General features: G+C 43.0%; 8 protein-coding genes and 1 long non-coding RNA gene across 15 annotated transcripts in view; 7 read left to right on the plus strand and 2 right to left on the minus strand.

Moving 5' to 3' along the window:
• Positions 1-8,358, plus strand: part of LOC311137624 (guanine nucleotide-binding protein G(i) subunit alpha-1-like) — a 24,125-nt gene extending 15,767 nt beyond the window's left edge. For all 3 annotated transcript variants that reach the window (XM_084172128.1, XM_084172129.1, XM_084172130.1), the window contains exons 8-9: positions 6,872-7,063; positions 7,317-8,358. In XM_084172128.1, coding sequence (XP_084028254.1) covers positions 6,872-7,062 — 191 coding nt within the window. In that variant the 3' untranslated portion in view covers position 7,063; positions 7,317-8,358. The remainder of the gene's footprint in view (positions 1-6,871; positions 7,064-7,316) is intronic.
• A 7,517-nt stretch (positions 8,359-15,875) lies between these two features.
• On the plus strand, positions 15,876-18,821 carry LOC311137188 (uncharacterized protein). Its single transcript, XM_084171547.1, has 4 exons — positions 15,876-16,227; positions 16,386-16,479; positions 16,796-16,883; positions 17,120-18,821. The coding sequence occupies exons 1-4, from the start codon at positions 16,176-16,178 to the stop codon at positions 18,050-18,052; spliced, it is 1,167 nt and encodes a 388-aa protein (XP_084027673.1). The 5' UTR covers positions 15,876-16,175; the 3' UTR covers positions 18,053-18,821.
• Positions 18,822-34,628: 15,807 nt separating this feature from the next.
• Positions 34,629-44,013, minus strand: LOC311136903. Its single transcript, XR_014613899.1, has 3 exons — positions 43,984-44,013; positions 38,188-38,422; positions 34,629-37,512 (listed from the first exon to the last, which is right to left on the minus strand). It is a non-coding gene; the product is annotated as an uncharacterized lncRNA (long non-coding RNA).
• A 157-nt stretch (positions 44,014-44,170) lies between these two features.
• On the plus strand, positions 44,171-52,017 carry LOC311137189 (uncharacterized protein). The gene is made up of 14 exons (XM_084171548.1): positions 44,171-44,212; positions 44,618-44,678; positions 46,113-46,206; positions 46,297-46,384; positions 46,702-47,053; positions 47,254-47,347; positions 47,651-47,738; positions 47,940-48,246; positions 49,585-49,678; positions 49,781-49,868; positions 50,029-50,353; positions 50,485-50,578; positions 50,673-50,760; positions 50,954-52,017. The coding sequence occupies exons 2-14, from the start codon at positions 44,627-44,629 to the stop codon at positions 51,560-51,562; spliced, it is 2,373 nt and encodes a 790-aa protein (XP_084027674.1). The 5' UTR covers positions 44,171-44,212; positions 44,618-44,626; the 3' UTR covers positions 51,563-52,017.
• A 10,712-nt stretch (positions 52,018-62,729) lies between these two features.
• On the plus strand, positions 62,730-67,196 carry LOC311137106 (ADP-ribosylation factor-like protein 1). The gene is made up of 6 exons (XM_084171445.1): positions 62,730-62,807; positions 64,393-64,530; positions 64,725-64,806; positions 64,958-65,069; positions 65,262-65,440; positions 65,656-67,196. The coding sequence occupies exons 1-6, from the start codon at positions 62,804-62,806 to the stop codon at positions 65,684-65,686; spliced, it is 546 nt and encodes a 181-aa protein (XP_084027571.1). The 5' UTR covers positions 62,730-62,803; the 3' UTR covers positions 65,687-67,196.
• Positions 67,197-67,392: 196 nt separating this feature from the next.
• LOC311136843 (uncharacterized protein) lies at positions 67,393-80,992 on the plus strand. Of its 4 annotated transcripts, none has more exons than XM_084171132.1 (11): positions 67,393-67,541; positions 70,452-70,681; positions 70,853-70,907; positions 71,033-71,582; positions 71,838-71,962; positions 72,177-72,272; positions 72,422-72,515; positions 72,645-72,754; positions 73,006-73,127; positions 80,387-80,486; positions 80,715-80,992. In XM_084171132.1, exons 2-11 carry the CDS (start codon positions 70,503-70,505, stop codon positions 80,769-80,771), a joined length of 1,488 nt encoding a protein of 495 aa, XP_084027258.1. In that variant the 5' UTR covers positions 67,393-67,541; positions 70,452-70,502; the 3' UTR covers positions 80,772-80,992. The 4 variants fall into 4 exon arrangements, with proteins under 4 accessions (XP_084027258.1, XP_084027261.1, XP_084027260.1 ...); XM_084171135.1 differs by having other exon boundaries at positions 70,501-70,681; XM_084171134.1 differs by having other exon boundaries at positions 67,393-67,439.
• Positions 80,993-87,094: 6,102 nt separating this feature from the next.
• Positions 87,095-88,846, minus strand: LOC311136735 (LYR motif-containing protein 5A-like). Of its 2 annotated transcripts, none has more exons than XM_084171003.1 (3): positions 88,795-88,846; positions 88,373-88,466; positions 87,095-87,873 (listed from the first exon to the last, which is right to left on the minus strand). In XM_084171003.1, exons 2-3 carry the CDS (start codon positions 88,415-88,417, stop codon positions 87,661-87,663), a joined length of 258 nt encoding a protein of 85 aa, XP_084027129.1. In that variant the 5' UTR covers positions 88,418-88,466; positions 88,795-88,846; the 3' UTR covers positions 87,095-87,660. The 2 variants fall into 2 exon arrangements, with proteins under 2 accessions (XP_084027129.1, XP_084027130.1); XM_084171004.1 differs by having other exon boundaries at positions 88,373-88,428; positions 88,795-88,821.
• A 24,713-nt stretch (positions 88,847-113,559) lies between these two features.
• LOC311136958 (UPF0235 protein C15orf40 homolog) lies at positions 113,560-120,583 on the plus strand. Its single transcript, XM_084171292.1, has 4 exons — positions 113,560-113,865; positions 119,791-119,920; positions 120,092-120,219; positions 120,313-120,583. The coding sequence occupies exons 1-4, from the start codon at positions 113,668-113,670 to the stop codon at positions 120,403-120,405; spliced, it is 549 nt and encodes a 182-aa protein (XP_084027418.1). The 5' UTR covers positions 113,560-113,667; the 3' UTR covers positions 120,406-120,583.
• A 22,970-nt stretch (positions 120,584-143,553) lies between these two features.
• LOC311137751 (cocaine- and amphetamine-regulated transcript protein-like) overlaps positions 143,554-143,865 on the plus strand; it is a 1,086-nt gene continuing 774 nt past the window's right edge. Inside the window, exon 1 of the mRNA XM_084172328.1 lies at positions 143,554-143,817. Within this exon, the coding sequence (XP_084028454.1) occupies positions 143,653-143,817 (165 nt within the window). The 5' untranslated portion in view covers positions 143,554-143,652. The remainder of the gene's footprint in view (positions 143,818-143,865) is intronic.

Here is a 143,865-nt window from a genome sequence, read left to right on the forward strand (position 1 = left end):
GTGAAGATTATCAGATCTCTCAACACCTGCAGTCAATTCTGTTTTTCCTGTGTTTTATATCATATTGTACAACAGCTGATGAAACTATCACTTTAAGTGTAAAAACATTTGTTCAGTGTTATTTCCTGATTTGAATTTTCAACCAGCAACTATCTACACAGGACCTTCTAATCAGCAGGTTTGCATGGGCGGAAGTTTCGGCTTTCCATGGTGACATCACCATGTGCTAAATTGTTTTAATAGACCAATAAGAGTTCCAAACCTCTGCCAATAACCGCTAGTTCTATATCGTGGAGCTCCGCCCCATAGGGGAGCTGTGCTCCTATTGGTTTACCCACTGCCCTAAGGCAGCATCAGCCTGAGACAAAATTATGCACACACCTGCAGCCAATAGGAGTACAGGTGTCCCTATAAGAGGGGATGCCTCCCCTCAATCAGCCTCCCTTTATCTTCAGCGACTGGACTAGACTGGAGAAGCCAAGAAGACACAAAGAAAGACTCAGGACGAGATACGCCGTCAATTTCCAGTTCATCGACGTCGTCCATAGAAATGAGCACACCAGGAGATTTTCCACCCTCAAAAGCTCTTTTCAGAGCTCAATGCAGATGCTCCTCCAAGGCGGCTGGTGACTCCCAGGACTTATGTTTCGTGTGTTTGGGGTCTCAGCATGCCAGAGAGGGCGTCATCAGTCCCTCTAACTGCGCCTCCTGCGCCCTCCTTTCTATAAGGGAGAGGAAGCAGCGCTGGGCGTTTTTTTAGGGAGGATATCCCTCTAGAAGATGTGTTGTCAATTTTAGCCTCTGCTTCAGAGGCGTCATCTGACGGCGCAGATTCTGGAGATGATGGGGACTATGAGGAGGAGGCAGGCATTCCAATGGAACAGTCTGACCCCGTCCCTCATACGTTCAAGCCCCCCTTTCCTTTGGTTAGTGAGAGGGCTTGCAGTTCCTATGGTGATGACGACACGGGTTCTGAGAAATCAGAAGCCCTGTCCTTCGCCGCAGCTTCTCTGAGGTCGGATTTTCCCGGTCTCATTGAGAGAGCTGCCAGACGGCTGGATATAGCGCTGCCCCCTATTCCCTCCGCACCGGAGGTTGATTTAATGGAGGGCGGCCCTTATTCCAGGCCAAGGAGAGCGGCAGAGCCACTGGCTCCAGCCATGCCTTCGTTGGCCAAGTACGTCGAGGGCTCATGGGAGGCACCCTTAGCGGCGCGTTCGCCGGCTAAATCGTACCTCCCATTCACTAGAGTGGAGGGAAGGTTCCAGGGCCCAGCGAGAGGAATCCCCAGGTTAGAGAGCGCCATGGCGGCGTATCTCGTACCGGGTTCGAGTCCCTGGCCCTCTTCCAAGAAGGCCACTCTGCCATCTCAGAAGGACCGTCTCACAGCACAGCTGTTAGAGAAGTCCTTCAATTTGGGAGCCCAGGCTGTAGCAGCAGCCAATAACATTGCCCTCTTGGCAGCCGCTCTGTCCCGTTTAACCACGGGTAAGACTGAGCTGGCACCAGAGGAGGTGGAGGAAGCGTCCAGAATCTCTGGCGCCATCCTGCACCTAACACCGGCATCGGCCGTCTGCTCGGGGAGGTCCATGGCCACTTCGGTGGTCGCGGAGCGACACCTCTGGTTGTCTCTGACGACCATGAAAGAGGCAGACAGGACGTCCCTCTTTAACGCCCCCCTCTCTGACGACTGGCTCTTCGGAGTTGCCGTCAAAGAGGCGACAGAGGTTTTTGAGATTGGACGAGGAGAACAAGCAGCTGGCCAGACACCTGCCACTGGCAGGGAGGTTAGGCCCTGCACCTCAACAAAGACCGTCCACTTCCGCCGCCCAGGGTAGACAGGGATCTGCGGCGCATCCGGCGGCCACAGGAGGCAGGAGAGCGGGCCCAGCCCCCCAGCAGCCACGGTGGCCCCATTGCAGCCGGCGAGAGAAGTGGTGAGAGCGCCGACCTGGCCCCCAAAGGGAGGCCACAAGAGGAGGCGCACATGACGGGACGCGGGGGAGCGGATGGAGGACACGTCGGATTCGAACGTGGCCACTGTTCCCCCCCACCCTTCGGTTGAAGGGATGGGTGATGATGATAATGCTTTTTGTGATGTGTACAATAAAGAGTTGGCTCCACCTGACTTTGTCAAAAAAGAGCCCCTTTTCCATAATACGTCCGAGAGCGTTCATATCTCACCCTCTCTTTCCTACCACTCTAAGCGCCGTTCAGCCCACCAAGGGTGCGTTGCTGAACAGGCACTCAGAGTAGGTACAAATAACACTTCAAGTATAAGAAGTGCTTCACATAGCAGGCAGCAGTCTCGGTCAGACTCTGACATGATGACGCAGCCGCTATTTGGGGATGGCGCACTATCGCAGACTAAGGTCTCTGTTAGTGCGATTCAGACCCATGCTGCGTTCACGGAGGGCCTGATTACTACGGTTACGGGAATAACCAACGTATCGGCGCCCCCGTTTCTCACAGAACGCACTAATGCTCACCACGCTGAGTGTAGCTCAACCCACCAGAGGTGCAGAGTTGAACACACACAGAAGGTGAAGGTTAAGAAGGTATCAAGGCGCCGCCTTGTGTTACCTCAGAGACCTCACATTACAGACTCCTAGGAGTATTGTAGTGAGGGGCTCTAATAGCGAATTGCAGTCACAGCCAGAGTCTGGGATGATGACGCAATCGCTCGCTGGGGATGGTGCCCTGTCGCAGGCTGTGGCCTCGGTCAGTGCAGTTCAGACCCGCGCTGCGTTCACGGAGGGCAGGAATACGACGGTTACGGGTTTAACCGATGTCTCTGCCCCTCCTCTCTCAGAGCGCACTGATGTTTCCTCTCCCTTTCAGGGGAGGCCCACCTTGGACTGTTCCACCACCTCAGTGTTGGAGAACAGCGGCGGCAAGGGCCATAGAGGAATACAGGTCCTTCCTACTGAATGTACCACAGCTTCGCGCTCGCCCGCTTTCTCTGCATTGCTGGCAGTGGCAGCGAAGCTGTACCCTCTCACGCTGGCTAGACCAGACGTTGCAGAAGGGTTATGCCCTCCAATTCCATCGGACCCCACCCCCATTCAGGGGAGTGGTGGAGACGGTGATGAAAACGCCCGAAAAATTGGCCGCTCTGGTTTCAGAGATTACGGAACTTTTGGCGAAGGAGGCGGTCACAGTAGTTCCCCAGGAGCAAAGGAACAAAGGGCTATATTCGCCCTACTTCCTGGTGCCCAAAAAGACGGGGGGAACGAGGCCGATATTGGATTTACGCATTCTCAACGAGAGCGTAACCAAACGGCCCTTTCGAATGCTAACGACAAAACGTCTGCTGGAATGTGTCCAGAAGGGAGACTTTTGTACAAGCATAGACCTAAAGGACGCGTACTTTCATGTGCCGGTACAGCCGCGTCACAGGAAGTTTCCTACCTAGACGACCTACTGGTTCTCGCCCCGTCAGCAGAGCTGGCGATCACTCACGCAACACAGACAGTGATTCATCTCACACGTCTGGGGTTCGCTGTGAATTGGAAAAAGAGCGCGCCCTGGCCCAGTCATCAGATTGTCTACCTGGGGATACAGCTAGACACTGTAATGATGAGGGCTCGAATTTCGGACCCTCGAAGGGTAGCCTTGTTGCTAGCCCTGAGGAAGTGTCGTCCGAATCACACGGTGACGGCGCTGTCGATCATGTCACTCTTGGGTCTCATGTCGTCAGCCCACTCTGTGGTTCCGCAGATCTGAACTATTGGAGAAACCCGCGCGTTCTCACGCACGGAGTCCCGATAGGCAAAGTGTCCTCTTACATTCCAGTGTTCACAGATGCCTCTCTGACTGGATGGGGAGGGACATGTCAGACCCAAGCGATAGGAGGTGTGTGGCCTCTTTCGAGTCGCCACATCAACCTCTTAGAGTTGGAAACGGTTCGACTGGTTCTGACCCACTTCGCGTCTACCCTTCGGGGTCGCGATGTGCTGGTCTGGTCAGACAACCGGACCACAGTAGCCCACATAAATCGCCAGGGAGGAGTCGGGTCTCCTGCTCTCCATCGGGCGGCAGAGGAATTGTGGCTGTGGGCTCACGAGCACCTTCGCTCATTGAGAGCAGCACACATTCCGGGCTACTTGAACGCAGGGGCAGACCTCGTGTCGCGAGGGGGTCCTCGAGACGACGAGTGGTGTCTGCACCCGGACATTGTTCAAAAATTTGGGAACAATTCGGAAGAGCCGAGGTGGAACGCGCAATGTCCCCTATGGTTCTCTCTGAGGGAACAGGACGAACCGCCACTGGGAAGAGACGCCATTGCGCACCACCCGTGGCCGAGAGTTCTTCTGTATGCATTCCCTCCGCTGTCCTGCATTCTCCCACTGTTAGCCAGGGTGAGGTCAGGAGGGCTGTCAGTGATATTGATAGCCCCCGATCGCCCAGGGGCTCCTTGGTTTGCGGAGATGAGTCAGATGTTGATTGCGCCACCTTGGCCAATTCCACATCGACGGGACGCATTGTCTCAGGCGGGGGGCTCGATAGGGCAGTTGCCCATAATTTGCCAACCACTGAAGGCTTTGCTGCTGAGAGGGACAGGCTAGAGCGCCGTGGGTTATCTGATGCAGTGATCAGAACCATACAGGGTGCACGTGCCAGTTCCACTTCTAGGATGTATGCCAGGAGATGGAATGTGTTTTCACGATGGTGTGTCACACAAGGTGTAGACCCCATGAGCTGTCAGGTTGAGAGTGTTCTCTCTTTCCTACAGCTTATGTTTGATAAGCAGCGATCGCCCGCCACCATTAAGGTGTTTGCAGCGGCGATTTCAGCTTGTGGCGAGGGGTATGGCAGAGACAATGTCTTCAGCCACCCTCTAGTGAAACGTTTCTTATTGGGAACGCGGCGGCTTAGGCCAACGCCTAGAGCCACGCTTCCTCAGTGGGATTTGGCTTTGGTACTCGAAGCGCTATGTAAGTCGCCGTTCGAGCCATTGAATCAAATACCCCTCAAGATGCTGTCTATGAAGACGGCACTGTTGCTCGCTTTGACTACTGCTAAGCGTGTCAGTGATTTGTGTGCTCTTTTGACGAGACCCGACTGCCTGGCCATTAATGGTGATCTGAGCAGAGCGGTGTTACGTCCTAACCCGGCATTTGTGCCGAAGGTTATTAAGAGCTCATATAGATCACAGACCGTGGAGCTGTGGGCTTTCTCTCCCCCTCCTCAGAGGGAGAGGAGTGAGGAAAGGCTCCATCGCCTGTGCCCAGTGCACGCTTTGGCGTGTTACGTTGAGCGCACAGCAGCGATTAGGTCATCGCCTCAGCTGTTTGTGTGTCACGGTGCGGCTGCACTAGGTAGACCACTTTCGAAACAGCGTCTGTCTCATTGGCTTTGTGAGGGCATTGAGACAGCTTATGAGGCAGCGGGGCGACAATTGCCTCAGGGTATCAGAGCTCACTCCACTCGTGGAGTAGCAGCTTCTACTGCCCTTCTCAGAGGAACAGGGGTAGAGGATATATGTAGAGCGGCGTCATGGTCAACACAGTCTCCATTTATCCGTTTCTATCTCTTGGATATGTCTTCTAACTCTTTGGCTCAGTCTGTACTCAGCGTAGCTGAAGGGAGAACTTGAGCTAGGAGGGAGGAATGCAGGACTGTGGAGACAGGTCTCCTTCAGGTCCGCTTCTGATAGAAGGACATCATGTTTGACATGACTCCTGACTGACAGGTTCAGTACAGTAGAGGGCATGTATTGATCTGCCCACCAGTGATTCACTGGGTTGAGGCGGAATGATGAGGGATAATAGTAGTAACCTGGGTTACGATACTATTAGACCGGTCATGACAATTTGACGGAATGTGACGTCATCTATCTGCTTGTTCAGATTAGTATAAATCATGTTCTGGGATCTGCCCACTAATCTCTGGGATTCCATTGATTGAGTAAGGCGGCCTACCGTATACACAATGTAGAGTGACACTTTGTGTCATTCCATTAGTGGTCGGTATGATTGTGACAGGATATTAGGGTACCATCTATCTGCTAGTACAGATTAGTATGGCCTGTATTCTGGTGATCTGCCCACTAGTCATTGGTGTTGCCATTGGACTAGGTGGGGCGGGTTTTTAACCGATGACGCAGTATATTGTGACACTTGTATGGTTGCAGTACTGCGGGAATTGGTTGCAGCCATTGCTAGGCCTGACCTTTTCATTTGGATGGGAAGTGTTGGGCTCTACGCTCCGCCTTAAACCAATAGGAGCAGAGCTCCCCTATGGGGCGGAGCTCCACAATATAGAACGATTAGTTACCGGAGTGTAACTCCAGTTCTATGAGTGGAGCGGAGCCCCATAGGACTTAAGGCCCTGCCGACCCCCTCTAGTCTCGCTGAAGATAAATATCTCGGGAGGCTGATTGAGGGGAGGCATCCCCTCTTATAGGGACACCTGTACTCCTATTGGCTGCAGGTGTGTGCATAATTTTGTCTCAGGCTGATGCTGCCTTAGGGCAGTGGGTAAACCAATAGGAGCAGAGCTCCCCTATGGGGCTCCGCTCCACTCATAGAACTGGAGTTACACTCCGGTAACTAATCGTTTTCAGTTTTCCACTCAGACCACTTCCAGACAGTCCTACAAAATTGAGAAATATTTTGCTAACAAGCTATTTTGCCCTTTTTTTTAAAAATGGAAATCTATTACAGTAAGGTACTTCATTGTTACCCAGAAATGATTTGAAATGGATATAATGGCTGCATAGGGCCTTTAACATCTCAGGAACTCACAATGGTGAAGGTAAAACAGACACCGTCATCCCTAAAATACCTAAACTAACTTATGGGAATGTCTCTTTCTCCCTCTCTCTCTCGGTCTCTGTCTCACTTCCTCCTTGCCCCAACTTTCCAAGGCTCCAACACGTACGAGGAGGCTGCAGCCTACATCCAGTGTCAGTTTGAGGACCTGAACAAGAGGAAGGACACCAAGGAGATCTACACCCACTTCACCTGCGCCACCGACACCAAGAACGTGCAGTTTGTCTTTGACGCAGTCACCGACGTCATCATCAAGAACAACCTGAAGGACTGTGGCCTCTTCTAGGGTAGGCTGAACATGGATATATCTTATAACGTGTTGTTAGACACTCAATGTTCTTGAAAGGCAATTACATACAGTAATAAAGTTTGTAATAAGACTTTCTAGAGTCAGGCCTGGACAGATGCTCAATTCCAAATCAGCCCCCCTAGCCCGACGCAGTTGTGTAGGTCTGAAACGATTGCTTAGGCAGTATGGCATGGCACCTAGTATATCAGAGGTGTTCTCTTAACATTGTGTTTTACCCTCTTTCTGTACAGGCAATGTGGTGGCCAGCGTGTGCTCAGTGACTTTTCTTGGGGACGTCTGTGGCTGGAGGGGGTCGGATGATGGGCACTTTGTAGAGAACATCAATTTTAACCTCTTAACTTATGTTCATCTCAAAAAGTTTTTAAAATGCCATGTAGAAAAACGTTTGTGTAAAATATTTGTACAACTGTCACTATGGCTGGAGTTTTTCACTGTTTTTGTTTTAACCAGTCAAGTTATAAAAAATTAAAAGGGGGGGGGCCTTTGCATTCCTTTCTTGGAATGGACACTAATTTCTTCTGTTTGTAGGTACTTGTGAATTAGTTGCAGTTTTTGGGGCTAAATGGTAGATGTTATAATTGAATACACCCCCCCCCCCCCCCCCCCCAAAAAAACAACAACATTATATCAATATTTGGTTTCCGTGACTATGATGGCATTAGAGAATTAGTGTCCATGGAAATAATGGAATAGGCCAATTTAAGAACAACTTGCTCTCGACTGTGAGAGCTGTGTGCATGATTGTGTGTGAGTGCCTTTGCTGCATCACTGTTTGCTTGTGTGAGTGAGTGCATGTGTGCAGCTGTGTGTTTGGCTGTGTGACTTTGCATGCATGAATGTGTTTGAATGTGTGTGGATATAAATACAAAGGGACTTTCTTATTTTTACTTGTCATCCTTCTCTATCTGGTTTCTGGAAAAGTGACCAAAAACACAACTTCAAATGTAACGCGACGTCAGGTCGTTGGTGATGTTTCGGGCTGTAACATTCCTACACCAAATCATTTTAAAGAAACTTTGAAAAGAGGATGACAACTACAGCCTTGTAGCAGACCGGATCATAGATATGAAGTGCATAGATAGACAACGGGAGGTGGATGGGTGGAAGTGCACTGTTATGATGATGACGATATGATTTGTAATGGTTTCAGGTTACATATCCCCCTAACCTCACCCCTCTGTTTCCATTGGATGGGGACGTTAGTGGATTCATTTCCATTCTTTTGCTAATAAAAGAGTTGCTGTGGTGAAACCACGGCATCCTTCACAATGATGACCTGTGTTTCGTGTCAATTTTGGGTGAATGACATTTTTTTGACACCTTTTGGCTTGCAATCAGCGCGCCTGGCACCTACCACCATACCCCGTTCAAAGGAACCCAAATCTTTTGTCTTGCCCATTCACCCTCAATGGCACACATACACAATCCATTTCTCAATTGTCTCAACTTAAAAGTCCTTATTTAACTTGTCTCCTCCCTTTCATCTACATTGATTTAAAGTGGATTTAACAAGTGGCATCAATAAATGCACCTATTTGTAAGTCGCTCTGGATAAGAGCGTCTGCTAAATGACGTAAATGTAATAAGGGATCATAGCTTTCACCTGATCAGTGGGAAGAGCAGGTGTTCTTAATGCTTTAAGCATGGGAAATGCGCTCTACAAAATTGCAATGAACAATACATGTGATAACTTAGAACATTCTACCAATAAGACATCATTTTTAAGGGTTTGTAAGTAGTAACAGTCATGAAGTGTATTCACAACTCATTCTTGGTCATGAGTTGCTCGGAGCCTGCAAATCTGTCAGTGTAGCTGTAGTTGAATAGTTGGCTCACAGCACCCTCTATAGGTGATCAATGCATACTGCATACTATACTGCTGGTCTGATACCAAACATTTCAGTTTAAGTAGTCAGACCTCAATACCAGGCAGTGTCAGAGGAAGGCCCAAAACATGCATACTGAAGCCACACACACTGCTGCTACTGTCTTATCTATCCTGTTGCCTAGTCACTTTACCCCTACCTACAAAAAAAAAAAAAAAGTTGAAGTCGGAAGTTTACATACACTTAGGTTGGAGTCATTAAAACTTGTTTTTCAACCACTCCACAAATTTCTTGTTAACAAACTATCGTTTTGGCATGTCGGTTAGGACATCTACTTTGTGCATGACACAAGTAGTTTTTCCAACAATTGTTGACAGACAGATTATTTCACTTACAATTCACTGTATCACAATTCCAGTGGGTCAGAAGTTTACATACACTAAGTTGACTGTGCCTTTAAACAGCTTGGAAAATTCCAGAAAATTATGTCATGGCTTTAGAAGCTTCTGATAGGCTAATTGACATCATTTGAGTCAATTGGAGGTGTACCTGTGGATGTAGTTCAAGGCCTACCTTCAAACTCAGTGCCTCTTTGCTTGACATCATGGGAAAATCAAAAGAAATCAGCCAAGACCTCAGGAAATAAAATGATAGACCTCCACAAGTCTGGTTCATCCTTGGGAGCAATTTGCAAACGCCTGAAGGTACAATGTTCATCTGTACAAACAATAGTACGCAAGTATAAACATCATGGGACCACGCAGCCGTCATACCACTCAGGAAGGAGACGCGTTCTGTCTCCTAGAGATGAACGTACTTTGGTGCAAAAAGTGCAAATCAATCCCAGAACAACAGCAAAGGACCTTGTGAAGATGCTTGGGGCAAGAGGTACAAAAGTATCTATATCCACAGTAAAACGACAACTATATCGACATAACCTGAAAGGCCGCTCAGCAAGGAAGAAGCCACTGCTCCAAAACCGCCATAAAAAAGCCAGACTACAGTTTGCAACTTCACATGGGGACAAAGATCGTACTTTTTGGAGAAATGTCCTCTGGTCTGATGAAACAAAAATAGAACTGTTTGGCCATGATGACCATTGTTATGTTTGGAGGAAAAAGGGGGATGCTTGCAAGCCGAAGAACACCATCCCAACCGTGAAGCACGGGGGTGGCAGCATCATGCTGTGGGGGTGCTTTGCTGCATGAGGGACTGGTGCACTTCACAAAATAGATGGTATCATCAGAAGGAAAATTATGTGGATATATTGAAGCAACATCTCAAGACATCAGTCAGGAAGTTAAAGCTTGGTTGCAAATGGGTCTTCCAAATGGACAATGACCCCAAGCATACTTCCAAAGTTGTGGCAAAATGGCTTAAGGACAACAAAGTCAAGGTATTGGAGTGGCCATCACAAAGCCCTGACCTCAATCCTATAGAAGTCCATATTATGCAAGAACAGCTCAAATAATCAAAGAGAAACGACAGTTCATCATTACTTTAAGACATGAAGGTCAGTCAATACGGAACATTTCAAGAACACTGAAAGTTTCTTAAAGTGCAGTTGCAAAAACCATCAAGCGCTATGATGAAACTGGCTCTCATGAGGACCGCCACAGGAATGGAAGACCCAGAGTTACCTCTGCTGCAGAGGATAAGTTCATTAGAGTTACCAGCCTCAGAAATTGCAGCCCAAATAAATGCTTTGCAGAGTTCAAGTAACAGCCACATCTCAAAATCAACTGTTCAGAGGAGACTGCGTGAATCAGGCCTTCATGGTCGAATTGCTGCAAAGAAACCACTACTAAAGGACACTAATAAGAAGAAGAGACTTGCTTGGGCCAAGAAACACAGCAATGGACATTAGACCGGTGGAAATCTGTCCTTTGGTCCGATGAGTCCAAATTTGAGATTTTTTGTTGCAACCTCTGTGTCTTTGTGAGACGCAGAGTAGGTGATCGGATGATCTCCGCATTTGTGGTTCCCACCGTGTGATTGTGTGGGGGTGCTTTGCTGGTGACACTGTCTGATTTATTTAGAATTCAAGGCACACTTAAACAGCATGGCTACCAAAGCATTCTGCAGCGATACGCCATCCCATCTGGTTTGCGCTTAGTGGGACAATCATTTGTTTTTCAACAGGGCAATGACCCAACACACCTCCAGGCTGTGTAAGGAGCTATTTGACCAAGAAGGAGAGTGATGGAGTGCTGCATCAGATGACCTGACCTCCACAATCACCTGACTTCAACCTAATTGAGATGGTTTGGGATGAGTTGGACCGCACAGTGAAGGAAAAGCAGCCAACAAGTGCTCAGCATGTGTGGGAACTCCTTCTTCAAGACTGTTGGAAAATCATTCCAGATGAAGATGGTTGAGAGAATGTCAAAAGTGTGCAAAGCTGTCATCAAGGCAAAGGGTGGCTACTTTGAAGAATCTAAAATCTAAAATATACTTTTTTGGTTATTACATGATTCCATATGTGTTATTTCATCGTTTTGATGTCTTCAGTATTATTCTACAATGTAGAAAATAGTAAAAAGAAAGAAAAACCCTTGAATGAGGTGTGTCCAAAGTTTTGACTGGTACTGTGTATATAAATATTTGTTTATCTTTAACTCTGCATTGTTGGAAAAGGACCTGTAAGTAAGCATTTCACTGTTAATCTACACCTGTTATTTATGAAGCAAGTGACAAAATGTGATTTGATTTGACGTGTAGTGGTGATAGTGTGAGAGAGAGTTGGGGCAATTATGCCATTTGGCCCCAGGTGACAAAGAACACATAGGTGGGGGCAGGGCCTACAACAGCTCATCTCTGGGAAAGTGTCCCCTAAAGTTTGTCTGTCCGCACACCTGATGCGCTAATGTGGGGATTCGATTAATTCACTGGGCCTTCCCCAGGTGAACCGGGTTAGCGCTAATTGCATTATTTTTGGAACCGGACTGCCTCCCAGGCGTGAGCCGACGGCGAAGTCGTCTCAAAACAAAAGTGACGTAGGTTAAGCACGTGGAGTAATGAGTAGGATTCAATGTTTTCACATGCAAAAATGATTGCTTCTGATAAAAACACTTTATCTGCTTTCTCAATGAAAACTAGTTTGAAACTTCGAACATACACTGAGTGTAAAAATTTTTAGGAACACCTGCTCTTTTCATCACATAGACTGACCAGGTGAATGCAGGTGAAAGCTATGATCCTTTATTGATGTCACTTGTTAAATCCACTTCAATCAGTGTAGATGAAGGGTAGGAGACGGGTTAAAGAAGGATTTTTAAGCCTTGAGACATGGATTGTATATGTGTGCCATTCAGAGGGTGAATGGGCAAGACAAAAAAATGTAAGTGCCTTTGAACGAGGTATGGTAGTAGGTGCCAGGCGCACCAGTTTGTGTCAAGAACTGCAACGCTGCTGGGTTTTTCACGCTCAACAGTTTCCCTTGTGTATCAAGAATGGTCCACCACCGAAAGGGCATCCAGCCAACTTGAGACAACTGTGGGAAGCATTGGAGTCAACATGGGCCAGCATCCCTGTGGAACGCTTTCGACACCTTGTAGAGTCCATGCCCCGACGAATTGAGGCTTTTCTGAGGGCAAAAGGGGGTGAAACTCAATATTAGAAAGGTGTTCCTAATGTTTTGTACAATTTAGTGTATATTTTATTGAAAAGAGATATGTTTCTGAACGATGTATCATGCTGCCTTGTTGACAACATGACCGAACGGTGCATATTACGTTCGATTTGAGAAGTGTGCTTCTCCCTCACCGCTTTTGCCCGTTCACGTCACGGGCCATAACCCAATGCACCGCGGTTCAGCTTAATCGAACTCCCTCATCTACGTTTATTGCTTCTGCTCACTTCCTTTTGATGATCCTGTCTAACCTTTGATTGTGTGTGTCTTTTTGCGTACAACAGCTTGTCTTGCAACAAGATGTGGTGAGGATAATGTGGGGAGAAAATATCACCGGGTTCTACAGGATGCTGCAAGTACAACACAATGAGACCTGGATGACTCGTGTCATGGAGTACCTCTGTATGTGAGACATTTCTGCCACCTGATGCCACGCCACCATCAGCGATGGCTCCGTCGGAGATGGTACCGGTGCCCAAACCCCATATGCTGCGTCGGGTGGTGCAGGATTCCTGGGACTCTGACAATACTGATGATGGGGTTGAGTCGGGTGACTCCCACCCGGATGAAGAGGATCAGGAGGAGTTTCACTCTTTCTATGACCCCACCATTTTTCACGTCGATACTGATGTCCCAGAATGGCTAAGGCATGAACTGCTCAGAATAACTATTCTACAAATCACTTTGCATTCCAAATAACTCCTCATTATGTGATCAGGACTAGTGATTCTGTGCCTTGCCTTGCTCAAAATGTTCCCTTCAAACATGCTGGTTATCTCCAGCTTAGTCCTGCTCCCAATCTTGACCTTTCTTTGGAACATTGGGACCCCGCTCCCTTGGGAAAGTGGCATCCCTTCAATACCGTTGCTCTCAAGAACCAGAAGTGTCATACATTGTGTACCGGTATGTGTAAATAGTTAGTTTTACTCTGTTCACTCTTTGTTACATGACCTTTGTTTAGTTCAGTATCTGCATTTGACCTGTATATTTACAATATTTTCAATGCATTGGCATGAAGACAGAGAACCCTGACCCATAATCAGGCTCAATATTGTATATAGTGTCATCAAAAAGAAAGGAGGACCAAGGCACTCTTCATATAATTAATTAAAATTGCTTTATTTGTATGGCATGTTCAATAGAAACAAGTTTTTTTTTAAAAATCTGACGCGTTTCGGCTGCATGGCCTTCGTCAGGGAGTACAAAGAAATAATACAATGTCCTCTTTTGAACAGCTTTTCCATTTTGGTCATTTAGGAGACACTCTTATCCAGAATGACTTAGTCAGTGAATTAAGGTAGATAAACAACAACATCACAGTCCTAGCAAGTAAAACTTTTCTGTAACCGTTACTGAGAATATTGTTGCTGTTCAGGCCGGCTAGTTACAAATGTATTTGTATTTAAAATACAAAATATATGTATTTTAATTAAATACATTAAAAAATACAAGTATTATTTTTGATACTTTGATCTGTATTTTGTCGTTTTGCCGATACCTGTGCAGTGGTAGGCATCCCTAGTCCTGGAGTGCCGCAGACACTTCATGTTTTTGATTTAACCGACCTGGAAGACCAGGTGTGTTGAATTTAGGAAATCACTAAACTGATACATTTGCTCAGTTGCTCACGTGTGATGCCTAGTTGGAACAAAATCCTGCAGTACTTACAGCACAGGGTTACCTACCCCTGCCTGAGCTGAAATAAAATATCTCCGAAATGTTCCATACGCACAAAAAGCTTATTTCTATTAAATGTTGTGCACAAATTTGTTTACATCCATGTTAGTGAACATTTCTCCTTTGCCAAGATAATTCATCCACCTGACAGGTGTGGCATATCAAGAATCTGATTAAACAGCATGATCATTACAAAGGCGCACCTTGTGCTGGGGACAATAAAAGGCCACTCTAAAATGTGGAGTTTGTCACACAACACAATGCCACAGATGTCTCAAGTTTTGAGGGAGTGTGCAATTGGCATGCTGACTGCAGGAATGTCCACCAGAGCTGTTGCCAAATAATGTAATGTTAATTTCTCTACCATAAGCCGCCTCCAACGTCGTTTTAGAGAATTTGGCAGTATGTCCAACCGGCCTCACAACCGCAGACCACGTGTATGCGTCGTGTGGGCGAGCGGTTTGCTGATGTCAATGTTGTGAACAGAGTGCCCCATGGTGGCGGTGGGGTTATGGTATGGGCAGGCATAAGCTACGGACAAATACATTTTATCGATGGCAATTTGAATGCACAAAAATAACGTGACGAGATCCTGAGGCCCATTTTTTTAAAGGTGTCTTTGACCAACAGATGCATATCTGTATTCCCACTTGTGAAATCCATAGATTAGGGCCTAATGAATTCATTTCAATTGACTGTTTTCCTCATATGTACTGTAACTCAGTAAAATCAATGAAATTGTTGCATGTTGCGTTTATATTTTTGTTCAGTATAGTATTCTACTATACTACAACATTCTAAAGTAAGTACTACACAAGGGATACTTCAGTGCGTAGTCTGCTAAATGATTAAGGGAATAGTAAACTGAGTATTTTTGTAGTTTAATGGGGTTCTTTTTTTATTTATTAGGATCCCCTGGCAGCGGCTACTCTTCCTGGGGTCCAAACAGGAAACAAAACAACAAATAAAATACACAATATACATAATATAATATAATATACATAACATACATAATATACATAACACTACAACATTTCCTGTTTCTGGTACATGCTTCAAAAACAGGAGATTGTCCTGCCCTGTGAGCCGTTCAGTTCGCACAACCCAAGGCTTGTGCAAGGCCACTTACAGTTTTACTGTCTTTGATGAAGATCATAAAGTCAACTTCTCCTATAAATGAGAATGAGAGATGACCTTTGGAATCTAATGCAGTAAGCAAGCAGTTTACTGACTTAATAAATTCACACATTTATCTCCAAAGCGTTCAGCCAGCGTATCCTCAATCAACCCTGGAACGCTCTGTTTGATATAGTATAAATCTAAATTAAACTCGGAATTTTGTATTTTTATTGCACATTGCTTACTTTATAATGTGCATTATATGATGTAAAATATATAAATGTTATTACGGGGTTGTTCATAGGCCACAATTGGGGGATTGAACTGTATTCTGTGGGGTTTCACACTTTAATCGTAAAATGACAGTTCTGCCTAGTTGGAAATAGAATATGTTGAATGGCATTACCAAAGATTGTGGTACTGTAGGTTTAATAGTTTTGTGGCCTACCCTTTGGGACGTAAGCTACTGAGCAAGCTAAAAGGAAGTATCGCGCACAACCAATTGAATTTGTCTATTTCTCGACGCAGCCTTCTTCTCTACCGCCCTTGTGAAAAACCCTCCTCCACACTTATCAAATAGGTTAGTTTCTGAGTCGAATTTATCCAGACTTTTTATTTGATTACACATCAGTCTGTAATCACATACCAGTAAATCATTCATAGTAAGAAATCCCGTATATTGTTTCATTTAAATGTGGATTATATAAATAGGGCTCTTCACGAAGGAGGACGAGGGGATCGAGGGACGCCGCCATATTTGCTCTTGCTAGCTAGTGCACTACAAGATACGGGCTTTGTTTCGAGTACCCTTCAATTTAGTACACTTGTATTTGATCATGATGGAAGCAATGGATAAAAGACCTTTTGGTGCAGAATATAACTATAAAAGTAAGTGTTATGGTATTGCTAACAATGAATGTCGTTCTCAAATATAATGTTAATATTGTTAATGTTAACCATATTCGTTTGCGACGTCGCTGAGTTGGGGTCTGTCAAAGTTATGCGTGTGCTGATGGATTAACATTGTTTTATTTTTCCCCAATAAGTGTCGGAAAATGACATATCCAGATTGATCAAATTGCGTGCAACGAATGACGCCATCTTCACTGGGAAGAGAAACTCTGCCATGCCTGCCTGGAGGTGAGTGATATAATGATGCTCAAGTGAATGTTCTGTTTGTTGGCATGATAATCCCAACACAATTTGTTTTGGCTTTTGTTTGTACCTCAAAATGAACTGTCACATGCCATTTTGTTGACTGTAATGGATGTTTGAGGACAAAATATGTATCCATTTAATTCATGAATCAATGTTGATTCACTGATTCACTGATGTGCTTTTACTTACAATGTTATTTGAAAAAGGACTATGCGAAAGTCATTGTGTTAAGTAGGAGCTGGTTATGAAGATCAAACCCTATCTGTAGTATCTGACTTGTCTCACTTTGATTCTGCAGAGCAATGTTAGTGGAGTTGGGTCTCGAAGGAAAGCTTACAACCGGGCAGTTGAAAAAGAAGTGGGAAAACCTTAAAAAGAAATATAAGGTAATGATTATGAATGCATGTGAGAGCAGGCAACAGCCTTCTGTTTGAATTCACTATTTTAAACACCGATTCCAGGCTTTTGTTCCAGCTCAGTACTAACCCAGTTCAACTAATCAACGGCTCAATGATGTGTTGAATCAAGTGTGTCATAAGGCCTGCCTGGTACAAACTCCTGCAGACCCAAGACCAATATAGAGCATTAACCTGATTGTACCCATTGTCCCTTTTCTGTGTAGGATTTTAAGTACCCTCCTCTTGGCATGGAGAAAGTCAATCCAATGTCCTGGCGTTGGTTCCACCTCATGGACGATGCCATTGAGGGCCGCCTAGCTGGGTCTGCCCGTATCTTAAACCCTTCACTGTTTGATTTTGGGGAAGTTGGGGACGTTTCATTTGCGTCCTCTCCCACTACCTCTCCCATAGCCAACAAGAGACTATGTATGAGGCCGGAGGGGGGTGAGGGGACAAACATTTTTGAGTTCTGGGCCAAGGCACAGCTGGGGGAGAGTGTTGGTGCTGCGAACACGGTAACAGATGGACAGGTGGCATACACAGACGCAGCTACAGAGGAGATCCGGAGGGCAGCGGTGGAGTGCGAGAGGGCCCTGCGAGAGGAGGGCAGGGGTGCAGCTCAGAATGAGAGGGCCGCGCCTGACAAGATGCCAGTGGGTGGGTATGGGAGGACCATGGCTGAGGACGTAGAGACCATAGCTGAAGACGGAAGAGCCATGTTGGTGAGAAACCCTGGCAGGAACATTGAGAGGGAGACTGCTGAACTAGAGAGGCAGATAGCAGATTTGGAGAAGGAGCGAGAAGTGTTAGAGAGGGAGCAGGCAGACTTTGACAGGGAGAGGTTGATACTGGACAGAGAGAGGGATGTAGTGAACAGAGAGAGGGTGGCTGTTGAGCGAGGCAGAGCGTCACTAGACAAGGACAGGGCAGCGATGGACAGGGAGCGAGCAGCGATGGAACGGGAGCGAGCCATACTGGACAGGGATAGGGCGTCAATCGAGAGAGAGAGGGCAGAGCTGCAGAAAGAAAAGGAAGCCCTAATGAAAAACAAGATTTCCAGGAACAACGGCTCTGCTGATGTGGAACTGGACTCAACCACTATAGAAAAGAGAGAGAAACTGCTTTCCATATTTGAGAGACTTGTTGATAAGCTGTGAAAAATGAACCATAACTAAAAGGTGAAGGGGTGTACTGTAGGTGATTCAGTGCGCACAAGACATACAAACAGGTTTCTATGTCACCAGGCCCCAGCATTTTGTGATCATTTTCATAAGGTTAACCTGCACACACAGGGAGTGCAAAGTCATTCAATTGGTGCTAGCTGTAATGAGCACAGAGTGCTTCTGTGCGAGGTTGCACCCTGAAAGAGAAGCCGCTACAATGTTTATGTTGCGCCAGGTTGCGCTCATTTTTTTATTTTTTATTGCAGTGTGTCTGTGTGTGGACGTGTTTAGCTATTCTTGTGGGGACCAGAAGTCCCCACAAGAATAGTAAAGAAACAAAAAATGTACGAACTGGGGACATTTTGTTAGTCCCCACAAGGTCAAATGCAATTTCTAGGGGATTTAGGGTTAAAGTTAGAATTAGTGTTAGGGTTAGAATTACGTTAAGGGTTAGGAGCTAGGGTTAGGTTTATGGTTAAGGTTAGGTTTTTGGGTTAAGGTAAGAATACGGGTTAGCGGTTAGGGAAAATAGGATTTTGAATGGGACTGAATTGTGTGTCCCCACAAGGTTAGCCGTACAAGACTGTATGTGTGTGTATATAAATATATATATACTGAACAAAAATATAAACGCAACAATTTCAAAGATTTTACTGAGTTACAGTTCATATAAGGAAATCAGTCAATTGAAATAAATTCATTAGGCCCTAATCTATGGCTTTCACATGACTGGGAATACAGATATACATGTGTTGGTCACAGATACCTTAAAAAAAAAAAAGTTGGGGTGTGGATCAGAAAACCAGTCAGTGGTGACATCTCCATGCAGCGCGACACATCTCATTTACATTTACATTTTAGTCATTTAGCAGACGCTCTTATCCAGAGCGACTTACAGTTAGTGAATACATATATTATAATTTTTTATACTGGCCCCCCGTGGGAATCAAACCCACAACCCTGGCATTGCAAACGCCATGCTCTATCAACTGAGCTACATCCCTGCCGGCCATTCCCTCCCCTACCCTGGACGACGCTGGGCCAATTGTGCGCCGTCCATGAGTCTCCCAGTCGCGGCCGGCTGCGACAGAGCCTGGATTCGAACCAGGATCTCTAGTGGCACAGTTAGCACAGCAATGCAGTGCCTTAGACCACTGCGCCACTCAGGAGTACGCATGTTGATTGTGTCCTGTGGAATGATGTTCCAATCCTCTTCAATGGCTGTGCGAAGTTCTTGGATATTGGTGGGAACTGGAACACGCTGTTGAACCAGAGCATCCCAAACATGCTCAATGGGTGACATGTCTGGTGAGTATGCAGGCCATGGAAGAACTGGGACATTTTCAGCTTCCATGAATTGTGTACAGATCCTCGCAACATGGGGCTGTGCGGATCTCGTCACGGTATCTCTGTGCATTCAAATTGCCATTGATAAATGAAATTGTGTTTGTTGTCCGTAGCATAAACCTGCCCATACCATAACCATGGAACACACTGTGCACAACGTTGACATCAGCAAACCGCTCGTCCACACGACGCCATACACGTGGTCTGCGGTTGTGAGGCCGGTTTGACTGCCACATTCTCTAAAACGACATTGGAGGCAGCTTATGGTAGATAAATTAACATTCAATTCTCTGGCCCTCAACTTGAGACATCTGTGGCATTGTGTTGTGTGACAACTGCACATTTTTGTGGCCTTTTATTGTCTCCAGCACAAGGTGCACCTGTGTAATGATCATGCTGCTTAATCAACTTCTTGATATGCCACACCTGTCAGGTGGATGGATTATTGTCAAAGGAGAAATGCTCACTAACAGGGAAGTAAACAAAAATTGTGCACAACATTTAAGAGAAATAAGCTTTTTTGTCTTTTATTTCAGCTCATGACACATGGGACCAACACTTTACATGTTGTGTTTATATTTTTGTTTTATCTATATATACACATACAGTGCGTTCGGAAAGTATTCAGACCCCTTCACCTTTTCCATATTTTGTTACGTTACAGCCTTATTCTAAAATAAATAAAATAAACATCCTCATCAATCTACACACAATACCCCATAATGACAAAGCAAAAACAGGTTTAAAGATTTATTAAACATAAAAAACATACCTTACTTACATAAGCATTCAGACCCTTTGCTATGAGACTTGAAATTGAGCTCAGGTGCATCCTGTTTCCATTGATCATCGTTGAGATGTTTCTCCAACTTGATTGCAGTCCACCTCTGGTAAATTCAATTGATTGGACATGATTTGGAAAGGCACACACCTGTCTATATAAGGTCCCACAGTTGACAGTGCATGTCGGCGCAAATACCAAGCCATGAGGTCAAAATAATTGTCCGTAGAGCGAGACAGGATTGTGTCGAGGCACAGATCTGGGGAAGGGTACCAAAACATGTCTGCAGCATTGAAGATCCCCAAGAACACAGTGGCCTCCATCATTCTTAAATGGAAGAAGTTTGGAACCACTGAGACTCTTCCTAGAGCTGGCCACCTGGCCAAACTGAGCAATCGGGGGAGAAGGGCCTTGGTCAGGGAGGTGCCCAAGAACCCGATTGTCACTGACAGAGCTACAGAGTTCCTCTGTGGAGATGGGAGAAACTTCCAGAAGGACAGCCATCTCTGCAGCACTCCACCAATCAGGCCTTTTATGGTAGAGTGGCCAGACGGAAGCCACTCCTCAGTAAAAGGCACATGACAGCCCGCTTGGAGTTTGCCAAAAGCCACCTAAAGGACTCTCAGACCATGAGAAACAAGATTATCTGGTCTGATGAAACCAATAAGCCTGAATGCCAAGCGTCACGTCTGAAGGAAACCTGGCACCGTCCCAACGGTGAAGCATGGTGGCAGCATCATGCTGTGGGGATGTTTTTCAGCGGCAGGGACTGGGAGACTAGTCAGAATCGAGGGAAAGATGAACGGAGCAAAGTACAGAGAGATCCTTGATGAAAACCTGCTCCAGAGCGCTCAGCACCTCAGACTGGGGCGAAGATTCACCTTCCAACAGGACAACGACCCTAAGCACACAGCCAAGACAACGCAGGAATGGCTTCGGGACAAGTCTCTGAATGTCTTTGAGTGGCCCAGCCAGAGCCCGGACTTGAACCTGATCGAACATCTCTGGAGAGCTTGAGGGGATCTGCAGAGAAGAATGGGAGAAACTCCCCAAATACAGGTGTACCAATCTTGTAGCGTCATACCCAAGTGCTTCAACAAACTACTGAGTAAAGGGTCTGAATACTCATGTAAATGTAATATTTCCAGGTTAAAAAAATTAAATAAAGTTGCAAACATTTTTTTGTCGTGATGGGGTATTGTGTGTAGATTGATGAGGGGGAAAAAACAATTTAATCAATTTTAGAATAAGGCAACAAAATGTGGAAAAAGTAAAGGGGTCTGAATACTTTCCGAATGCACTGTGTGTATACTGTACCAGTCAAAAGTTTGGGGACACCCTACTCATTCAAAGGTTTTTCTTAATTTTTACTATTTTCTACATTGTAGAATAATAGTGAAGACATCAAAACTATGAAATAACACATATGGAATCATGTAGTAATCAAAGTAGCCACCCTTTGCCTGATGACAGCTTTGCACACTCTTGGCATTCTCTCAACCAGCTTCACCTGGAATGCTTTTCCAACAGTCTTGAAGGAGTTCCCACATATGCTGAGCACTTGTTGGAGCTTTTCCTTCACTCTGCGGTCCAACTCATCCCAAACCATCTCAATTGGTTTCTTTGCAGCAATTCGACCATGAAGGCCTGATTCACGCAGTCTTCTCTGAACAGTTGATGTTGAGATGTGTCTGTTACTTGAACTCTGCGAAGCATTTATTTGGGCTGCAATTTCTGAGGCTGGTAACTCTAATGAACTTATCCTCTGCAGCAGAGGTAACTCTGGGTCTTCCTTTCGTGTGGCGGTCCTCATGAGAGCCAGTTTCATCATAGCGCTTGATGGTTTTTGCGACCGCACTTGAAGAAACTTTCAAAGTTCTTGACATTTTCCATATTGACTGACCTTCATGTCTTAAAGACTGTCGTTTCTCTTTGCTTATTTGAGCTGTTCTTGCCATAATATGGACTTGGTGTTTTACCAAATAAGGCTATCTTCTGTATACCACCCCTACCTTGTCACAACACAACTGATTGGCTCAAACGCATTAAGGAAAGAAATTCCACAAATTAACTTTTAAGAAGACACACCTGTTAATTGAAATGCATTCCAGGTGACTACCTCATGAAGCTGGTTGAGAGAATGCCAAGCGTGTGCAAAGCTGTCATCAAGGCAAAGGGTGGCTATTTGAAGAATCTCAAATATAAAACAATTTTTGATTTGTTTAACACTTTTTTGGTTACTTCATGATTCCATATGTGTTATGTATATGTGTGTATATATATATATATATATATATATATATATATATATGTATGTATGTATGTGTATATATATATATATATATGTATATGTATATGTATATATATGTGTGTGTGTATATATATGTGTATATATATATATGTGTGTGTGTGTGTGTGTGTGTATATCATTAAATGTCATCCACACCACTTGATAGGCAACTCTATACAATACTATTTAAATATATGTTTACACTAGCAGAAATGACAGTCTCTGATCCCTAGGTGCATTTGTTAAAGTGCATTTGGCAATTATTTGTATGTTCTGTTCGACCTGCCAGAGTGCCCGTGTAATGCTATACTGATAATAAAGCCTACACTTTTTTAGATGTTTCTCTAGTTGTCATATACTGTTATTACTTCCCATGCAATTACCCTGTACCAAGCTAGTAAATATAGTCCTTTATGGTAAGCACTAGGTAACTGCCTATATTTACATACCTGGTACAATGTAATGTTCCTCTATGACCTTGGAATAAAACATATAATGTAGGTAGGGCATACCCCACCCACTGACACCATGTTATGGTAATTTCATTATTTACTTTTAAAGGGTGTGCTTGAATCTTGCAACAGGAAGGGATCACTGCCGCTACTTCACTTTTCCAATTGGGGAGCAAACGGGGAGAGAGGATATTCAGCAACACTTGGAGGACAAATGGCATTACATCTTTATTACAAAAAGTAGAACCAATGCATTTTCAGCTTTTGGCCTTGAGGATTTTTATAGAAATAAGTGGAGGCTTTTAAAATGGCCTCAAGGACCAATAAAGAATATGCTAATAAAAACATTGTGATTGGTTAAAACAGTTGTAGCAAGATCAACCAATCGATTGTTATTAGCATAGACTGACCAATATATTGTGATAACATGTTCTACTGACCAATAGAACAGGTACAGTGGGGAAAAAAAGTATTTAGTCAGCCACCAATTGTGCAAGTTCTCCCACTTAAAAAGATGAGAGAGGCCTGTAATTTTCATCATAGCTACACGTCAACTATGACAGAGAAATTGAGAAAAGAAAATCCAGAAAATCACATTGTAGGATTTTTTATGAATTTATTTGCAAATTATGGTGGAAAATAAGTATTTGGTCACCTACAAACAAGCAAGATTTCTGGCTCTCAAAGACCTGTAACTTCTTCTTTAAGAGGCTCCTCTGTCCTCCACTCGTTACCTGTATTAATGGCACCTGTTTGAACTTGTTATCAGTATAAAAGACACCTGTCCACAACCTCAAACAGTCACACTCCAAACTCCACTATGGCCAAGACCAAAGAGCTGTCAAAGGACACCAGAAACAAAATTGTAGACCTGCACCAGGCTGGGAAGACTGAATCTGCAATAGGTAAGCAGCTTGGTTTGAATAAATCAACTGTGGGAGCAATTATTAGGAAATGGAAGACATACAAGACCACTGATAATCTCCCTCGATCTGGGGCTCCACGCAAGATCTCACCCCGTGGGGTCAAAATGATCACAAGAACAGTGAGCAAATATCCCAGAACCACACGGGGGGACTTAGTGAATGACCTGCAGAGAGCTGGTACCAAAGTAATAAAGCCTACCATCAGTAACACACTACGCCGCCAGGGACTCAAATCCTGCAGTGCAGACGTGTCCCCCTGCTTAAGCCAGTACATGTCCAGGCCCGTCTGAAGTTTGCTAGAGTGCATTTGGATGATCCAGAAGAGGATTGGGAGAATGTCATATGGTCAGATGAAACCAAAATATAACTTTTTGATAAAAACTCAACTCGTCGTGTTTGGAGGACAAAGAATGCTGAGTTGCATCCAAAGAACACCATACCTACTGTGAAGCATGGGGGTGGAAACATCATGCTTTGGGGCTGTTTTTCTGCAAAGGGACCAGGACGACTGATCCGTGTAAAGGAAAGAATGAATGGGGCCATGTATCGTGAGATTTTGAGTGAAAACCTCCTTCCATCAGCAAGGGCATTGAAGATGAAACGTGGCTGGGTCTTTCAGCATGACAATGATCCCAAACACACCGCCCGGGCAACGAAGGAGTGGCTTCGTAAGAAGCATTTCAAGGTCCTGGAGTGGCCTAGCCAGTCTCCAGATCTCAACCCCATAGAAAATCTTTGGAGGGAGTTGAAAGTCCGTGTTGCTCAGCGACAGCCCCAAAACATCACTGCTCTAGAGGAGATCTGCATGGAGGAATGGGCCAAAATACCATTAACAGTGTGTGAAAACCTTGTGAAGACTTACAGAAAACGTTTGACCTGTGTCATTGCCAACAAAGGGGATATAACAAAGTATTAAGAAACTTTTGTTATTGACCAAATACTTATTTTCCACCATAATTTGCAAATAAATTCATTAATAATCCTACAATGGGATTTTCTGGAATTTTTTTTCTCATTTTGTCTGTCATAGTTGACGTGTACCTATGATGAAAATTACAGGCCTCTCTCATCTTTTTAAGTGGGAGAACTTGCACAATTGGTGGCTGACTAAATACTTTTTTTCCCCACTGTATATATGCTTTCAACATGTTCTATTGGTCAGTACAACGGTCTATGCTAATAACAATTGGTCAGCTTCACATAACATGAAATGATAGGTTGGATGAGTTATGTGTTTTCCTATTCAATTGGTCAGTGCAACATGCACTCACAATCGATCAGTCTTTCTATAACTGTTTTAACCTCATGTTAACATAATATTTATTTGCATAAATATTATCCAAAAGCCATAACATGTTGGTTCTACTTTTTGCAATAAATTAGCTTTATTTAATTCGATTTGTCCTCCAAGTGTTGCTGAATCTCCAGAATTTTCAAAGGCTCACATTAGCTCCTGCCATTCAATCTGTACCGTGCCACCAGCCAACTCAACATTCATAACCTTTCCCAGATGCCTGTTTTATAAGAAGTGACATGAGACAAAAGCTGGTTGCCAGGCCAGGGAGTGTCCATTGGTTGATGGTGGTCAGCAGGGCCTGAGATAGCTACAGATTGTACGCCAGATAATGTGATATAACCAAAGCAGTGGCGGCCGCTGATTGGTTGAATATCCAGGGCGTGAGGTGGTTGGAGTTGTCAACAAAGCAGCATGACAAAAATATAATGCCAAGTTTTTGAACTATCGGTAGATTCTTTGAGAAAATAGACACCTGCTCATCTCATTCCAAAATCATGGACATTAATATGGAGTTGGTCCCCCCTTTGCTGCTATACACAAGTTTTTGAGCCGTTTCCGCTCTACTTCCTGAACTCCTCCCGTCGATGCAATCCACTTCCGTTCTGCCGGGCTGGGTTTGTTTTGCTAGCTAGCTCCGTTGTGCCGACAAAGCACTGATATCGCAGTGACAAAGAGGATATAAAAATTACAATTACAACATGAAGAAAAGTGGTTCGGGAACGACGTGTGCGGTAGTTGGTTGCAAAAACTCGAGAAAGCACCTGAACGAGTGGTTAGATAGAGAGTGCTACGACCACAAACCAGCTACGAAGAGGCAATGTCCATGCGCTCCATTGTTTACATTTTTTCGCAAGCCTGATACCGACTCGGAATCAAGGACCTGGCTGAAGGCATAGAATCTAAAGAAACCACCCCTCAACGTTTTTGTTTGTTCCTATCACTTTGTTGACCAAAAACCTACCAAGGATAATCCTTTCCCAGAGTTGTGGTTGGGCTACAATCGCCCTCCCCAGCCAAAGAGGCGTCAACTCACCCAGCGGACCACTGCCTCCCCCCAGATAAAGAAACGCAGACTTGAATCTGAGGGTAAGTTCAGCAACTTTAGCTATGAAGCTGACAATACTGTTAATTATGAAGAAGTTGTCATACATTAACATTGCTACCGGTATTTTGCTAAGGCAGTTGATTGTTTTGGAGATGGGACAAACAATGCCCACGATAGCTACATCATTAATTGTGTGTGTGTGTGTGTGTGTGTGCCTGCCTGCGTGTGCCTTAGTCTACATCATAAATACAATGCAAGGTGGCAGGCTGTTGTGATGATGATTGTGTGTGTGCGTGTGAGTGCAATGTTGTAGTACACATTTTTCCATTGTGATGTTTGTAGTGAGAGGACTCTATGCCTGCATAAATTTTGCTCCATCCATGTTTTCTCTTCCCCTTTTTTAGATGCTCCAGAAACCTGTCAGCCTGTCTGTGAGGCCGAGCCTGCTACACCAAAATTTCGAGATGCCCAGACCCAATGGGAGGATCCGTCACATATTGATCACATTTACTGTTCAACAACACAGTCTGTTAAAGTAGACAAGGCCACACAGTGCGAGGCAGAAATGGGTCCTACTGTGACCAGCACCACGGTCATTGATGATGCTAGGTCCCGGCTGTATACAGGAGTGCTTATGGTTCAATTCTTCACCCTGGTGACGGTGTTGTTGCCTTTCAGTAAGCCATCAATTACCCTTCCTGTTGTTGACCAAATACTTATGACGTTGATGAAACTAAAACTAAACCTAATATTAGGAGATATTGCTCACCGCTTCAATGTGTCTACATCCATGGCAAGCATTGTGATTAGTCACTGGATTGACGTGATGGGTGAACAGTTCAAAGTCCTGATCCCCTGGCTTCCAAGAGAGACCATTCGTGCCACCATGCCCTTGTCGTTTCAGAGGAACTACCCTCGAACCACCTGCATCATTGACTGTGCCGAAAGTGCCATGCAGAGAGCCACAAACCACGACTCAAGGAGTGACACTTTCAGCCAGTATAAATCACGCAACACTGTGAAATATCTCGTCGCTGTGGCCCCTAATGGGCTATTCATGTTTATATCTGATGCCTATGCTGGCAGAAGCAGCGATACGTTTATCACCATGGACAGTGGGTTCCTAGACTATCTGAGGGCTGGTGATGAGGTCATGGCGGACCGTGGGTTCACCATTCGAGACTTGCTTGATGAGAGAAGGGTCAGTTTGAACATCCCTGCTTTCACCTACAGGCGCAATCAGTTGACCAATGAGGAGACGACACGCACCAGGCGAGTAGCCAATGTCCGCATACATGTGGAAAGAGCAATCCAGAGACTGAAGGTGTTTAAGATTTTATCCCAGAATGTTCCCATCAGCATGGCACCGAAACTCGACAACATCTTAACCATCTGTGCTGGCCTAGTTAACCTGAAGAGTCCACTGATCAGTGAGGTTTAGAATCTTGCCCTGTGTCCCTGTCTACCAACACCCAGCCATGTTGTTCATTAAATACAGATAAACACAACAAATACTGCGTGCATTGTATTTTTTAATATTATATATGAATATTTTCATAGTGATGTAATTGTGTGGGCTGCTTTTGTATTTTACTTTTTAATACCTGTTAAGATTAAACACGCAATCTTTCTTGTTGAAGCCATTTGTTTAGTTTCCTCAAAACAATTAATTAATCCAGTGTTATTTATGTACAGTATGAGCTTACTATGAATTATGAACTGTGTTAAAATAAATTGTAGCACTCCAAGGATTGAAATTACATCAAACTTTATTTTCACTCAAACAGTAGGCACACTGATATATTGCACAGCATAAAGAGATCATGTAAACAATGGACATCTGTTGGCTCCTGTGGGCATGACCTAAATAAGGCAGTTTATTTTGGTTTTAAAATGCTGAGATATTTACTGCAGAACTGTAACCTTCCCTCAACAAAATCATCAACAATTTTCGGGAGCATGTGGGCAAAGTAGAATGTGCGCAGCCTTATGATATGCCCCTGGACAAAGCCTTGGTCGAAGGGTACTTCGATTTCTAGGTGCTCAGTTTTGTTCCAGATCACCAACTTGGAGTGCTGAAGCCCTGTGCAGTGCATCCCAATTTGTACCTGCATGTAGTAGCCTTTTGGACCATTGCAGGCAAGCTTGTTCCCAAGCTAGCGTCGACATCGCTGTGTTTACACCGGCAGACGTTGTGCAAACAACTTCCGGCGGAAATGAAATGCATTTGTGTAGAGTTATGGCGCCACCCGGGATACAGCGCGTAAACTTGTCTATAACAGCCTCCACTCTTCTGGGAAGGCTTTCCACTAGATGTTGGAACATTGCTGCGTGGACTTGCTTCCATTCAGCCACAAGAGCATTAGTGAAGTTGGGCACTGATGTTGGGCGATTAGACCTGGCTCGCAGTAGGCATTCCAATTCATCCCAAAGGTGTTAGATGGGGTTGAGGTCAGGGCTCTGTGCAGGCCAGTCAAGTTCTTCCACACCGATCTCGACAAACCATTTCTGTATGGACCTTGCTTTGTGCACGGGGGCATTGTCATGCTGAAACAGGAAAGGGCCTTCCACAAACTGTTGCCACAAAGTTGGAAGCACAGAATTGTCTAGAATGTCATTGTATGCTGTAGCGTTAAGATTTCCCTTCACTGGAACTAAGGGGCCTAGCCCGAACCATGAAAAACAGCCCCAGACCATTATTCCTCCTCCACCAAACTTTACAGTTTGGTGGAGGAGGAAACTTTACAGTACAACAACATGTTGCAAAATGTATCTGATCAATTATGTATGTATCTAATAATATTTCTCGCTCTGAAATAGTTCAGGAGCCAAGTAGAGAGGATGCGCATGGAGAGGAGGGCCGTGGAGAGAAAGATGTATGTTAAGTACAATTTCACCAATCTGAAATGGTGGCAGCATCTCACACTATGCAATTAGATCTCCACTTCAAATTCAAAGCACACTGCACAACATGGCCTGATGGTAGCCTTCACACTGGGCGATTTCACAAGCCGATTGTTTACACTCGAACCCCTTCCTTCTATCCCTTCCTTCTGTGTGTACGATAGCTGTAAATACATTGGGAGAAGATAAAGGCCATTCTCCTAACGTTGTTGACCCTGTCATACTGTGATAGCAATGGAGCCTTGTCCGGCGTGTGGATGACAAGCAATCTAGAACATTTATCGGGATGCTATGGCTCATGGCAAATTCATGGCAAAAATTACACAGTGACATATCTATTAGACATGACTAGGGCTTTGTCCTTATTTTTTCATTAGATATTACAAGTTCAAATTCATTCACATGGCAGAATTCTGAATTGCATGATTTAAAAAAAAAATTACATGCATGCAACATACGTTTAGGGAACTATTGTTGTGGATGTTGCTATGAGTTGCCGTTCAATAATTGAGTCATGTAGGGGATGGATGATCTTTTAGATCGTTCAGTTCTTGCTCTGACAGGCCTGATGTTTGTGTGAGTGGTGTGTTTTTCTTCTAGAGGTTGTGATGATTGGTTGTGGTAGGAGGTTCCTGTTAGACTGGAGGAGATGATGGGCAAACTGGAGGAGGAGTTGGGTTCTTCTCTCAATAAGTGGGCAGAGGTTGAGGGTTGAGTGTGCTGATATGTAGCTGCTGTATCATGGCTTCTTTATTCACTCCAATTGTCCAGTCATGGTTGAGGTGAGATAGTAGTGCCATGCAGGGGCACTGTATTCTAGTACAGGCCCAAAGTTGGTGGTGTAGATGGTGACTAGGCCGGGTTTGGGAATGGAACCCACGATCCTGGCGTTGCATGCCCCATGGGCATGTTCTACCAACTGAGCCACAGAGAACCACAAAGAGTTTCTGGTTACCCTTTTCCACACGTTGGTCCAGCTCCGGTCATCCTGGATCCCAGCAGATTAATATCAGATGTTGTTTGCAGAGTGTTCCCATTTAGTTACAAGGGTTCCAAAGGGGGTGGGTTGTTTGTAAAGCAAACATGCAGGACTTTGCAGTTGTTTGGGTTGAGCTGCATGGAGTGCTCATCTACCTAGGAGCACAACTTTTCTAGACCATGTTGAAGGCTGGAGAGCTGCCCCACCCGAATGCACTCTGCAATGTTCAGTTCATCAATGTATTTCCACCTGTGAGCGAACTTCTGAAGTGCGCTGTCGATGAGGGCCAGGAAGATAAGGGGTCCAAGAAGTGGACCTTGAGTCACTCCACAGGTCAGATGTTGCCATGGTGAAAGGGTGCCTTAGTACCTCACCCTCTGCTTCCTTTTGGAGATGAAGCTACAGCTCAGGGGATAAGGGACTGAATCAGGCACTTTGTTACCACTGTTGAGTCAATTTTGTTGAAGCCTTTGTCAAACTCTACTGTTATTGTAGTGCATATATAAGGGTCTTACTTGCATCAGTGGATTTTACATAATGTATAGGAGGCTGATCAAGACATCTGTCGTCGACCTTCCCTTTTTGCATCCAAGCTGTCTTGGGTCAAGCTTGTGGCCAATGTCTTCCAGCATCCAATCGATGGCAAAACTGTCAGCCACCTTAGCTCCAGTATTTGAGAATTGTTCCAGTGTTCCACAACTGTAATGCCTGTAGAATCATTCCGACTGTGTTCATTATGTTTCTTAATTATATTTACTTCTGTCTCCAAGACACCCAATTTCCGGCCGAGAAATGAGAGCTGTAAACAGTGGAGGTAAATGTCATTATTACCATTACAATACCACAGTAGCCTGTCAAGTACAATATTATTTTGTTATTTGACAGATATAGTGACAATATAGGTCTGTAAAGAAGAATTATAAATTAAGGATAACAGATCATTTTACCTTATCTAACGAAGAGTATGTTTAAATAGAATATAGCCTATATTTGTGACTTTATAAGTGTATTTAGATCGCATCAATAAAAAGACAGCATATCTTGTGGTTCAATGAGTGATCATTTATGTTACCTCGTTAACTGCATGGTGGTGTAGGGAGAGTGAGGAGAGGTATGGCCATTCACCTCTTGTGAATGCCACTTGGGTTCACTTCCCTACAAAAGGGATTGAACCCACATGGAGACTTGCAGGTATGTTAATAACAATCATTAGATACACATTTCACATGGAAAGTGAAGTCAACATAACATAGTAATATTTTGCCCAAATAGTATACTTTTTACCCAAATAAATGCTACAATAAGTTGTATATTCTTTCCACGTGAAATGACTTTCTTTTGCAGTTGTTCATACTGCAATGTTCGATCTGTTCATGTTATTTTGTTCATTCAGGCATTGTTCATGATAAAACAGTGTCTTTGAAGTAACATTTTTACAGTTTTTGGTAATGTAGAAAGGAATAGCATTTCTACAAATTCTCCAAATGAAGGCATGATCATTGTTGGGGTGAGGGTTTAGGGTGTATGCTGCAGAGTACGGAGACATGTGCCAATAGTTTTGGACCTGACTGTATGCTGTCGTAGTGGGGCAGCATGCATCACGTGTCTCCATGACCCTGTGGGCTTAACCCTCAATGCTGTTGAGGCCCTATGCTAAAAGAAAAGTAAGTAATATGTCACCACCAACCAATACACTGTGTACAAAACATTAAGAACACCTTTCTAATATTGAGTTACTACCATACCCCATTCAAAGGCACTTCAATATTTTGTCTTGCCCATTCACCCTCTGAATGCCACACATACACAATCCATGTCTCAATTATCTCAAGGCTTATAAATCCTTCTTTAACCTGTCTTCTCCCCTTCATCTACACTGATTGAAGTGGATTTAACCAGTGACCTCAATAAGGGATCATAGCTGTCACCTGGATTCACCTGGTCAGTCTATGTCATGGAAAGAGCAGTTCATAATGTTTTGTGCACTCAGTGTATATGACTTTACAAATGTCAAGTTTATTGAAATTACAGCTTAAATACTCTGTCTTTTTTCAGGTTGTACAACTGATATACAAAGCATTTGACACAACGGTTGTGTAAATATTTTGTGCCAACCAACTTTAAAATGTGTTGTACAACCTGAGCGTGTATGTGGACAATATGTGTTTGTTTTTCAGGTTGAAGTTGCCCTCCATCCAGCCCTCCTCAAGAGTAGGAGTGAGGAGAAGGATATCACGTGTGTGTGTGTATTTACAGGTATGTTATTTCAATATGAACAAATCTAAGGTCAGATGTGTCTTCTACATAAAAAAAATTAATTTCATTGATAGGACCATGGGAAAGGTAGGTCTCCATAAACCATGTTATAAACTGATTGACCTCATAAACCATATAAACAAGTATGTGGGTGTGTGTGTGTGAAAACAGTTAACATACTGTATGAAAAAGTACCTGATTAAATAAAAGCAATTTTATGAAACCCTTGACTAAGACTGTTGAATCCCTGATTGTCAAAATAGCATGAGAAAAACATCTTGTTCCTTTATAGACTGATTGCTTTGTGAGGTTGACCCAACTTTTTGTTGGTGTCTCCATATTCTCAGATAGAGGGACTGGCAAATCTGAATAGATAAGGCCTGACAAAATACTTACTCTATAGCCTGTGGTCTACAACCTGGGGTTTACCAAGGACCTCCAGTATTACTGCCATCACCACAGCAGCCAGATAACTGCCGATGCAAGACTCCAAGCCAAACATACTGCAAGCCAAACATGTTGAATAGCAGGTTTACTCATAGGGTAACAGGCATCACGACTTCCTAATGGATTACAGTGAAAACCTTGTAGACTGACATATGACACTTTTATCCAAAGGTGAATGGCTTTAAACTGCATTTTTCTCATGATGTATAGCAAGTTGTGAACCACTATGTCATATTTCCGAACATGTTTAACCATCATGTGACACCTGTCCTTATTCTCATTACATAAAGGGCTGTGAAAACAATGAACACAATATATTTTGGGATGTAAACCAGAGATATTAATCACTGTTGGTCCATCCTGTTCTGATCTAATGAGATGGATGTCATGGAGGACAGAAACATGTAGCTGTACACCTCACTGAAGAACACTACTGAATTGGGGGTAGGTTGGATATTGTGGTAGTACATTAATTGTTCACAGATTAGGGTTGGCAGGATATTCATAATAATAATAATATGCCATTTAGCAGACGCTTTTATCCAAAGCGACTTACAGTCATGCGTGCATACATTTTTGTGTATGGGTGGTCCTGGGGATCGAACCCACTACCTTGGCGTTACAAGCGCCGTGCTCTACCAGCTGAGCTACAGAGGACCATATTCCATGTCAGACTCATCAATGCCACTTTTCTCAACATCTTAGACCCCAAAGGTTGCCAGGACAAGCTGTTTCTCGTACATACATTAAAATGATGGACAATTAAACAGAGTATTGGGAAAAATAAAGGTGGTGCACAGTTTTTTTTTAATGAGTAGTCTTGAGTGAATAACATAAAATCCCACTTTTGTATGTGAAATAGGTTATGAAAAGTATCAATTTAACGTGACCTTATGGTGAGAGCGAGAGTGACAGATGTAATGATGACGTGAGACGAGACGATTGGATTATTATTTACATCATTCAATTCAAGTGCTTGAAAAAACAACCTCAATATGAATGAAGAAACGATCCATGGAAGGGTGATCCAAAATGGAATGTTAGTTGGTTGTATCTAAATGGTGAAAAACATATGCACATTTGGCTTTGTATTCAGACACCTCTATTTCCTGCTCTTAAGCAAGAGGGCTGAGCTTACATGGTCTTAATAACTTAAATGGATTAAGTTTTGACCAGTTCAAAGCCAGGCTGAAACTCTCCCCCAAAGGAGTCTATCAACAGGATCATATTGCCCTTTCAGGTTAGAATGTGGTTTAAAAACCAAATCAAACTTTATTTGTCACATGCACTGAATACAACAGGTGTAGACCTTACTGTGAAATGCTTACTTACAAGCCCTTAACCAACAATGCAGTCCTCTGTACCTCAATTGGTAGAGCATGGCGCTTGTAACGCCAGGGTAGTGGGTTCGATGCCCGGGACCACCCATACGTAAAAATGTATGCACACATGACTGTAAGTTGCTTTGGATAAAAGCGTCTGCTAAATGGCATATTATATTATTATAAATATTATAAGAAAGAGTTAAGAAAATATTTAACAAATAAACTAAAGTAAAAAATTATTAAAAGTAACACAATAAAATAACAATAATGAGGCTACAGTTGAAGTCGGAAGTTTACATACACTTAGGTTGGAGTCATTAACTCGTTTTTCAACCACTCCACAATTTTCTTGTTAACAAACTATAGTCGGTTAAGACATCTACTTTGTGCATGACACAAGTAATTTTTCCAACAATTGTTTACAGACAGACTATTTCACTTATAATTCACTGTATCACAATTCCAGTGGGTCAGAAGTTTACATACACTAAGTTGACTGTGCCTTTAAACAGCTTGGAAAATTCCAGAAAATGATGTCATGGCTTTAGAAGCTTCTGATAGGCTAATTGACATCATTTGAGTCAATTGGAGGTGTACCTGTGGATTTAGTTCAAGGCCTACCTTCAAACTCAGTGCCTCTTTGCTTGACATCATGGGAAAATCTAAAGAAATCAGCCAAGAAGAATTGTAGACCTCCACAAGTCTGGTTCATCCTTGGGAGCAATTTCCAAATGCCTGAAGGTACCACGTTCATCTGTACAAACAATATACGCAAGTATAAACACCATGGGACCATGCAGCCGTCATACCGCTCAGGAAGGAGACGCGTTCTGTCTCCTAGAGATGAACGAACTTTGGTGCGAAAAGTGCAAATCAATCCCAGAACAACAGCAAAGGACCTTGTGAAGATGCTTGGGGAAACAGGTACAAAAGTATCTATATCCACAGTAAAACGACAACTATATCGACATAACCTGAAAGGCCGCTCAGCAAGGAAGAAGCCACTGCTCCAAAACCGCCATAAAAAAGCCAGACTACAGTTTGCAACTGCACATGGGGACAAAGATCGTTCTTTTTGGAGAAATGTCCTCTGGTCTGATGAAACAAAAATAGAACTGTTTGGCCATAATGACCATCGTTATGTTTGGAGGAAAAAGGGGAGCCTTGCAAGCCGAAGAACACCATCCCAACCGTGAAGCACGGGGTGGCAGCATCATGCTGTGGGGGTGCTTTGCTGCAGGAGGGACTGGTGCACTTCACAAAATAGATGGCACCATGAGGAAGGAAAATTATGTGGATATATTGAAGCAACATCTCAAGATATCAGTCAGGAAGTAAAAGCTTGGTCGCAAATGGGTCTTCCAAATGGACAATGACCCAAAGCATACTTCCAAAGTTGTGGCAAAATGGCTTAAGGACAACAAAGTCAAGGTATTGGAGTGGCCATCACAAAGCCCTGACCTCAATCCTATAGAACATGTGTGGGCAGAACTGAAAAAGCGTGCGCGAGCAAGGAGGCCTACAAACCTGACTCAGTTACACCAGCTCTGTCAGGAGGAATGGGCCAAAATTCACCCAACTTATTGTGGGCGCTTGTGAAAGGCTACCCGAAACATTTGACCAAAGTTAAACAATTTAAAGGCAATGCTACCAAATACTAATTGAGTGTATTCTGACCCACTAGGAATGTGGTGAAAGCTGAAATAAATCATTCTATCTACTATTATTCAGACATTTCACATTCTTAAAATAAAGTGGTGATCCTAACTGACCTAAGACAGGGAATTTTTACTAGAATTAAATGTCAGGAATTGTGAAAAACTGAGTTTAAATGTATTTGGCTAAGGCGTATGTAAACATCCGACTTCAACTGTATATACAGGGGGTACCAGTACCGAGTCAATGTGCGTGGGTACAGGTTAGTCGAGGTAATTTGTACATGTAGGTAGGGGTAAAGTGACTATGCATAGATAATAAACAGTGAGTAGCAGCAGTGTAAAAACAAATGGGGGTGGGGGGGTGTCAATGTAAATAGTCCTGGTGGCCATTTGATGAATTGTTCAGCAGTCTTATGGCTTGGGGGTAGAAGCTGTTAAGGAGCCTTTTGGTCCTAGACTTGGTGCTCCGGTACCGCTTGCCATGCGGTAACAGTCTATTGACTTGGGTGACTGGAGTCTTTGACAATTTTTTGGGCTTTCATCTGACACCGCCTTGTATATAGGTCCTGGATGGCAGGAAGCTTGGCCCCAGTGATGTACTGGGCCGTACGCATTACCCTCTGTAGCGCCTTACTGTCAGATGCCGAGCAGTTGCCATACCAGGCGGTGATGCAACCGGTCAGGATGCTCTCGATGGTGCAGCTGTAGAACTTTTTGAGGATCTGGGGACCCATGCCAAATCTTTTCAGTCTCCTGAGGGGGAAAGGTGTTGTCGTGCCCTCTTCACGACTGTGATGTGTTTGGACCATGATAGTTTGTTGGTGATGTGGACACCAAGGAACTTGAAACTCTCGACCCGCTCCACTACAGCCCCGTCGATGTTAATGGGGGCCTGTTCGGTCCACCTTTTCCTGTAGTCCACGATCAGCTCCTTTGTCTTGCTTACATTGAGGGAGAGGTTGTTGTCCTGGCACCAAACTGCCAGGTCTCTGACCTCCTCCCTATAGGCTGTCTCATCGTTGTCAGTGATCAGGCCTACCACTGTTGTGTCGTCAGCAAACTTAATGATGGTGTTGGAGTCGTGTTTGGCCACACAGTCGTGGGTGAACAGGGAGGACAGGAGTAAATATCAAGGAGTAAAACTGTGCGTTAAATGAGACCTCTGTGGGTTAACTGAGACCTGCCTTGCATGTAAGTCTATCTCTCGTGAGGTGTTAGCTACAATATCTGCTGTACAGAAACTATTCCACAATGGGTGGTACCATATACATATAGTTCTGCAGTAGACTCCTTATGCTATAAAAACACTGGCTGCCAGGCAACATGCATGAGGACCTGTCTGCCTGTCCTCTGATCATGCAGGTAACATCAGTGGATCAATCCTCTATATGTTGTCAAGGGGGAAGGACAATAACAACGGAAAAAAACAGCATGTACTGAAATACAGAGATGAAAAAAATCAGACATTCATTTTTTAAACGCATGAGTAAAAACACTGTCCAAGCTCTGTCCCACTCCCAAACTAATATCACCCAGGAATACACTGGGTACGACACCTCTCCTAATAACTGCCAATAATGTAACAGCCTTTTCATTTCTAACATAATAACCAGTCTCCTGGACCCTAGCGATAGATAGAGAGAAAGAGAGATATAGAGATAGATAGGTGTAGTACCCCTGACACTATAGTCCACACCAGTCTCCTGGCCAACATCACAGTGAGGTGGTAGTCCATCAGATGGAAGTTCTGCAGAGAGATGAGACAACATAAACAGACTGAAGGAATGAGTGTGTGTGTTTGTGTGTATGTGAATTTGCTCACCAGAGAGGTAGAGGGCAGCAGGTGTGTGTGTGTGTGACTACGTGTGTGAGTGTTTGTCTATATTACTAATAACCAGATTTTTCTGACTAACCTAACCTATACTATGTTAGAGAAGATGAGAGAGAATATTCAAAGGCAGGTATCTTACATCACCGGTTCGAACATTGGGCCAGTAACCGAAAGGTCGCCGGTTCTAATCCCCGAGCCGACAAGGTGAAAAATCTGTCTGTGCCCTTGAGCAAGGCACTTTAAAACCCTAATTGCTCATGTAAGTTGCTCTGGATAAGAGTGTCTGCTAAATGACTAAAAATGTCAATGTAAATCACAGTCAGGATGGGAAGGAAGAAGATATGACCGTCTTGTGGTAGTTGCAGACTGATAGTCAACTTCAAAAATGTTCGCTAAAGGGGGTCGGATCAAATAGGCCTACACATTTAATTTCCCATGGAATGAGCCTTGCGTAAATAAGTATGTGTGTATTTGGGGAGGGGAGGGGATGTTAAGCCTGCTTGTTGTAGTACAGTACTGTACCACATCTGTGTGTGTGTGTATGTGTATGTGTCTCTCTCTGTATGTCATCCCCCTTCATCCATTCCTCACCTGTTCCTAGGTCCGTTGCTGAGGCTACCTCCTACCAGTGTCTGTTGGGAGGGCAGAGCAAAGCGGCTCAGCTGCTATCTACTCGGCCATCTCCGGCCCCCGGGCATGGACTGGCACGGGCACCACCTCAACACCCACAATCACTCCTCCACTGCAGGCTCCTCCTGCCTCTGCGCCTAGACCAGCACCCAGAGACCACCACTACCTCACAGCCCGTCCCAACGCAGCCAGGCCTCTGGGGAAATAAGAACAGAAGACAAAATCGTCAATACAACAACAGGCCACTACAGAGAAAGACAGAGAATAAGTCAATAAAGGACAGGGTAATGTTTAGAAGGCACAACACGTAAGAAAACACAGTGAAACAGGAGGTAGAATACTATCTGAACTATCAAATGCATCTTTTTTTTGCAACACATTTTGTTATGGTGTATGCTCTAATGAACACAACCCAGCTTCAATAAAGACGGCATCAACAGGGTTGAGTTCAGATGGATGGCAATGCACACATTGAAGATAGTAGTAGTCTCCCGAGTGGCGCAGTGGTCTAAGGCACTGCATCGCAGTGTTAACTGTGCCACCAGAGATCCTGGTTCGAATCCAGGCTCTGTCGCAGCCGGCCGCGACCGGGAGACCCATGGGGCGGCGCACAATTGGCCCAGCGTCGTCCAGGGTAGGGGAGGGAATGGCCGGCAGGGATGTAGCTCAGTTGATAGAGCATGGCGTTTGCAACGCCAGGGTTGTGGGTTTGATTCCCACGGGGGGCCAGTATAAAAAAATAAAAAAAATAAAAATAAAAAAAATAAAGATCTATTCGCTAACTGTAAGTCGCTCTGGATAAGAGCGTCTGCTAAATGACTAAAATGTAAATGTAAAATGTAGTAGGCCTAATGTAATGAATAGAGATGATATGATTAATTGCTAAACCTACCTGGCAGAGAGAAACATAAGATAATATCTAGACAATTAATTTATATCTGAACTTTAGACAATGTTGTTCTCTACTGAACACAGCCCGGGCACCGAAACACACTTGACAATGACAGAGAGAAAGGTGAGCGGCTACACCCAGATAGAACAAGATAACCAAACCAGGTTATCCCAATCCGTTGGTGTGTTTGTGTGAATGTATTGACAATGGAGGAAGTATATATATATATATACAGTGAGCTCCATAATTCATTGGACAGTGACCATTGTTTTGTTATTTTGGTTCTGTACTCTAGCACTTTGAGTTTGAAAGGATACAATGACAATGAGGGTGAAGTGCAGACTGTCAGCTTTAATTTGAGGGTATTTTCATTCATATCGGATGAACCGTTTACGAATTATAGAAGCTTTTGTACATGGTCCCCCCCATTTTCGGGCATCAAAAATCATTGGACAGTTTAACATAATGTAGAATAAAGTAATCATTGTTAATATTTGGTCGCATATCCTTTGCATGCAATGACTGCTTGAAGTCTGCGATGCATTGACATCACCAGACGCTGGGTATCTTCCCTGGTGATGCTCTGCCAGGCCTGTACTGCAGCCATCTTCAGTTCCTGCTTATTTTGGGGACTTATTGCCTTCAGTTTCCTCTTCAGCATGTAAAATGCATGTTCAATTGGATTCAGATCCGGTGATTGACTCGGCCAGTCAAGGATTTTCCACTTTTTGGCCATCAAAAACCCCTTTGTTGCTCTAGCAGTATGTTTAGGGTCATTGTCTTGTTGCATGATGAAGTGCCGTCCAATGAGTTTGGAGGCATTTGGTTTTATCTGAGCAGATAAAATATTTCTATAGACTTCAGAATTCATTGTTCTACTTCTGTCTGCAGTCACATCATCGATGAAGACAAGTGAGCCTGTTCCACTGGCAGCCATACAGGCCCAAGCCATAACACCCCCTCCACCATGTTTCACGGATGAGGTGGTATGCTTTGGATCATGGGCATTTCTTTTTTTTCTCCACACTTTCCTCTTTCCATCACTCTGGTACATGTTAATCTTTGTCTCATCTGTCCACAATACTTTTTTCCAGAACTCTTGGGGCTCTTTTAGGTGCTTTTTAGCAAACTGTAATCTCGCCTTTCTGTTCTTCAGGCTTATCAGTGGTTTGCATCTTGTAGTGTACCCTCTGTAGTCCTGCTGGTGTAGTCTTCTACGTATGGTAGACTTTGACACATCTACACCTGCATCCAGGAGAGTGTTTTTGATCTGTTGGGCTGTTGTCAGGGGGGTTTTCTTCACCATAGAGAGTATTCTCCGGTCATCCACTACAGTGGTCTTCCTCGGTCTACCGGGTCTTTTGACATAATTGAGTTCACCGGTTGTTTTTTTCTTGTTAATGATGAACCAAACTGTTGACTTGGGCATGGCCAGGGTTTTTGCAATGTTCCTGATTGATTGATTTTCATTTCTGAGCCTTATGACGGCCAGCTTCATTTGCATCGACACTGCTGTCTTCCTCATGTTGTCACACCACAACAACAACCTCCAAAGGCAATAGCAAAGTCTAGAATCAATGCTATTCATCAACAGCTCTCCTGCATTCACTAATGACACAAATGAATACACCTGCCTAACAACACACATCTGTGAAGCCAATTTAACAAATACTTGTAGTACCTTAAAATGGGGGGACCATGTATAAAAGGTGCTATCATTTCTAAACAGTTCATCCGATATATATGAAAATACCCTCAAATTAAAGCTGACAGTCTGCACTTCAGCCTCATTGTCATTGTATCCTTTCAAACTCAAAGTGCTAGAGTACAGAACCAAAATAACAAAAAAAATGTCACTGTCCAATGAATTATGGAGCTCACTGTATATATATAATATAAAACCACTTTTAACACTATTTTCCCTGTTTAACAGCTTAAATATGCGCCATTATTACCCATCTAACTATTTGTAGCTAGCTTAACTTAGGAGAGGGATGACTGACTGACAAGTAATATATATATATATAACGTTATATTTTTAAATAAAAAAGCAAAATCTGAATGCGATGCTCACGAGTTCTGTTCACAAAACGATCAGCTAAACTTAGCTAGCTAGCTGATCGTTTTGTGAACAGAACTCGTGAGCATCGCATTCAGATTTGCTTTTTTTATTTAAAAATGTTGCAATCTAGCTAAGTAGCTATATATCTACCTATACCTATTTCTGATTATCCATTGATCTAATCCATGATGTCTTGACGGCTGTGTCGCAAGCTAAATGCAAAAAACATAAACAAAGGGTTAGGACCAATGAGAGTAGAGCTACCAATATGGCTGCAATGCGTTGGCAGCCATATTAGATTTTCTATCCGGTGATGTCCCTGGAACCACGTTATACCTTTTATGTTGGCTAGCTAAAACGCTAGCTAACATTTTATTTTAGTAAAACGTTGGTAGGTTAGCTTAGCTACATGCTAGCTAGCCTGCTAGTGCTGGCTTGCAAAAGAGTCAAGTTCACCCTAAAAAGTGTAAAAGCATCCACCCTTTGTTTACTTTGGATATTGGGGAAGTCAGTCAGTCATTTCTCTTTCCTTTGAGAAATGATGGTGGTGATGAATTGCATCAGCTAGCTAGCTATAGCATTTTTGAGATTGATTCAATCTCAAAGTTACATTGAACAATCAAAACAGATTGGAGTTTAGCTAATGCAATCAATCTCTGTTTTAAGGATGTTTTCTAAAGTGGCAGGGAAGATAACATACATTTTAATGTGGGCAGCAAAATATCAGGCCCCAACAAAAAAGGCACCAGCAATCATTCAGAGAAGCCAGAGAGAGAGGCTGGGCCCATCCTTCTGAACAGCTGGATCAAGAGGCTGGGCCCCATCCTTCAGAGCAGCTAGAGAGAGAGGATGACAAAGAGACAGTACAGCAGACCCAGCCAGAGACGGTAGCAAGAAAAGAAGCGGTGAAAATGCAAAGTGCCCTGAGTGGAGCTGCTAAATCCATGTTTAAAAATGAGTGGACAGCCAAATGGCCATTTATAAATTAAGGAACCACGAGCATGCATTATTGGTGTTCAATATGTCGGCAGGAGAACACATGTTCTCACCAAGGCATTACAGATGTCATCAGACATTAAGAGCCAGGGCCACCAGGAGAAACAAAAGGTGCTGCAGTCTGCAAGTGACATTGCCTGGTTTTCTGTCCCAGTAGCCGCTTCTGTTGGTGGGTTTTCTACACAAGAAGCCAAAGGTATACATACTATCAGTATAAATCAGGGGGAAAAGTATAGGGCTTAAGACTGTACTGGATAGGCAACACAACAACAAAAAAATACTGAATGTAACATGAACACTTGTAACACTTAAATCTACTACAAATAACCATTTTCTGTTGCAGACAAGGTGGGCAGAGGTTAAGGTGGCCATGTCATTGGTTAAGCACAATGTGCAGCTGGCGGTGGCGGATCACATTTTACATTTCATTTTACATTTTAGTCATTTAGCAGACGCTCTTATCCAGAACGACTTACAGTTAGTGAATACATATTTTTTTATACTGGCCCCCCGTGGGAATCGAACCCACAACCCTGGCATTGCAAACGCCATGCTCTATCAACTGAGCTACATCCCTGCCGGCCATTCCCTCCCCTACACTGGACGACGCTGGGCCAATTGTGCGCCGCCCATGAGTCTCCCGGTCACGGCCGGCTGCGACAGAGCCTGGATTCGAACCAGGGCCTCTGTTCAAGGATTGTTTCACTGATTCCCAGATTGTGCCCGCACAAAGACCACCTGTATAATCAACGAATCTGTCGCACCACACTTTTAAAAAAGAACTGGTGATGAAGATGAAAGACAATCCTTACACGATCATCACGGATGGTCCAACGATTCAGGTAGGCCTATTAAAGCATATGGATATAGTTTCCAAAGTTTGACATCTTGGCCTTTTGTTTATTTTCCCCTCTTGTTTTATATAGTAGGCCATGCACTCAAAAGGAGTGAGTCTTTAAACTGATAAGCCTATATGTTGTCATTGCAGGAAGAGAAAAGATGAACCCACTCACAGTGCATTTATATGACACTAACAGAGGGTGCACAGGTTCCTTGATATGTGCACTACCACTGGGCCGAAGTGCAGCACAGGTGAAGTTATCTACCAGAAGATAGATAGGGCTTGCAGGAGAACAACATACCATGGGACCTGTTAAAAGGTGCTATGAATTCCATCGCGTCCAGAATGTTAAAGGAAAATCCAAACATCTATGTCCTTGCATGGCGCTGTCACATCATCCACAACACTGCCAAAAAGGCTGGACAGGGTTTTTTGGAGGTGTGTAGTGCATTTAGTAGATTTATGTATGCTTTGAATTACTTAAATGTAGTCTAATTCCAAGCAAGAAAATGTATCATGGAATGATTTAATGAAAATGTTTGATTACAAGTTATATATTTTGCAGGTGTCTGGAGTTGATGTTGAGGACCTAGTCGTGAATGTTGGATATTGGTTTAAAGGAAGCACCAACAGGAATGGTTACCGGACATGTAAACATTTTAACCACGTCTATTTTCGTAGTTGTTGAAATACCCAACAGAATACATTTAAAAACAAAAAAATCCGAAAATGGTGGTGGAAATGTGTTTATTAAGACCGTAAAGATTTGAAAAAAGTTAGCTAGGCGTAGGACGGTCCTTACTGTCTTTCAGATGGCTGGCTACTGTTAGCTAGATTTTAAGATTTAGTTGAAAGAAGTCTTGTAAATCGAATTGACAACTAGTACAGAACACGTTTTCGTACTTAGCTTATCCTCGGAATATGCTAGAAATGTATTTTTTTTCGAAAAAGCTAGCTTATACTCACACAACGATGAGGCGAAATTTCGAATCTCACGGTTGTGAAAGTGGGAACAAATATTTGGTTCCTGATGCCGTAGTTCTTGTACCCCATGCTACAGTTACGCCACAGTAAACAACCAATCATATTCGTTGAAATACATGCAATAGGGTGCACCCTTCTCGGATCGTGCACAACACTGACTAGCTAGCTAGGAATACAGAAGAAAAACTGCAAAACAACTTTTGTTAAAAATGTGAGTGTTTTTTGTGTCATCGTGTAACCGGTTCACGTTGGTACCAACTCGAAATATTTATAACAGACGAATTTACTGGGAGATGAAAATAGGAAATTGTTTTCACTGTTATCCTGCCAAGGGGTTGGGTTATCGGAGTTAGCTACTTGCTACCAAACGTTAGCTGCTAGCTAGCTAAACAACTAATCAAGGGCTGGCAAATCCTACATTATTTGTTGACAAACTGCCCCTTGCATTTGAGAAATAAACATTTCCCGAAGAGAAAAATACAAACGATCAAACTTAAGGAGCTGGTGGATGCTGGATAGCTAGCTACCACTGCCTAATAAGCTATTCTTATCCGGATGGGAAGCTTGTGTGCATGAGCACGCTTCCTTCCTGTAAGTTCTATTCTCCATTCTCTAGCTGGTGCAAATGGAGTCAACAATGGACCCAACGCCTAATGTCACAGATAACTTGTATAAAAGTGAGTAGCAAATGTTAATTAGCTATTTTCCTTCGTTTCATTTAGTTACTTACCATAAGGTAAATTGTCACATGCATGGAACTGCAGGCTGTTGTGCTAGTGAAGTCATTAATTGAATGGGTTGTTTTTATGCCCTGTGCTTCCGTTGTAGATATACACTACATGGCCAAAAGTACGTGGACACCCCTTCAAATTAGTGGATTTGGCTATTTCAGCCACAACCGTTGCTGACAGATGTATAAAATCGAGCACACCGCCATGCAATCTCCATAGACAAACATTGGCAGTAGAATGGCCTTACTGAAGAGCTCAGTGACTTTCAACGTGTCACCATCATAGGATGCCACCTTTCCAACAAGTCAGTTAGTCAAATTTCTGCCCTGCTAGAGCTGCCCCGGTCAACGGTAAGTGCTGTTATTGTGAAGTGGAAACAACTAGGAGCAACAATGGCTCAGCCGCGAAGTGGTAGGCCACACAAGCACACACAACGGGACTGCCGAGTGCTGAAGCGCATAAAAATCTGTCCTCTGTTGCAACACTCACTACAGAGTTCCAAATTGCCTCTGGAAGCAACGGCCGAACAAGAACTAGAACTGTTCATCGGGAGCTTCATGAAATGGGTTTCCATAGCCAAGCAGCCGCACACAAGCCTAAGATCACCATGCGCAATGCCAAGCGTCGGCTGGAGTGATGTTAAGCTTGCCGCCATTAGACTGGAGCAGTGGAAATGCGTTCTCTGGAGTGATGAATCACGATTCACCATCTGGCAGTCCAATGGACGAATCTGAGTTTGGCGGATGCCAGTAGAACCTACCTGCCCGAATGCATAGTGCCAACTGTAAAGTTTGGTGGAGGAGGAATAATGGTCTGGGACTGTTTTCCATGGTTCGGGCTAGGCCCCTTAGTTCCAGTGAAGGGAAATCTTAACGCTACAGCATACAATGACATTCTAGACAATTCTGTGCTTCCAACTTTGTGGCAACAGTTTGGGGAAGGCCCTTTCCTGTTTCAGCATGACCATGCCCCCGTGCACAAAGCAAGGTCCATACAGAAATGGTTTGTCGATATCGGTGTGGAAGAACTTGACTGGCCTGCACAGAGCCCTGACCTCAACCCCATCGAACACCTTTGGGATGAATTGGAACGCCTACTGCGAGCCAGGCCTAATCGCCCAACATCAGTGATCGACTTCACTAATGCTCTTGTGGCTGAATGGAAGTAAGTCCCCGCAGCAATGTTCCAACATCTAGTGGAAAGCCTTCCCAGAAGAGTGGAGGCTGTTGTAGCAGCAAAGGGGGGGACCAACTCCATATTAATGCCCATGATTTTGGAATGAGATGTTCGACGACCAGGTGTCCACATACTTTTGTAGTGTGTAGTTGCACCAAGCTTTGAACTACTAGGTGATTACAATCAAATGCGTTTTGTTTACAGTGACTGAAGAGGACGTCAAGAGGTTAATAGAACTGCGTTCCTCCAATGAGGCTCTTTTCACAGGAAAAAGAAATGCTGCCAAGGTTGCCTGGAAGTATGTGAGGGTTGTCATATGTATGAAATTGTATACACCAAGTATACCAAAACCAGTTTATCTAACGATTTTCTATCTTTAACTGTGCAGTGCAATTCTAAAGGGATTAGGTCTTGAGGGAAAGCTGACAGCTGACCAGATTGCCAAAAAGTGGGAAAATCTGAAGACTAGATACAAGGTAAAGTGTGTGTGTGTGCGCACTTGGAAGACTGAAGTTGGGTGTTTACTGATATTGTCAATATTTACTGACCATGTCTTCAAAACAAAAAAGCCTCATCCCAGCAGTGGAGGCTGGTGGGAGGAGCTATAGGAGGACATGCTGATTGTAATGGCTGGAATGGAACAGAGTCAAACGTGTGGTTTCCATATGTTTGATATCGTTCCATGAATTCCATTCCAGCCATTACAATGAGCCTGTCCTCCTATAGCTCCTCATACCAGCCTCCTCTGCATCCCAGCCATTGTCCTACTTCTGTATTTGTCTTTTTCCTTAAGGATTTAAAATACCCTTTTCTTGGCAAGGACACTGTTGCTACCAGCATAGCCTCCTGGCCTTGGTTCCAACTTATGGATGAGGCCATGGATGGACGCCTCTTCAACAGCGCCCACGTTTTGGCGGTGGAATCTTTGGGTGGTGAGGATCCAGGTGCTCCATCGCCATTAACCAACGAGAGAGAACAGGGGACCGAGGGTGCTGACATTTTGGAGTTCTTGATCAAAACGGAAATGGAGGACAGTGCAGGGGCAGGGAACTTGGAGAACAATGCAACAGTTAACACTGATGCAACTCAGACCGGGGCCCCTACTACTATGGGCTGGCGAAGAATGTCAGAATGCTCATATAAAAGTAAGTGAGCTGAGCATACTCTGTGATTCTGTTGACAGTTAAAATTATTTATTAAACCTTAATATTTGTCCAGGAGGTCTGTCTAGATTCTTGGTCTTTAGTAATTGTAGTTATTGATTGTTAGCAAGCTTGCTGCAAAAAGTGTGTTACTTGATACAAGGTAATCATTCATATTACTGACATTGTTTCTTGCTCAACAGTGACAGAGCAGGAGACAGAGAGAATGATAAAGCTGCGTGCCGTGAATGAGGCTCTCTTCACAGGCAGAAAACATACTGCTAAGCCAGCCTGGAGGTGTGTATGTCTGGGAAGGACAGATACAGACCATATTTTTGCCCAGCACATTCTGTGATTGTCTGTCCCTAATCCACCCCTAGCTCTTTCGCACTTATGTATGTCTAAAAGGACTGGATAGGTGTAAACAATATGGTGAAAATGTCTGCCTAGCTAGCCTATCAGAAGTCAAAATTGAGCTATTACCATATTGCTTATACCTATTTGATCATTTCAGATTTTGTTTAGTGTCCTAACTGAGAATTTGTTTGAAAATTGTGTTTTAAGTTAACCATTGTTTTTTATCTCCATGTTTTCCTGCAGAGCTATTTTGAATGAGTTGGGTCTTCAGGGAAAGGTGACTACTGACCAGCTAGCCAAAAAGTGGGATAACCTCAAGAGGCGATATAAGGTAGTGTGAGAGTGATGGCAGTAGTCAACTAGTGTATTTGTGTATGTAACATGTATTAGTGAACTTTTAGTGTAGTGTATAAGAAACATTCTCCTAGTCTCTAAATAATTCTTGATCCACAATGTGTCTCGCATCACCTCCTGCACAAATCTCCTCTCAATTCCACACTGCTCTGTCCACTGTGTTCCTCTTTTGGTGCAGGAGTTGAAATGTCCAGCCCGCGGCATGGAGAGCAACCCAAATTCCTGGCCCTGGTTCTACCGCATGAATGATGCCGTCGAGGGGCGATTCGCCGGCTGCGCCCCCATCCTGACGCCAGTAGTAGAGGAAGGTGATGAGGAGTTTGAGCCCTCTCCACCACCAAGGAAGAGGGCTCGTCGGACACCAGGGAGGGGGGGAATGTCGGAGTTCTTGACAGAGTCAGAAATGGATGAGCTGGTAGAAACAGAGGATAGGAACGGTGCAGCCATAGGGGAGTATCACAGGACCACGGAATTCTCATATAAGCGTAAGTGATTATGTTTTTCCTTTTTTAAAGGGATGATTTGCTCAAAATACAACATGACTGTACAAAATCAATATGATTTTCCACTTACTTAGGCTGGTATTGGTTGACCCAGACAGTTTTTAAAGTGCATGTTTGAGTTATTTAGTTAGGTTCGCCATCTTGTGACCCTAAGTCTTGTGAGTTATTGGTAATATGCTAACTAGTAGCAACAATAACTGATAAACAGCTTCTATCGCCAGGCCATCACTGTTAAACAGTTACCACTAGCCGACCTCCGCCCAGTACCCTGCCCTGAACCTTGGACACTGTCACTACCTGGCTACCACCCAGTACTCTACCCTGCACTTTAGAGACTGCTGCCCTATGTACATAGTCATTGAACACTGGTCACTTTAATCATGTCTACATACTGTTTTCTAGTCATGGCTCATCCTATAGAACTACTGCTATACACACACCTTTTCTATTTACATACTGTCCATACACGCCATTCACATACAGGCCTCCTGTAGCTCAGTTGGTAGTGCATGGCGCTTGCAACGCCAGGATTGTGGGTTCGATTCCCACGGGGGGCCAGAATGAAAAATGTATGCACTCACTAACTGTAAGTCGCTCTGGATAAGAGCATCTGCTAAATGACTAAAATGTAAATGTAAATATATATTTACACTGAGTATACAAAACATTAAGAACACCTGCTCTTTCCATGACAGACTGACCAGGTGAATCCAGTTGAAAGCTATGATCCCTTATTGATTTCACTTGTTAAATCCACTTCAATCAGTGTAGATGAAGGGGAGGAGACAGGGTAATGAAGAATTTTTATGCCTTGAGACAATTGAGACATGGATTGTGTATGTGTGCCATTGAGGGTGAATGGGCAAGACAAAAGATTGAAGTGCCTTTGAATGGGATATAGTAGTAGGTACCAGGCGCACCGGTTTTTGTGAAGAAATGCAACGCTGCTGGGTTTTCACGTTCAACAGTTTCCTATGTGTATCAAGAATGGTTCACCACCCAAAGGACATCCAGCCGACTTGACACAACTGTGGGAAGCATTGGAGTCAACATGGGCCAGCATCCCTGTGGAACGCTTGACACCTTGTTGAGTCCGTGCCCTGACGAATTGAGGCTGTTCTGAGGGGGGAGGGGGGGGGGTGTAAAATGTTTGACATTTTACTGCATTGTTAGGAGCTAGTATCATAAGCATTTCGCGGCACCCACTATAACATCTGCTGAGCTGTGTACGCAACCAATAAACTTTGATTTGAACAAGGTACTTCGATAACACTTCTTTGTGAAGAATAACGCTGGTTGTTATATTTGCTTGCATTACAGTGACTGAAGAGGACACCAAGAGATTGATAGAGCTGCGTGCTTCCAATGAGGCTCTTTTCACAGGGAAGAGAAATACTGCCAAGCCTGCCTGGAGGTGAGTTGGCTTGTGTTGTAAGAAAATATTTGGCCAAATAAAAATCTGCTATTTCCAGTCAATGTACTTAGTTTATTTTGTACATCCCTTATTTCTCTGCAGGGCAATAGTAAAAGAGATGGGCCTCGCAGGCAAGTTGTCTGCTGACCAGGTCTCCAAAAAGTGGGACAACCTGAAGACAAAATTCAAGGTACTGTAACTAGTGTGTGTCTATGTACAATCTCACCCTATTTGTCAGTGTGTGTACTTGCACATGTATGTGTACATCCATGCTTATTTGTGGGACCGGAGGATGGGTAAGTCACTAAGTTTTATCTCTCAATAAATGTAGATCTTCTTTTCTCCTTTAGGACTTGAAGTACCCGCCACGTGGCATGGAGAACCAGAGCAGCCCTGCCTCCTGGCCTTGGTTCCAACTTATGAACGATGCTTTCGAGGGCCTACTGGCCGGGAGAGCCCCCAAAATAACGCCTGTATGGATGAGCGAGGAAGACTACTTGTTTGTATCCTCACCGATGCCTACAGAGAGAGACCCGTGTCCCATGCCAGAGAGGAGTGGGATTTCGGAGCTGGAAGAGGGAATGGGACCAGGGGACACAGATGTGGATGGAACGGTTACGTTCATCGATGCCAGTGGAGAGGAGTGCCCCACACCTTTGGAATTCTCCTATAAAAGTCAGTGCAATTCCTTCATTCTTCATGTCTCAGAATGTACTTTTCAAAGTAAAACCTCAGGAGATAAAAATGGATGAATGTTGACAAAATGTGAGGTAAACAAATCAACTTTATTTTTGTTTTGATGACAGTGACAGAGCAGGATACGAGGAGGCTGATCAAGTTGCGTGCTGCCAATGAGGTTCTCTTCACTGGAAGGCGAAATGCTGCCAAGACTGCATGGAAGTGAGTAGGATTTAGGGATGAAAAGAAATGTCAACGACAAAGCACTGATGTCAAATATGCATTATCAAAACTCATTGATCATGTTTGTGTGCAGGGCCATTTTAAAAGAGTTGGGTCTCATGGGAAAGGTGTCAACTTACCAGGTGGCCAAGAAGTGGGACAACTTAAAGAGGAGATATAAGGTAAACGAAATGTTTGTTTGCTGCAAATTTGTGCAACATGAAATAAACCGAACTGTAAATGGATCAAAATCAGAATGTTTTTAATGAAGGACCAATCCTTCCTAATGACCATGCATTGCTCAAACACTGTAGTCTGCTCTGTGTTTGTATTCTATCCTGTGTTCACACTTGTCCCCTGTTGTTCCCTGAACAGGACCTGAAGTACCCTCCTGTGGGCATGGAGAGCATGGCAGACAATGCTGCTTCCTGGCCATGGTTCTACCTCATGAACGAGGCCATGGAGGGCCGCCTTGCTGCCAGCGGACCCGTCCTGACCCCTATAACGGAGGGCGACGACCCCGAGCCTTCCCCTTCGCAGCCCACTCGAAATAGAGGACGCCAGTTGCTGGACAGGGGCGACACCACACTGGAGTACGACCAAGAGATGTATGCGGACCCCGCCACAGAGGAGTGCGACCGGGCCACAGCAGAGTGTGAGAGGGCCCTGAGAGAGGAGAGGTTGGGTAGGGGGCCAGCTGGGGGCAATGCTGCTCACAAGGGAGTAACACTGGAGAGAGAGTGGGAGATGGTGGAGAGGGAGAGGGCAGCAATAGAGGGGGATAGAGCGGCGGTGGACAGAGAGCGGCAGTGGCTGGACAGCGAGAGAGCCAACTTGGCAAGAGAGAGGATGCTGTTGGAACAGGATCGGGTGGCACTGGGGAGAGAGAGAGAGGCCTTTGAGAGCCAGAGGGCAGCAGTGGTGATGAACAGCGCTACAGTGGTGCACACTGGACACATTAACCACTGTGGGATGGGGATGTAGACTGATGGTATAGACAGCCTTGGAAGCCAAGGACTAATCAAGAACCTTCAAGTTACTTGGAGAACAGACTTTTCAGCATGTTTTCACCTTATTGGCTTGAGATTAATCTATTTTTACACTCTCTAAACTTAATGGTTTGTTCAACTGAACCAGTGAGAGATTTCAATCTGTGACATTGTGCACTTGTTTTGAATGACATTTGGGAATTTCTCTCTGTTGTATTTCTTTTGACAGAGTAGGCTAATGATATAAGCCGTAACGTTTTTATGATTTGACTCATCTCAATGACCTCATACCGTCTTTTCAGTCTTGGTAGCAATTACAATATATTGTAATAAAATACAAATAAGCACCATAAGTGAGAGAACTGAACGCTTCTAAAAGTACTAACTTTTAAAATGTGTCTGTGAAAGCTGTTTTCAATTTCAAACAATTAAAATGCTGTAACGTACTGCAAAAAAAGTATGGAAGTGAATTATTGTTTGGAAAATCTAATCACAGTAGGAGAGAGGGTTAAGTCGAGCCATTTTTTACATTCAGCATCACTCAGTCAAGGGAAATATATACAGTGCATTCGGAAAGTATTCAGACCCCTTGACTTATACGTTACAGCGTTATTCTAAAATCGATTAAATAGTTTTTCCCCCAATCTACATACAATACCCCATAATGGCAAAGCAAAAACAGGTTTGTTGAAATTTTTTGATTTTTTACTATCACATTCACGTAAGTATTCAGACCCTTTTGCTCAGTACTTTGTTGAAGCACCTTTGGCAGCGATTACAGCCTCGAGTCTTCTTGGGTATGACGTTACAAGCTTGGCACACCTGTATTTGGGAAGTTTCTCCCATACCTCTCAAGCTCTGTCAGGTTGGATGGGGAGCGTCGCTGCACAGCTATTTTCAGGTCTCTCCAGAGATGTTCGATCAGGTTCAAGTCCGGCCTCTGGCTGTGTCACTCAAGGACATTCAGAGACATGTGTGCTTAGGTTTGTTGTCCTGTTGAACCTTCGCCCCAGTCTGAGGTCCTGAGCGGTCTGGAGCAGGTTGTCATCAAGGATCTCTCTATACTTTGCTCTGTTCATCTTTCCCTCGATCCTGACTAGTCTCCCAGTCCCTGCCGCTGAAATACTTCCCCACAGCATGATGCTGCCACCACCATGCTTCACAGTATGGATAGTACCAGGTTTCCTCCAGACGTGACGCTTGGCATTCAGGCCAAAGAGTTCAATCTTGGTTTCATCAGACCAGAGAATCTTGTTTCTCATGGTCTGAAAGTGGTCTTTAGGTGCCTTTTGGCAAACTCCAAACCGACTTTTATCCTGTGCCTTTTACTGAGGAGTAGCTTCTGTCTGGCCACTCTAGCATAAAGGCCTGATTTGGTGGAGTGCTGCAGAGATGATTGTCCTACTGGAAGGTTCACCCATCTCCACAGAGGAACTCTGGAGCTCTGTTAAAGTGACCATTGGGTTCTTGGTCACCTCCCTGACCAATACCCTTCTCCCCAGATTTCTCAGTTTGGCCAGTTCTAGGAAGAGTCTTGGTGGTTCCAAACTTCTTCCATTTAAGTGTAACCCTCTCACCAGGCTCGAGTTTTGACTCACGATATTACCTTACTTAGAATATCTGAACAGCATGGGATATGAGGTGAGAAGGACATCTCCAATAAGAATCCCTATTGTAAACTCGCTAGGGTGAATGACAAATAGGGTATTAACTTAAAATACAATTATTATAGACTTGGTTATTATTATAAGGATATGCTTTCCCATGCATTAAATGAAACAAACAGCTTGCTTAAACCCTGGGCGCGCGTTGGAGCTAAAAAAAAAAAAGACATACATAAAGTCCCGAAGTCCAGCCCACATTTGTAGTTACTCACTACTCGTAGATAATGCCTCAGCAAAGTATAGCAGTTCCGTGCAGGTGTCCTCACAAAATCCACAGCTATCAATGCAGCCAGTACTCCATAGCAGCAACAGACATCCCGTGGAAACCCGAACTCGTTGATCGTCACAAGCAATTCTCACCAAGTCTCAAAAGATGCTAAGATAATCTCTAGGTTTTAGCAAGGGTATTACATAAGAATGATCAATGCCACTGTGTTCTTGGGGACCTTCAATGCTGCAGAAATGTTTTGGTACCCTTCCCCAGATCTGTGCCTCAACACAATCCTATCTCGGATCTCTACGGACAGTTCCTTCAACCTCATGGCTTGGTTTTGCCTCTGACATGCAGTGTCAACTGTGGGACCTTATATAGACAGGTGTCTGCCTTTCCTAATCATGTCCAATCAATTGAATTTACCACAGGTGGACTCCAATCAAGTTGTAGAAACATCTCAAGGATGATCAATGGAAACAGGATGCACCTGAGCTCAATTTCGAGTCTCATAGCAAAGGGTCTGAATACTTATGTAAATAAGGTATTTATGTTACTTTTTTTGTATACCTTTGCAAAACATTCTAAAAACCTGTTTTTGCTTTGTCATTGTGGGGTATTATTGTGTGTAGATTGAGGAAAACATTTTATTTAATCCATTTTAGAATAAGGCTGTAACGTAACAAAATGTGGAAAAGGGAAGGGGTCTGAATACTTTCCAAAGGCACTGTAGTATTATTTCTAACAGATATCTACATATATTCCAGGATGTTACGTATCCCTGGAAATAATCAGAATTCATGTAAACATTACCGTTTTGAAAACATAGCTTGTCCAAAAAAAGTGGTATTGAAGTGATCTCCAGCCTTGTCCTCGTCAACACTCTCACCTGTGTTAACAAGAGAATCACTGACATGATGGCAGCTGGTCCTTTTGTGGCAGGGCTGAAATGCAGTGGAAATGTTTTTTGGGATTAAGTTCATTTTCATGGCAAAGAGGGACTTTGCAATTAATTGCAATTCATCTGATCACTCATCATGACATTCTGGAGTATATGCAAATTGCCATCATCAAAACTGAGGCAGCAGACTGTGAACATTTTTATTTGTGTCATTCTCAAAACTTTTGACCACGACTGTAGAGCAATCAGTGGTGTAAAGTACTTAAGTAAAAATACTTTAAAGTACTAATTAAGTAGTTTTGGGGGGTATCTGTACTTTACTATTTTTTTACTTTTACTTTTACTCCACTACATTCCTAAGGAACATAATGCACTTTTTACTCCATATATTTTCCCTGACACCCAAAAGTACTAGTTACATTTCGAATGCTTAGCAGGACAAAAAAAAATTCAAATTCACGCACTTATCAAGAGAACATCCCTGGTCATCCCTACTGCCTCTAATCTGCCGGATTTACTTAACACAAATGCTTCATTTGTAAATGATGTCTGAGTGTTGGAGTGTTCCTGGCTATCTGTAAATTAAAAAAACAAGAAAATCATGCCGTCTGGTTTTCTTTATATAAAGTATGTGAAATGATTTATACTTTTGATACTTAAGTATATTTTAACAAGTACATTTACTTTTGATACTTAAGTATATTTCAAACCAAATACTTTTAGACTTTTACACAAGTAGTATTTGGCTGGGTGACTTTCACTTTCATTTGAGTAATTTTCTATTAACGTCTACGGGATCGGTGTCCCGTATACGGGACTGTTGAGCTAACATGTGCTAATGTGATTAGCATGACTGTTGTAAGTAACGGCAAACTTTCCAGGACATAGACATGTCTTATATGGGCAGAAAGCTTAAATTCTTGTTTATCTAACTGCACTGTCCAATTTACAGTAGCTATTACAGTGAAAAAACACCATGCTATTGTTTGAGGAGAGTGCACAACAACAAAAAACGTATCACGGCAACTGTTTTGATACATTCACCTCTGAAGGTAAATAATGTACTTACATTCAGTAATCTTGCTCTGATTTGTCATCCTAAGGGTCCTTGAGATAAAATGTAGCATAGTTTTGTTTGATAAAATCCATTTTTTTATTCAAATGTAGGAACTGGGTTCTACAGTTTGAACCCATGCTGTCTCTAGGCTCCACACCCACCCCACCCGGCCATCTAGATGTGTGAAAGTTAGTGTATAAACTAATGATCCATCATGTATGACATTCCTGGGAGTGTGTAAACTTACATTTTGTATTACCATATCATTTTTGTATGTTCTCTATAGTTATGTACTTGAAAATGTATCAATTGACCAATTCGTCACATTTGGGCAGACTTGATACAAAATAGTCCAGTATTGCAATGCTTCACTGGATCAATCTGAAACTTTGCACACACACTTCTGTCATCTAGTGGTCAAAATCTAAATTGCGCCTGAACTGCAATATTATATTGTGGCCTTTCGCTTGCATTACAAATATGATGGAACAAAATAAATGCATGTTTTTTTTGTTTGTATTATCTTTTACCAGATCTAATGTGTTATATTCTCCTACATTCATTTCACATTTTCACAAACTTCAAAGTGTTTCCTATCAAATGGTATCAAGAATATGCATATCCTTGCTTCAGGTCCTGAGCTACAGGCAGTTAGATTTGAGTATGTCATTTTATGCGAAAATTGAAAAAATGGTTAAGTATGACAATTGGGTACTTTTTCCACCACAGAATAATCTTAAAATGATCTACTTTGGTTTAGATACAAGCATCATGAAACCTCTAACATTAATTTGACTTGGTGAAAATCCGTTTTTTTTAGACCTAACGTGTTTACCACTTTTTCCATGTACAGTGCCTTCAGAAAGTATTCATACCCCTTGACTTATTCCACATTTTGTGTTACAGCCTAAATTCAAAATGGATTATATTTATTTCTCACCCATCTACACACAATACCCAATAATGACAAAGTGAAAACATGCTTTTAGAAATGTTTGCAAATTTATAGGACATTTAATACAGAAATATTTCATTTACATAAGTATTCAAACCCCTGTTAGAATCACCTTTGGCAGCAATTACAGCTGTGAGTGTTTCTGAGTAAGTCTCTAAGAGCTTATATGCACATATATGGATGGTACAATATTTGCACATTCTCTTTAAATTCTTCAAGCTCTGTCAAGTTGGTTGTTCATGATTGGTAGACAGCCATTTTCAAGTCTTGCCATAGATTTTCCAGCCGATTTGAGTCAAAACTGTAACTATGCCACTCAGGTACATTCAATGTCGTCTTGGAAAGGAACTCCAGTGTATATTTGATCTTGTGTTTTAGGTTATTGTCCTACTGAAAGGTGAATATTTCTCCCAGTGTCAGGTTTTCCTCTAGGATTTTGCTTAGCTCTATTCCATTTATTTTTATCCCCAAAAAAAACTCCCTACTCCTTGCCGATGACAAGCATACATATACAGTGAGGGAAAAAAGTATTTGATCCCCTGCTGATTTTGTATGTTTTCCCACTGACAAAGAAATGATCAGTCTATAATTTTAATGGTAGGTTTATATGAATAGTGAGAAAAAAATCCAGAAAAACTCATGTCAAAAATGTTATAAATTGATTTGCATTTTAATGAGGGAAATAAGTATTTGACCCCTCTGCAAAACATTACTTAGTACTTGGTGGCAAAACCCTTGTTGGCAATCACAGAGGTCAGCTGTTTCTTGTAGTTGGCCACCAGGTTTACACACATCTCAGGAAGGATTTTGTCCCACTCCTCTTTGCAGATCTTCTCCAAGTCATTAAGGTTTCGAGGCTGACATTTGGCAATTCAAACCTTCAGCTCCCTCCACAGATTTTCTATGGGATTAAGGTCTGGAGACTGGCTAGGCCACTCCAGGACCTTAATGTGCTCCTTCTTGAGCCACTCCTTTGTTGCCTTGGCCATGTGTTTTGGGTCATCGTCATGCTGGAATACCCATCCACGACCCATTTTCAATGCCCTGGCTGAGGGAAGGAGGTTCTCACCCAAAATTTGACGGTACATGGCCCCGTCCATCGTCCCTTTGATGCGTGAAGTTGTCCTGTCCCCTTAGCAGAAAAACACCCCCAAAGCATAATGTTTCCACCTCCATGTTTGATGGTGTTCTTGGGGTCATAGGCAGCATTCCTCCTCCTCCAAACACGGCGAGTTGAGTTGATGCCAAAGAGCTCCATTTTGGTCTCATCTGACAACAACACTTTCACCCAGTTCTCCTCTGAATCATTCAGATGTTCATTGGCAAACTTCAGACGGGCATGTACAGTGGGGAGAACAAGTATTTGATACACTGCCGATTTTGCAGGTTTTCCTACTTACAAAGCATGTAGAGGTCTGTAATTTTTATCATAGGTACACTTCAACTGTGAGAGACGGAATCTAAAACAAAAATCCAGAAAATCACATTGTATGATTTTTAAGTAATTAATTTGCATTTTATTGCATGACATAAGCATTTGATACATCAGAAAAGCAGAACTTAATATTTGGTACAGAAACCTTTGTTTGCAATTACAGAGATCATACGTTTCCTGTAGGTCTTGACCAGGTTTGCACACACTGCAGCAGGGATTTTGGCCCACTCCTCCATACAGACCTTCTCCAGATCCTTCAGGTTTCGGGGCTGTCGCTGGACAATACAGACTTTCAGCTCCCTCCAAAGATTTTCTATTGGGTTCAGGTCTGGAGACTGGCTAGGCCACTCCAGGACCTTGAGATGCTTCTTACGGAGCCACTCCTTAGTTGCCCTGGCTTCGGGTCGTTGTCATGCTGGAAGACCCAGCCATGACCCATCTTCAATGCTCTTACTGAGGGAAGGAGGTTGTTGGCCAAGATCTCGCGATACATGGCCCCATCCATCCTCCCCTCAATACGGTGCAGTCGTCCTGTCCCCTTTGCAGAAAAGCATCCCCAAAGAATGATGTTTCCACCTCCATGCTTCACGGTTGGGATGGTGTTCTTGGGTTTGTCCTCATCTTTCTTCTTCCTCCAAACACGGCGAGTGGAGTTTAGACCAAAAAGCTCTATTTTTGTCTCATCAGACCACATGACCTTCTCCCATTCCTCCTCTGGATCATCCAGATGGTCATTGGCAAACTTCAGACGGGCCTGGACATGCGCTGGCTTGAGCAGGGGGACCTTGCCTGCGCTGCAGGATTTTAATCCATGACGGCGTAGTGTGTTACTAATGGTTTTCTTTGATACTGTGGTCCCAGCTCTCTTCAGGTCATTGACCAGGTCCTGCCGTGTAGTTCTGGGCTGATCCCTCACCTTCCTCATGATCATTGATGCCCCACGAGGCGAGATCTTGCATGGAGCCCCAGACCGAGGGTAATTGACCGTCATCTTGAACTTCTTCCATTTTCTAATAATTGCGCTAAGAGTTGTTGCCTTCTCACCAAGCTGCTTGCCTATTGTCCTGTAGCCCATCCCAGCCTTGTGCAGGTCTACAATTTTATCCCTGATGTCCTTACACAGCTCTCTGGTCTTGGCCATTGTGGAGAGGTAGGAGTCTGTTTGATTGAGTGTGTGGACAGGTGTCTTTTATACAGGTAACGAGTTCAAACAGGTGCAGTTAATACAGGTAATGAGTGGAGAACAGGAGGGCTTCTTAAAGAAAAACTAACAGGTCTGTGAGAGCCGGAATTCTTACTGGTTGGTAGGTGATCAAATACTTATGTCATGCAATAAAATGCAAATTAATTACTTATAAATCATACAATGTGATTTTCTGGATTTTTGTTTTAGATTCCGTCTCTCACAGTTAAAGTGTACCTATGATAAAATTACAGACCTCTACATGCTTTGTAAGTAGGAAAACCTGCAAAATCGGCAGTGTATCAAATACTTGTTCTCCCCACTGTATCTCCTAGTTCTAATGTATCCATGACATTCACGATTTCCTTAAGAGCATGAGGGTGATAGTTTGTAGTGTGATTTCCTTTACGGTCCATTGAGCTATTTAAAACAGCATTATAATCCCCCACCATAATAATAGTATTGTATTGCTTGCAGGGTTGATCATTTATTATATATATTGTCAAAGAAGTGTGGATCATCATTATTTGGTCCGTAAAGTTTAATGAGCCATATCTGTTTATGGTCCAATAACATATTTCTCCCCACTGTATATGTGCTTTCTTGAGCAGGGGGACCTTGCGGGCGCTGCAGGATTTCAGTCATTCACGGCGTAGTGTGTTACCAATTGTTTTCTTGGTGACTATGGTCCCAGCTGCCTTGAGATCATTGACAAGATCCTCCTGTGTAGTTCTGGGCTGATTCCTCACCGTTCTCATGATCATTGCAACTCCATGGAGCCCCAGGCCAACGGAGATTGACAGTTCTTTTGTGTTTCTTCCATTTGCGAATAATCGCACCAGCTGTTGTCACCTTCTCACCAAGCTGCTTGGCGATGGTCTTGTAGCCCATTCCAGCCTTGTGTAGGTCTACAATCTTGTCCCTGACATCCTTGGAGAGCTCTTTGGTCTTGGCCATGGTGGAGAGTTTGAAATCTGATTGATTGATTGCTTCTGTGGACAGGTGTCTTTTATACAGGTAACAAGCTGAGATTAGGAGCACTCCCTTTAAGACACCTGGGAGCCAGAAATCTTTCTGATTGAGGGGGGGTCAAAAACGTATTTCCCTCATTAAAATGCAAATCAATTTATAACATTTTTGACATGCGTTCTTCTGGATTTTTTTGTTATTATTCTGTCTCTTACTGTTCAAATAAACCTACCATTAAATTTATAGACTGATAATTTCTTTGTCAGTGGGCAAACGTACAAAATCAGCAGGGGATCAAATACTTTTTTCCCTCACTGTAACATGATGCAGCCACCACCATGCTTGAAAATCTGAAGAGTGGTACTCAGTGATATGTTGTTGGATTTGCCCTAAACATAACGCTTTGTATTCAGGGTATTTAATTTCTTTGCCACATTTTTTGAAGTTTTTCTTTAGTGCCTTATTGCAAGCATGTCACGATCGTTCATGAACGAGAAGGACCAAGGCGCAGCGTGATAAGCGTACATGTTTATTACAACTGTGCAAACACGACAAAACAACAAACAAACGATACATGAAGTCTTAAGGTACACACAACAAACCTATACGGAACAAGATCCCACAACTAACTCGTGCCAAAAGGCTGCCTAAGTATGGTCCCCAATCAGAGACAACGAGCGACAGCTGCCTCTGATTAGGAACCACACAGGCCAACATAGATCTAGACATACTAGAATCTAACATAGACAAACCCAACACAGAAAATACACACCCTGACTCAACAAATACAAGTCCCTTGAGTCAGGGCGTGACAGTACCCCCCCCCCCCCCCCCCCAAAGGTGCGGACTCCGACCGCGCCACATAAACCTAACAGGGTAGGGGCCGGGTGGGCATTCTGCCTCGGAGGCGGATCCGGCTCCGGGTGTGACCACCACTTACTCTCCACCTCCCCGTTGCGCCCCTGGTCTGGTCTGGACCTTGGCGCGCTGCTTCCTCTCTCCTTCCTCCCACGAAGTACCACGCCCTGTCTGGACCCTGGTGTGGGAGACCCCGAACCTGGAGAGGGGCTGACGTCTGGGTCTGGACTGGAACCGCTGACTGGAGCTGGACCCGACGACGGTGGATCGAACTGCTCTGGCTCCGGGGTGGAGCCGCTGACCGGAACTGGATCAGGCACCGGTGGAGCGGACTGCTCTGGCTCCGGAGTGGAGCCGCTGACCGGAGCTGGACTGGACCCCGGTGGAGCGGATTGCTCTGGCTCCGGAGTGGAGCAGCTGACCGGTGCCGGACCAGGCACCGGTGGAACAGGCACGGGCCGTGCCGGACTGGACACACGCACCACTGGCTTGGTGCGGGGAGCAGGAACGGGCCGGACTGGGCTGACGACGCGCACCCCTGGCTTGGTGCGGGGAGCAGGAATGGGCCGGACTGGGCTGACGACGCGCACCACTGGCTTGGTGCGGGGAGCAGGAACGGGCCGTACCGGACTGGCGACGCGCACCACTGGCCTGGTGCGGGGAGCAGGAACGGGCCGTACCGGACTGGCGACGAGCACCACTGGCCTAGTGCGGGGAGCAGGAACAGGCCGGGCTGGGCTGGCGACGCGCACCACTGACTTGGTGCGAGGGACAGGAACAGGCCGGACCGGGCTGGCGATGCGCACCACTGGCTTGATGCGAGGAGCAGGAACGGGCCGAACCATACTGGGAACACCCACCACTGGCTTAGTGCGGGAATCAGGAACGGGCCGGACCGGACTGGTGACACGCACCACTCGATTGGTGCGAGGAGCGGGACTGGGTTCCTTCATTAATCCCCGCTCCTTCTGCTGCCTAACCAGCTCCTCACGCCGTGCCTCTACACTTTCCTTCTGCTCCCTCTGAACCAATGACCCCCTTAATCTGGCGGCCTCCTCTGCTAAACGGCTGAACCGCTCTATCGCGGCCTCCTGCTGCCTGGTCGTCCACGGTGTGAGCCCCCCCCTAAAAAACGTTTGGGCTTGTCTCTCCCCCGTGATCATGGCCTCCATCCCTCTTGCCAGACTCTCGCTCATCTCCTCCCAAGTCCATCCTCTCTCCTCGTCACGCTGCTTGATCCAGGATTGGTGGGATCTTCTGTCACGATCGTTCATGAACGAGAAGGACCAAGGCGCAGCGTGATAAGCGTACATGTTTATTACAACTGTGCAAACACGACAAAACAACAAACAAACGATACGTGAAGTCTTAAGGTACACACAACAAACCTATACGGAACAAGATCCCACAACTAACTCGTGCCAAAAGGCTGCCTAAGTATGGTCCCCAATCAGAGACAACGAGCGACAGCTGCCTCTGATTGGGAACCACACAGGCCAACATAGATCTAGACATACTAGAATCTAACATAGACAAACCTGTATATTTATCTGCTGTTTGAAGTGTGATTGTACTCAATATTCTATGTGATTATAAAACAATTTGCACTAAATAATCAAATGTTATGTTTTTTACTTAAACTATTCCGAGTAGCATTTATTTTTAATACAGACTGTGGAGTATTTCCTGATTTGTCAATGCAGGCAACAACACCAAATCTTTGATCCACTCTGCCTGTGTGCTCTTCAACATTGATGTGTACTGTTTTTATATTTACAATGTTGGGACTGTCCAGTATAGTGTATGATTGTCATGTAAAAGAGTAGACCATCAAATCACCAGTACATCCCTGCAAATAGGGGGCAATAATGTCATAATAACTGAGCTGTCAATGTAAACAAACCCAAAAGAAAGAAGAAGAGATGCCACTCACAGTACAGGAAATATTTTCCTACAAAAAGCCTTGCATTCTGATTGATAGCAGGGATTGTTATTATTCAAAAATGGGTAAGATTCGTTGCTACCTTACAGTTTGCTTTTAGCGTTATCGACTTCATTTCACATGAAATCAATGTTTAGCCACTGATTAATGTCTGACCATCATCAGCCAACGTTTTATCTTAATATTTGGTTGTATGCCTTAGTGTTAGCATTTAGTTAGCTAGGTAGGCTGTTATGGTAAATGTACGATTTCCTATGAATAAATTAGGATTATTTGGTTATTCTTTGAGGTAAGCCAGACGAACGTTTGCTATCCAGTCAATTTCTAAAAGACAGATGTCGATATGTTGCTCTACTCGCTGGGTCGTTCCACTAATAGAGTACATTTTGAGTAGTGTAACTTTGTCCAACAAAACTATTAATTTCACCTAACATTCTGTCATAAAGAGTGTTGTTCAACTTCATAAAAAACATGTTTTCCCATCTCAAGGGGTTAAGATGGGAAAGCATGTTTTCATGTTTTTCAGACTTATAGGAATATTTGAACACACTTAACCCCAGCATTTCCTCAAATGTTCACCATCATTGCAAAGCCCTAGTTATGTTGTTGCCATTTTCAGTATTATTTTGTGGTGGAAAACTGAACCCGTCAAGCAACACGTTAACCCTGTTGCCCATAGATAGAATGGCTAGAAATGTTTTAACAATTTCAATCTGTGTGAAGCTTGCATTCAATTGCCCCTACCTGTTGCACACAACACGTTTACATTCCCCCTGTCACAAGGGATTTATGCGTGATTTAAGATTAAAATCTCAACCCTGTTACTTTAAAGCCACTTTATTGGCACTTACTAGTCTTTTTTTGTTTTACTTACTAGTCTTTTTATTTAATGTAAAAAAATAAATAATCAAGACTATAAAGTGCTGTTAAAGTAACAGGGTTGACCATAACAGGGTTGAGGTTTATCTTAAATCACACAAATCCCCTTGTGACAGGGGGAATGTAAGCTTGTTGTGTGCAACAGGGAGGGGCAATTGAATGCAAGCTTCACACAAATTGAAAATGTTAAAACATTTCTAGCCTATCTATCAGGGTTAACGTGTTGCTCGACAGACTCAGTTTTCCACCACAAAAAAAACAAACAGAAAATGGCAAGAACATAATTAGGGCTTTGCAATGATGGTGAAAGTGATCTTCCTAGAAGTCTGAAAAACATGACGAGGGACATGTCAAAATGCAGATTTGCCACTTTAGTTAGTATTTATTCATATAAAAATCTGATTTATAGAATTTTCCATGTGGTCTATATTAAATGGCACGCCAATAATGGTGAACAATTTCTACTTAAAATATCAAAGGGAAACACCCATCTATCTACCTGAATTACTGGTTTGACCCTCCCTCTGCAGGCATCTCGTATTTCATATTGAAGAAAATAATAAGTTGCTGACACGTGAAAGTGAATGCATACCAGACAGTGCTATTATATGCCTTTAGCAGAATTCATTTCACAATGTGATGCATTTAGCAGACCTGACAGTTGACATTAGTGTTTGTCCTTTTTGAAGTTATCTATATAGTTTGACCAATGTTATGAGTAAAGTATGACCACTTTAATCTTCTTTATCCCTCCTGCCTTGTTAAATCTAGGTGGGTTCTTCTCCAGTCTTTTTTCTGGCCTGTTTGGCACCAGGGAAATGAGAATACTGATCCTGGGGTTGGATGGAGCTGGGAAAACCACAATCCTTTACAGACTTCAAGTTGGGGAGGTCGTCACCACAATTCCCAGTGAGTGAAAATCCTAACTTCTTCTCAGTGCTGAGGAACACTCACACGCCTAACTCCTGCATGCCAATACAATGGTATGTCTTGCAACAGATATATTGGTCACTGAAATGGCTTATGCAGTGAATAACATGTAAACAGTTACGATTAACCTACAGTACTAGAAATATGTTGACTCGCCATTCTCTTTTTTTCAGCCATTGGTTTCAACGTGGAAACGGTGACATACAAGAATCTGAAGTTCCAGGTGTGGGATCTTGGGGGGCAGACCAGTATTAGGTATTGAGACATTCCTGACTTCTACTTATTTATTGTAGCATATGTCTCACACATCTGAATATTGCAACCATCAGCAGTCAGTTTGTCAAGAGTCAACCAACAAATGTATTGGTTACCCTAATGTTTCTTCTTGCATCTCTCTCTGTTTCAGGCCTTACTGGCGCTGCTACTACTCCAACACCGATGCTGTTATCTATGTAGTGGACAGCAGTGACAGGGACAGGATGGGAATCTCCAAGTCTGAACTGGTGGCTATGCTTGAGGTATGAGAAATGTGGCTTTAATAGCTTGTATAAAAGCCTTTCATACGTGAAAATGTTTATTGGTGCCATGGCTTACACCAGCTCTTTTTATCCATACTTGCTATATTTTGATGGCATTGTGAGCTAAACAGCCTGTGCAGTCACATACTAGATTTCCAGATATAGTGGCCTCTGTCTGTATTCTCTCTGCAGGAGGAGGAGCTGAAGAAGGCTATACTGGTGGTGTTTGCCAACAAGCAAGACATGGAGCAGGCCATGACTCCCACTGAGGTGGCCAACTCCCTGGGCCTGCCAGCACTCAAAGACAGAAAGTGGCAGATCTTCAAGACCTCCGCCACCAAGGGAACAGGGTTGGACGAGGCCATGGAATGGTAATAGAATAGGAGCCAAATTAATGAGGCAGTTTAGTTAGTAATAAGGCAATATTAGTGTGTGTGTGTCTTTCAGCTGTTAAGATGATGACAGTTTTCATTAAATTAATAACATGGTTTGCATTAGGAACAAAGGGTATGAATGACAAGCTGAGGAGTCATTCAATATACAACAACAAAACTGAATCATTTTTCTGTTTCTGTTTACTCCTTAGGCTGGTGGAGTCTCTCAAGAGCGGACAGTAACCTCAGCCTAACACCATGCAAATAAATGTGACTTCCCATCGTATCTTTATGCTCCTGGGCCCGGTTTCCCAAAAGCATCTTAATGCTAAATTCATCGTTAGAATCTTAGTAGGAGCATCTTTAAATCTCTGAGCTGTTTCCCAAAACCATCGTTACTAAAGTTGCACTTGAAAACGCTAATTATTTACCGACTGCTTCACCACTCGTAGAACAGCTAAGTGCGTCGTTTTTGCCCTTTGCGTCACTTTATTTACAGAAGATCTCTGCTAAACATAGAATCAAGATGTTTATCTGTCTGATTGTGACTGCCGATAACTTCAGAACGAAGTTGACTACAAATACGAAGTTGCCAAAATCTTTGCAATTGTTACAAACAAGTGAAGGATAACAAGATGCATCAAATTAAAACCGAGACGACTGCATTAAAAGATAAACGGGGCCCCGTGTAGCTCAGTTAGTAGAGCATGGTGCTTGCAACGGCAGGGTTGTGGGTTCGTTTCCCACGGGGGGCCAGTATGAAAATGTATGCACTCACTAACTGTAAGTCGCTCTGGATAAGAGCGTCTGCTAAATGACTAAAAATGTAAAAAATGTAAAATAAATAGGCTACATGGGCCTATATATTTCAACCATATTCAAATCAATGTCATGTTCAATCAATTGAATAATATTTTGCCAATTATTGTCTGTATCTGTAATTTTTGCCTCAATATATTTCATGATGTGTAACAACATGTGTGCAATGATGTGCCCAATATGTGATTTAGTGCATTATTGGGTAAACATAATAAGTTGCCTCAATATTTGCAGCCAGCCATAGGTGGTAATATCTCTCTAGGAGCTGATCCCTCATCAGTATTGTGGAGTAAGATTTGAGTGGAGAAAGCTGATTTGAGAGCAGCGCTGCTTTTGTTTCTATCCTATCAGTATCAACACATGGTCTAACGACGCTTTTATCGAAAGTTCATTCTGTATGTTGTTTTGGGAAACAAACGTTACATCTTCGACCGTTGTAGGAACGATGCATCGTTAAAACACTCCTAAGCCAAGTTCCATGGGCCCTGGACTGAGTGGTTTGCCTTGTTGCAGGGGACATGCTAAAGATTGACTTTTTTTTTTTACTGTTGTCCCCAAGTCTGTTTTACATTAGCTTCCATTTAGTTCCTATCAATTTCCCTTTTCTATTCCTAGTATAGCTATCTAGGTGGACTAGTTTTTGAGTGTATAGTGTGTATATATATTAAGTTATGGATATCAAAACAAATGTGAATTTGTCACATGCGCCGAATACAACAGGTGTGGACCTTACCGTGAAATGCTTACTTGTGGATATGTGGTTGTCTCTGTGTTTGTTTTGAGTCTGAAGTGGCGCTCGCTATTTGTCCTGATAAGTTGGGTTAATTGATTTTAATATTTATTTATGTACCTTGATAATGGCGTTAATGATAATGTAAATAAAAAATAATTCAATAAATCACCATCCGTGTTTGCAAGTGATGGCGGTTACTGGTTATGTGAATTTACATATTGAGTACAAGGGAGAATATAACCACAGTTTTCAAACATGTATACTCTATTTGATATTATCACAGAGTTGTCAGTATCTTTAATATTATGGTCTCTTCAAAAACACTTCTGATTTTTAAAAAACGAAGCGATGTCGGAAGTGACCACAGAACATTACACGTCACAAACGGAAGTAAATCAGAATGTTGTGGTTTTGCCGCTGGAAGAGAAAGGAAACTAGCAGCTGGTTAGTTAGCTAACTAGTTAGAATGTTTAGTCGTTGGATTTTGTGAGATTGATTAACAAGAGGTTTCTCGAGAACAAGGACCAATTGAATCGTAATCACGAAGTAAGGTGTGATCTATGTGAAAGTATTAGTTTAGCTGTATTTATATTAGATCAGTCAACAGTCGTTAGCTAGCATACCGCCTGGTAGCCACAGTTAGCTAGTTAGCTAAATCATGCCAACCGAGTGCAGCTTTGGTGCAGTACATACTAGCCAGTAAATTAGCTAACGTTCACAGCTTCACACCTCAAATTTGCTATGTCATAGTGAATAGCTAGCTAGGTACACTCATTGATATGTTAATGTCACGTTAAGACGTTACGTTCCAACAATATTTAAGGATCCGACTCATTCATTTTAAGCTTTTTGCGGTCAAAATAGTGTCATTTCAGAGTCAAATAGATAGGGATCCTATAGAATTATTATAATTCCTAATTCCTTGGTCAAATACAGGTAGTTAACTAGCTAACCTAGGTATCTTTTTAAGATAGCTGCCTAACTAGTAGTCTGATTTAATCAGGCTGTAATACACAATTAATTGGTATATAGAGTACAGTGCCTTTAAAGTATTCACACCCCTTTTCCACATTTTGTTGTGTTACAAGGTGGGATAAAATTGACTTAATTGTCGTTTTTTTGTCAATGATCTACACAAAATAGTCTGCGATGTCAAAGTGGAAGAAAAATTCTAAACTTTGTAAAAAATGTATGAAACATTAAACACTAATATAGCTTGTTTAGATACATATTCAACCCCCTGAGTCAATACATGTTAGAATAACCTTTTGGCAGCGTTTACAGATGTTTTTCTGGTTTAAAGCTGTGAGTTTTTCTTAGGTTATTGTCCTGCTTAAAGGTGAATTTGTCTCCCAGTGTTTGTTGGAAAGCTAAAAAACTTAAACTCCCTAGTCCTTGCTGATGACAAGCATACCCATAACATGATGCAGCCACCACCATGCTTGAAAATATGAAGAGTGGTACTCAGTGATGTGTTGTGTTGGATTTACCCCAAACATAATGCTTTGTATTCAGGACATAAAGTTAATTTCTTTGCCACATTTTTTGCAGTTTTACTTTAGTGCCTTATTGCGAACAGGATGCATTTTTTTGAATATATTTTTTTCTGAACAGGCTTCCTTTTCACTTTGTCATTTAGGTTAGTATTGTGGAGTAACTACAATGTTGTTGATCCATCTTATTTTTTATCCTATCACAACCAGTAAACTCTGCAACTGTTTTAAAGCCACCATTGGTCTCATGGTGAAATCCCTGAGAGGTTTCCTTCTGCTCCGGTAACTGAGTTAGGAGAGACACCAGTATCTTTGTTGTGACTGGGTGTATTGATACACCAGCCAAAGTGCAATTAATAACTTAACCATGCTCAAATGGATATTCAATGTCAGTTTCTTTTTTTTTAACCCATCTACCAATAGGTGCCCTTCTTTGCGAGGCATTGGAAAACCTCCCTGGTCTTTGTGGTTGAATCTGTTTGAAATTCACTGCTCGACTGAGGGACCTTACAGATAATTGTATGTGTGGGGTGCAGAGATGAGGTAGTCATTCAAAAATATAACATTATTTTTGAATGACTACCTCATCTCTGTAACCCACACATACAATGACCTGTAAACAGAGTGAGTCCATGCAACTTATGTGACTTGTTAAGCACATTTTTACTCCTGAACTTATTTAGGATTGCCATAACAAAGCCGTTGAATTCTTATTGACTGAAGACATTTCAGCTTTTTATTTTTTAAATAATTTGTAAAAATGAAGAAAAAAACTAAGGCCTAATTCCACTTTCACATTCTGGGTAATTGTGTGTCAAGGGGTGTGAATACTTTCTGAAGGAAAAGCATTACCAACAGAGTGAATGTGAAAATGGATTCAAAATGGTCACCCATTTGCAGGATGATTTGACATTTTTATCTAAAAGCATAATTGATCAAAGTTGGCATATTTATTACATTTTGGCCTTACCTAGGCCTCTAATACTCCATAGTGTTTCATCTGTAGGTGCTACAAATCAAACATTGGTGTCATATGAAGCTTTACCGCTTGCTCTGTAATATGTAGTATTTAGGTTTCAGTAACTTTTTTACATTAATTTATGAATATTGACAACATACAATTTGATTTGGCAAATGTTTCACTATATTGTTGAACATAATATATTCTATGGCCATATCAAAGTTACAGAGTGGACTCTCTGCGACTTTGATAGTGATGATCCAATTTGTAAGCATTACCAACAGAGTGAATGTGAAAATGGATTCAAAATGGTCACCCATTTGCAGGATGATTTGCAAGATGTGCAATGATACAAGTAAAAGGAGGGCTGTGATTGGTAACATTGCCTAGTATTCAATTTTCTCTCTATAAAATGGGCCATAACTTGAAATCTAGCAGAGATCCCACTCTGGAACTTGAATAAAGGTGTGGGTTGTTCTCAATCCTCCCCTGATTCAGAATATTCATTCATTGTCATGGCATGCTTGGTTCAATAGCTATTGACGAGGGAACCAAATATCCAATATAAAACACATTTTACGTCGGTGCAGTACCAAACCAAATACCTAACCCATATACCTACCTGCACTCTAAAAAGTGGGCAAAAAAATACTTTCCTGTGGATATTTTGTCTCAAGTCTGAGCAGCTGAAGTACAAACTGCACAGACAACCAGTAGAGTAAATTTAAATGTCATTTTATTAAACATTCTGGCTTGTAAGGAACATTTACACGATTTTGCAGGTATTAGTTTCAGGCTGTATATACCAATTAAGTGATTAATCAGACTACCCAGCTAGTAACCTCTCCAGAGGCACCTTCTTATGTCACTTACGATTAATGATATACAGTAGCTAACCTCGTTAAGATTGCTTGACTATGAAAAAGTAGACTGCTCTAACTTTGCCATTTACAACATAAAATGGTGTGCTTGTGTGAATGTGTGTTGGTTTGCACATTGCAGCTTTGACAATGTGTGGACCATACACAAGATAGTAGCTCCATCTTCATAGACATGGACAGTACACTGGAGAACTTGGAGCCCAGCAGCCCACTTCAGGACTTGGAGGAACTAGACACCATGGGACCCCTGAATCATGCATGCCTACTGGATGAGAGTGACCTGCTCTTTGGTGATCTCACCGATGGTGGCACCCTCAACGAGCTCCCTGTCGTCATCCTTGAGACGCCCAGGTACACTGCTGCTGACTGATATAGAGCATATTATGGTTCTGTATTTACTAGGAACGCTTACTACCATCGGTGCAATAAAGATCCAGCTCCCGTTTCTGTCTGTGTAGTCTTGCTTCGTAAGGTAATGTCAATAGCTATATTCCTCAAAATGTTCTCATTTTGCTTGTGCAGCCCTCAGTGCCTCAGAAGGAGACGGCGGTACAATGGGTTTGAAAACTTTGGATCGGTAAGTAGAATACAGTCTGAAGGCAACACTTTACTATAAAATCCAAGTGTGACATCTCTTGCAACAGAAATGCAAAGTTGACTCACTGAATGTAGCCACAGCCTGACCTTGCCCTTTTTTTGCAGGCTGCTATCCTCAGCCCACCTCACAGTCGAGAGGACAAATCTCTCATCATGACCCCCACTTCTCATCAGATGTCAAAACGCAAAAAGCTGTCTGTGCCAGCCACCAGCATGAGAGGTGAAGCCAAACCGGGCACCTCGTGGGCAACCAGTGGTTTTGTCGCTGCTTCGTCTCTCATGACAACAGACTCATCTCTGGCTACCTGGCTGGAACCTCCTCTCCCCCCCTCTATGCCTTGTTCTTATTCATCATCACCACCCTCATCCTCCCTTGGTGCGCCCCCTGCCTCACAGGAAGTGACAGCCGGGGAAGGGTTTTGCAGAAACACATCGTCTCAGGCCCCTGTGGCAGAATCCACAGTGGAACCTGGGCTCCCTAGTTACAACAGAGGCAGGAAGAGGACCTGTAAAAGAGCAGCCTCTACCAAGTCCAGCTCCAAGGCCTCTACATTTGTCCAAGCCCCAACAAACCTCACCACAGACTCGGTGTCATTCCTGCCAGGCACAGAGAAAGAGAGTAATGTAGCTGGCTGGGAGGTACCTCTCTCTACGGGTAAGAAGATGACACACATACTAAGGTGAAAATAAGTTTAGCTCCTTGATAGCATGCTACTTCGAAATGTTGCGGACCCCTGATATAGACTATGTAGACCTAAAGACTAACTGCAGAGTAGATTCTAGATACTTTTTAAGTGACTCTCACTACACATTGACCAACCTGACTCAAACAGAATGCACAGACAACAGTAGAACCATAAGCTTATCCTTGGTGTGTCTCTGGACCCTCTGACTACTCTTCTCTCAACAGCTGATGCAATGCCGCACAAATATGACGAGATGGTCATCAGTGACAACGATGATGATGTCGTTGTAGAGGCCATGGTTCGCTCAGTGCAGTTGGAGGAAGATGAGGCGTTTGCGCGCAGTCTTCAGGTAGGGAAAACTCGAAGGGTACCACTTATCTCTTTAAAACAAGCTTGCTTTAAGTCAACACTGGTCTACAACACACTGTTGGGTTCTCTACTTAAGGCTAATTCAATCTTAATCAGTACATTCAGGATTGGAACTGAATGATTTCACATAAAACCATAAAAGCTTCAGTCTCTTGATTGGTCTGTGTGATGATGGATTTGTGTTCTCTCTGTAGGAACAGTTTGACAGAGAGGAGCAACTGCAGCAGGAACAAAGGAGACAGCAGGAAGCCATGCCCCCCAACAGACCCCACCACCACCACAACTACCCAGTGAGTATTATGTCCAAAAGCAAGTACACACTCAATGTGACACTGAACAGGGAATCCGCTGTAAACATGTTTTATTAGAGTTTTCTGATTTGTATTTTGAATTGCACTGCTGTGTGACCTGGTCTGATTGCTGTGTTGTCCCCATCCAGTATGATCCTCATTTAGGGATGAACTGGATGTCGCCCTGGCCCTCAGCAGTGAACTACGCAGCGTTTTCCCCTCTCGTTGCGGGATTAGAGGAAGGTATGTTACTTGAACAACAACCACAATATTGTGACATTTACTGGTAAGCTTGATTGACTATTTAGTTCGAAAACAGTTTTGTTGCTGTGGTGTGTATGTGTGTTGATAACTGTGTGTTGAATCATTCAGAGTTGATGGGAAGGCGCAGAGGAAGAGGCCGATCTCGTGCTCCTCGTCGCAGAAACCCCCGTCATGCGGTCCCTTCCCTCTTTGATGACAGTCAAGGAGACAACTATGAGGTACAACCTGCCTGGGTCCATTAGGGAAACAAACTAAACGTTAGTCCTCCCCATGTAGGCATCACACTTTATGTTTTGCAGTCAAACTCTTACATAGATTATCCTTCAAGCCTTCACATGTAGGATGATAATGTTCAATTTAGCATTGAAGTTCTTGCATTGATTTCTGTCTTGCATCCCTAGTAACCCTATTATTGTCTTAATAATGTGGGTTTTGGTTAATGTGTGTATGCTCTGTTTTGATCTCTCAGGCTCTACTGGCCTTTGAAGAGGGCCAGGGTGCTGTTGTGGCTAAGAAAACCCTGAGTGAGAGAGAGATCGAGAGGCTGCCTACGAAAATCTACGACCTAGCACATAGTGCAGGAAAGACACAGTAAGTCACAAACGAGTACGTTCTCCATAATGTAAGAAGGGTCTGAGCACAGGATTTTGCTCCAGCCAAAGCAGTGTCACATCTGATTTAAACTTTTAGTACTTCTGACAAATGTGTCTGAAGTCGTATACTGATTAAGAGGATCAAATCTGTATCAGCATAGCCGATGTCCCCTTATAGCGCGAGCGCACAGTACATGCCTCTTGCCTGCTCCACTTACTTATTGCTAGAGCACTGGGACTCTGGGCTGCAACATGTTAGCTCCCCAATCATGCTGCACAGAAGTTAAAGGAAAGATTCACCCATTTTGAATGTTATATTGCTTTTGTGCATCTCTGAGCTCTGTTCTATCGATTCCCGGGTCATTTCATGTTTTCATGTGTATCTGAGCTATTACCGTTCAAGCAGGCAGAAAGTTGGCCGGTTTGACGTAGCATTGCAATAAAGCCGCTCTGACTAAACAGGAAGTTAATAGGAATACAAATCAAATTTGATTGGTCGCGTACACGTATTTTGCAAGTGTTATTGCAGGTGCAGAGAAATGCTTGTTTCTAGCTCTAGCTCCAACAAGTGCAGTAATACCTAACAATACACACAAATCCAAAAAATAAAAAGAAAGAAATTGTTGAAGTCGGAAGTTTACATACACCTTAGCCAAATACATTTAAACTCAGTTTTTCACAATTCCTGACATTTAATCCTAGTAAAAATTCCCTGTCTTAGGTCAGTTAGGATCACTACTTTATTTTAAGATTGTGAAATAATAGAATAATAGTAGAGAGAATGATTTATTTCAGCTTTTATTTCTTTCATCACATTCCCAGTGGGTCAGAAGTTCAGACACTCAATTAGTATTAGGTAGCATTGCCTTTAAATTGTTTAACTTGGGTCAAACGTTTCGGGTAGCCTTCCACAAGCTTCCCACAATAAGTTGGGTGAATTTTGGCCCATTCCTCCTGACAGAGCTGGTGTAACTGAGTCAGGTTTGTAGGCCTCCTTGCGCGCACACGCTTTTTCAGTTCTGCCCACACATTTTCTATATGTTTGAGGTCAGGGCTCTGTTTCCTCCAGCATCTTCACAAGGTCCTTTGCTGTTGTTCTGGGATTGATTTGCACTTTTCGCACCTAAGTACATTAATCTCTAGGAGACAGAAAGCGTCTCCTTCCTGAGCGGTATGACGGCTGCGTGGTCCCATGGTGTATATACTTGCGTACTATTGTTTGTACAGGTTAATGTGGTACCTTCAGGCGTTTGGAAATTGCTCCCATGGATGAACCAATTTTCTTTCTGAGGTCTTGGCTGATTTCTTTTGGTTTTCCCATGATGTCAAGCAAAGAGGCACTGAGTTTGAAGGTAGGCCTTGAAATACATCCACAGGTACACCTCCAATTGACTCAAATGATGTCAATTAGCCTATCAGAAGCTTCTAAAGCCATGACATCATTTTCTGGAATTTTCCAAGCTGTTTAAAGGCACAGTCAACTTAATGTATGTACACTTCTGACCCATTGGAATTGTGATACAGTCAATTATAAGTGAAATAATCTGTCTGTAAACAATTGTTGGAAAGATTACTTGTGTCATGCACAAAGTAGATGTCCTAACCGACTTGCCAGAACTATAGTTTGTTAACAAGAAATGTATGGAGGGGTTGAAAAATGAGTTTTAATGACTCCAACCTAAGTGTATGTAAACTTCCGACTTCAACTGTATATACAGTGGGGAGAACAAGTATTTGATACACTGCCGATTTTGCAGGTTTTCCTACTTACAAAGCATGTAGAGGTCTGTAATTTTTTATCATAGGTACACTTCAACTGTGAGAGACGGAATCTAAAACAAAAATCCAGAAAATCACATTGTATGATTTTTAAGTAATTAATTTGCATTTTATTGCATGACATAAGTATTTGATCACCTACCAACCAGTAAGAATTCCGGCTCTCACAGACCTGTTAGTTTTTCTTTAAGAAGCCCTCCTGTTCTCCACTCATTACCTGTATTAACTGCACCTGTTTGAACTTGTTACCTGTATAAAAGACACCTGTCCACACACTCAATCAAACAGACTCCAACCTCTCCACAATGGCCAAGACCAGAGAGCTGTGTAAAGACATCAGGGATAAAATTGTAGACCTGCACAAGGCTGGGATGGGCTACAAGACAATAGGCAAGCAGCTTGGTGAGAAGGCAACAACTGTTGGCGCAATTATTAGAAAATGGAAGAAGTTCAAGATGACGGTCAATCATCCTCCGTCTGGGGCTCCATGCAAGATCTCACCTCGTGGGGCATCAATGATCATGAGGAAGGTGAGGGATCAGCCCAGAACTACACGGCAGGACCTGGTCAATGACCTGAAGAGAACTGGGACCACAGTCTCAAAGAAAACCATTAGTAACACACTACGCCGTCATGGATTAAAATCCTGCAGCGCACGCAAGGTCCCCCTGCTCAAGCCAGCGCATGTCCAGGCCCGTCTGAAGTTTGCCAATGACCATCTGGATGATCCAGAGGAGGAATGGGAGAAGGTCATGTGGTCTGATGAGACAAAAATAGAGCTTTTTGGTCTAAACTCCACTCGCCGTGTTTGGAGGAAGAAGAAGGATGAGTACAACCCCAAGAACACCATCCCAACCGTGAAGCATGGAGGTGGAAACATCATTCTTTAGGGATGCTTTTCTGCAAAGGGGACAGGACGACTGCACCGTATTGAGGGGAGGATGGATGGGGCCATGTATCGCGAGATATTGGCCAACAACCTCCTTCCCTCAGTAAGAGCTTTGAAGATGGGTCGTGGCTGGGTCTTCCAGCATGACAACGACCTGAAACACACAGCCAGGGCAACTAAGGAGTGGCTCCGTAAGAAGCATCTCAAGGTCCTGGAGTGGCCTAGCCAGTCTCCAGACCTGAACCCAATAGAACATCTTTGGAGGGAGCTGAAAGTCCGTATTGCCCAGCGACAGCCCCGAAACCTGAAGGATCTGGAGAAGGTCTGTATGGAGGAGTGGGCCAAAATTCCTGCTGCAGTGTGTGCAAACCTGGTCAAGACCTACAGGAAACGTATGATCTCTGTAATTGCAAACAAAGGTTTCTGTACCAAATATTAAGTTCTGCTTTTCTGATGTATCAAATACTTATGTCATGCAATAAAATGCATATGAATTACTTAAAAATCATACAATGTGATTTTCTGGATTTTTGTTTTAGATTCCGTCTCTCACAGTTGAAGTGTACCTATGATAAAAATTACAGACCTCTACATGCTTTGTAAGTAGGAAAACCTGCAAAATCGGCAGTGTATCAAATAATTGTTCTCCCCACTGTATATAAACTCAACAAAAAAAAGAAACGTCCTCACTGTCAACTGCGTTTATTTTCTTGTGTATTTGTATGAACATAAGATTCAACAACTGAGACATAAACTGAACAAGTTCCACAGATGTGACTAACAGAAATTGAATAATGTGTCCCTGAACAAAGGGCCTGTCAAAATCAAAAGTAACAGTCAGTATCTGGTGTGGCCACCAGCTGCATTAAGTACTGCAGTGCATCTCCTCCTCATGGACTGCACCATATTTGCCAGTTATTGCTGTGAGATGTTACCCCACTCTTCCACCAAGGCACCTGCAAGTTCCCAGACATTTCTGGGGGGAATGGCCTTAGCCCTCATCCTCCGATCCAAGAGGTCCCAGATGTGCACAATGGGATTGAGAGCCGGGCTCTTCGCTGGCCATGGCAGAACACTGACATTCCTGTCTTGCAGGAAATCACGCACAGAACGAGCAGTATGGCTGGTGGCATTATCATGCTAGAGGGTAATGTCAGGATGAGCCTGCAAGAAGGGTACCACATGAGGGAGGATAATGTTTTCCCTGTAACGCACAGCGTTGAGATTGCCTGCAATGACAACAAGCTCAGTCCGATGATGCTGTGACACACCGCCCCAGACCATGACGGACCCTCCACCTCCAAATCGATCCCGCTCCAGAGTACAGGCCTCGGTGTAACGCTCATTCCTTCGACGATAAAAGCGAATCCGACCATCACCCCTTGTGAGACAAAACCGCGACTCGTCAGTCCAGCCTCTCTCAGCCTATTCAGACAGTCTGAGCACTGATGGAGGGATTGTGCGTTCCTGGTGTAACTCAGGCAGTTATTGTTGCCATCCTGTACCTGTCCCGCAGGTGTGATGTTCGGATGTACCGATCCTGTGCAGGTGTTGTTACACGTGGTCTGCCACTGCGAGGATGATCAGCTGTCCGTCCTGTCTCCCTGTAGCGCTGTCTTAGGTGTCTCACAGTACGGACATTGCAATTTATTGCCCTGGCCACATCTGCAGTCCTCATGCCTCCTTGCAGCATGCCTAAGGCACGTTCACGCAGATGAGCAGGGACCCTGGGCATCTTTCCTTTGGTGTTTTCAGAGTCAGTAGAAAGGCCTCTTTAGTGTCCTAAGTTTTCATAACTATGACCTTAATTGCCTACCGTCTGTAAGCTGTTAGTGTCTTAACGACCGTTCCACAGGTGCATATTCATTAATTGTTTATGGTTCATTGAACAAGCATGGGGAAACAGTGTTTTAACCCTTTACAATGAAATAACACATGGAGTCATGTAGTAACCAAAAAAGATACACTACCGGTCAAGGTAGTGACAAGGTGGGGCAAGGTGGGGGGGGGGGGGGTGTAATACAGAAGATAGCCCTATTTGGTAAAAGACCAAGTCCATATTATGGCAAGAACAACTCAAATCAGCAAAGAGAAACGACAGTTCATCATTACTTTAAGACATGGTCAGTCAATATGGAACATTTCAAGAACTTTGAACGTTTCTTCAAGTGCAGTCGCAAAAACCATCAAGCGCTATGATGAAACTGGCTCTCATGAGGACCGCCACAGAAATGGAAGACCCAGAGTTACCTTAGAGTTCATTAGAGTTACCAGCCTCAGAAATTGCAGCCCAAATAAATGTTTCGCAGAGTTCAAGTAACAGACACATCTCAACATCAACTGTTCAGAGGAGACTGTGTGAATCATGCCTAAATGGTCGAATTGCTGCAAAGAAACCACTACTAAAGGACATCAATAAGAAGAAGAGACCTGCTTGGGCCAAGAAACAAGAGCAATGGACATTAGACCGGTGGAAATGTGTCCAAATTTGAGATTTTTGGTTCCAACCGCCATGTCTTTGTGAGAAGCGGTGTGGGTGAACGGATGATCTTTGCATGTGTAGTTCCCACCGTAAAGCATGGAGGAGGAGGTGTTATGGTGTGGGGGTGCTTTGCTGGTGACACTGTCTGTGATTTATTTAGAATTCAAGGCACACTTAACCAGCATGGCTACCACAGCATTCAGCAGCGATACGCCATCCCATCTGGTTTGGGCTTAGTGGGATTATCATTTGTTTTTCAACAGGACAATGACCCAACACACCTCCAGGCTGTGTAAGGGCTATTTTACCAAGAAGGAGAGTGATGGAGTGCTGCATCAGATGACCTGTCCTCCACAATCCCCCGACCTCAACCAAATTGAGATGGTTTGGGATGAGTCGGACCGCAGAGTGAAGGATTTGTTTAACACTTGTTTGGTTACTACATGATTCCATATGTGTTATTTCATAGTTTTGATGTCTTCACTATTATTCTACATTGTAAAAAATTGTAAAAATAAAGAAAAACCCTTGAATAAGGTGTCAACTTTTGACTGGTACTGTGTATATATGTGTGTGTGTGTGTATACAGTGCCTTCGGAAAGTATTCAGACCCCTTTGACTTCCACGTTTTGTTAGGTTACAGCCTTATTCTAAAATTGATTTAAATCGTTTTTTCCCTCAATCTACACACAATACCCCATAATGACAAAGCAAAAACAGGATTGGAAATTGTTGCTATTTTATAAAAAATAAAACAAAACTGAAATATTACATTAAGTATTCAGACCCTTTACTCAGTACTTTGTTGAAGCACCTTTGGCAGCGATTACAGCCTTGAGTCTTCTTGGGTAAGACGCTACAAGCTTGGCACACCTGTATTTGGGGAGTTTCTCCCATTCTTCTCTGCAGATCCTCTCAAGCTCTGTCAGGTTGGATGGAGAGCATTGCTGCACAGCTATTTTCAGGTCTCTCAGGAGATGTTTGATCGGGTTCAAATCCGGGCTCTGGCTGGGCCAATCAAGGACATTCAGAGACTTGTCCTGAAGCCACTCCTGTGTTGTCTTGGCTGTGTGCTTAGGGTCGTTGTCCTGTTGGAAGGTGAACCTTTGCCCCAGTCTGAGTTCCTGAGTGCTCTGGAGCAGGTTTTCATTGTCTGTACTTTCCTCCGTTCATCTTTGCTTCGATCCTGACTAGTCTCCCAGTCCCTGCCACTGAAAAACATTCCCACGGCAGGATGCTGCCACCACCATGCTTCACCGTAGGGATGGTGCCAGGTTCTCTCCAGACGCTTGGCATTCTGGCCAAATAGTTCAATCTTGGTTTCATCAGACCAGAGAATCTTGTTTCTCATGGTCAGAGTCCTTTAGGTGCCTTTTGGCAAACTCCAAGTGGGCTGTCGTGCCTTTTACTGAGGAGTGGCTTCCGTCTGGCCGCTCTACCATAAAGGCATGATTGGTGGAGTGCTGCAGAGATGCTTGCCCTTCTGGAAGGTTCTCCCTTCTCCACAGAGGAACAATGGAGCTCTGTCAGACTGACCATCAGGTTCTTGGTCACCTCCCTGACCAAGGCCCTTCTCCCCCGATTGCTCAGTTTGGCCGGGCGGACAGCTCTGGGAAAAGTTTTGGTGGTTCCAAACTTCTTCCATTTAAGAGTGATGGAGGCCACTGTGTTCTTGGGGACCTTCAATGCTGCAGAAATGTTTTGGTACCCTTCCCCAGATCTGTGCCTCGACACAATCCTGTCTCGGAGTTCTACGGACAATTCCTTCGACCTTATGGCTTGGTTTTTGCTCTAACATGCACTGTCAACTGTGGGACCTTATATAGACGGGTGTCTCTTTCCAAATCATGTCCAATCAATTGAATTTACCACAAGTGGACTCCAATCAAGTTGTAGAAACATCTAAAGGACGATCAATGGAAACAGGATGCACCCGAGCTCAATTTCGAGTGTCATAGTAAAGGGTCTGAATACTTATGTAAATAAGGTGTTTCTGTTTTAGATTTTTTTATGCATTGGCAAAACTTTCTAAAAACCTGTTTTCGCTTTGTCCTTATGGGTTATTATGTGTAAATATATGATGAAAACTGTTTTCCTCGGTGTACAGGTGTCAGATCTGTTTCTCGGACTACACAGAGGGGGAACTGCTGAGGATGCTCCCATGCCTCCATGACTACCATATGCAGTGCATCGACCGCTGGTTAAAGGTACACGCTTTGTCTGTGGTGCAATTTAAGCAGGCCACTACACACAAACACAACATATTTAGACAGCACCGTGTTACAATGCAGTTATGAACAACAGTTGGTGTTCTCGCCCTTTAAAATGTAATAAAATTAACAATTGAAGCTTGAATTTGTACAAGGTAAATGGTAAACTATAAGATAACATGAAATCTATTTGAAAAAATACACCTGGTTGTTTGCTGTTGGCAGGAAAACTCCACATGCCCTATCTGCCGAATTGACATATCCGAGTGCGGTGGAGACTGAGCCCGAGTGACCACGGAACATGACCTCTACCTCAACGGACGTGCCACATGACAACCTCTCATGTGTTAAGGTCATACTGTGTCTTAGTGTTTACAAAGAGCACTATCTTTGTAAGACTGTTAAGTTAAATGTTATACTCATTGAAGATCGACATCCTACAAAAACATTCACCACCAGATATGAGTTAAAATGTTTTATTAAAACATCTGAATTATCCACCCACATGGAGTTGTTCTATTTGAATGAGGCAGCTCCGGATCGCTTCTATGTTTTAGTATTCTCATTCCACATTGAATGTTTTATACAGATCAACAACAAAAAAATTATACATTATTTCAAATAAATATTCTCAGAGGAAGGTTCATGCCTAGTGGTTTTGGCAACGTTGATCTGTGTAAAAATAGTTATTGTATAAAAAGGAAAATGCAATACTACAAAAGACAGTATACTGTTTCACGCATGCTTGGAACAAGGAAAGCATAACAAACAGCATATATTTGTTTGGCAGCATGAGTGAAGGAGGCTTTGTTGCAAAATAGGAAGCAGATTCTAGATCTAACTTTTGATTGGAGATGCTTAATTTGAGTCTGGAAGGAGAGTTTAGTCTAACCAGACACCTAGGTATTTGTAGTTGTCCACATACTCTAGGTCAGACCCGCCGAGAGTAGTGATTCTAGTCGGGTGGGCGGGTGAAAGCAGCGTTCGGTTGAAGAGCATGCATTTAGTTTTTGGTAGCAATGCAAATATCATGGTACAGCCATATGGACACTCAATCACTATGGCATTTTTTATTGGGCGGCAGGTAGCTTAGTGGGTAAGAGCGTTGTGCCAGTAACCGAAAGGTCGCTGGTTCTAATCCCAGAGCCGACTAGGTGAAAAATCTGTCGATGTGCCCTTGAGCAAGGCACCTAACCCTAATTGCTCCTGTAAGTCGCTCTGGATAAGAGCGTCTGCTAAATGACTAAAAATGTAAAAATGTAAAAAATATTGGTAAATTTACAAACATATATAATGATAAATAGATTTGAAACTTGTATCTCATTATGGTATGTGGTGAAATAAGTATAGCCAGTTATAATTGTAATGGCTTAGCAGATAATAACAAAAGAAGAACAATATTTACATGGCTCAAAGAGAAGGAATATAATATCTATTGTTTACAGGAAACTCATTCAACAATTCTAGATGAAGTTGCGTGGAAAAAGGAATGGGGGGGTGAAATATACTTCTGCCATGGGCAAATAAACTCAAAAGGGGTGATGATATTAACAGTAATTTCGATCCGAATGTGCAAATTGTCCAAACAGATCCGCAAGGTAGATGGATTATTTTAAACATGTTATTGGACCATAAACAGATATGGCTCATTAAACTTTACGGACCAAATAATGACGATCCACACTTCTTTGACAATATATATAATAAATGATCAACCCTGCAAGCAATACAATACTATTATTATGGTGGGGGATTATAATGCTGTTTTAAATAGCTCAATGGACCGTAAAGGAAATCACACTACAAACTATCACCCTCATGCTCTTAAGGAAATCGTGAATGTCATGGATACATTAGAACTAGGAGATACAGTGGGGAGAACAAGTATTTGATACACTGCCGATTTTGCAGGTTTTCCTACTTACAAAGCATGTAGAGGTCTGTAATTTTTATCATAGGTGCACTTCAACTGTGAGAGACGGAATCTAAAACAAAAATCCATAAAATCACATTGTATGATTTTAAAGTAAATAATTAGCATTTTATTGCATGACATAAGTATTTGATCACCTACCAACCAGTAAGAATACCGGCTCTCAGAGACCTGTTAGTTTTTCTTTAAGAAGCCCTCCTGTTCTCCACTCATTACCTGTATTAACTGCACCTGTTTGAACTCGTTACCTGTATAAAAGACACCTGTCCACACACTCAATCAAACAGACTCCAACCTCTCCACAATGGCCAAGACCAGAGAGCTGTGGAAGGACATCAGGGAGAAAATTGTAGACCTGCACAAGGCTGGAATGGGCTACAGGACAATAGGCAAGCAGCTTAGTGAGAAGGCAACAACTGTTGGTGCAATTATTAGAAAATGGAAGAAGTTCAAGATGACGGTCAATCATCCTCGGTCTGGGGCTCCATGCAAGATCTCACCTCGTGGGGCATCAATGATCATGAGGAAGGTGAGGGATCTGCCCAGAACTACACAGCAGGACCTGGTCAATGACCTGAAGAGAGCTGGGACCACAGTCTCAAAGAAAACCATTAGTAACACACTACGCCGTCATGGATTAAAATCCTGCAGCGCATGCAAGGTCCCCCTGCTCAAGCCAGTGCATGTCCAGGCCCGTCTGAAGTTTGCCAATGACCATCTGGATGATCCAGAGGAGGAATGGGAGAAGGTCATGTGGTCTGATGAGACAAAAATATAGCTTTTTGGTCTAAACTCCACTCGCCTTGTTTGGAGGAAGAAGGATGAGTACAACCCCAAGAACACCATCCCAACCGTGAAGCATGGAGGTGGAAACATCATTCTTTGGGGATGCTTTTCTGCAAAGGGGACAGGACGACTGCACCGTATTGAGGGGAGGATGGATGGGGCCATGTATCGCGAGATCTTGGCCAACAACCTCCTTCCCTCAGTAAGAGCATTGAAGATGGGTCATGGCTGGGTCTTCCAGCATGACAACGACCCGAAGCCAGGGCAACTAAGGAGTGGCTCCGTAAGAAGCATCTCAAGGTCCTGGAGTGGCCTAGCCAGTCTCCAGACCTGAACCCAATAGAACATCTTTGGAGGGAGCTGAAAGTCCGTATTGCCCAGCGACAGCCCCGAAACCTGAAGGATCTGGAGAAGGTCTGTATGGAGGAGTGGGCCAAAATCCCTGCTGCAGTGTGTGCAAACCTGGTCAAGACCTACAGGAAACGTATGATCTCTGTAATTGCAAACAAAGGTTTCTGTACCAAATAATAAGTTCTGCTTTTCTGATGTATCAAATACTTATGTCATGCAATAAAATGCAAATTAATTACTTACAAATCATACAATGTGATTTTCTGGATTTTTGTTTTAGATTCCGTCTCTCACAGTTGAAGTGTATTTATGATAAAAATTACAGACCTCTACATGCTTTGTAAGTAGGAAAACCTGCAAAATCGGCAGTGTATCAAATACTTGTTCTCCCCACTGTACATTAATCTTACTGAATTTCCACGTGGGTGAGGATATTGGAAATTGAATCAAAGCCTATTGGATGATAACTTGTTTTTAACTAGGACAGAGGAATTTATAACTGTTTTTTTCCAACATAACATAGCAATAAAAACTAACATAGAGGCTCAGAATAAATCAGAGGAAAAAGAAATGGAGAAACCTATTCAAGAAAGATCAAGTGTAATATATTATAAAAATAAAGCAAACTGGATGGAATATGGGGAAAAATGCACCAATTTTTTTTAAAATCTTCAATATAGAAATGCTACCAAAAAGAATTTACTGAAACTGGTTACAAATGAAGTAGTTACCCATGATTCACCAAATGATATTTTGAAGGAGGAAACAAAGTACTTTAAGCATATGTTTTTGTTTCAGTCGCCTCCATCTCCTCTAACTGAAGCTAATTGTAAAGATTTGTTTTCTATTGATTAATGTAAAATTAACAGCCATACAGAAAGACTCATGTGAAGGTGAAATTACAGAGGAGGAACTTCTGGATGCAATTAAAGACTTTAATTCCGGGAAAACTCCAGGGTTGGATGGTATACCAGTCGAGGTACACCAAACCTTTTTTGATATACTCAGAGGACCGTTATTAGCATGTTTTAACCACTCCTATGTAAATGGTAGATTATCAGACACTCAAGAAGGTCTGATTTCATTATTACTGAAACAGGATACAAGTGGAAAATATAAAGATCCAGTCCATTAAAAAAATTGGAGGCCCCTTACACTTCAGTGTTGTGATGCAAAAATTCTAGCAAAATGTACAGCGCATAGAATTAAAAAGGTATTGTCGGACATTATTAATTCTAATCAGACAGGTTTTTTACATGGATGATACATTGGAGATAATATAAGGCAAGTACTGGAACACTATGAAAAATCTGGGAAACCAGGCCTGCTATTCATAGCAGACTTTGAAAAGGCATTTGATAAAGTACGACTGGGGTTTATACAGTTGAAGTCGGAAGTTTACATACACCTTAGCCAAATACATTTAAACTCAGTTTTTCACAATTCCTGACATTTAATCCTTGTAAAAATTCCCTGTCTTAGGTCAGTTAGGATCACCACTTTATTTTAAGAATGTGAAATGTCAGAATAATTGTAGAGAGAATTATTTCTTTCAGCTTTTATTTCTTTCATCACATTCCCAGTGGGTCAGAAGTTTACATACACTCAATTAATATTTGGTAGCATTGCCTTTAAATTGTTTAACTTCGGTCAAACGTTTCAGGTAGACTTCCACAAGCTTCCCACAATAAGTTGGGTGAATTTTGGCCCATTCCTCCTGACAGAGCTGGTGTAACTGAATCAGGTTTGTAGGCCTCCTTGCGCGCACACGCCTTTTCAGTTCTGCCCACAAATTTTCTATAGGATTGAGGTCAGGGCTTTGTGATGGCCACTCCAATACCTTGACTTTGTTGTCCTTAAGCCATTTTGCCACAACTTTGGAAGTATGCTTGGGGTCATTGTCCATTTGGAAGACCCATTTGCGACCAAGCTTTAACTTCCTGACTGATGTCTTGAGATGTTGCTTCAATATATCCACATAATTTTCCTTCCTCATGATGCCATCTACTTTGTGAAGTGCACCAGTCCCTCCTGCAGCAAAGCACCCCCACAGCATGATGTTGACACCCCCGCGCTTCACGGTTGGGATGGTGTTCTTCGGCTTGCAAGCCTTCCCGCTTTTTCCTCCAAACATAACGATGGTCATTATGGCCAAATAGTTCTATTTTTGATTCATCAGACCAGAGGACATTTCTCCAAAAAGTACGATCTTTGTCCCCATGTGGAGTTGCAAACCGTAGTCTGGCTTTTTTATGGCGGTTTTGGAGCAGTGGCTTCTTCCTTGCTGAGCGGCCTTTCTGGTTATGTCGATATAGGACTCGTTTTACTGTGGATATAGATACTTTTGTACCTGTTTCCTCCAGCATCTTCACAAGGTCCTTTGCTGTTGTTCTGGGATTGATTTGCACTTTACGCACCAAAGTACGTTCATCTCTAGGAGACAGAATGCGTCTCCTTCCTGAGCGGTATGACGGCTGCGTGGTCCCATGGTGTTTATACTTGCATACTATTGTTTGTACAGCTGAACGTAGTACCCTCAGGCGTTTGTAAATTGCTCCCAAGGATGAACCAGACTTGTGGAGGTCTACCATTTGTTTTCTGAGGTCTTGGCTGATTTCTTTTGATTTTCCCATGATGTCAAGCAAAGAGGCACTGAGTTTGAAGGTAGGCCTTGAAATACATCCACAGGCACACCTCCAATTGACTCAAATGATGTCAATTAGCCTATCAGAAGCTTCTAGCCATGGCATAATTTTCTGGAATTTTCAAAGCTGTTTAAAGGCACAGTCAACTGTATGTAAACTTCTGACCCACTGGAATTGTGATACAGTGAATAAGTGAAATAATCTGTCTGAACAATTGTTGGAAAAATTGTGTCATGCACAAAGTAGATGTCCTAACCGACTTGCCAAAACTATAGTAGAGTGGTTGAAAAACAAGTTTTAATGATTCCAACCTAAGTGTATGTAAACATCTGACTTCAACTGTATGTTGCACATGCAGCTAACAAAAACATATGGAAATGTCTGCTCTACCCAAAATTACAATCAAATAATTGCAGCATTATTGCAAAAATGGAAGAGGAAAGTTGAAGGGGGAAAAAGTAAGGAACTTGTCTGTCGGCCCTGCATTAAAGAACATAATTGGTTAAAGAAAATTGTGAAATACAAAAGTATACCAGTTTCATTTAAGGACCAAAGGATTGACAGCCATACCGATTCCGATGCATAGTGTTTATGAATTGATACGCAAAACGACGCCGGATTCAAAACGTAGAATTTTTCAATTTAAATTCTAAAATTCTTGCTACCAATAGAAATTTATTTATATGGGGGATACAATCTTCCCAGCTCTGCAGATTTTGCTGCGAAGAGACCGAATCATTAGATCATTTGTTTTCGTACTGTCCATTTGTAGCTTGTTTTTGGACACCGGTCCAGGAATGGCTAAAGGATTGCAATATTTACCTGGAGCTAACCCTGCAGATAGCACTACTGGGTGATCTGAAAAGTCATAGTCAATCGATCAATAATAATACTTTTAGCAAAAATGTTTATTTTCAATTTACAATCTGTAGAAACAATGAGAATAGAAGGGTTCAGAACTTTTGTAAAACAGTACAGTTGAAAAATATATGGCAAATATAAATCCAATATGGATGGTGTTAAGAGATAGATGGGTGGAGTTGAAGGATGGGACTAATAACAACTAACAACAACAAGATAACTAATGTAAAGCATACTGTGTCCATAATAAGTATATAGGTTGAGAGCTTTTGTGAAAGAGCACAGTTAGAAAGATATGGCATATAGAAGCAAACCGGATGGACATCATGAAAATGATCGGAGAGGTTGAGGGTAGAGGAAGTTCAGGAGTAAAAACAAACAAAATAGAACAATTGTAAAATTGGCTGTCCATAAAATGTATATAGTATGTATAAGCTGGAAGTAGAGGCCTAAGCATTGTTTTTTACTCAATTACATTGACGGAAGTTACAATTTATCTGCAATATTAAAGCTGATCTACCCCGTAAAAATAAATAAAAAAAATCTCTTCATAGAGGGCACCATAACTTTGATGTCACATTTCAAGTGTGGCCAGTCATTCCTCAGCATCGTAGTACCGCTTTTTCATGGCTCTGTACTTCCTCAGGTAGTAAAGTGCTTCCAACTCGTTGACGACAAACTCCCCTCGGGCTATCATTTGTTTGATAATCTCTGGGTCTTTCACATCTTTGTTCTTCAAAAACGCAGACTTCAGTCTATCCCTGAAGTAGCCAGCGCCTTTGGGATACTCCCGTCCAAGGTAGAGGAGCTGTTGGGGGAGTGGAACAGTGACAATTACCCATTGACCAAAAGTTACATGCACCTACGAATGGCCAGAGAAGGGGGTATTAACTTAAATTAAAAAAATACAATGTGTAATAGGGCAGGTAGCCTAGTGGTTAGAGGAGGTGAGCCAGCAACCTTCCGGTTGCCAGTTCGAATCCCGGATCCGACTGGAAAGATCTGTCAGGAAGTGAGCTGGCAACCGAAGGGTTGCTGGTATCAAATGCCTGCCATTGTGCCCTTGAGCAAGGCACTTGCCCCACAACACAGCTCCCACACTTAAAAAAACAACAACTATGTGCGTGTCTTTCAGAGGGGTTGAGTCAAAAGCGGAAGTCAAATTATGGTTGGACCTTGTGTGCAATTGACCAATAAAGTTATGTTAATCTTAAAGTAGTGGTCAAATGATTTCTGGACCTCCTGTTACACTTTAGATAAAAGGTCCCCCGAAGAAGAAATTGAGAAAGGGACTAAGTTATGCTTACATTTTTATACAGCCTGACCACTTCACTCCTTAATGGATAAGCCATGGTCCCAAAGGCTAGGGAAAATTGGACAGCACACAGGTGACTTTCAGTTCTGAAACACATAGCTACGTTAACATAGTTGCCTAGAAGGTGAACTCAAAACAAAGTGTAAACAGAATGTGCTTTATCACTGCATTACATTAATTTGCCTAGTCACACGGTTGCCCTCCTATGTTGCAGTTGTCCTTACGTGCACATTCTATAAAAGGTTAGCTAATTTAGCTATTAAACAATTGGCTAGCCAGAGCTGCTGGTGTTGTGACTAACAGTTAGCCAAACTCTCTACACTAATATGTTGTGTAGATCACAGCAGACAGCTAAACAATAACCTACAGTAAAGTTAAAACAGACTGCAATACATAAAATGAGCTTTTAGTTACCTTACAAACGTTGTCACTGGATCATCGTTGCATCACCTGACTGTTGTAAACGTACGCGAGCTCGTAATGCCGCAAAACAACGTTTATGCAGCCTTTACGTTAATTTGTACCCGGACCAAGGTTTTCGCTAGTTACCACAGCCACAAAGTCGAAATGGGCTATATAGTAAAAATTCATGGAAACAAACATTTGGTGTTTGGTCTTAATTTCAGGTTAGGGGTAGGCATACAGTTAGCAGTGTGGTTAGGGTTATGTTTAAAATCAGATTTAAAGAAGATAAATTGTTGAAATAGGCAGGGTTTATGACTTTGTGGCTGTGATAACTAGTGAAGACCACGGACCAGTGGGTCGTGACTCGTTATCACATCCACAAAGTCATAAACCCCGCCTATTTCGAAAATCTGATTTTAAACCTAACCTTAATCACACTGCTAACCTTATGCCTAACCTTAAAGATGCGCTATGCAGAAATCACTCCACCATTTCTTGGTTGCATTTCTAGTGCAACACAATTCCAGTGGGTCAGAAAATTCTAATAGTTTGCCTAATTTCAGTTTATGTGATAAAAACAAGCAAGTATAGTGTAGAGAATTATTGTACCATCTAAACCGTTGTGAAATATATTTTCCATAACCAGAAATATTGTATTTTCAGCTGTTTGAAGCTGGTGTACAAAACCAAAAGAAAAATACACAAAAACAAAACTTAACGGGAAGCAGAAATAATGCACATAGAACAGATCTACCACTTCTTAGACTTGCATATTGCAGCTTTAAATTAAGACCAAAAAGCGAATTTTTGTTAGCATTAATTTTTACTATATAGCCCATTTTGACTTTGTGGCTGTGCTATCTAGTGAAAACGGGACCAGTGTCCTGTTGCTCCTCTCATCACTCAACATCTGATTTTCTCAACCTTGCCAATGAGCAGCAGAGATAGATAGAGGACTCATCTTTATATCTGGACCATTTTGTCCGCCACTGTGGATGCTTCCAAATACCCATAAAACCTAGTGGTCAAACATGGAAATGGTTCCAATCGTCTTTCCACCATTAATTTTTCACAGTGAATTTTACAAGCACTTCAAATTATGTGTACACTAGTAGGCATACCTTAGCGTGAGGTTTTGATAACCGTGTAATTATTTCTCGGACAAGATGAGTTATCAATATATTTGCCTCAATAAAAAAAAAAAGACGTGAAATGCTAATTAGCAAGAGAGAAGACCTCAGCAAGACTACAGATTCTTGCAGGAAGCACCCGCACGTTATCTCTAGTGACACTCAGCTACCATTCACCAGCGGGATCAGAGACCTTCTGTGCCCAATCCATGATGAATCCCTTTCTCTGTCTTAGCTAGCCACTGACTACACTTTAGCTAGCTGGTTAGCAGAGCAGTAGATCAAAAAATAATTTGCCTAGGTAATTGTTTGTACAGTATGTCGACTTTGGTGTCTATTACAGACCTTAGGGCATTTTTCAAGGATGAGCATGTCATGATGGAGACCAGGCAGTGAGTTATCCAGTTTAGTTATGTTTAATAACTCAAATCAGGCAATTAACATGCAGTCCACAGAGCTACTATCTGCTAGCCCTCATTGCTAGGTTAGTCATATTAGCGTAGTTCCTAGGTCAGTCACATCCAGTTATGACGATGAAACGCATAACCAATAAATTACGGAGATATCTATCAGACATCACTACATCGCCCCTTTTCTGAGAGAAATCAAAACTATAACATCCTCTCTATCTAATACAAATATTCACCCTGTGGACCGTTTCAATACAAACAATTTGTATTTCAGTAACATATTTTTTGGTAACATAAGTTTTGTTTTTCTTTAACATCAACAATACACATAACTGTGTCAACTAGGACATCGGGGTAGACAGCCCTTTGTCCACAGCAACATAGGGATTATTCTGCCTCGAAACAGTTGCTGTTCCTATACCTCTTTCTTTAATCATTAAAAATACAAACATTTTATATGTCTTTTGTCACTCTTTTCAGAATTGAAAAGTATGTTTTTATATTATATTTTTCAAGCGTCTCTGAATCTCAGTGGTAGTTTTACCTCTCGACCTCTGGAGGGCATTCTCACCAGTTGTGGTGAGGCTGGCTGAGGTGGGGGTCTGAGTGAGGGGATGGGAGTTGGCTGGCTCACAGACGGGGTCTGTGTGCTGTCCTCACTGGTAGACTGGGTGACTCCTTCGTTGTTCTGCCGCTGTCTCTCTGGAGTAGGTGATTCTGGAAAAGCCTGAAGGTGTCGGCTGTTTCTCTGAGCGATGGTGCCGTGTTCAGTTTCCACAACGTAGGATCTCGGCTCTGGAGATTTTCTGATGACAACTGCTGGTATTTTCCATCCTTTCTCTCCGTCCAGCTTGACTCTTACACTCTGTCCAAGGTGTAATTCCGGTAGGGGGCGCACTGAATGCCTCCTGTTATAGAAGAACTGGTAAGCGTGTTTGGCTTTCTGGTCCTTCTGTTTAACACTGTCGTGGCTGATTTGTTTTGGTTGGAGTTTCTCATCCAGCACAGGGACCGTTGTCCGAATCTGACGTCCTGTCATGAGTTGTGCTGGGCTTGCTCCTGTTGCGTTGATAGGCGTGGCTTGGTAGCACATCAGAGCCATGTGTGGGTCTGGTTGTTTTAAGAATTTGTTTAGCTGTCTGTACAGCTCTCCGCAGCTCCATTTCCCTGCGGGTAATGGGGACTGGAGGTGGTATGAGCGAAACCATACTTCCTTCTGAACTCCTTGAACTCAGTTCAGACAAACTGAGTAGCGTTGTCGCTAACGATCTCGGTAGGTATCCCCCATCTTACAAACATACCTTTGAGGCAGGTGATGACCTGCTGGCTAGTTTTCACTATATATTCTACCTCTTGGTGATGTTATTCGGAAACACAATATCAACTTTCACTGCTATGCGGACAACACACAGCTGTACATTTCAATGAAACATGGTGAAGCCCTAAAATTGCCTATCCTGGAAGCCTGTGTTTCAGACATAAGAAAGTGGATGGCAGCAAATTCTTTACTTTTAAACTCAGACAAAACAAAGATGATAGAGGTCTGCTGTTGGATCTGACAATTAAGCTTGATGGTTGTACAGTCACCTCAAATAAAACTGTAAAGGACCTCGGCGTTACTCTGGACCCTGATCTCTCTTTTGACGAACATATCAATAATATTTCAAGGACTGCTTTTTTACATCTTCGTAACATTGCAAAAATCAGAAACGTTTTGTCCAAAAATGATGCAGAAAAGCTAATCCATGCTTTTGTCACTTCTAGATTAGTCTACTGCAATGCTCTACTCTCCGGCTACCCGGATAAAGCACTAAATAAACTTCAGTTAGTTAGTGCTAAACAGTGCTGCTAGAATCTTGACTAGAACCAAACAAATTGATCATATTACTCCAGTGCTAGCCTCTCTACACTGGCTTCCTATTAAGGCTAGGGCTGATTTCAAGGTTTTACTGCTAACCTACAAAGCATTACATGGGCTTGCTCACACCTACCTCTCCGATTTGGTCCTGCGTTACATACCTAGACGCAGGCCTCCTTATTGTCCCTAGAATTTCGAAGCAAACAGCTGGAGGCAGGGCTTTCTCCTATAGATCTACATTTTTATGGAATAGACTGCTTATCCATGTGAGTGACGCAGACTCGGTCTCGACCTTTAAGTCTTTACTGAAGACTCATCTCTTCAGTAGGTCCTATGATTGAGTGTAGTCTGGCCCAGGGGTGCGAAGGTGAACGGCAAGGCACTGGAGCGAAGAACCACCCTTGCTGTCTCTGCCTGGCCGGCTCCCCTCTCTCCACTGGGATTCTCTGCTTCTGACCCTATTACGGGGGCTGAGTCAGTGGCTTACTAGTGCTCTTCCATACTGTCCCTAGGAGGGGTGCGTCACTTGAGTGGGTTGAGTCAGACGTGATCCTCCTGTGGTTTTGCTCCCCTCAGGCTCGTGCGGTGGAGGAGATCTTTGTGGGATATACTCATCCTTGTCTCAGGGTAGTAAGTTGGTGGTCTGTTGATATCCCTCTAGTGGGTGGGGTTATCCTGCCTGGTTGGCCCTGCCCCCCCCGTCTCAGCCTCCAGTATCTATGCTGCAATAGTCTATGTGCCGGGGGGCTAGGGTCAGTCTGTTATATCTGGTGTAATTCTCCTTTCTTATCTGTTGTCCTGTGTGAATTAAGTATCCTCTAATTCTCCCTCCCGTCCCGGAGGACCTGAGCCCTAGGACCATGCCTCAGGACTACCTGGCCTGATGAATCCTGGCTGTCCCCAGTCCACCCGGTCGTGCTGCTGCTCCAGTTTCAACTGTTATGCCTGCGGTTATGGAACCCTGACCTGTTCACCTTGTCCCAGACCTGCTGTTTTTGACTCTCTCTCTCTCTCTCTCTCTACCGCACCTGCTGTCTCCACCTCTGAATGCTCGGCTATGAAAAGCCAACTGACATTTACTCCTGAGGTACTGACCTGTTGCACCCTCTACAACCCTGATGGTCATCTATGAGTGTTTGAACATCTTGAAGAACAATCTGGGCTTAATGGCCATGTACTCTTATAATCTCCACCCGGCACAGCCAGAAGAGGACTGGCCACCCCTCAGAGCCTGGTTCCTCTCTAGGTTTCTTCTTAGGTTCCTGCCTTTCTAGGGAGGTTTTCCTAGCCACCGTGCTTCTGCATTGCTTGCTGTTTGGGGTTTTAGGCTGGGTTTAAAAAGGGCTTTATAAATACATTTTATTGATTGATTGGTAGTAGGCAGGTGAGCTATTTCTATATCCCTAGAATAGTAGTCCACCACTATGAGGTATTCCTTGCCCTCTAGCTCACAGGTAGGCTGCGATCTTCTGCCACAGACCCTTAAGTAAAGGTGTCGTGACAAGATACTATGACATGACATCATTATACCATAAAAACATCATATCAAAGTGGTTCTCTCATTTGAGTTGGTTTGTTCTCTGTACAGAACCTGCAAGACATCACTTTTCTCGCGATGTGGACGCTGATGCCCGGCCACAACACCGACATCTTGGCTCTTTCTAAGCACTTGTTGCGCTCTCGCAGTGTGGTATCCCTGTAGCGAGTAGGGTAGCTGCGCCATTCTCTGAGGCCAGCCTTTTCGGATGTAGCCCATGACCATTTGGAGGTCTGCATTGTTGTGTGTCGCTTCTGATGTCATCCGGCCTGTGTGCAGACACTGGTGTGCTCTCCCCCACAGCTTCCACATATGTTTTGACTGTGTCTGATGTGTTTTTCTTTCAGTGGGTTTCTTGACAGTGTGTCAGCCACCACTAACTGCTTCCCAGGAACGTGCACTGCTTTCACATTGAAACACATGAGGCGCATGAGCAGTCGATGACACCTGAGTGGTGCTTTGTCCAGGTCGTACGTGTTGATCAATGGAACGAGTGGCTTATGGTCTGTCTGTCTAAAACAAGCTGTCCATGCCCTGCAGGTAGCGGGCAAATCGTTCACATGCCCATACACCTTCCAGGCAGTCTTTCTCGATTTGCACGTTCCTTCTCTGTCTCTGTTAGGGTGCGTGAACAAAATGCAAAAGGGCGGAGCTCACCACCCTCTTGTTCCTGTAGGAGGCCATAGCTACTCGCGTCCGCACTGACCACAGTTGGTTTGGCAGTGTCTTAGTATGCCAATACCTGTGTTGACATTAACATAGCCTTGACCTTGTGGAAGGCCTGCTCCTGTGGGTCTCCCCACATCCACACCGTCTCTTTTCTCAACAGGTCAGTGATGGGGTGTAGCACTGATGACAGGAAACTAGCTAGCTAACGCTACTGTAACATGAATGTACCTGTAGGCTTGCTACTTGCTATCTAGCCAATGTTAGTAAGGGTTTGTGTGTCTCTGTGGAAAAGATAGTGAGCTAACATAACCTATTAACTAGCTAGTTAACGCTACTGTAACTTTACTGTACCGGTTGGCTTGCTACTTGCTATTGTGTGTGTAAGTGAGGACTTGGTGGACTGTATATTCTTTAGGTTAGGTTTTACTTTATGTGTTTACTCCCGTGTGCTGGTAAGGGCACAGATGACAGACAGGTAGGATTGCAGTTGAGGTGGTTTAATAACGTTGAAGATGCACAGGCACGGAACAGCACCGCACAGTGTAGTATGGATGGGCTAAGGCACTTATTGGTCTGGAAACTTGCTTCAAACAAAGTGTTTTTGTGTGTGTGTCAACAAGGACGCACACTGGCCTTGGCGAACACAATGAAAGCTAACTGGTGGGAAAAAAGGACGGCTGGAACTTTCTCTCACTTGACTTCTCTCAAGCTAATATTCTTCTCTGAGCTGGAGATCGCCCAGCATGCTCTGCTCCACTTCACCGGTAGGTGGAGCTACAGCTCTGATATGATGAGCTAACATTACTGATATGATTAACTACAAATACTTCACAGTCTTTTGTACAGCCGCCCCTGAATTCACTATGTTAATTCACTCCTAAGAAAGGCTCAATACTTAACTATCTTAACTCTTACTTAACTCCTACTTACATGTCTTACCCAAACTTAACAGACATAAGACCAGATGTCTAGGGGTGTATATAAACTCTAGTTCAGTACTTAAATTATGGAAAGGGTTCTCTGCTCTAGTGGAGTAGAGGAGCTACTGTCCCTAACAGCCGGGCAGGAACACTTAATCCATCAGGGGCACACTGTGGTGAGAATGTCCTCCTGGGAGAGGGGTGAATGTCACTGATGGAACGCTGCTTTGTTCCAACAACAGGAAAAAGTCCAAACTACTAGGGTGTCAGCTGGCAAGAAACTAGGGGGAACACCTGACTGCTTAGCTAACAGGGCACCAGGGACACCTGAGTGTCTGGTGACTGGGGAGCTAAGGACAGGGACACCTAAAGGCCTGGCAACATGGCCTAACTAATAACTAAGGGCAGGACACTGTGGCAGTAAAAGCTGGCAGACAGGTCCTACTACATGGTCCATCAGGTGGACTCTTCAGCAACTGACTATCAGAGGCTGTTGGGTCTACCAGCAGGGTATCTGTACTAGGGGAAGACTTGCCAGAGGAAACAGTCTCTGGGGCAACACAGTCTGAGACTCGAAGGAGGGAGCGCTCTGGGCTCCATTGGCAGTAGCTGGCTTGTCCCCTAGAGCAGGGCCAGGTAGTAGCTCTATGGCGGACAGAGTAAAGGGCTCCGGCTCTGGCGGAGACTCCCCAACCGGATCAGGCAGGGACCTCCAGACGAGGGGAACTGAGTCTTAGGGTCTGGAGCCAGATCTGAGCTGATAATCGGGCTGAGCTGAGGTCTCGCAGCAGGGACAGACGTGTGCTCTAGAGAAGGCAGCAGAGCTCCCCAGGCAGGGTGTGACTGTGGACCCTGGGCTAGAGCTGCAGAGGGTTCTCAACGACTGGCAGATTGGGGCTCCCGACAGAGCCAGGGTGGACCTCACAGGCAGGGACTAGCGGAGGTGACAGGGGAGAGGACTGAAGGGCCCAGAAGTCAGGGTCGAGCTCTGGCCCCTCAGGAGGCGTCGCTGAAGGTCTCCGACGAGGAACAGGCGGAGGTTCCCCCACAGGATCGGAAAGGACCTTGCTGGTGAGGACTGGATGGGACCTCAGGGCGGCGGCTAAAGCGGCTCCTGTGGAGGAAGCCATGGTGGGCTCCCACTCAAGACCAGGTGGGGGCTCCCCAACAGAGCTAGGCTGGTCTCTTTTTGCTGAGGTAAGTGAAAACCGCACTGCATGGGCAGCCAGTGTCTGGAAGCCAGGGCCAAGTGGAGGGATGATGAACTTGGCTAGAGATGAACTTGGCTCCTCATCAGGAGCAGCTGTGGGCTTGTCATTGGCTTCTGGTGAAGCCCCCCTAACTGAAACAGGGATGACTCTTAGTGTAAAGCCAGGTGGTGGCCCCTGGGCTGCAGCTGGTGGCAGAGATACTGGGACAGGGGCTGAGGATCCCTGGGCTGCGACTGGTGGCAACCAGGGAGATGCTGGCTGATGAGCTGCATCAACGTTGGCCTGTGGCTGCAACACGATGACTGTCTGTTGCAGGAGCTGGTGACCTGAAGACAGGGCCAAGTTGTACCTTCAGGTCCAGCTGGGCTGCCCGGGAAGGAGGCAGAGGTTCTACTATGACGAAAGCAGCCTGGGCTCTCGTGGGTGGAGAAAGCTGCTCCTCATGCCTGGCAGACAGTGAGTCTGACTTGACAGGGGTAGGCTGAGCTCCTATAGCAGGAACAGGCAGGAGACTGCAGCAGGCTTAGCCCCATAGTCAGTGGCATACGGGAACTTGAGGATAGAATGGGTTAGCTTTGTAGGGATCAGCAGTAACCCTGGGAAAGGGGCAGAATGGGACCCATTAGTGGTAGCTGGTCTGGGCTCCAGGACAGGGGTAGGCAGAGCCCCTGTGGCAGTGGGCTGTAGCACCATGTTGGTCTGGAGCACCACGGTGGCTGCTACTGGCTGATGCTCTGTAGCCGAAGCAGCTAAAGAATCCACCTTGTTGATTAACTTTGGCTCTGTAGCAGGAGCGGGTGGCAACTCTGAAACAGCGGCTGGCTGCAGGTTACTGTTGACTGATGGGTCCGTCGTGGCGGCAGACTGAAACACCTTGTCATTAACAGGCTGGATACCCACGCTGAGGGCAAACAGAACCAATGACAGGGACGGGTAGACACACCCTGGCACCGTCAGCGGGCTAGTACTCCACACTGGGAGTGTCTAGGAGCTGACAGGTAGGTATTTCTCTTAGCTGGACCACTGGTGGAGGCGTAGCCTCCTGACAGGTGGAGTGAGCGCCAGGACTGAGGGAACTCATAGCTGCCGGAGGAGGCTCTTGATAGCCGCACTGTAGGCTTGGAGTGTCACTTTGATGACACGGCAGTAGTGACTCATCACATGCTGGAGGCCACGTTTGGGGGTCAGGCCACTCACTGTTGTCATACTGTCCATTGCAAGCCGTATCTTCTTCATTGGTTGATGGCTTCGTATGCTCAACCAGCTCTGACGCGGGCCGTGATGGTGCCAGCAGAACTTTATCTGCTGGAAGGGTACCTCAGGATGAGGGCTCTGTAGGGTTGGCTTAGTGGGAGAGAGACTAGCTATACACTGGGATGTGAGCTGTGGCAGCACGGAGCGGAGAGTCTCGGCGAGCTGTACCATCTCTTCTTGTTGCTCACGTAGCCGAGTGAGCCTGACCTGCATAGCTCGCTGGGACTGCCGCAGCTGGGCTCTCTCTTGCTCGATGTACTCTCTCACTAGCTCGTGCTCTATAGGTCACTTCCTGTGTTCCTTGTGACTGTTGTAGACCATGGACAGACCTCTGTTGCTCCTTACTCTGCTTACTGTGGCTCATCCTTCTGCTCTCGTGGGTCAGATGAGGGTTTAGGACAGACCTGTACTCTCTGAAGGTCTCCCACTAATCTGGAGTTGTGTCCCATCTGGCCTGGGTGGAGAGGAAGGGATTGGGTGGAGTGATGGGTGTCACCTTGGCAGCTCCCTCCATGCCCATGTACATACTGTGCTGTGCTACTATAACTAGGATAAGGTGAGGATTGGCGCCTTGGATGATCAGACCAGGTCCAGGCTTCACCGGTAACTTGCTGCATCTTGATCTGGGAGTAAACACCTTTATCCGGCTCGAAAGGACCACAATGTAAGTGAGGACTTGGTAGACTGTATATTCTTTAGGTTAGGTTTTACTTTATGTGTTCGCTCCCGTGTGCTGGTAAGGGCACAGATGACAGACAGGTAGGATTCCAGTTGAGGTGGTTTAATAACACTGAAGACGCACAGGCACGGAACAGCACCACACAGTGTATGTAGTATGGATGGGCTAAGGCACCAAAGTGTGTGTGTGTGTGTGTAATTATTATTATTATTATAAAGCTAACTGGTGGGAAAACACAAGGATGGCTGGAACTTTATCTCACTAGACTTCTCTCGAGCTGATATTCTTCTCTGAGCTGGAGATCGCCCAGCATGCTCTGCTCCACTTCACCGGTAGGCGGAGCTACAGCTCTGATATGATGAACTAACATTACTGATATGATTAACTACAAATCCTTCACAGCCTTTTGTACAGTGTGTCTCTGTGGAAAAAGATAGCTAGCTAACCATTTATGCACAGCCTATTTACTTATAGACTACTAGCTAGTCATCTGATGATGCGTTTGCTTGATCTACTTGAATTGAGTGTGTGTGATCTGTATAGGGACTGTGTGTTTGAAGACTTTCAGGGTGTTTTCACATTTGGTCCCTTTCAGAAAATGTCTGTGAACTCAGTGTGGTTCGCTGAATTTTTTGTGAATTGTGAACACTCCAAAGGAACTCAGACCCCTCAAAAGAGCCCCGAAGCGAACTGAACTGAGACCATTTCGAGAGGTAATCTGTTAATCAATTTATCTTTTAGTGAGAATTGCAGTAACTGCTAGTTTGCTTTGGCTCTGTGATCAACCCATACATTTGTAAGAATAAAGTTATAAGTGAAATTATGCTCATGCTCATCTGACTCAATAAATAATGCAATAATGCTATTGTTTGTATTCCTAGGAATGTGTCACTGTAGCAAAGGCACAAGGACGTTGACGTAGCTGATGGGAAAGAAGCCAGACTCCCCGCTGATCATGCCCTGGTACCAGTTGTCATCAATCTGGTAAGGATGATGAGGTCGCCCTCCTTGAAGCCCAGCTCTCCTTCATTCTCACCCACAAAGCCGTAAAATGCCCGTCAGCAAGGCTGGTCCAGGAAAACTTCAGAATCTGAAAGAGACCCACAGTTGCCTTGAAATGTATATCACTAGATGATATCAATCTAAACAGTTAATACTATTATGCACACCCTGGTCATTTCCTGTTAATGCACACCATGGCATGCATTATTGCTTGCGACAGCTATATGATAGACAGGACATCATGGAAGGTTTTGGTCTGAAGTCTGGACCATGACCTGTGGGTTTACTCACGGATACAGATGGGACTTTGGTCTTACAGGTACTGTATGTTTGTGTATCTGGGATAAGTGAAGAAGGATGAAAATAAATAGCATATCTTAGCCAGTTAAAAGTTCTACTTCCCATACAATTGCTCCAAAAATATATACAAATACTGGTATTCTGTTTTGAAATGCAAGCTCAAGTTGGCAAGTATTGCATCGGTGTCATAAATTCTGGGGTACCAACACTTACTTTTTCAGCTTGGTTTATTCTGGGCATCTGCAATACATTATAATGGACATATTAACAACTTCAATCAGGAATGCTATAGTTGGGGCCATGCTTTTTTGTTTTGTTTTGTTTCTTTGCTTTTACTGGTATTTCCAGCATGATCCACTAAGTTTGCTGCAGGTTGAAAATCCTAGGAAATGTTCTTTAATTCTTGAACCAGCTGGTACCAACATATTTGATGGAAAATGACTGAGCACGCTTATAGGGAAGGGCACTCAACATGTACGGCACTAACACAAATGACTGATGATTGGCTGAAGAAATTGATAAGAAGATTGTGGGATCTGTTTTGTTTGTTCAGTGCAGCTTTTTACATTATCAATCATTGTCTGCTGCTTAGAAAACTTGTGTTATGGCTTCACATCCTACATGTTAATGGAAGCCTCTCTAACACAAACCAGGTAGTCTGCAGTAGCGGTGCGTTGGTAGAATAACTGGGGAAGACGAGCCCAAATAAATTGCCATATTAGGCTACAACCTATGTTGTGATAATTGCATTGTTTGCTTTATAACCTGTTAGTTCATATGCCTTGCCACCGTGATTTATAGGCCTAAGGCCGAGACAATAAGATGACAGTGGCAGAATAAATTCAACCACACATTTGTTTCATCACAAAACCGGAGAGCAATCTCTGTCCGGTGAAGTCCACAAAACATATTGCATATAACAAACAGTTACATGACCTACAGCATGGTCAAGCAAGTGAATGTTTCCGACTACTAAACAACTATTGATTTAGAACCACGGCGAGTTAAGGCAAGTTGCAAAGAAAACAGGAGCTGCCTCCACTATACCTTTCCCCCCCTTTTTTTTTACACTCCAAAAACAAATGTATACATATGAACAACAATTTACAGACACACAAACAATGACTACATCTCCTCTGCCCAGACCCACATGCTCACACCCCCATCTTTAGTGCCTGCTTATTGTTTGCCACTTGGCCTTCAATTGTTCCAATTTGTTTTTCTTGGCCACCCATGCTATTTCAATAATAAATCATTAGATTTGTCCATTGTGTCAATGAAGGTGGATTGATTGACTTCCAAGTTTTTAGTATACGTTTTTTCAAGATGAGTGATGAGAAGAGAATTGTCCAACCCATTGGGTATCTCATTATACCCCCATATGCCATGTCTTGAAATATGCAGACAGACAGATTAAAAGTATGTTTACATTGTAATACTTCTGACAACCAACTTTCTAGCTCCACCCACCATTTCCGGACTTAATAGCATTCATAGAAAGCATGGTTTATTGAGTCATTATTAGTTTTACATTTAAGACATGACTCAGCCGTTGTGCTGGAGAATTTGTATAATCAATTCTATCCATTAGTTTATACTGGATTAAGTGTGCATTTTCGTTAACTGTCATTTCATTAGTTATGCTCCAACTTTCCCTCCATCTTGTGCCAACATCCACAGGAGGTTGGTGACACCTTAATTGGGGAGAACGGGCTCGTGGTAATGACTGGAGCGGAATCAGTGGAATGTTATCAAATACATCAAACACATGGTTTCCAGGTGTTTGATGCCATTCCATTTGCTCCGTTCTGGCCATTGTTATGAGCCTCCGCTGCCAACATCAGTTATTTTTAAGTCTTGTTTACAATAGTTTATACTTTTTTCTAAGAGATTGTCAGTTGGATATGCTCTCTGCAAGGTTTTGTATATCTTCCCTATCATATGAACATCATTTTCTGACTCAAATAAAATTCCCTCAAGGTTGCTCTGATGTCCAAAAGAACTCAAATCAAAATGTTGTGATATGTAACTTTTAAGTTGCATGTATTTAAAATATCTACATTGGTCAGTCCAAAATTACTTTTTAATTCTGTCATGGAAATACAACACAGACAAAAGCAGTATACATGCAATTCCCTTTCAAGTATACTTTTTGACATCGGTGGAAGGGACGCCATAATATCCTGTCATGTTTAAATAGAGTGTTTGTGAACATTGGCTAATGCTGACCAAAAGCTCAGTTTTAATGGCCGACGTCTGGTGAGAGTAGATACTCCTAAATTCCACCATCCCACTCAGCTCCTTATTATAGCACACAAAGGCAACACCCACAATAAAAAGCCCCATTGGCCAGAAATTCAAAGGGTGAAAAGGCAACATTTTTTTAAATCACTGAAACAGTTTCATACACATGTAACCCTCTCACCAGGCTTGAATTTGACTCTCACAATATTACCTTATTTAGAATATCTGAACAGCATGGGATATTAGGTGAGAAGGACATCTCCAATAAGAATCCCTATTGTAAACTTGCTAGGGTGAATGACAAATAGGGTATTAACTTCAGATAGAATGATTATAGACTTGGTTATTATTATAAGGATATGCTTTCCCATGCATTCAATGAAACTGAAACAGTAAATGACTCCACCAATACAACAGACATAAGGTTCAAGATCTATATTAATCAAATGTTCAATGTATCACATCAAAACAAATAAAAATAATAAACCCCAATGATTTTTCCACAACCCATGTCCAACTTATTTGCAAGCTTGCTTAAACCCTGGGCGCGCGTTGGAGCTCATAAAAAAATGACGACATACATAAAGTCCCGAAGTCCACCCCACATTTGTAGTTACTCACTACTTGTAGATAATGCCTCAGCAAAATATACTAGTTCTGTGCAGGTGTCCTCACAAGATCCACAGCGAACACAGCTATCAATGCAGCCAGTACTCGGTAGCAGCAACAGACATCCGTTGGAAACCCGAACTCGTTGATCGTCACAAGCAATTCTCTCCAAGTCTTGCACGATGCTAGGCTAACCTCTAGGATGTCGAATGTCTCCACAATGCGACGGCAGCTTCAGTCTCCACTAGGTCTTTCTTAACTAAATAATAAACACTCTCTTATAGAAATAAAATCAGGATTTCCCTTAAAAAAACTCTGTAGGTCTGGTTTTGTTCTCTCTTTATTGTTTCCTTTGGTCGTTTTTCCTTCACCAACCCCACTAACTTCTCTCCTCTCCCTTCTTTCAACCTTTCCCTCTCTTTTCTTTCCCAGCAACCAGTCCACTCTCCCATTGGCCACAACTTAACAAGTTACCTCATTGGTCAAAACTTTAACGAGATACATGGGAAACTTTAACTTAAAAGTAAACCAACCTATTCACTTGTACATTTTTTTTAAACATTGCTTCAAAAGAAATGCATTAATGTCATTACAAATCAGGAGCTATTCGATCACCTTTTAAATCTAATACCAATGAATTATAACAAATAAACTCTATACTTGGTTTTAGCAAGGTATTACACACACACAATTAGAGCTCCTGCAATGTAGCCTACCTCTCATGCCCTCCTTGTTTGGCTCAAGTCATTTGTTGCCATCCAAACCTCCATACCTCTTCTTCCATTTGCGTCATAGAGAAGGGGTTCTCTGGAAACTGGAAAAACAAAAGATTTTCAGAATATTCGTTTGTATATTTTTGTCAAACAATATGATTGTTTATCTTGGTAACCAAATTACATTGTCTCTCTCAATAGATATGGCAACAAAGTGTCACAACCAAATGAAACAAGCAAATGATTTACTGTTTATAATTATTGGATCAAGTGAAGAACAATGATAACACTTGAATAGCACACAGTTAATGGACACCAGCAAGAGTAGATGTTGTGATAGTAACAGCTAATGGGGATCCAAATAAACATCAAACCATTTACTTGGTTTTAAACAATGTTGTGCATAACTAACCCTGTTCCAAATCCAATAGGACCATTGAACTCCACTAAAGACAAGTCTAGTCATGATGTGTGGGATAAGTAGTGTCCATCTCTAGGTGAGTTATGACATGGCCATCTATCATCAGCATCTCCACTTGAAGCAGCACCTGGGCTGCATGTTTCCTTTGGTGTGGGCTGCCTTGCCTTCAGTTAACTCCCATGCAATGTCACGTCTCATGATAACATCCATTGAATGTACAGCAAACTAAATGCTCAGATGAGATGTGAAAATGTACCTTTTTTCCTATGACTGGAAAATATGTAAGCTATTGCTTTTCCTAACATCTGACTATTATGATAAGGATTTTCCTCTGTGTCTTGGCTTGGACTGTTTTCCATTGAGGGATGAAACAAACTTCAGCGACGAATGCAACAGAGTAGCCCATGTAGGGATAAAACACTTTCAAGAGTCTCCCTTCTCCACTCCAGGCTCTATGCGAGTGTGTGTGCTGTGTGTTATGCTGCTTGCTCTGAAGTTTCTGAACGAATGGGAAGAACTTAAATGGGACCCAGTGAGAGAGTGGGTGGGACATTATTTCAGAAGGAATGCTGAACCACTCAACTGCAAGGAAAGGCAGTCATAGGTGTTTTTCAGGGATGGGATAACATTATAGAATGTGAAAATGCTGTAACACCTTGACGTTTAGGAGCACCAATAAGGACTGCATAACACATTAACAAGCAATAGATCAGAATTTACAAAATGCTTACTTTAGAGCCTGCAAGTTTCTGTTAAAGCTGCAATATGTCACTTTTGGGGTGACCCGACCAAATTCACATAGAAATATTAGGTATACAGTGCCTTGCAAAAGTATTCATCCCCTTTGGCGTTTTTAGCTCCATTCTGTTTCTTTTTTTATTCTGAAAAACTCCCCAGTGCTTAACGATTACAAGCACACCCATAACATGATGCAGCTGCCACTATGTTTGAAACTATGGAGAGTGGTACTCAGTAATGTGTTGTATTGGATTTGGCCAAAACATACAGTGCCTTGAAAAAGTATTCATCCCTCTTGGCGTCTTTCCTATTTTGTTGCATTACAACCTGTAATTTAAATGGATTTTTATTTGGAATTCATGTAATGGACATACACAAAATAGTCCAAATTGGTGAAGTGAAATTAAAAAAATAACTTGTTTCATAAAATTCAAAAAAATAAATAACGGGAAAGTGGTGCGTGCATATGTATTCACCCCCTTTGCTATGAATCCTCTAAATAAGATCTGGTGCAACCAATTACCTTCAGAAGTCACATAATTAGTTAAATCAAGTCCACCTGTGTGCAATCTAAGTGTCAAATGATCTGTCACATGATCTCAGTATATACACACACACACACCTGTTCTGAAATGCCCCAGAGTCTGCAACACCACTAAGCAAGGGACACCACCATGCACGCGGCACCATGAAGACCAAGGAGCTCTCCAAACAGGTAAGAGACAAAGTTGTAGAGAAGTACAGATCAGGGTTGGGTTATAAAAAAATATCCGAAATGTTGAACATCCCACGGAGCTCCATTAAACCATTAATCAGAGAGGCAACAAAGAGACCAAAGATAACCCTGAAGGAGCTGCAAAGCTCCACTGCGGAGATTGGAGTATCTGTCCATAGGACCACTTTAAGCCGTACACTCCACAGAGCTGGGCTTTATCGAAGAGTGGCTAGAAAAAAGCCATTGCTTAAAGAATAAAATAAGCAAACACGTTTGTTTGGTGTTCGCCAAAAGGCATGTGGGAGACTCCCCAAACATATGGAAGAAGGTACTCTGGTCAGATGAGACTAAAATTGAGCTTTTTGGCCATCAAGGAAAATGCTATGTCTGGTGCAAACCCAACACCTCTCATCACCCCGAGAACACCATCCCCACAGTGAAGCATGGTGGTGGCAGCATCATGCTGTGGGGATGTTTTTCATCGGCAGGGACTGGGAAACTGGTCAGAATTGAAGGAATGATGGATGTCGCTAAATACAGTGAAATTCTTGAGGGAAACATGTTTCCGTCTTCCAGAGATTTGAGACTGGGACAGAGGTTCACCTTCCAGCAGGACAATGACCCTAAGCATACTGCTAAAGCAACACTTGAGTGGTTTAAGGGGAAACATTTAAATGTCTTGGAATGGCCTAGTCAAAGCCCAGACCTCAAACCAATTGAGAATCTATGGTATGACTTAAAGATCCAATTTGAAGGAGCTGGAGCAGTTTTGACTTGAAGAATGGGCAAAAATCCCAGTGGCTAGATGTGCCAAGCTTATAGAGACATACCCGAAGAGACTTGCAGCTGTAATTGCTGCAAAAGGTGGCTCTACAAAGTATTGACTTTGGGGGGGGGGGGTGAATAGTTATGCACACTCAAGTTTTCAGTTTTTTGTCTTATTTCTTGTTTGTTTCACAATAAAACATATTTTGCTTCTTCAAAGTGGTAGGCAGGTTGTGTAAATCAAATGATACAAACGCAGAAAAAATCCATTTTAATTCCAGGTTGTAAGGCAACAAAATAAGAAAAATGCGAAGGGGGGTGAATATTTTCGCAAGCCACTGTAGATCTGTCATTCTCATTGAAAGCAAGTCTAACAAGCGGTAAATCTGTTCTATGTGCGCAATTTCTTATGTTTCGTTTTTGCATCTTTTACTTTCGGTTTTCTACACCAGCTTCAAACAGCTGAAAATATTTTTGTTTATGGAAAATATTCACTACCGGTCAAAAGTTTTAGAACACCTACTCATTCAAGGGTTTTTCTTTGTAGAATAATAGTGAAGACATCAAAACTATGAAATAACACAAATGGAATCATATGTGGTCCTCTGTAGCTCAATTGGTAGAGCATGGTGCTTGTAACGCCAGGGTAGTGGGTTCGATCCCCGGGACCACCCATACGTAAAAATGTATGCACGCATGACTAAGTCGCTTTGGATAAAAGCGTCTGCTAAATGGCATTATTATTATTATTATTGAATCATGTAGTAACCAAAAGTGTTAAACAAATCAAAATATATTTTATATTTGAGATTCTTCAAATAGCCACACTTTGCCTTGATGACAGCTTTGCACACTCTTGGCATTCTCTCAACCAGATTCATGAGGTAGTCACCTGGAATGCATTTCAATTAACAGGTGTGCCTTGTTTAAAGTTAATTTGTGGAATTTATTTCCTTCTTAATGCATTTCAGCCAATCAGTTGTGTTGTGAAAAGGTAGGGGGGGGGGGGGGTATACAGAAGACCAAGTCCATATTATGGCAAGAACAGCTCAAATAAGCAAAGAGAAACGGCAGTCCATCATTACTTTAAGACATGGTCAGTCAATACGGAAAATTTCAAGAACTTTCTAAGTTTCTTCAAGTGCAGTTGCAAAAACCATCAAACACTATGATGCAACTGGCTCTTATGAGGTCTGCCACATCAATGGAAGACCCAGAGTTACCTCTGCTGCAGAGGATAAGTTCATTAGAGTTACCAGCCTCAGAAATTGCAGCCCAAAATAAATGCTTCTCAGAGTTCAAGTAACAGACACATCTCAACGTCAACTGTTCAGAGGGGACTGTGTGAATCAGGTCTTCATGGTCGATTTGCTGCAAAGAAACCACTACTAAAGGACACCAATAAGAAGAAGAGTTTATTGGGCCAAGAAACACGAGCAATGGACATTAGACCGGTGGAAATTTGTCCTTTGGTCTGGAGTCCAAATTTGAGATTTTTGGTTTACAATCACCTTGTCTTTGTGAGACGTGGTGTGGGTGAACGGATGAACTCTGCATGTATATTTCCCACCGTAAAGCATGGAGGAGGAGGTGTTATGGTGTGGGGGTGCTTTGCTGGTGACACCGTCTGTGATTTATTTAGAATTCAAGGCACACTTAACAAGCATGGCTACCACAGCATTCTGCAGCGATACGCCATCCCATCTTTTGGGCTTAGTGGGACTATCATTTATTTTTCAACAGGACGATGACCCAACACACCTCCAGGCTGTGTAAGGGCTATTTTACCAAGAAGGAGAGTGATGGAGTGCTGCATCAGATGACCTGGCCTCCACAATCCCCCGACCTCAACCAAATTGAGATGGTTTGGGATGAGTCGGACCGCAGAGTGAAGGAAAAGCAGTCAACAAATACTCAGCATATGTGGGAACTCCTTCGGTAGTGTATTACACAGCAGTTTAGATGGTACAATGATTCTCTACACCAGGGTTCTTCAATTCCGGTCCTAGAGGGCCGAAACACTTCTGTTTTTTATTTCTACCTGGTAGTTAATTGCACTCACCTGGTGTCCCAGGTCTGAATTAGCCCCTGATTAGAAGGAGAGGATGAAAAACAGAGATGTTTCGGCCCTCCAGGACCGGAATTGAAGAACCCTGCTCTACACTATACTTGCTTGTTTTGTCACATTAACTGTAAATAGGCAAACTGTTAGCATTTTAGCAACCAGGAAATGGAGGAGCAATTTCTGCATAGTGCATCTTTAAAGTTATGTCACAGTATATCACTATACTACAGTTGTTGACATATACTGTAGTTCAGGACTGCCCAACCCTGTTCCTGGAGAGCTACCATCCTGTAGGTTTTTGCTCCAACCCTAATCTAGCACACCTGATTCTAATAATTAGCAGGTTGATAAGATGAATCAGGTTAGTAACACCTGTGGTTGGAGCAAAAACCTACAGGAGGGTAGGTCTCCAGGAACAGGGTTGGGCAACCCTGCTGTAGTTAGTCCATTTCATAGATATTTATGTTGTTTGTAGCCTACTACTGATTACATTTTCATTTTAGTCATTTAGCAGACGCTCTTATCCAGAGCGACTTACAGTTAGTGAGTGCATACATTTTCATACATTCTCTTCTATCGTAGAGAAACAGTGCCTCCTGTGCATGACTTTCAGTAAAGTACTCTTTTTTATAAAAAGGTTTGTTGGCTCATAAAGAATCACAATTATGTAAAGTTGTATAAAAAACCTGATCCATAGGAGTCCTGGAGTGCAGTTAAACTTGCATTGTACAATCAAGACCCTCAAAACCATGTTGAAATGTTACTTCCATGGTCTGAAACTTAAAACCTTCACCTGTTTTAATTATTGTCATTCATGAGGTTTGGAAGGGAAGCTCGTTTCAAATATCAGTCGAACTTGAACACTTTTAAGCAAAATAAACATTTATGAAATCTCTGATAAAAATGTTTGTGACCAACTAGATCAAGACGGAAATGTACATGTTGGAGTACATGCCCTGTCAAGGGGGGTAATAATCACTTCGAGGAAAAATTATATTTCAAGGTGTTGTAATAAAGAAATAAACAGAACACCCAAATCCTTTTTCTCCCCTCAAAAAACAATCAAATGGATGTGTCTGTCTCTCTGGCAATACCTGATGCTTTTGTGACAGCTAACATTCCAAAGCCAAACCCGATGGAGCACAGCTACTCTTGAGTGTAAAATCAATTATTAATAAATATAATAATTATTAAATAGGTGTAGGTGTGTATTTACTGCTCCGATGCCTGTGGAGCGCTTCGTGGCTCTGCTGTCTCCTGGCGGACCATGACTTGACCTGAGGCACTGCTGGGCTTGAGCGGCTGACCAGTCTTGCCACATAACGTGCCCTGGAACTCCTGTTTGAAGGAGTCCTGATATGTGTTATATGGCTTATGAATGAAGTCCTTATGTAGCTGCCCTTCAACTAAAGTAATACAGAACATGTTGAAGTATACTAGACATAAAAAGTGAGCGAATTGTTATGTGGGCTAATTGTTATGAAATTAATTTTCTGAATGTCTTTACAAAAAACCGTTTAGAAACATGCGCAGATAACGCGCAGAGTTGACACCGATGGAGACGCGCTGTTGCAATTTGCCATGCGCAGGCAGACCTGTGTGAAATTAGCCACAATAAGGATTAGCCACAATAGTGGAATTTGCAGTTCGCCTTCAAAATAAAGGTCCCCAACTGAAAGTGATTAAAACGAACAAATAGTGGAATCATGCCATATTTGGACTAGATCATGCTAAACAAGGTCGGAATGTTGTTATATAAATTCAACAAAAGACAAAAATTAGTTAATTTGATTTTTTTTTAATCAGTTGAAATTACACTGTGGATGTATTAGGCTTTATAATTGCATTGGGGGCATACTGTGGTTCTCTGTAGCTCAGCTGGTAGAGCACGGCACTTGTAACGCCAGGGTAGTGGGTTCGATCCCCGGGACCACCCATATATAAAAATGTATGCACGCATGACTTTAAGTCGCTTTGGATAAAAGCGTCTGCTAAATGGCATATTATATTATTATTATTATTATACTTACAGTGCCTTCAGAAAGTATTCACACCCCTGGACTTTTTACACATTTTGTTGTGTTACAGCTGGAATTTAAAATGGATTAAAATGAGATTTTGTGTCACTGGCCTACACACAATACCCCATAATGTCAAAGTGGAATTATGTTTTTAGAAATCTTTACGAATTAATAAAAAATTAAAAGCTGAATGTCTTGTGTCAATAAGTATTACATTCAGGAGTAAAAATCTGCTTAACAAGTCACATATAAGTTGCATGGACTCACTCTGTGTGCAATAATAGTGATTAACATGATATTTTAATGACTACCTCATCTCTGTACCCCACACATACAATTTCCTGTAAGGTCCGTCAGTCGAGCAGTATTGATGCAAACATATTGATGCAACAGTAGCTAAGATGGGGAGAGGTCTGTCCATAATAAAGCACTACTCTGCCTTCTTAACAACACTATCAGCATGGCAGGTCCTACAGGCCCTAGTTTTGTCGCACCTGGACTACTGTCCAGTCGTGTGGTCAGGTGTCATAAAGAGTGACGTGTTGCCCATAACAGGGCAGCATGGCTGGCCCTTAAATGTACACGGAGAGCTAACATTAATAATATGCATGTCAATCTCTCCTGGCTCAAAGTATAGGAGAGATTGACTTCATCACAACTTTTTTTGTGAGAAGTATTGACATGTTGAATGCACCGAGCTGTCTGTTTAAACTAATCGCACACATCTCAGACACCCATGCATACCACCAGAGGTCTCTTCACAGTCCCCAAGTCCAGAACAGACTATGGGAGGCACAAAGTACTACATAGAGCCATGACTACATGGAACTCTATTCTACATCAAGTAACTCATGCAAGCAGTAAAATCTGATTTAAAACACAGATTAAATACACCTTATGGAACAGCGGGGACTGTGAAGAGGCACACAGGCATAGATACACGCATACACACACACACACGATACCATACTCACTATACACACACGTACACATGGATTTTGTGTTGTAGAGACAGTACCAGTCAAAAGTTTGGACACACCTGCTCATTCAAGGGTTTTTCTTAATTTTTTACTATTTTCTACATTGTAAAATAATAGTGAAGACATCAAAACTATGAAATAACACATATGGAATCATGTAGTAACCAAAAAAGTGTTAAATATATTTTATATTTGAGGTTCTTCAAAATAGCCACCCTTTGCCTTGATGACAGCTTTGCACACTCTTGGCATTCTCTCAACCAGCTTCACCTGGAATGCTTTTCCAACAGTCTTGAAGGAGTTCCCACATATGCTGAGCACTTGTTGGCTGCTTTTCCTTCGTTCTGCCGTCCAACTCCTCCCAAACCATCTCAATTGGGTTGAGGTCGGGGGATTGTGGAGGCCAGGTCATCTGATGCAGCACTCCATCACTCTTCTTCTTGGTAAAATAGCCCTTACACAGCCTGGAGGTGTGTTGGGTCATTGTCCTGTTGAAGAACAAATGATAGTCCCACTAAGCCCAAACCAGTTGGGATGGCGTATCGCTGCAGAATGCTGTGGTAGCCATGCTGGTTAAGTGTGCCTTGAATTCTAAATAAATCACAGACAGTGTCACCAGCAAAGCACACCCACACCTCCTCCTCCATGCTTTATGGTGGGAACTACACATGCGGAGATCATCCGTTCACCCACACTGCATTTCACAAAGACACGGCAGTTGGAACCAACCATCTTCAATTTGGACTCCAGACCAAAGGACAAATTTCCACCGGTCTAATGTCCATTGCTCGTGTTTCTTGGCCCAAGCAGGTCTCTTCTTCTTATTGGTGTTGTTTAGTAGTGGTTTCTTTTCAGCAATTTGACCATGAAGGCCTGATTCACACAGTCCCCTCTGAACAGTTGATGTTGAGACGTGTCTGTGACTTGAACTCTGTGAAGCATTTATTTGGGCTGCAATTTCTGAGGCTGGAAACTCTAATTAACTTATCCTCTGCAGCAGAGTAAAAATAAAGAAAAACCCTTGAATGAGTAGGTGTGTCCAAACATTTGACTGGTAGTGTATGTGGTAGTAAAGTAGTGGCCTAAGGGCACACACAATGTGTTGTGAAATGTATTGTAATGTTTTTGTATATAACTGCCTTAATTTAGCTAGACCCCAGGAAGAGTAACTGCTGCCTTGGCATAATAAATACAAATACAACTCAGTTGCCAGAACGAAAGAAACCACTCAGGGATTTCATCATGAGGCTAATGGTGATTTTAAAACAGTTACATTGTTTAATGGCTGTGCTAGGAGAAAACTGAGGATGGATCAACAACATTGTAGTTACTCAACAATACTAACCTAAATGACAGAGTGAAAAGAAGGAAGCCTGTACATCATAAAAATATCCCAAAACATGCATCTTGTTTGCAATAAGGCACTAAAGTAAAACTGCAAAGAATGTGGCAAAGAAATTAACTTTATGTCCTGAATTCAAAGTGTTATGTTTGGGGCAAATCCAACACAACATATCACTGAATACCACACTTCATATTTTTAAGCATGGTGGTGGTTGCATCATGTTATGGGTATGCTCGTCATCGGCAAGGACTAGGGAGTTTTTCAGGATAAAAAGAAATGTAATAGAGCTAAGCACAGGCAAAGTCCTAGCAGAACACCTAGTTCAGTCTGCTTTCCAACAGAGAATGGGAGACAAATTCACCTTTCAGACAGGACAATAACCTAAAACACAAGGCCAAATATACACTGGAGTTGCTTACCAAGAGGATATTGAATGTTTCTGAGTGGCCTAGTTACAGTTGACTTAAATCGACTTGAAAATCTATGGCAAGACCTGAAAATAGCTGTCTAGCGATGATCAACAACCAACTTGACAGAGCTTGAAGAATTCTAAAAAATAATAATATGCAAATACTGTACAATCCAGGTGTGCAAAGCTCTTGCTATAATCGCCGCCAAAGGTGAATCTAACATGTGAATACTTATGTAAATGAGCCATTTCATTTTCAATACATTTGCAAACATTTCTAAAAACATGTTTTCACCATCATCATGGGGTATTGTGTGTAGATGGGTGAGAAAAAAATATATTTTGAAATCAGGCTAACACAAAATGTGGAATAAGTCGAGGGGTATGAATACTTTCTGAAGGCACCGTACAGCCTAACCTATGGATTGTGCACCCATGAAACGCTCATATTTGTGTAAACTCTACATAGTTGTGTTCTGTGAGTGTCATTGAGTAGGCTGATACCCCATTTCATGGGTGCACAATCCATAGGTCAGGCTGTACAGTGCATATAAGTATGCCCCCAATGCAATTCTAAAGTCTAATATATCCACTTTTATTTAATTTATATAACAACATTCCGACTTTGTTTAGTATTATCTAGTCCAAACATGGCTTGATTCCACCATTTGTATCCGTTTGAATCACTTTCAATGGGGACTGTTATTTTGAATGCAAACCGGAAATGACACTATTGTGGCTAATCTTTATTGTGGCTAGCTTCACACAGGTCCCAGGCAGCACTATGTGCAGTAGTTATGTTAACGTTTTCTTACCGCTGTGCCTTGAAGTTACTGGAGATTAATCAAAAAATGCACTGTAGTTTGAATAGTCACTGAGATTCCTTGATGTTCACCCAAACCCGTTCTCTTCGCTTAACCCGGACAACATTATTTCAGATGTTACATTTGAGCAACTTTATCCAAAAGCATCTGTCTCTCACCTTCTGTCGGAGACTGTCCTCATCATCACACCAGCTTGAGGGACCTTTGGCAGCGAGAAGAAATTACTCTGGAAACCAAAACATGCCCAAAAAGGACAAAACGGTAGGGCTGTGCTAAAACAAGCATCGTGTAGTACAACCTCCGCTCAGTACAGTACCCTGCCCTGAATTTAGTCACTATTAACGTTACTAGCCGGCTACCACCTGCGGTACTCAACCCTGCACCTTAGAGACTGTTACCCTATGTACATAGTCATTGAACACTGCACACTTTAATGTCTACATACTGTTTTACCCACTTCATATGTAATACTGTATTGTAAAAGCCTATTTGTGCTTGATCTGAAATTGTGGTCGTAGGCTTCGTATGGAGGATGTGACGCAATCGCGGAGCCTCTGGAGGCATGCAGAGGCCAAATCCGTTCTCAAATTTTGTAACAATTCGGAGGGCTCTGTATAGTTCCGCATTGACATGATTGGTTGACAGTAGGTGGGGTGGTACGTCCTGTATAAACACAAACTCACTTCCTTGACAACTTCCTTCACAATAGCTCTGCTCCACTAAGCTATGAAAGCCTGGAAGTCTGCAGTGGCTGCATTGCAATAAATGCTGTATGGCCACTTCAGATGGCGGATTGACCATGCATAGCCTTTAAGGCTCATCCTATAAAGCTACTGCTGTAGGCTACACACCTTTTCTATTCATATACTGTCCATATTGTCTATACTGTAGTGACCAAGGTTTATAAGGGCGGATATCGACTCAGTTAACGGCATGCAGGGCTTCGGGCCAGAAGGTAAGTTCAGCTTTCCCTAATTTTTGTCCCGCCCTGTTCACGTCCCCCACGTTCCGCTGTTTCATCGCCCCAAATGCGCTATGTCAGGGTTTCCCAAACTCGGTCCTAGGGACCCCAAGGGGTGCATTTTTTTTTTTTTTGCCCTAGCACTACACAGCTGATTCAAATAATAAACTAATCATCAAGCTTTGATCATTTGAATCAGCTGTGTAGTATTAGGGCAAAAAACTAAATGTGCACCCCTTGGGGTCCTGAGGATCGAGTTTGGGAAACGCTGTGCTATGTGGATCTCTTGTGTATGACTGCGTCTGAGGTCTAGCGCGAGGACGCGCTGTTTGAAAGTAGGGAGTTGTGTAGCGACCCAGGTTTATAAGCGCGGATATCGTCTCTGCCACTCAAGCATGCTTTGAGGGTTCGAGCGGCGCTCCCGAAAATGAATTATTTAGGAATATTATTTTAATTATTTCAAGGCTATATAGCCTACAAATAAATACATTCTGAAGCATTTGTGAATGCGACACACTAGGCTGGCAGGGACATTAAGCACTCAGCATTTAAACAACATTTAGTTGTATTAAATCATTAGTCTATAAATTGCGCATATAGGCTGTGACTTACTTAGAATTTACTAAGAGTTAAATACAAATTAAATGAAAAATGCCTAATTAGGCTCAGTGCCTTTTGTTTCCAAAAATGAATTCGTCTGGCCAGAGTCTGTGGCTTCATGCGATGGTGCCTGGAGAGCAGGCCAGCAGCGGAGAATACCCTCTCTGTGCTTGCAGAGCCACAAGGGATGCTAAACACCCTTCGGGCCACTCTTGCCAGGCTGGGCAGGTATGCAGAGTTGTTTTAGTTTTTTTCTATAGGTAGGCCTAAAGGTTTTTAGGCTAAATAACCCTATCAAAACAGAAAGCTCGAAAGAGCTAATATGCCAGGCCTATTGTGCCAAAATCAATGATGGCCTATTGCAAGGTTCTTCAATTCCGGTCCTGGAGGGCCGAAACACCTCTGTTTTTCATCCTCTCCTTCTAATCAGGGGCTAATTCAGACCTGGGACACCAGGTGAGTGCAATTAACTACCAGGTAGAAATAAAAAACAGAAGTGTTTCGGCCCTCCAGGACCGGAATTGAAGAACCCTGGCCTATTGTATAGATAATAGAACGAAAATGAAATAAACTTTTTAATAGATTAGATTTTTTATTTATAAATACTTTGCTACAATGACACACTTAGCTAGCTACCCACCTCGTTCCTTTCTGTTAGCATGTGCACATATTAAGTACACCATCATGCTTTCGGGATACATGCATTTTCAGATTCCGCAATGATTCTTTAGTTGTGGACACTACATCAGCGCATTCCCTCTTGCTCTGGGTCCTCTTCATCTTTGTAAGTCACCTTGATTTTGCACCTGTGTGCTTTATCAGTTTCTTAATGAAAATATTTAGCTCCATGACAGTAGTTAAAGCATGAGGCTATAGCAGCGCACAAGTAGACTACAAATGCATGCTGGGCCGGGCATGCCCTGAGCTTGTGAAGTGAGCACTACTTGGAGTACTATTGGAGAGGGCGAGAAGGCTGACACTCCAGCCTTTGGGAAACTCAAAACTAGCTTCATGCTCAAGTCAAATTGGGCACGCTCATCTCCTCGCTCCACTCACATACTCTGCTTGGGGCATCTAAGCCCTCGTGGGGCATTTAAGCCCTGAACGATGCAGTTATGTCTCCCAGGCTGTGTGCCACCCCCAAGACTACAGACAATCACATGCAAGGAACAACGCAGCTAGTCTTGTGAGCGAGCGAGCTAGGTAGTCTTGTTGGCTTGCTAGCTTGTTATCTTTGCTGGTTGTTAGCTTACATAACTGATGTGTATAATTGTAAGGGATACTTCAAGTGTTATGGATAATATTACAATTTACAGAGTGGGTGAGCTCCATTCCTGACAGGCTGATCAGATTCAATTTCATTCTCAGAGCTTGATTAGATTCAATAGCAGCCTGAGAGGCTGATACAGTGCATTCGGAAAGTATTCAGACCCCTTCCCTTTTTTCCACATTTTGTTACATTACAGCCTCATTCTATAATCGATTAAAAAAAAACATGTTGCATCAATCTAAACACAATACCCCATAATAACAATGCGAAAACAGGTTTTTAGAAATGTTTGCAAATGTATTAAAAACAGAAATACCTTATTTACATAAGTATTCAGACCCTTTGCTATGAGACTCGAAATTGAGCTCAGGTGCATCCTGTTTCCATTGATCATCCTTGAGATGTTTCTACAACTTGATTGGAGTCCACTTGTGGTAAATTCAATTGATTGGACATGATTTTGAAAGGCACACACCTTTCTATAAAAGGTCGCACAGTTGACAGTGCAAGTCAGAGAAGAAACCAAGCCATGAGGTCGAGGGAATTATCCGTAGAGCTCTGAGACAGGATTGTGTCAAGGTACAGATCTGGGGAAGGGTACCAAAACATTTCTGCAGCATTGAAGGTCCCCAAGAACACAGTGGCCTCCATCATTCTTAAATGGAAGAAGTTTGGAACCACCATGACTCTTCCTAGAGCTGGCCGCCCGGCCAAACTGAGCAATCGGGGGAGAAGGGCCTTGGTCAGGGAGGTGACCAAGAACCCGATGGTCACTCTGACCAAGCTCCAGAACTCAGACCAAGCACCAGAGTTCCTTTGTGGAGATGGGAGAACCTTCCGAAAGGAAAACCATCTCTGCAGCACTCCACCAATCAGGCCTTTTATAGTAGAGTGGCCAGACGGAAGCCACTCCTCAGTAAAAGGCACATGACAGCCCGCTTGGAGTTTGCCAAAAGGCACCTAAAGGACTCTCAGAACATGAGAAACAAGATTCACTGGTCTGATGAAACCAAGACTGAACTCTTTGGCCTGAATGCCAAGCGTCACGTCTGGAGGAAACCTGGCACCATCCCTACGGTGAAGCATGGTGGTGGCAGAATCCTGCTGTGGGGATGTTTTTCAGCGGCAGGGACTGGGAGACTAGTCAGGATCGAGGGAAAGATGAACAGAGCAAAGTACAGAGAGATCCTTGATGAAAACCTGCTCCAGAGCGCTCAGGACCTCAGACTGTGGCGAAGGTTCACCTTCCAACAGGACAACGACCCTAAGCACACAGCCAAGACAATGCAGGAGTGGCTTCAGAAAAAGTTTCTGAATGTCCTTGAGTGGCCCAGCCAGAGCCCGGACTTGAACCCGATCAAACATCTCTGGAGAGACCTGAAAGTAGTTGTGCAGCGAAACTCCCCTTCCAACCTGACAGAGCTTGGGAGGATCTGCAGAGAAGAATGGGAGAAACTCCCCAAATACAGGTGTGCCAAGCTTGTAGCGTCATATCCAAGAAGACTTGAGGCTGTAATTGCTGCCAAAGGTGCTTCAACAAAGTACTGAGTAAAGGGTCGGAATACTTATGTAAATGTAATATTTCAGTTGTTTATTTTTAATACATTTGCACAAATTTCTAAAATCGTGTTTTTTCTTTGTCATTATGGGGTATTGGGTGTAGATTAATGAGGGGAAAAAATAATTTAATCCATTTTAGAATAAGGCTGTAACGTAACAAAATGCGGGAAAAGGTCAAGGGGTCTGAATACTTTCCGAATGCACTGTAAATCAGGATTCTACTTTGTAGGCTGTTTCATAGGTAAAACTCCTTGCAGGCAGATTAGCAGTCAGTGCATTATGTATATGATCAAGAGTGGGTGCGCTCTATTCCTGGCAGGATGATCAGATTCAATAGCAGCCTGAGAGGCTGATAAGTCAGGATGTTGCCTTGTAGGCTGTCTGCAAGGAGCCTTACATAGGAAACAGCCTACAAGGCACCAACCTGATTTAGCAGCCTCTGAGGCTGCTATTGAATCTGATCAGCCTGCCAGGAATATAGCTCACCCACTCTGGATTATATGCATCAGTCTAATCTGCCTGCAAGGAGCTTTACCTATAAAACAGCCTACAAGGTAGCATGCTGACATCAAATTAAATCAAATCAAATCACATTTTATTTGCCACATGCGCCGAATACAACAGGTGTAGACATTACCGTGAAATGCTTACTTACAGCCCTTAACCAACAATGCATTTATTTCTTAATAAAAAAGTAAAATAAAACAACAACAACAACAACAAAGTGTTGAGAAAAAAAGAGCAGAAGTAAAATAAAATAACAGTAGGGAGGCTATATACAGGGGGGTACCGGTTCAGAGTCAATGTGCGGGGGAACCAGGTAGTTGAGTTAATATGTACATGTGGGTAGAGTTAAAGTGACTATGCATAAATAATTAACAGAGTAGCAGCAGCGTAAAAAGATGGGGTGGGGGTGCAAGTAGTCCGGGAAGCCATGATTAGCTGTTCAGGAGTCTTATGGCTTGGGGGTATAAGCTGTTGAGAAGCCTTTTGGACCTAGACTTGGCGCTCCGGTACCGCTTGCCATGCGGTAGCAGAGAGAACAGTCTATGACTAGGGTGGCTGGAGTCTTTGACAATTTTGAGGGCCTTCCTCTGACACCGCCTGGTATAGAGGTCCCGGATGGCAGGAAGCTTGGCCCCAGTGATGTACTGGGCCATACGCACTACCCTCTGTCCTACCACTGTTGTGTCGTCGGCAAACTTAATGATGGTGTTGGAGTCGTGCCTCTGAGGCTGAAATTGAATCTGATCAGTAGTGGAGCTCACCCACTGTAAATGTAAATATTATACACAAAACATGAAGTGTCCCTTATAATTATACACATATAAGTTATGCAAGCTAACAACCAGCATAGATAACAAGCTAGCTTGCTAGCTAACGACTACCTAGCTAACTAGCTAGCAAGACTATCCAAGTTAGCTGCGTTGTTCCTTGCATGCGATTGGCTGTGGTCTTGGAGGCGGCAAGCAGACAGGGAGACAGGACTGCCTGTCAGGCATTGTTCAGAGTTTAAATACCCTGCATTGCAATCAACCTGTGGCTGCTTGATGAAGTGGTTATCATGCATCTGAAGAAATTAATGGATGATGCGTGGTACTTTTATTTTGTGATCATGACAAAACAACTTTTGTTATGTCGTGACCACGAGAAAATTATCTTGTGATCATGAGTTAAATAAGTTGTGATCTTGACATAACGATGGAACTATTTGACTCAAATGAACTTTCATGCAGACCAATGGCTACTTACTACTGTACTTTCTAAACATTTTGTGCCTCTCTCTTTTCCTCAGAGTAAAACTGTAGGCCTACAGAAGCCGTCGGAGAAACCCTCGCCTTCTGGGCCAGTAGCTCGAAACAAGAACGGAGTGGTGACAATTTCAGTGCACGCGAAGCCTGGATCTAAACAGAACGCGATTACAGGTGCACTCTTTTTGTATGCCGAAAACTGATGGCAGTAGAAACTCAACTATAAGACTAATTGAGGGCTAGCCCCATATTTGTGAGCTCGTATTATTTGTGTATTTTTGGTGTGTAATACATTTAACGTAGCTAGGCTATGTAAAAAAAAAAAATATATATTTTATTTCCCAGATGTGTCTATAGAGGCAGTAGGTGTCGCTATTGCCGCACCGCCAACAGATGGGGAGGCCAATGCGGAGCTTGTGCGGTATCTCTCCAAGGTGCTGGAGTTGAAGAGAAGCGAAGTCGTTTTGGACAAGGTTTGTTTATATAGCCTACTGTGTTTCCCATAACAGAACAGTTTTAGGAATTTAAACTAAAATGCTGCATCATGTCCTTATGTCTCTCTGCAGGGATCCAGATCCAGAGAGAAGATTATCAAGGTGACTGGGTCACTAACCCCGGAGCAGGTGTTGGACAGGTTAAAGCAAGAGGCTTCTGGATGACATCATGGAGGACATTGTATTCCTGGTCCTATGCAGCTTTACAGTATTGGTTGATTTTCAGACATCTATGGAAAACAGCTCAGATAAGATAAGATAGTAGCTTACTATCTTAGGGGAAATGTGTTTGCATCAGCTGATACATACACCAATAAATACACAATATGTGACATGCCCTATAGTGAAGCATTCTACAATTATTTGAAATGTATAGGGGTCTGAAATGATTCCCAAAATGTTGAAAGAACCCTTGTTTACTGAGGCCATCCTCTCTCTTTCCTCAGAAATAATTTGTTGTCTCATCTTTTGCACTGTGATAGTAAAAAAAAAAAATATATATATATATATATGAATCACAATGAGTCTTGCCTCAGGTGTGGTTACTTATTTGATTGCTATTAATGTATCATGTTCATACTGAAAAAGCTCTCTCAAGTTTCCACCTATTCAGCCCATCTACTTTCAGCTCACAGGATGTAGAAATGGAATGTATAGCGTCCGTTTTACGGGCTCCTGACCAATTTGACTATTTTGTGTGTTTTTTGGCACTGATCTTAACTGTCTTTGTACATAATGTTTCTGCCAACATTTCCTATGACCTAAAAGAGCTTCTGGACATCAGAACAGCAATCACTAACCTCGATTTGGATGAAGATTTCTACTTCAATCAGTCGGCGGCGCAGGATATACTACCCACCCCGGACCAGGACCTAATCCTGACTCTCGGAAGAGAAAGAGACGGCGATATAGAGGCAGACGTGCGGGTACCCTGATGAAACTACGGCGGCGAGTTCATAATCCGCCTCTACCCTCTGTTCTATTGGTGAATGTACAATCACTGGAGAACAAACTGGATGAGTTCTGTTCGAGACTATCCTATAAACGGGACCTGAAGAACTGTAATATCCTATGTTTCTTGTACTCACATCTGCAGCCATGAAATGCTTTGAAAGGCTGGTCATGGCTCACATTAACACATCACATCATCCCAGAAACCCGGCCTGGACCCACTCCCAATTCGCCTACCGCCCCAACAGATCCACAGATGACGCCATCTTTATTGCACTCTACACTGCCATTTCCGATTTGGACAAAAAGAACACCAACGTGAGAATGCTGTTCATTGACTACAGCTCAGCATTCAACACCATAGTGCCCTCCAAGCTCATCACTAAGCTAAGGACCCTGGGACTAAACACCTCACTCTGCAACTGGATCCGGGACTTCCTGATGGGAAGCCCCCAGGTGGTGAGGGTAAGCAACAACACATCCGCCACGTTGACCCTCAATACGGGGGCCCCTCAGGGGTGCTTGCTTAGTCCCCTCCTATATTCCTCGTTCACCCACGACTGCGTTGCCGCGCACGTCTCTAACACCATCATTAAGTTTGCCAATGGCATGGCAGTGGTAGGCCTGATCACCTGACGACGATGAGGCATCCTATAGGGAGGTGGTCAGAGACCTGGCAGTGTGGTGCCAGGACAACAACCTCTCAACGTCAGCAACACAAAGGAGCTGACTGTGGACTACAGGAAACGGCGGGCCGAGCATGCCCCCATTTACATCGACGGGGCTGTAGTGGAGCTGGTTGAGAGCTTCAAGTTCCTCGGTGTCCACATCACTAAGGATTTATCATTGTCCAAACACACCAACACAGTCATGAAGAGGGCACAACAACGCCTCTTTCCCCTCAGGAGGCTGAAAATATTTGGCATGGGCCCTCAGCTCCTCAAAAGGTTCTACAACTGCACCATTGAGAGCATCTTGACTGGGTGCATCACTGCTTCGTATGGCAACTGCTTGGCATCCAACTACAAGGCACTACAGAGGGTAGTGCGTACGGCCCAGTACATCACTGGGGCCAAGCTTCCTGCCATCCAGGACCTCTATACCAGGCGGTGTCAGAGGAAGCCCCTAAAATTGTCAAAGACTCCAGCCACCCAAGTCAAGACTGTTCTCTCTGCTCTCACACACGGCAAGCGGTACAGATGCACCAAGTCTGGAACAAACAGAAACCTGAACAGCTTCTACCCCCAAGCCATAAGACTGCTAAATAGTTAGTCCGGGTAGCTATTTGGTTAACTATTTAACTATCTGCATTGACCCTTTTTGCACTAACCTTTTTGACTCATCACATACGCTGCTGCTACTGTTTACTATCTGTCACTTTATCTACCTCAATTACCTCGTACCCCTGCACATCGACTCGGTACTGGTACCCCTTTTATATAGCCAAGTTATCATTACTCATATGTATCTATTATTACTTTGATTATTACTTTGTTTTACTTTTCTATTTTATTTCTCTCTGCATTGTTGGGAAGGGCCCGTAAGTAAGCATTTCACTGTTAGTACACACTGTTCATGAAGCATGTGACGAATTTGATAACATTTTATTTGATTAGCTGTCTGAGGTATATCTTTTAGCAAAGAGCTTAGATCCTTTTGCCAGTTAAATTTTTCCCCTGCATTCTATTTGTTGCCGCTAAAACTTACACTGAATATACCAAACATTAGGAACACCTTCCTAATATTGAGTCATGTTGGCTGGATGTCCTTTGAGTGGTGGTGGACCATTCTTGATACACTGAAACTGTTGCGTGCGAAAAACCCAGCAGTGTTGCAGTTCTTGACCAAACCGGTGCACCTACTCCCATACCCTGTTCAAAGGCACTTCAATATTTTGTCTTGCCCATTCACGCTCTGAATGGCACACATACAAAATCCTTGTCGCAATTGTCTCAAGGCTTATAAATCCTTCTTTAACGTGTCTCCCCTTCATCTACACTGATTTAAGTGGATTTATCAAGTGACATAAGGGATCATGGATTTCACCTGGATTCACCTGGTCAGTTTGTGTAATGGAAAGAGCAGGTGTTCTTAATGTTTTGTATATTTAGTTTATTTTCTTTGACCTCCTGTAGGTACCGGTATTTATTTAAGTATCTTATTGCTGTAGATGTGGTAAATGAAATGGAAATGAAAATGACTTCTCAGTGACTCCATCTGCCCTGTGGTGTGACAGCGGGACAAGGCAGTCAGCCTGAAACCTGTTATTTTAATCAGGCTGTGTGGATGAATATTTGCTTCCCAGCAGGAATTAACCTTTATTTTGAATGTCCTTTTATTTACTTTCATGTAGCTGATTACCAAAAAAGTGACAGGATGACTGCTATATTGTTGTTTGCCCCCTTACATTTTTGTAATCTGATTACATAGTCCACATTACATGTAATCCGTTACTAACCAACCTGCTCAGCTCCAGAGGACCCAAGTAAGGGCCTCCAGCCCTGTCGGAAACGGAACAGCTTGCCCACGTGCAGGCGCTCCAGTCCCAGGGTCTCCGTCATCATGCTGTGCTCCACTGTGTACAACAGTTCCCCGTCGATCTGCTCCCTTAAAGGCTTGGCAGTACTGGCCCAGGTTGAGCAGTTGCAGGAATACACCTGTGCCACACTAAAGTCCTGTAGATTAAAGGGCACCTCTGCTAAGGAGCAGAAGAGTGGGTGCCATGAGACTCCAGAGGAGGACTGGGAACTGGAGTTCTCCAATGATGGAGGAAGGGGTGGAAGTTTGTGTCTAGTGATTTGTAAATATTGCTGCTTTTCTCTGTAAAGTAGGAGGCTCGGTTGTCACAAAGTAAAGGTGTTGGTAGAGGTTGATTTCATCATCCTGCTTCTGAAGGATGATGTCGATTGGCTTCACCTCCATGTATTTATGACCAATGTTCCCTCAAAAAAAATTCAGCACTGAGCAAATTTCAGGTCTGCTGAGCGCAAACTTGAATGTTGTGAAAATTCTGTGCAACTTCCAGCGCGCGTTTACTGTGAACACTGAGGCTGTACCCGCTTTAAGTTATAACAGTGGCCATGTAGGCTACTGTGGCTATTGGATCATAATGTAGGCCTACCAGAGTGTCCTACCATCAAAAACAATAGAGAAAATGAGTCCCATAACATTTTAACATGGAAATAGCTGTTCTATCATTCGGCCTACAGTAGCATCCAGTGTGTGGTGTTCAATGTAGGCCTACATTCCATGCAGGGCTTGACATTAACCTGTTTTTCTACTTGTCCTTCAGACTAGGAGGTGACTGAAAATGTTGTTGTGTTGTTTGATGTAAGAAACCACTTTACAAAATAAAATGCATTATTATTCCCATACCATTATTACAGAGAATCAAACAAATTATGCTACCCTCTGCCTATTGGCTACTTGGCTTATTCAAGCCTTTTTCAAAATACAACACTGCCCCTTTAAGACAATGAAAAAAGCTCTTTACCTGACTTGCTTTTATTTTTCATAAAAATAAAAATTGTAAAACATTTTAAAAAGTTACCATTTTTAGATAAAACTATACTAAATATAATCACGTCACCAAATAATTGATTAAAACAAAGAAGGTCTACAGTAGCCTCAATAGCACCATGGTGTAGCCGGAGGACAGCTAGCTTCCGTCCTCCTCTGGGTACATTGACTTCTATACAAAACCTAGGAGGCTCATGGTTCTCACCCCCTTCCATAGACTTACACAGTAATTATGACAACTTCCGGAGGACGTCCTCTAACCTATCAGAGCTCTTGCAGCATGAACTGACATGTTGTCCACCCAATCAAAGGATCAGAGAATTATCTAGTACTGAAAGCATAAGCTACAGCTAGCTAGCGCTGCAGTGCATAAAATGTGGTGCGTAATTGACTCACAGAGAGAGAAAGACAATAGTTGAACAATTTTGAACATATCAATTTCTTCAAAAATGAAGGAGAAGCAAGAGAGAAATAGAAAGAGAGATTTCATAATTTTTTTCACTTTCAGTTTCACTTACTTAGCTAGCAAATGCAGCTAGCTAGTTCAGCCTACAGAGGGATGATATGTTAGCTAGCTGGCTATGACTATCCAACACAACACTGGAACTCTTCCAAGTCAAGGTAAGCTTTTGGTTTTACTAATTTATTGCCACCGGGGCCCGCCGGTGTAACTGCTTACTGACTGTACACTGTAATGTTACTGCATGATTGAAGCGGGTTTACTAATGCGTTAGTTCTATTAGTGTGTCCTCCCTCATCTTAAACGGCACTGACCGCAACTGATCTGATGGTCAGTCTCAGCGGAGGGAGAGAGCAGCAGACTGAGGGTCTCTCAACGTCCCTCCGCTCTCCCTTTCCTCCACTGACACTGACCAAAAAGGGACACTTCTTTCTGCTGATGGCGAAACTCGAGTCACAGTGCTGAGTAAGAATTTAAACATGAACTCACTCATAAGAACAGCATCTCTATACTGTATTCGTTGACAGTCTCTCTCTAGTCATGGTTTTAAATGTTTTGAAATCTCACAGTATCAACTTTGCTGTAGCTTTCTTTTATTCCTGCTACGTTACTGCGGACACGGTCATCTGAGGCATCAGATTGGCCAGCGGTAGCCCTATAGTGCACTTGATTTGCTCACTGGGCCCGCCGGGAAGGCTGAGTTTGTACCTTTATCTGTAAGGTCCCAGAGTAAAGCAGTGAATTCCAAACACAGATTCAACCACAATGACCAGGGAAGTTTTCCAATGCCTCGTAAAGAAGGGTACCTATTGGTAGATGGGTAACAAATGTAAGAGCAGACATTAAATAACCCTTTGAGCATTTTGAAGTTATTAATTACACTTTGGATGGTGTATCAATGCACCTAGTCTCTACAAAGATACAGGCGTCTTTCCTAACTCAGTTGCCGGAGAGGAAGAAAACTGCTCAGTGATTTCACCATGAGGACAATGGTGACTTTAAAACAGTTACAGAGTTTAATGGCTGTGATAGGAGAAACTGAGGTGGATCAACAACATTGTAGTTACTAACCTAATTGACAGAGTGAAAAGAAGGAAGCTTGTACAGAATAAAAATATTCCAAAACATGCATCCTGTTTGCAATAAGGCACTAAAGTAATAATGAAAAAAAATTTGTAAAGCAACTAACTTTTTGTCCTGAATACAAAGTGTTACAGTGGCTTGCGAAAGTATTCACCCCCCTTGGCATTTTTCCTATTTTGTTGCCTTGATTTTTTTGGGGGTTTGTATCATTTGATTTACACAACATGCCTACCACTTTGAAGATGCAAAATATTCTTTATTGTGAAACAAACAAGAAATAAGACAAAAAAACTGAATTTGAGCATGCATAACTATTCATTAAGTCAATACTTTGTAGAGCCATCTTTTGCAGCAATTACAGCTGCAAGTCTCTTGGGGTATGTCTCTATAAACTTGGCACATTTTTGCCCATTCTTCAAGACAAAACTGCTCCAGCTCCATCAAGTTGGATGGGATCCGCGGGTGTACAGCAATCTTTAAGTCATACCACATATTCTCAATTGGATTGAGGTCTGGGCTTTGACTAGGCCATTCCAAGACATTTAAATGTTTCCCCTTAAACCACTTGAGTGTTGTTTTAGCAGTATGCTTAGGGTCATTGTCCTGCTGGAAGGTGAACCTCCGTCAAATCTCTGGAAGACTGAAACAGGTTTCCCTCAAGAATTACCCTGTATTTAGCGCCATCCATCATTCTTTCAATTCTGACAAGTTTCCCAGTCCCTGCCGATGAAAAACATCCCCACAGCATGATGCTGCCACCACCATGCTTCACTGTGGGGATGGTGTTCTCAGGGTGATGAGAGGTGTTTGGGTTTGCGCCAGACATAGCGTTTTCCTTGATGGCCAAAAAGCTCAATTTTATCCTCATCTGACCAGAGTACCTTCTTCCATATGTTTGGGGAGTCTCCCACATGCCTTTTGGCGAACACCTTATTTTTTTCTTTAAGCAATGGCTTTTTCTGGCCACTCTTCCATAAAGCCCAGCTCTGTGGAGTGTACGGCTTAAAGTGGTCCAGATATTTTTGTATAACCCAACCCTGATCTGTACTTCTCCACAACTTTGTTCCTGACCTGTTTGGAGAGCTCCTTGGTCTTCATGGTGCCGCTTTCTTGGTGGTGCCGCTTGCTTAGTGGTGTTGCAGACTCTGGGGCCTTTCAGAACACGTGTATATAGACTGAGATCATGTGACCGATCATGTGACACTTAGATTGCACACAGGTGGACTTTATTTAACTAATTATGTGACTTCTGACGGTAATTGGATGCACCAGATCTTATTTAGGGGCTTCATAGCAAAGGGGGTGAATACATATACAATTTGGACTATTTTGTGTATGTCCATTGCATGAAATCCAAATAAAAATCCATTTAAATTACAGGTTGTAATGCAACAAAATAGGAAAGACACCAAGAGGGATGAATACTTTTGCAAGGCACTGTATGTTTTGGGCAAATCCAATACAACACATTACTGAGTACCACTCTCCATATTTTCAAGCATAGTGGCAGCTGCATCATGTTATGGGTGTGCTTGTAATTGTTAAGCACTGGGGAGTTTTTCAGAATAAAAAAGAAACGGAATGGAGCTAAGCACAGGCAAAAGTCTAGACTCTAGAGGAAACCTGGTTCAGTGTGCTTTCCACCAGTCACTGGAAGATGAATTCACCTTTCAGCAGGACAATAACCTAAAACACAAATATAAACTAGAGTTGCTTACCAAGACGACATTGAATGTTCCTGAGTGACCCAGTTACAGTTTTAACTGAAATCAGCTAGAACATCTATGGTAACACTTGAAAATGGCTGTCTAGCAATGATCAACAACCAACTTGACAGAGCTTGAAGAATTTTAAAAAGAATAATGTGCAAATATTGTACAATCCAGGTGTGCAAAGCTCTTAGAGACTTACCCAGAAAGACACAGCTGTAATTGCTGCGAAAGGTGATTAACACGCATTGACTCAGGGGTGTGAATACTTATGTAAATTAGATATTTCTAAAAACATGTTTTCACTTTGTCATTATGGGGTATTGTGTGTAGATGTGTGAGAAAAAAATCTACTTAATCCAATTTGAATTCAGTCTGTAACACAACAAAAAGTGGAATAAGTCAAGGGGTCTGAACAGTGGTGTAGTGGAGGGTATACACAGGTCAGTGGCGGTCAGTGCCGTTTAAGATGAGGGAGGATGATTTTTTTCATGAGCATGGCCTTATTTCTATTACAGCATATTGGATGACTCTCATTCATATTCCATTCACCCAGTTCAACGTAACAGCGATAGGTTTAGGCTACTACATGATACTCTAATTTTCCCTATACCCTTCGTGAGGTTGCTACAACCTAGCCTATGAATGAAAGTTTACAGCATAGGTGCACACAGGTCGAGAGACACATTTGAGGTGACAGACAGTGACACATGGATTGACGGTGACATTCAATACCGCCTTGCATACTCTTGCCTGCAGCTAGCTGATATAGGGTGTAATCATTAGTTGCAAACAAGAGTTTCTATTGGATACATTCAGGTATGTTTATCCCCGTTTTGTTCCTATTGCTTCCGTTTAAGAAACTTTTTTCAACAGAATCGGCAGAATGAATACACCCCTGATCGCGCGTAAACACAGTTCACTTTCATAGCAGCCACTTTGTATTCCTTGTCGCATCTATACGCTCTAATCCTCTCACCTCTTACCTTCGCTTGTGGACTTCAATGCACAACACATCAGCTGTATGTGACCAGGCGAGCTAGCTGAATTTACTAGCTAAGTAAGTGAAACTGAAAAAAAAGGATGAAATCTCTCTCTCTCTATTTCTCTCTTGCTTTCCTTCATATTGGAAGAAATTAATTTGTTCAACTATTTTCTTTCTCTGTCTTTGAGTCAACTACTCACCACATTTTATACACTGCAGTGCTAGCTAGCTGTAGCTTATGCTTTCAGTACTAGATAATTATCTGATCCTTTGAATGGGTGGACAACATGTCAGTTCATGCTGAAAGAGCTCTGATAAGCTGGAGGACATCCTCCGGAAGTTGTCAAAATTGCTGTGTAAGTCTATGGAAGGGGGTGAGAACCATGAGCCTCCTAGGTTTTGTATTGAAGTCAATGTACCCAGAGGAGGACGGAAGCTAGCTGTCCTCCGGCTATACCATGGTGCTATTGAGGCTACTGTATACCTTCTTTGTTTTAATCAATTATTTGGTGACGTGACAATATTTAGTATAGTTTTATCTAAAAATGATAACTTTTTTTATGTTTTACCATTTTTATTTTTATGAAATTCCCTGAAGAGGATGGTCCTCCCCTTCCTCCTCTGAGGAGCCTCCACTGACACAGGTATACACCGTATTCCCAATTACTTTTCATTGAGCATTGCATACACTCACTTCTTAATCCCCACTGATACATATCAAAGTAGTGTAGTGGAGGTATAGTCAATTTCAATTAATAGGGTTCATGGAACAGATCGGAATGTTTAGCTTAAAATGGTGATAAACTATTATTTCTTCACATTTTAGGCGCAGCAATGTACACATACACTACATGACCAAATGTATGTGGTCACCTGCTCGTCGAACATCTCAATCCAAAATCATGGGCATTAATATGGAGTTGGTCCCCCTTTGCTGCTATAACAGCCTCCACTCTTTTATGAAGGCTTTCCACAAGATGTTGGAACATTGCTGCGTGGACTTGCTTCCATTCAGCCACAAGAGCATTAGTGAGGTCATGCACTGATGTTGGGTGATTAGGCCTGGCTCGCATTCGGCATTCCAATTCATCCCAAAGGTGTTCGATGTGGTTGAGGTTAGGGCTCTTTGCAGGCCAGTCAATTTCTTCCACACCGATCTTGACAAACCATTTCTGTATGGACCTCGCTTTGTTCACGTGGGCATTGTCATGCTGGAACTAAGGGGCTTAGCCCGAACCATGAAAAACAGCCCCAGACCATTATTCCTCCTCCACCAAACTGAACAGTTGGCACTATGCATTGGTGCAGGTAGCGTTCTCCTGGCACCCGCCAAACCCAGATTTGTCCGTCAGACTGCCCGATGGTGAAGCGTAATTCATCACTCCAGAGAACGTGTTTCCACTGCTCCAGAGTCCATTGGCGGCGAGCTTTACACCACTCCAGCCGACACTTGGCATTGCACATGGTGATTTTAGGATTGTGTGCAGCTTTTCGGCCATGGAAACACATTTCATGGCGCTCCCGACAAACAGTTATTGTGCTGACGTTGCTTCCAGAGGCAGTTCGAACAGTTGTTGTGCTGACGTTGCTTCCAGAGGCAGTTTGGAACTCAGTAGTGAGTGTTGCAACCGAGGACAGACGATGGTTACGCACTACGTACTTCAGCACTCCCGTTCTGTGAGCTTGTGTGGCCTACCACTTTGAGGCTGAGCCGTTGTTGCTCCTAGACGTTTCCACTTCACAATAACAGCACTTACAGTTGACCGGGGCAGCTCTAGCAGGGCAGAAATTTGATGAACTGACTTGTTTGAAAGGTGGCATCCTATGACGGTGTCACTGTGTGCAACCAAGAGTGTGCAAAGCTGTCATCAAGGCAAATGGTGGCTATTTGAAGAATCTCAAATATAAAATATATTTTGATTTGTTTAACACTTTTTTGGTTACTACATGATTCCATCTGTGTTATTTCATAGTTTTGATGTCTTCACTATTATTCTACAATGTAAAAAATAGTAAAAAGTAAGAAAACCCTTGAATGAGTAGGTGTGTCCAAACTTTTGACTGATACTGTATATATATATTTGCAGCAAATGTAGGCCTACCTGTCACAAGGAAAAAAGTTACCATGATGAGATGGTAGGTCTACATGCATTGTGAACTGTGCTCCATACTGAGATGAGCTGTCTGTCCCCACCCTGAGCGTTTATGATTGATCATGCAGATAATAGATAGAAGGCCATAGAGAAACCACATTTAGACATCACATATAATTAAACATTTCCATTTCATGTCATGCTGTTCATATAAATAATTTATTATAATTTACTGTTTCTCTTAGTTATTTATCCCTGGAAAAGGGAGTGGGTTTGGGCAGGAAATCTCGGTGACCCAGTTCCCACTATTCAACCCTATTTAGAGTCCTGGACTGTAGGTAAACATCACAGTCAGCTATCTCAGTAGCTAAGGAAACTTAACTACAGGGTCCATGTACAGTAAATGTCTATGTGTATATGGACACTGGAGTTAAGTTTCCTTAGCTACTATCTCAGCAATGACCTGTCACTTTGTAATGGTATATACAAAGCATATTGAGACACTCTTGGAGGAACTAAGAAGGTCAATAAAAAGTATCTATCATATTGGCCATGTATATTTTGTACCTGGACTGTGAAGTAGCAGCATTTGTAGCCTTGGCAATAAATAAAATGCTTATCGATCATTGGCAATCAAATATTAGATGAATAACAATGGCAATAGAATAACAGTGCAATTAGTTCTATGAAGGCGATGCCCCCAGGTAGTTTTGTAAGTGCCATGCCCATTTTCATCTTCACTGGGCATAAAAATAAACGGGGAAAGTGGAATGTTCATGAAGGTTAATCAATGATTAAGCGACTTAACAGATTTCCTAGCCCCATTTCCTTGTAACATTTGAAACTCTAAATACCTTTGTAGCCCTGCACTGTAGGTAAACATCACACTCTGCTATCTCAGTAGCTAAGAAAACTTAACTCCAGTGTCCATATGCACTGAGTATACCAAACATAGACTCTACAAGGTGTCCAAAGTGTTCCACAGGGATGCTGGCCCAAGTTGACGCCAAAGGTTCCCACAGTTGTGTCAAGTTGGCTGGATGTCCTTTGGGTGGTGGACGATTCTTGATACACACGGGAAACTGTTGAGCATGAAAAACACAGCAGCATTGCAGTTCTTTACACAACTCGGTGCGCCTGGCACCTACTACCATACCCCGTTCAAAGGCACTTAAATATTTTATTTGCCCATTCAACCTCTGAATGGCACACACACAATCCATGTCTCAAGGCTTAGAAATCCTTCTTTAACCTGTCTCCTCCCCTTCATCTACACTGATTGAAGTGGATTTAACAAGTGACATCAATAAGGGATAATAGCTTTCACCTGGTCAGTCTATGTCATGGAAAGAGCAAGTGTTCTTAATGTTTTTTATATTCAGTTTACAGTAAATGTCTACATGTATATGGACACTGGAGTTAAGTTTCCTTAGCTACTATCTCAGCAATGACGTGTCACTCTGTAATGTTATCTACAAAGCATATTGAGACACTCTTGGAAGAACTAAGAAGGTCAATAAAAAGTATCTATCATAGTGGCCATGTATATTTTGCACCTTGGACTGTGAAGTAGCAGCATCTGTAGCCTTGGCAATAAATAAAATGCTTATCAATCATTGGCAATCAAATATTAGATGAATAACAAAGGAAATGGCATAACATTGCAATTAGTTCTATGAAGGCTACTGGATACAATAAAAGTATACATTAATCTGTTTAGAAGCACCAGGCAAATAAATCATGTATTAATATTCCTTAATCTCCAGAACTCTCGAGTCCTTTAACCTTTTACCCACCCTGTGATATTATCAGTGAGTCATCCCTTGAAAGCAGCTGACAATTGGTCCCAAGTTTGACTATTTACTACCTGCACTGATACTCAACAGGATGAATTCAACCAATGCAGAGTGCTATGTTAATGCCTGATACCGAGACCTTTGACCTTGAAAAGTGATTATAGAGTTTTCATTGCGGGTGCTGTCAGGATGGTGTCATCTGAAAAGTAATGCTGCACCTGAATGGGGAGATGTGCATCAGCATTAAGCCACAAAAATAAATCTAGCTGATTCAACTAATAATTATTTACTAACTGGTTCCACAGCCTTTTTTAGTTTACTCACCTTTTCAGTCAAAGTGTTTGGGCCAACTAAAAAATGTACGTTCAGGTAACACTTTAACCGAAAAGTTGAGTAACCAAAAAAAAAGGCTGTGGAACCAGTTACAAAATAAGAAGGAGTTGAATCAACTAGATTTTTTTTTTATACAGTGGACACAACGCTTTGCCCTGTCCAGACAGTGAGCAAAGCAAATGTAATGTGACCAATGCAAGACTGGAGAGAGCCGAGAGCTAGGTGAGTGGAAGAGAGAGATGGACTATGTTGTGAGATTATTTGTATATTCTAGTTCTAAAATGATGTATTGGAACTTTTTAAAAGTTATTCATGTGCGAGAGATGTTACATCATGCAACACGTTAGCCTCACATGATGAGTAACCATGCCTGAGATCTAATGTAACCCACAGACTGAAATCTACAACAGGGTACTTTCAATTATTATTCAGATGCCCCATTCCTTTTCTCCTACCATTGCAAACACAAATGTGAAGCCAAACTCTGTCTTTGTGTACTGCTTTATGATATTTTCACCCACTTGGAGGAATCTATATGTAAATATCAAAGGGGACGTCATGGTTTAAATCCCACGCCCTCTCAGAATCAATGGCGGCATTAGGGCAGCTCAGCACATGAAACAAACATTTCCTATAAGGCTACACGGGCAGGATATGAGAGTAAGTGTGTGGGTGTAGAGGGCGTGGTGGAGGGGTCTGCATAATGAAAGGGGATCTGTAAGATCTGTAAGATCAAGCAGCAACTAATGAATCAGTGACAACATAATGAGGCAAGAGTACCACTCAGAGTGAAAGTGATTTCAACTGGGAATCAGCTTCAAAGGGTGAAGCATACACACTTGTGGAAAGAAGCCCTAAGATTTGAAAGCACAGCAAAGAGATGTAACATGGTCTCCATGCAGACTACTTTGCAGCTCTGTGTGACCGGAAGGAACATCAAACTGCTTGCCTGACCCTCAACTTAGAAAGAACAGGGACATCAGATAAAACTCGTAAAACTTTGGACAGAAGGATAATTTCTCTACAAGGTGGTTCAACTCATAACTTCTGCCTCACGTCTATCTGTAACTGTGTCATTAGGCAATGTTTTTCCTTTTTCAGTCAACACACCCATTCTCTAGATGCTGGCTGAGCAAGTGAGATCATTCAGTTTGTGTGGGTGACAGCCCTCAAACATACTTTCCACATAATGTGCCACTAAACTGCAATAAATGACACGCACACAATTACTGGTCTTTTCCTTGGGTGGCGGTGTTAACAGGTTTTTAGGTGGCCTCTGCATTTGGCCTTGAGCTGCTGGTCAGGATGAGGGATTGTGCAGACAGCTGCGAGTGACATTTCAGGCTGTGGGAACACCAGGGCCCTGTTCTGTGCCTGGCGTCTTCTCTGTGGTGTCTGTGAAAAATATTTTAGACATAAAAAGCACCTCTCATGTTTGATGTGGACAAAGAGACGTGACAGTTTCAGTCATGTAGACAGGCCTGTCTGGGGAAGAAAGACAAAAACTAAATGTCCTCCTAGGCCTCGTGAGGACTGTGTGGCCTTTGACCTGAGTCACCATTTCACTTTGTCTCAATTTAAAAGAGTAAGAACATCACAGTTTACAAGTTCCACTGACAGTTATAACATGTTTAATTATGTGTTTTTCTTGTTAGTTAGTTGTCCCCTTTCATCTGGCACAATTTCACAAAACTTTCAATAACAGTGACAGATCTTGTCAGAGAGACTCATCTGGGCATAGAGCTTGAAGAATTTTGAAAAGGTCAATGGGCAAATGTTGCACAATCCAGGTGTGGAAAGCTCTTAGAGACTTACCCAGAAAGAAGAACTTCAATCTTTGCCAAAGGTGATTCTAACATGTATTGACTCAATGGCGTGAATACTTATGTAAATTAGATATTTCTGTATTTCATTTTCTATAAATTTGCTAGCATTAAAAAAAAACATGTTTTCACTTTGTCATAATGGAGTATTTTGTGTAGATGGGTGAAAAAATAATATATTTATTTAATCCATAAAAACTTCAGGCTGTAACACAACAAAATGTGGAATAATATAATGTGCCTTCAGAAAGTATTCACACCCCTTTACTTTTTCCACATTCTGTTGTGTCACAGCCTGAATTTAAAATGGATTAAATTGAGATTTTGTGTCACTGATCTACACACAATACCCCATAATGTCAAAGTGGAATTTAGTTTCTAGAAAAAAAATAGATTAATACTTTTTTCGAAGATGAAATGTCTAGAGTCAGTAAGTATTCAAGCCCTTTGTTATGGCAAGCCTAATAAGTTCAGGAGTAAAAATGTGCTTATCAAATCGCATAATACATTTCATGGACTCATTCCGTGTGCAATAATAGTGGTTACCATGATTTATTTTATGACTACCCCATCTCTGTACCCCACACATACAATTATCTGTAATCAAGTAGTGAATTTCAAGCACAGATTCAATCACAAAGACCAGGGAGGCTTTTCAATGTCTTGCAAAGAAGGACGCCGATTGGTAGATGTGTAAAAAACATTTAATAAAGCAGACGCTGAATAACCCTTTGAGCATGGTGAAGTCACTACAAAGATTAAGATGTCCTTCCTAACTCAGTTGCCGGAGAGGAAGGAAACTGCTCAGGGATTTCACCATGAGGCCAACAGTGATTTTAAAACATTTACAGAGTTTAATGGTTGGGATATGAGAAATCTGAGGATGGCTCAACAACATTGTAGTTACTCCACAATACTAACCTAAATGATAGTAAAAAGTTTGAAGCCTGAACAGAATTAGAATATTCCAAAACATGCATCCTGTTTGCAACAAGACACTAAATACTGCAAAGAATTTTGCAAAGAATTTGGCAAAGAAATGCACTTATTGTCCTGAATACACAGCGTTCTGTTTGAGTACCACTCGTCATATTTTCAAGAATGGTGGTGACTGCGTCGTGTTATGGATATGCTCGTCATCGACAAGGACTAGAGTGTTCTTTAGGATAAAAATAAACAGAATACAGCTATAAGTACAGGCAAAATCCCTGAAGAAAACCTGGTTCAGTCTGCTTTCCAACAGACACTGGGAGACTAATTCACCTTTCAGCAGGAACCTAAAACACAAGCCCAGATCTACACTGGAGTTGCTTACGAAGACGACATTGAATGTTCCTGAGTGGCCTAGGTACAGTGTTGACTTAAAATCGGCGTGAAAATCTATGGCAAGACTTGAAAATGTCTGTCTAGCAATGATCAACAATCAACTTGACAGCGCTTGAAGAAGGTCAATGCAGGTAGTCCGGGTAGTCATTTCATTAGCTACAGCCTTGTTTTCCTCAGAGGTCCTGGATGGCAGGGAGCTCGGCCCCAGTGATGTACTGGGCCGTACTCAACACCCTCTGTAGCGCCTTGTGGTCGGGTGCCTTGTAGTTGCTGTACCAAGCGATGATGCATCCAGTCAAGATGCTCTCAATGGTGCAGCTGTATAACCATTTGAGGATCATGTCAAATCTTTTCAGTCTCCTGAGGGGGAAGAGGCGCTGTCATGCCCTCTTCCCAGCTGTGTGGGTGTGTGTGGACCATGTTAATTCCTTAGTGATGTGGACACCGAGGAACTTGAAGCTCTCAACCCGCTCCACTACAGCCCCATCGATGTGGATGGGGGCGTGCTCGCCCTTCCATTTCCTGTAGTCCACGATCAGCTCCATTGCCTTGCTGACGTTGAGAAGGAGGTTGTTGTCCTGGCACTACACTGTCAGGTATCTGTCCTCCTCCCTATAGGATGCCTCATCTTCGTCGGTGATCAGTCCTAGCACCGTCGTGTTGTCAGCAAACTTGATGATAGTGTTGGAGTCGTGTGCGGCCACGCAGTCTTGGGTTAACAGGGAGTACAGGAGGGGAGTAAACACGCACCCCTGAGGGGCCCTTGTGTTGATGGTCAGCGTGGCGGATGTGTTGTTGCCTACCCTCACCGCCTGGGGGCGGCCCGTCAGGAAGTCCAGGATCCAGTTGCAGAGGGAGGGGTTCAGTCCCAGGGTCCTGAGCTTGGTGATGAGCATGGAGGGGACTATGGTGTTGAATGCTGAGCTGTAGTCAATTAACAGCATTCTTACATACTTTGGGGTCACTTAGAAATGTCCTTGTTTTCGAAAGAAAAGCAAAAAAAAAATCCATTAAAATAACATCAAATTGATCAGAAATACAGTGTAGACATTGTTAATGTTGTAAATGGCTTTTGTAGCTGGAAACGGCTGATTTTTAATGGAATACATAGGCGTACAGAGGCCCATTATCAGCAACCATCAGTCCTGTGTTCCAATGGCACGTTGTGTTTGCTAATCCAAGTTTATCATTTTAAAAGGCTAATTGATCATTAGAAAACCCTTTTGCAATTATGTTAGCACAGCTGAAAACTGTTGTGCTGATTAAAGAAGCAATAAAACTGGCCTTCTTGAGACTAGTTGAGTATCTGGAGCATCAGCAATTGTGGGTTCGATTACAGGCTCAAAATGGCCAGAAACAAAGAACTTTCTTCTGAAACTCGTCAGTCTATTCTTATTCTGAGAAATGAAGGCTATTCCATGCGAGAAATTGCCAAGAAACTGAAGATCTCGTACAACGCTGTGTACTACTCCCTTCACAGAACAGCGCAAACTGGCTCTAACCAGAATAGAAAGAGGAGTGGGAGGCCCTGGTGCACAACTGAGGAAGAGGACAAATACAGTGTCTAGTTTGAAAAACGGCGCCTCACAGGTCCTCAACTGGCAGCTTCATTAAATAGTACCCGCAAAACACCAGTCTCAACGTCAACAGTGAAGAGGCACTCCGGGATGCTGACCTTCTAGGCAGAGTTGCAAAGAAAAAGCCATATCTCAGACTGTCCAATAAAAAGAAAAGATTAAGATGGGCAGTCTGAGATATGGCTTTTTCTTTGCAACTGAATAGACTGAATAGACTGACGAGTTTCAGAAGAAAGTTATTTGTTTCTGGCCATTTTGAGCCTGTAATCGAACCCACAATTGCTTTTCTTTCGAAAACAAGGACATTTCTAAGTGACCCCAAACTTTTGAACGGTAGTGTAGGTATTCCTTTTCTCCAGGTGGGTGGGGGCAGTGTGGAGTGCAATAGAGATTGCGTCATCTGTGGATATGTTGGGCGGTATGTGAATTGGAGTGGGTCCAGGGTGTCTTGGATGATGGTGTTGATGTGAGCTATGACCAGCCTTTCAAAGCATTTCATGGCAATTGATGTGAGTGCTACGCCCCGTAGTCATTTAAGCAGGTTACCTTGACGTTCTTGGGCATGGGGACTATGGTGGTCTGCTTGAAACAAGTTGGTATTGGTCAGGGATAGGTTGAACATTTCTATGAAGACATTTGCCAGCTGGTCACTACGCATCCTGGTATTCCATCTAGCCCCACGGCATTGCTAATATTAACCTGTTTAAAGGTCTTACTCACATCGGCTATGGAGAGTGAGATCACACAGTTGTCCGGAACAGCTGGTGCTCTCATGCATGGTTCAGTGTTGCTTGCCTCGATGTGAGCATAGAATGCATTTAGCTCATCTGGTAGACTACCGTCGCTGGGCAGCTTGCGGCTGGGTTTCCCTTCGTAATCCTTGATAGTTTGCAAGCATGTCAACAGTTTTATTAAGATGAGAGAGGTGAGGTCAACTTTGTAGCAAACTCTATAGCAAACTTAAATGTAAAATTAAAGCACGACCAAAAAGCAATTAGGAGTCAAACATTGAATGAGTGTGTTAACTGATAAGATACCTTGTTTTGTTTACAAGCAGGTTGGTCTGTGAACTTTCCCTTTGATCAATGGAGGAAGTCAATGGGATTGATTTAGGTTGTACGGAGGTGAATTGCTATTTCTGTTCCTGGGGATGAATTGAGATTGATTGGGTCAGTTGGTGTTATTTAAGTCCTCTGATCTGGCAGTGACGTTGGTCCTCCTCAATCACTACTGCTTGACTGCTAGATTCAGAATAGGTAAGGCAATAATTTTCTGTGAGATTTTCCTGGTAATCTTGCTCATTTTCTAAACTTTTTTCAACACAGAAGAGATTAAGGAGGGAAGCTGTTGGAGGATGGTGGGTGTGTTGGGGAACTGGGGGTGGAGGGGTGGATAGGGTGTGAGCTCAGTGAGTTTTGAAGACGGGCTATGTGGGCAGAGGTAAGCCAATCTCAAAGGAGACAAGCGGGAACCAAATTGTGCCCCATAGCCAAGCGGAAATTGGCAGAGGAACAAGGGGAGGATTTTAAACCCCTTTACTTGCCCCTCTTTGGATGGATATTTATAGCATGAGGTTTCACAGCACTGAATAGTGAAAAAACCTTTTTTATTGTGCTATGGGCACACAGAACTGTCAAATAAGATTTGGCTTTCATCCTTGATGCTTTTGGTTGAGACGAGATTACATGATGCCGAATCCTAACTTTAAATAATTCATATTTTTTTAAACACAAACCCCAATATCAATGAATGATTTTACCAGTTTCAGTTATGTACTTATGACTCAAGTTGATAATCTGCCCAATGCAAGGATGAAAAATACATCAAACACTGTATATCCTAATCATAGTACATTGTTGAACAGTGCAATATCTATATCACTGCAGTTCTACCTGGTACCAGTGGTGCTTGTGTTATTGAATACCTAAAAATAAAGTATAAAATAGGTTACTATAACTGTGTAATAACCATTTTACCATGTCATATCATGTTCTTAGTGATTACCTGGTAATTGCTATACAATAAAGTTCCACCAAAGTTTGAATAGAGTGCAGAAGGGGAATGAAAACCAGATCCCAAGGGTATTGTGGTTTTTGCCTGCTAACATTTAAGATATGGTCTGACAACCCCCCTCCCCCTGTCTCAATCTATACTGATTGGCCTGGTGCACCCCTTTCAAATCCACCTCACTTAATCAGATCCATAACCTGCCAGTGGACACCAGCGCAGGCTATCCACCACAGCCCATAAAAAAAGAGATGTAGCATGAAATGGGGCCTTTTATCTGTGAGCTTGAAGACTGTCATTTAGACATCTGGAAAAATAAAACCCACAAAGAGACCAGAGGAATGAGTCACCCCTACTGGCCTTCTAACACCACTTCTATCTGATCTCTCATCCAAGGATTGACCAAGCCCAACTCTGTTAAGCTTCAGAGGCAAGCCAGCAGTGGGGATGGAAGGTGGTATGGCTACTAGTCTGTTGTCATCCATCTTCTCAAGTATTAGTAGATGCATTTTTCTGAGTAATTTTCTCTAGATGGTTGACTGAAGTGTGCAGATGTCACCCTAGCTTCCCATTATGCTATGTTTGCTGAGTGGAATATGTTTACCTAGCCTTATTTTCAGGGATCATTGAATTCTAGAGTGGGTTTACAATAGGTCTTCTTACTGTTAGAATAAGGGTAATGGTTTTGACTCATTTTGGGAAGGGCATAGATCTGAATCACAGTTTCCACCGGTCTCTGGGTGTCAATGTTGAATAAAATGCAGAGGGGCTGAATCATTTTGTGGCCTGACCGATTCCACAACTACTGACCCATCTTGTCTTCATGGCAGATATCACATTTTCATTGCAAATGCCTCAAATTCCCTGCCACACATTGAATGTTGATACCGCAAAGGCTGAATCAATCGGAGCATTTTAAAGTGGAGAGCTGACTTGCTTCTAATAGCGTAAGAGCCTGCAACAATTATACCTCTATCTGTGTGGCGTGTGCCAAGCAGATATGAATGAACTCCTTGTGTGCCGCTTAAAGTGCGCTTCCCATTTGGCTCAGCTTAATAGCTTTTTCCGGGTTGGATATTGAAGACCAAACTAACCCAGGCTGATGTGTATATGTGTGGATATTTTGTGATTGGTCTAGCACACTGCTCTCGCTGCCAAGAGGACACACTCTAATGAGCTCAATTTTGGTAAAATTATGAGATGACAAACACATCCTCCTTTTAGAATTTCAATGCAAAACATAATTTGCGTCAACATAATAACATGAACATATGTTGCAAATGTAATTAACTTCAACAGACTGTATTATGTTCAACATGACATGACTAAACATAATCCAACACCCATAATCCAACACTTTTGTGACAAGGACTATGGATTTACAGGACTAAGAAGAAAGGCTTATGTAAAGAAGAGTATTTATTAAAAGACCGATTTGGGGGGCTTTAGCAAAAGCGGTGTCACTCTGCACAATTAACATAGCAACAGGAGTTTGCTCCTATTATGTGCCTGCCGAGTCTGACGCACACAAACACTGTTTGTTAACAAGGCCCGGTTAACTTGTCAGATTTTTGGATACAATACATGGCGGTGACTTTTTGACACCCAAAATGATTCATAAATTAACCTCCTTTATACATTATAATATATTATGAAATATTATTCACATTAGTCATGTCATAAACTAAACAAACGTTAATTTGATGCAAAAAAGTATATGTAGGCGTACAACTGTATATAGGCTATTCTACTAGAAAAAGGCATATGGTTTATCTAAACTGAAAACATGACGCCTTATCTGTGCACTGTTCCTCTGTGTATAGAAGTGCGTCACAAACAAATATCTATTTGCAAGCTAATCTTAGAGCTTCAGGGAGAGGGGATCATAATCTCCTCCTCAAAGAGATGCATTCACAAAGAAGCGAGTGAGAACATGTTTTAAACTCTAAGGGGTGGTTTCCCACACACAGATTATGCCTAGTCTTGGACTAAGAAACACTTTCAATGGAGAACATTCATTGAACAAGCGTTTAAGTGTAGGACGATGCTTAATCTGTGTCCCGGAAACCGACCTTAAATGCCAAGTTCCAAATTCCTTACAAAATGTAGTACAGTAAATACACAACTGACTGTTCATGGTAGGCTATTCACTGAAGAAATTCTGAAAATACACTATATATACACAAGAGCATATGGACACCCCTTCAAATTAGTGGATTCAGCTATTTCAGCCACACCTGTTGCTGACAGGGGTATAAAATAGAGTACACAGCCATGGAATCTCCATAGACAAACAATGGCAGTAGAATGGCCTTACTGAACAGCTCAGTGACTTTCAACGTGGCACCGTCATAGGATGCCACCTTTCCAACAAGTCAGTTCATCACATTTCTGCCCCAGTCACCTGTAAGTGCTGTTATTGTGAAGTGGAAATGTCTAGGAGAAACAAAGGCTCAGCCGCGAAGTGGTAGGCCACACAAGCTCACAGAACGGGACCGGCGAGTGCTGAAGCGCATAGCGCGTAAAAATAATCTGTCCTCGGTTGCAACACTACTGAGTTCCAAACTGCCTCTGGAAGCAATGTCAGCACAATAACTATTCATCGGGAGCTTCATGAAATAGGTTTCCATGGCCGAGCAGCCACACACAAGCCTAAAATCACCATGCGCAATGCCAAGTGTCGGCTGGAGTGGTGTAAAGCTCACCACCATTGGACTCCGGAGCAGTGGAAACACGTTCTGTGGAGTGAGGAATCACACTTCATCTGGCAGTCTGACGGACCAATCTGGGTTTGGCGGATGCCAGGAGAACGATACCTGCCCCAATGCATAGTGCCAACTGTACAGTTTGGTGGAAGAGGAATAATGGTCTGGGGCTGTTTTCATGGTTCGGTCTAGGCCCCTTAGTTTCAGTGAAGGGAAATCTTAACGCTACAGCATACAATGACATTCTAGACGATTCTGTGCTTCCAACCTTGTGGCAACAGTTTGGAGAAGGCCCTTTCCTGTTTCAGCATGACAATGCCCCCGTGCACAAAGTGAAGTCAATACAGAAATGCTTTGTCGAGATCGGTGTGGAAGAACTTGACTGGCCTGCACAGAGCCCTGACCTCAACCCCATCGAACACATTTTGAATTAATTTGAACGCTGACTGTGAGCCAGGCCTAATCTCCCAACATCAGTGCCCGACCTCACTAATGCTCTTGTGGCTGAATGGAAGCAATTCCCCGCAGCATTGTTCCAACATCTAGTGGAAAGCCTCCCTAGAAGAGTGGAGGATGTTACAGCAGCAAACGGGGGACCAACTCCATATTAATGCCCATGATTTTGGAATATTGTTTGACGAGCAGGTGTCCACATACTTTTGGTCATGTAGTGTATAACCAACTTTCCAGACCATTTTAACAAATGTATTCAGTTTTGTTTATTACAATAATTATCAGTCAGATAATATATTCAAATATCAAACTGCCCATGGCTGTATTCTATACACTAGCAAAGACCACTAGAGCAAATATTATACTGTAGGGCACTTGCTTGGCAGCATAATGGGCTTCCTACATAGGTACATTTATCTTACTTACATAAGGAAATCAACGCTGAGCAACTCAATATCAAAGTGAATACAAACACTGAAGAGCAAACAAAAGGATGCAAAACAGCAGGGATTGGTCAATTGAATTGAATATCCCAAAGAGGAAACATAACTTAGTGCGCTTGGTTTGTTAAGCACTTTTCCAGATCAGGACCATGGGGAGCTCCATGCAGTTGACGAGAGCGGTAGTTTGTGCTTCGCTGCTGTCTATACTGTGTGGTGCTGAAACGAGTGACTCTGAAATTGAAGTAGATTTGGAAACAAGAAACAATCACGACTTCTATCCACAAAAACCGAATCTAAGGAACGAAAAACGTCTTGTAAGTCTAGCTATATTGTTTCTCTAAACTATGCATATGCTGATGTCC

The sequence above is a fragment of the Coregonus lavaretus genome, assembly GCF_964263955.1.
Source record: "Coregonus lavaretus genome assembly, chromosome: 11".
NCBI classification, from domain to species: Eukaryota; Metazoa; Chordata; class Actinopteri; order Salmoniformes; family Salmonidae; genus Coregonus; species Coregonus lavaretus.

What these genes read in the sequence shown, in the direction of transcription:
- LOC311137188 (XM_084171547.1), top strand. Translation starts at nt 16,176, where the DNA reads ATGATGGAAGCAATGGATAAAAGACCTTTTGGTGCAGAATATAACTAT. An exon ending in TGCAGAATATAACTATAAAA is followed by an intron (nt 16,228 to 16,385) that starts GTAAGTGTTATG and finishes TTCCCCAATAAG; the next exon opens with TGTCGGAAAATGACATATCC. An exon ending in TCTGCCATGCCTGCCTGGAG is followed by an intron (nt 16,480 to 16,795) that starts GTGAGTGATATA and finishes TTGATTCTGCAG; the next exon opens with AGCAATGTTAGTGGAGTTGG.
- LOC311137189 (XM_084171548.1), top strand. Translation starts at nt 44,627, where the DNA reads ATGGAGTCAACAATGGACCCAACGCCTAATGTCACAGATAACTTGTAT. An exon ending in GTCAGAATGCTCATATAAAA is followed by an intron (nt 47,054 to 47,253) that starts GTAAGTGAGCTG and finishes CTTGCTCAACAG; the next exon opens with TGACAGAGCAGGAGACAGAG. An exon ending in ACTGCTAAGCCAGCCTGGAG is followed by an intron (nt 47,348 to 47,650) that starts GTGTGTATGTCT and finishes GTTTTCCTGCAG; the next exon opens with AGCTATTTTGAATGAGTTGG.
- LOC311137106 (XM_084171445.1), top strand. An exon ending in GGTCGTCACCACAATTCCCA is followed by an intron (nt 64,531 to 64,724) that starts GTGAGTGAAAAT and finishes TCTTTTTTTCAG; the next exon opens with CCATTGGTTTCAACGTGGAA. An exon ending in GGGGGGCAGACCAGTATTAG is followed by an intron (nt 64,807 to 64,957) that starts GTATTGAGACAT and finishes TCTCTGTTTCAG; the next exon opens with GCCTTACTGGCGCTGCTACT.
- LOC311136843 (XM_084171132.1), top strand. Translation starts at nt 70,503, where the DNA reads ATGGACAGTACACTGGAGAACTTGGAGCCCAGCAGCCCACTTCAGGAC. An exon ending in GGAGGTACCTCTCTCTACGG is followed by an intron (nt 71,583 to 71,837) that starts GTAAGAAGATGA and finishes TTCTCTCAACAG; the next exon opens with CTGATGCAATGCCGCACAAA. An exon ending in CGTTGCGGGATTAGAGGAAG is followed by an intron (nt 72,516 to 72,644) that starts GTATGTTACTTG and finishes TGAATCATTCAG; the next exon opens with AGTTGATGGGAAGGCGCAGA.
- LOC311136735 (XM_084171003.1), bottom strand. Translation starts at nt 88,417, where the DNA reads ATGGCTTATCCATTAAGGAGTGAAGTGGTCAGGCTGTATAAAAAT. An exon ending in TGGTCAGGCTGTATAAAAAT is followed by an intron (nt 87,874 to 88,372) that starts GTAAGCATAACT and finishes CTCCCCCAACAG; the next exon opens with CTCCTCTACCTTGGACGGGA.
- LOC311136958 (XM_084171292.1), top strand. Translation starts at nt 113,668, where the DNA reads ATGTTCACCCAAACCCGTTCTCTTCGCTTAACCCGGACAACATTATTT. An exon ending in TAAACAGAACGCGATTACAG is followed by an intron (nt 119,921 to 120,091) that starts GTGCACTCTTTT and finishes TTTATTTCCCAG; the next exon opens with ATGTGTCTATAGAGGCAGTA. An exon ending in GCGAAGTCGTTTTGGACAAG is followed by an intron (nt 120,220 to 120,312) that starts GTTTGTTTATAT and finishes GTCTCTCTGCAG; the next exon opens with GGATCCAGATCCAGAGAGAA.